The sequence below is a fragment of the Aplidium turbinatum genome, chromosome 2, assembly GCF_918807975.1.
Source record: "Aplidium turbinatum chromosome 2, kaAplTurb1.1, whole genome shotgun sequence".
NCBI lineage: Eukaryota > Metazoa > Chordata > Ascidiacea > Aplousobranchia > Polyclinidae > Aplidium > Aplidium turbinatum.
In genome coordinates, this window is record NC_137473.1 from 12,102,733 (window position 1) to 12,232,617 (window position 129,885).

The following is a 129,885-nucleotide window of genomic DNA, read 5'->3' on the forward strand; positions in this document are numbered from 1 at the left end:
TTGATCTTCAAGATCACCTATTCTTGGTGATCTTGATCTTGATCTTCAAGATCACCAATACTGGTGATCAGGGCCCACAAGAGGGGGGGACAACCAGTGCATTGCACCGGGGCCCGGTGAGTTCAAGGGGGCCCGACAAAATGTCTAAATTCACGCGATAAAAAGATTGATTTCAACGATTTTGCATAAAATATTGTTTTTATATTAGTTCCGTATGTCGAATGGGGCCCCCTTATGGGTAGCCTAGGCTATGCCCTTTTTTAAAATTACGGAATTTTTAATTTTATTGAGTTTAGGGTGGCCCGACAAAATGTTTAAATTTGCGTGCTCAGGTCGATTTTGCTTATGTCGATTTAGTTTTTTATATGAATATTAGTTTTGTATTTTCAATGGGCCCCCTGCTGGGTATGCCCTTTTTAAGAACAACAATATTTTCATTTTTTTGCGTTCAGGGGGCCAATAAAATGTTTAAACTTGTGTGTTAAGGTCAATTTTGCATAAAAATTTTTTAATATTTTGAAGTTGGTATTTCTTATATGAAGTTGGTATTTCTTATATTGAAGTTGGTATTTCTTATATTGAAGTTGGTATTTCTTAATGTCATGAACAATAGCAATACTCTCATCCTAAGTTTGCTGCCCTAATCTCTGCAGATTTCAAGGTCAGAAATGGTATTGTATGTTAATGTAAAGCTGTAAGCACACATATGCAATGCTATGTCAGCCATGTCGGATGGTATTGCAATTTTTATCTTCGAAATGGCTGATTTTACCCACTTGTTGCCATGGTTACAATCAGGTGTTGCCAGAGTTAGGAAGGATTAGAGTTAGAAAAGGTTAGGGTTTTGATCTTTGCCCAGGACTAAAAAAAATATCCAAAATACAAGTTTTTGTTTTCAACAGCTATGAACTTTTCCACAAATTAGGGGGGAATTCCATATCTGACAACGCTATTGAGGCTATATTTACACTATGTAGTGTTTTAGCATTTTATCTTTGTGTATAACTATAGTGTGAATCTGTGAATTTAAAGTTATATTTACAATAGTGCATTGTTTGTGAAATAATGGAGTGTTAATACTTTAACCTAATTTATCCTTTGTAAGAACGCGCACAGCAAATTTTGCTTATGATTGGTGAGATATCACGCGACATGTTGCGCTGTGGGGCCCGGCAGCAACATCTGCACCGGGGCCCGGCAGGGCTCTTGGAAGCCCTGCTGGTGATCTTGCCCATCTCTGTCCATGATAGTGATATCCTTAGCCCACCAGAGTTTTGGCTAAAACTGAAAATGGACAACCAAGGTTTAAAACTTTGGCAAAATGATGTGCTGATAGCTGATTTGAAAGCTGATGCAAAGTCAAAAAAGCCTCATCTTTAAGTGAACTCTCTTCAAAGGAAAGGTTTAAAATAAAAAATTTTATCCCTATGCTCGACGCACTTGAAGCCAATTTAAGAAGAAGAGCTAATGTGTACAGGGACATGGCAGAAATGTACCTGTTTCTTGCTAATCTGAAAGCAACTAAGGTAGAAATTGTACGAGGCGTAGAACTTTTAAAGGAAGCGTATCCGGAAGATGTTGACTCGAAACTTACAGATGAACTTCTACATTTTCATTTGTACGTGAGACAAACACAAAACCAAGGGCTTACCGCCTACCGGTACAGAAGAGCAATCTATTTCCTTGTCTCATGGAGACCTTTATGAAATTATGTGCAAGAAAAAAATTAACATTGCCTTTCCTAAGGCGGAAGCAATATTAAGGCTGTTTCAAAGCTTAATGGTCACTAACTGCTCAGGAGAGAGATCTTTCTCAAGGCTCAAAATCATCAAAAATAAACTGAGATTGACAATGTCTCAAGAAAAGTTGTCCGCACTGAGCATTCTGTGCATTGAGAGTGACAAACTTAAACAGATAAATTTTGATGAACTTTTGCATGATTTTGCTTTGACAAAAGCGAGAAAAAAAATTGGTAGCCTAGTCTTACTTTATTTGATGGCTGTAACTATTTCTTATGTCCTTGTAAATAAACTTTACAATTATTGTAACGGTTGTTTGATCAAAGAAATTAAAATTAAACGCAAAACTGCCTTAACTAAATTCTTATTCTTTTAATTAAAAATTTGCACCCATGAATGTGGAAAATGAAAAGAACGAGGAGTTTAATGCACTCATATTTTTAACATCAAGCAATGACATGTGATGTTGTTTAGAGAGAAATTCTGAGCTCAAAAATTTGGAGGAGCCTCACAAATGGAATAGCCTAGGGCCTCTCATGGTCTAAATCCGGCCCTACTAGCCACCCTACGCAAGGTTATTATATTAGCATGGGAGGATACTTTACTGTGCCACTTTTAAGGAAATGTACATCTTTAAAAACTTGGTTTGCACACTTGTTTTGAATTTGTAACAATTTATATCATAACATTCACCTAATTATTCCTGCCTGGTATTTTATTCTGTCAGCAAACCCGTTCTTTTTACATTGATTCAAAGTCTGCAGACATGATTTTCTCATTGATTAATGCCTTTTATCCAAACAGTGAAATGAAATTATTAATCCTTTGCATGGTATTTCCTTTTGGTTGTTGCTAGTTCTCTAGCAATAAACTGCAGTTTAACTTAGTGGCGTAGGCTACCGTGAACACTTTGGCTGGGTGTTCTATTTTTTTTGAGCGAGATTCAAACATACACATTCACTTTGCATTAGTTCCCACTTATAAAGTCTACCAATTTAATTTGTCTAATTTTATCCGGTGTACAATATACTAAACATTTTCTTGTATTAAAAAGCGTTCTTCTGTCTGAAAGCCCAATTTTCGATCACATTTGGCAACACTTACACTACACACACACACACACAACGTTGCCAATAAGAGTTACTGAGCGCTGGGCGATAACATTCCATGGTATTGGTTACCGTCACGGTACCGATGATTAAAATCGCATTGTTTTGAATTGATAGAACTAAAAGGCTAATTTGTACAAATCCGAAGTAAATGTTAAAATCAAAAAAATTATTGCTTTGGTTTCTGCGAATTTTCAGTGAACAACTTGTACGCATGGTTTACACGCCACTTGTAAAAAAAAAAACACTTACTACTCTGTCAAACTTTCATCGATCACAGATGAAAACTCACTTCATAATGCCAACAACACTAAATCTAACTCATTGCTAGGATAACATTTAAACAACTTTGCGTTAGCTACAGAAACTGCGAATAGTTTTAGTCTACAAAAAAGCACTCAAAAGTAAAAATCTTACGGAAAACAGACCTTAAAGTGCCCCTGACAGGTTGGATCCAAGTATAGTAACTTTTTAAAGCATTTTCTAGCACAGAATTATACTTAGCGAACTTTTTAATCTTAACCTCGTAGCTCGACTGGTTAGGGCGTAATTTATATCAAACGATTGTTCCGCAGCGCCACCACAGGCGAAACTCCATATTTCACTGCTCTGGGACGACTTTGGTGGAATTACGTCATCCTAAGTGGGCGTCGTTAGCGACGGATGAAACAAACGCTTCCTAGATGTAATTGGTGGATCACAGTTTGGTCGGAGTTGGTACAAGCGGTTGCTTTTTTCAAAGATTTATTGTTTTATGCAGTTTAATAAAACTGTACTGAATACGTTCCTACAAAACCTAAAATATACTTGAAGTGAAAAATTAAGAAATCGTACGAATCATCATTCATAACTTATTTAATTCATCATCACTATTTAAAAATAGATAAAAGTTCTCTCTCTCTCATAATGTGCCTTCAGTTGGCCATTGCAATCCGGTGTAACGGCCATCTGGATCTGAAAAATTGTTTCGGATTCCCCAAACAAAGCATGACGGCAGCACAATCCGATTGTTGCTTCCGAGAGCATCACCTTGTAGTACGGTATCCACTCCAACACATGCCTGTAGGCAACTTACCGATAGCCTACTGCCTGCACGGAAATAAAATCACTTCATTTAGTGTGCATTCTTTAGCGTTTAGGGTATTTTTAGCCTAATGTAGCATCCTTACTCTTTGGATAGGTCTCCGTTTTCTCCTTTCGGTTTATTGTTTTTTCTCCAGTTCTTCCTGCTCCTCATAAAAAAAAGTCCTCAGAACTGCAGGATGTAAGTGTGCCTCAAAATTGGTCAAATTTGTAACACAACTAGAGACGTCCTTCTTTAAAAGTTTATTGGTCTGTGGCACTTCATGGCAACCATGGATCACGGAATCTAATTCAGTGATCCATGATGGCAACATACACATTCAGGGCTGGGGCATAGACTAGCACTTGTGGCAAACGCACCACCTAGAGTTGAAGAAGTGACTGCTGTACTGTAGTCAATATGCTCTCTGCAATTGTCAAGTTTTGTACCACTAAACACAAGGTTGTCATAGAACAAAAAGCCATAAGAAACAAGCCAAAACTAATTTCGTACAAAAATTACAAAACTATAGATGGTATGGCAGATTTCTTCAAAATGTAAAGTTTGCTCAAGCCCATTTTTACTTGAGTGGTATTAACAAAATCATCTTCAGTGAAGTGAAGAGAACATATCTAGTTTTGTATGGCCCATCCCACTTTCGAACACTTGAAGAAAACTTTGACCATTTTCTTCTCAGCACCTTGTTTTGTGGGAAAGCGTGAAAAGATAGCACACGGTCTTTGTCACTGACACTGTCACATAAACAGCAATTTGTAGGCATTGCCTCAAACATAAATTAAAGGTAGGCTACTGTTTGTGAGATACTGTTGTTACACTGCAAATGGCTATAGCCAAATTAGGACAAATAAAAAAAGTATCAAAATTGTAGCCCTAGGAAACTGCAATTTCGATTGAATTGAGATGCTGTTTGATAAAAATAAACTCAACCTATTTGATCGAAACCTGATAGTAATAATAAGTTCACTTTTTCATTTCGGTAATTCTTAATCTGCACATGCTTTAGACCAACAGAGCCCCACACATTCACGTTTTGCAGTAGCCGTACTATACCTTATCAAGTCACCACAGAGAAAGAATGTATCTTTCCCGCTTACGGTGACGTCACAGCGCTGTTGCCGTTTTTATTTTCGCAATTGAATGAGTGCCAGATTCGCCGATGTCAACGAAAGTTTGCAAGCGTGTAACTTTGTAGTCTGTTGATATTTTTTACGATTTGCTGGTCAAGGAAGTTTGTTAGTGTCATCTTTTTAGTATCTTTCGTAAATTTAGCGAATTTATTTACCTGTCAGAAGCACTTATCTTAAAAGCATTTTAGTTTGAACTGATTGCTCGCCATTTTAAGACTAACAAATAGCAGATAACATATTTAGGCTAAGAGCACCTGTCAAGCTTTCTCTTTTCTTGCAATCAAAAGAATGACGTAAAAAGCTATTCAACTTCTGTCCAGACCAGGGGTTTTTAACCTGGGGGTCGCAACCCCTGTGGGGGTTTCGAGCCGCTTTTTGGAGGGTTGCGAGGCGTCTGAAAATTCAGTGTATTGTTTTCAATTATTTTTTGCCAGAAAAGATTAAAAACTGTGTTTTTTGGCAATCGACCATTCCTCGACCTGAGATTATTCTATTGTTCAAGCTTTCAGACGTTTCAAGGCCTTAACAACAAGAAAGCATTCGATATTTTCATCAAGTTTTTGTTCCTTGCTTTGTGCAAACTAAAGTTAACCAGTAATCACGTTATGGCAAAAAAGCAAGATTATTTAGAATGCTATGCAAAGTATAGATTTCTCAGTATCGTTTCCAATAGAATTAAAAAAATTTAATGTCTGCTATTTTGTTTGAAAGTCTTTCAGCAACAGGTGCACGCATTGACAAGCTTGTTAAAAATATGCAGCACCAACTATCTCACTAAAACTGAATTCAACAAATCCATGAAAGATTGCAATAAATTCAACCGGTGAAAATGCAAAAATGTAGATTATTTTCATTATTTTTTTCTCCTATAATCTAACCAAGCTTGATAGAAAATGGAAATTACAATCGGAGGAAATGTAATAAAAGCCGTGATAACATCGCAAAACATGTTTTTGGTTTCAGAAGTTTATATTGGAACAGCAAAACTAAACATAGCTGGATGTCGGCATGAATCAAATTTGGTTAAATTTTGCATTAAATATGCTTTTGTTGAATACTTTTATGGAGGGGGGTCGTGAGGCAACTTTGATTGCTCTGAGGGGGTCGCAGCGGAATAAAGGTTAAAAACCTCTGGTCCAGACTCTAGAATATCTAATCCAATGGTGTAGGATCCACAGCCTTCTTTTTTTCTACTTTGAAGTTTTTTTGTTTATTCATTATTTTTTGGCCTTTTTTTCCGCCCAATAGACTCTTGGAGAAACAAATATTAGGCTATATATTAGGAGTTAAAAAAATGGAAGAAATTTTACTACGGTATAAATTCTTAAAGAGAACACATGAAGTTGTTCAACCGTAAAAAAATAAATGTATATGAATTCTAAAAGGGAAAAAAGCTGACTTTAATAAAGTAATTCAAACGATCACAAAAATCTGCATATTCAAAATAAAAAATGTTGCTTTGATTTTAATGGGTGTTCAGTGAACACCTGGAATATGCGCCTCTGGTGAAACAGCATTTTGTCACATGTAGGCCTACGTTTGAACACCACTCAAATTTAGCTTAGAGTTGAAAATCGAATTTCCATCGGCTTCGAGTCAGCCCTCCAGTTCGCTCTTTGGCAAGGCCTGTGTAGGCCTATACAGCAGGGTTGTGAACTGTGGAGTCGGGCAAAAAATGTACGATTCTGACTCCTCAGTTTATAACTGGCGGACTCGGTAGGCACTTTAACGTATACCACTGTGCGAAAGACATAGCCTAACTGCATAGTCGGCTGCATAGCTGAGTGGTGAGAACTTTGGAACGCAATCGAATGTGCGCCGGTTCGACGCCGCTCAAAAGCATGCGGCTGCGTCTTTGGTAGGACACTTAAAGGCATGCCTGGAGGTGGACACGAAGATTGGCTTCCTTGCCTACCCGTTCACTTAATCTAAATCTTCAACCACCGGGTGTAAGCCTGGATACGACAACGCAATTAGGCTATGCGTGACTTATGGGCAGTATTCCATGCGAATCAGCTGATTTCATGTCATGATATTCTGATCGTTCTTCTCGAAAGATATTCGATACAAAGAAATTTAAGTGGATGTATTGCCACAAGCAGCGTGGCCGAATGGGTTAGGGCAAAGGAATAGTCATTTCAATTGATTGGGTTCGATTCTCACCATGTGCTAATACACTTTTTTCTTCTGCAACTGAACTGAGTGCAAGAAGGATTTTAATGACTACAATCAACTGAGTTTATAAGGAAAATTGTGACTAAAACACTAATCATTCATACATGATTGCGGTTGCCAGAGTTTTTTTAATGTTTGTCCTTTTTCATTTTTTTAAAATTTAAATTCACTTTAAGTTGTAATCAAAATTGAAATGGAGACTTTTGCAAAAACTTTAAAAAAAACACTTCTATTTTCTGGTGAAGTTGTAGAGTTCAATGCAGAGAACAAGAAACAATATTGCAGTACTTTAAAACAAGGTTGCCAACAAAAGTTTTGTTTATTGTTTTGTATCAAGCCGGAGTCGGCCTTTTTTTCAACGACTCCGAACACGCCGAAATCTTTCCGACTCTACAACCCTGGTATTTAAATCGTCATGGTTGCCAAATCATATACTGTAGTATCATTGCCACAGTGCAACAGTTCAGTTCAGTTGATTTTATTTCTGACCAATGAGCAAAAACAATAAGCTACACGCAGTGCTGTGTTAAGGGGAGGGCCAAGGGGGGGCCCGGCCCCGGGCCCACCATCTCAGGGGGCCCACAAATAATAGACTTTTGCGTTTCAGTAAAGTTTTTTTGAGCTGCTAAAGTTTACTGCGTGTACTTATTCATTAAAAAGATGATTTAGGTCTTATTAAACTAAAACATCTCAAATTTGGGCCCTTACTACACTGAAACATCTCTAAAAACACCATTACTATCTTAACAGAAAGTTAAAATGCGATAACGTTAGTAACATGATCTGCAAAAATGTATTTAACATATAACAGGTGGGATGCAATTGAATATGTGAATTCAAGAAGGGCCCAATTGCCATAAAGTGTTTTTTCACAATCGTTTTAATTATTTTGGTCATTTACTTTTGTGTTAAAACTTCGATAATGATTATATTCTTAAACATACTGGTAAGAAGCATATCATTTAGAAGATATTGAAAGAAATTGGAAAGCACAAATAGTGTAATGAAAAAAAACAGGAGGGCCCTTTTGAATTCACACATTAAATTTCTTTTCATTGAAATAAATCGGAATGCACAAAAAGCGAAATAAAAAAAATGGAGTTGGGCCCTTTGTGAATCCACATAGGCCATTCAATTTATTCTCATCAATAAAAGTTTTTTGTTTTAAAAAATTGTTCGGTGTAGCCAAAATAGCATTTCTGATAGTTTAATTACCGGTACCGTATCATTTCATTTTCAACATTTATATACAATACCGTAATTATAAATATCCTTGACTAGTGATGGCACGAGCAGGAAAGATCTGTCCGCTGCCGCACTGCAATGTCTTCCCGTACACTGCAACGCAAAACATCTCAAAATGTCACACTGTCCCTGTACCACAAAAAATAAGAGTGCACTTGCGCAAGGGCACATCAAATGCAAGGGAATCTATTAAATGAAAACAAAGTTGCATTTTATCGAATGCTGGGTACTTCTAGCAGAAACGTTCTTCTGTATTTACTTTTTTCTGAATATTAGCACATGAAATTGCTCTTATCTTCAAATACCTTATAGGCCTGGCATATCACATGTTAATCGGACACTTCACTCTGTCAATCTCGGTGACCGGGCCTGCGTCAGTGATTCAAAGCCTCTACAAGTATGCAAAACTGCCAGGATCAAGCTCTTCAAGAAGTTTTCCCAGTCCGAAGATAAAGATTCAATCAAATCAAATCATTCTAATCACAAGTGACCTGTTTATTCTTGCCACTAACCTAGGCTACCACTCCTAAAAGCTTTAATTAACTTGAATGCCTGCATAAAATAATGAAAGCTTTGCTTTGGAATGAAATAATGTTGAATAAAAATAATTCAACACCTGATCCTCAAAACGCTTTACATTGTTTTGTTTACAAATTACAATCACTATGTTTTTACCTTGGTTCACAGAACAAGTAGAGTTGCCAGATAAACCATAAAAATGGTGAAAAACAATAATGTTACCAGATGACCAAATCTGAATGAAAATTAAAAATTTCTACAGTTTTCGTTTCATCCTCAGATTTCATCTGCGTGGTACCGCACGGCAAAGTTCAAACAGTCAAAATTACGCGTGGTATGGTGGTATTATCGCGTTGTGACCATACTCCATTGGCAAAATTTTTTTTATTAGAAATTGTTAACACTTTTAGCTTTCAATCCGAGCAAAGGTGTAGCTAAGAAATGGTAGACCTGAATTTGCGTTTACTTACACCTGTGTTGTTTTATAAACTGGTGAGAAAGTTTATTTAAGTGAACCACATTCCCACATAAGTGCAGTGAAAGAATAGCCTACACAACACTATAGGTCTGCTTGACGATAGAGGGCCCAAAATTATTCTGGCCCCGGGGCCCAAAAAGGGTTTAACACAGCACTGTCTACACGTCAACATAGCAAAGGTCGAGGAAAGGGTAGAGGCAAAAAAACGCGAACGTTAAAACGTGCTGGTGACCGAAGTAAGTTAGTTGAAGGATTTGGCACGGTCGCAATACCTTCAGAAAAATTTAAGATAGAAAATGAAATTAAGTAACAATTTGACTTCTTTTGTCCCCAGGTTATGTGGCCAGTGTCGTCAAAACCAGCTCCGGTGCATCTCTTACGTCACGAAATTTCACTGTCGGCGCCCAAGGAGCTTGCCTGAGCTTCTATTACCAAATTCTTGAAAATAATGCCGCTGACTTTACAGTCACTCAACAACGCAGCAGTGGCAGGTAATCGCAGTTAAAACCGATTTATTTTTTTGCTGAAACCTGTTCTTCATTTGCATGTAAAGTCATTAGATAAGAAGTGAAACCAACGTCCAACGTGTTTTCGTTTCATCGCTCAATCTCCCTCAGTTTTGCTTTAAAAAAGTCTGGTTTTTATCCCCAAACATCACGGTGGAACACTTGTCCGCAGTAACTTTATCATTTCTCTTGATTTTTGGCAACTTAAATTTTCAAACTTCTTTTTGTCAAGCCATCCTTCACAATGTCTTCCCATGGTTTCTTTGGTTTTCCTTTTTCTAATTTTTCCTGTCACTAACTCATTCCAAACTCGCTTTGTCAAATTTGTCTCATCCGTTTGTTGATGTTGATCATTCAATCAAAGCAAAAATTGCAGTTATTGCATCATAAGTGTTACTAAAGCCTTTTCATCAGTTACATGCAGAACAATTGGAGAGGAAGTTAGACTAGTGTGTTTTTGTTTTCATTAGTCAGTCATAGCGAAGTTTACATTCGTCATATCTTCATCATCTTACGCTTCCTGCTTAATTTCCTCGCTGACGCCGTTCTTGGCCTGCTTTACCTCGAAAAAAGCTTGTTTTCCTCGAATGTGCACGGTTGTTTTCGAACATACATAACACATTGCAGGTTTGGCTGTTTGTTATCACCTATTTAATAGCTACTTTCAATCTAACCTTTCTGTGTCAATATTAATCAACACAAAGAACTGCTTGCTTGACGTGGACATCGTAAATATTTTTAGCGGTTCTCCAGTTACCTTGTTTTCCACAAGTGAAGTTACCACGTGGAAGAAAATAGAACGGGATTTGGTAGCTTCTGCTCCGATAACTTGGAAGTTTGTGGTTTCATCTCAAAAGGCGAATGTGCAGCTGGATTTTGTCACAGTTGCCTTTGTTGGCTGTAAGTTATTTCTCTTCGTTTCTTGGTAGCCTATATAATGTATGCTATTGACAAGTTAATTTCTGGCAAATAGTTTGGTTTTGACGATACAATTTAAAAGCAGATCATAAAGCGATGTTATCAAGCGTATTAAAAGATGTAGTGACACAGAGTTACCTTTTTCTTCCGTGACTGTAAAATTCCTGGTGTGATCATCTAGCGGAGCACGACATTTCGGTATTGGTTTACTTTGGAGTTGAGCCACTTTAACTCCACTGGGCATCGTGACGACACAAGATCGATTTTTTTTTGTCGAGTTATAATGATCCAAGCTACTTGTTACATGCGTTCGTCGCCTGTCCCTTAATAAAAATATCCTGCTATCACGTCCATCTATATCACTTGAAATAGTTGCGAAAAGTTGCCAAAATGGTCCAACGCCAAAGTGGCAACATTAAAATTGCATGGTCCTCGTTCGGTTGATTGACCAATTTAAAAACGCAGCTATTATTATTTCACTTCGGCCATATTTTTACTGATTGTTTGTCTATGTACAAACACAAGTACCCAGGCCTGATAGGTGTACCTTATGTGATGTAGGTCCCATAATACCGACCACCACTCCTGCACCACCCGTTGTCGCTACTACACCTACACCATCTCCAACAGGTATTTTCATGTGGAACCGTTTTCCGTTTCGCATGTTTGTTCTAGTTTGCTAATTTTATGTTTTCTTTTACCATACTTTTGTTTGCCAGGTATTCATCTGCTGATGAGTCCCGTTTCACAAGACCATAACACAGATTAAATTTCATAGGAGCACGACATATAACATAGATTGACAGGATCCAGATGTCATGTGCATGTGTTTTTATGTTCTTGGTCAGTGGTCACGTGTTGTCTCTTGCAACATCTGACAGTTTGCATCTTGTTTGTGGTGTTTTGCAAGGAGATTTAATGTGACCAAAATGAACTCCCTGTACGTGACGTGAGCGCATGCGTCTGTCAACTGAACAAAATTGTTCGAGGTTCTCTTTGTCGTTTGAAAGTTGCTTTGTAAAAGATGCAGTGTGGTAACTGCAATTGCATGATTGCATCTCACAAAAACAAAAGTGATGACCATAAGTAAAAAAGATCAAATTCATCCAAGCTTGTACATTTACGGAAATGCTGTTGAAGATGTAAGTAGTTTCTGTTATCTGGGCAGTGTCATAACAAAAAATATTTACGATGATGGCACAGAAGTTAGAAGTCGAATTTCAGTGTCAAAAACAGCTGTGACATCATTTACAACGGTGTGGAAACAGAGGTAAAAACACAAAATCAACATTGCTGCGAACTCTCGTATTCCCAATTGCCACATATAGATGTGAAATTTGGACATGCAAAAAAGGTGACATTAAAAAGTTTTGAAATGTGGTGTCACGGGAGACTATATAGCTCAATTGGTTAACGCGTCACTTCTGGAACGAAGAAACTTCAAGATCAAGCGGCGCTGGTTCGATTCTCGGGGTGTGCGCTTGAGCAACGCACGTTAAGGACTGCTCTCCATTCAGCGGCGTCTAATGGATGAAATAATTCCCCGGCAACAAGACTTCAACAATCGGAAACTTCACTCTGTCAATCTCGGTGACCGGGCCTGCGTCAGTGATTCAAAGCCTCTACAAGTATGCGAAACTGCCAGGATTAAGCTCTACAAGAAGCTTTCCCAGTCCGAGGATAAAGATTCAATCAATCAAATCAATCATCTGGATCAGGGGTTCTTAACCTTTTTTCCCTTATTACCCATTTCTGTCCAGATCAAAGTTCCATTACCCAAAATCTAATTTTATCTATTTTGCCGTATTAAAAATATAGAACAGCGTTATTCAACAAAAATAACATTTAATGCAAAGAACGACATCAATAGTGTCAGTGAGACATTTGTTCTTGTTTTTTGTGTACAATTGATGCAATATTGGGTGCGATTTTGGATACTGCACAACTCAAATCTGACTCCAGATCTAACAGCTTGTTTCGGGATTTTGATTTCAAAGCAACAACACTTGAAATTGCTGATTTACAGAGATAAGTAGAATATATATAGGCTACATCAGGGTTTCCCAAACTGTGGTCCGCGGACCATTGGTGGTCCGCGACGACTGCACAGGTGGTCCGTGGCGATATGACAAGAAATTAAAAAGTCACACATATGCGTTGTACAGTACGTAGGCTACCCAGTCAAAGATAATTGCCGCAGTTCTTAATTAATACAGAGTTGATTTTCTCTGACGTTACACAACATTTGGAATTGCTTTCTGCACATTTCAAGAAGTACTTTTTAAGAGACAAATGAGAATTTCGACTGAATTTTAAACCCTTTTGTTGTTACAAAGACTGATCTGTCAGGACGCGAAGAAGAAGAATTAGCCGAATTATCATCCGATCAAACTTTAATGCTTAGTTTCAATCAAACAGCTATTGCATCTTTCTGGTTGAGTGTTGTGGAGGAATACCCATTGCTATCGCAAAAGGCAAATAAAATTTTATTGGCTTTTGCCACAACCTACATGTGTGAGACAGCATTTTCAGCTCTTACCAACATGAAGACAATATACAGGTCCAGACTTTCCGTGGACCCTGACTTCCGAGTTTGCCTTTCACAAATAACTCCCAGAATTGATGACTTATGCAATAAGAAGCAATCCCATCCGTCCCATTGATGTTTTCAGTTTTTTAAATAAACAAAATTCGGTTTTATTCATTTTTACCTTTGTATTGGAATTGGGGGTCCGCAAATAAACAGATTCACAAATAATGGTCCGTGGCCCAAAAAAGTTTGGGAAACCCTGGGCTACATAGTGAACAATGTTAGTGATTTTTGCGCAACTTTTGGATATGCTTTCCCCAGAATTTTCCCATGCTTTCATCTTCAAAAGAATATAGCTCGCTCGTCTCAACACTAACTCTAAATGTACACTTAGCTAGGCTATACTACTTCAAACAGCAACGCAGCCATCAAGCTTGCTCATAAAACAACTGTAACTGAACTGATTATACAAGAAAAATCTTATTATTATGTCACAAAAATAAAATACATAAAACTGGCGACAAAAATGATGAGAAAATAAATTACTATGACAAAACAATTTTAAAAATGATAAAATATCACTGTGCTTGTTTGGTTGTTTTGAAGGGACTCAAAACATCAAAAAAAGTGTAAGTAATAAAGCAACTTTACCACTTACAGCTGTGACATTGTTTGTTACATCTATAATTCTATATATTCTGGTTCAGCTGATTACGCACCTGCTATCTTCAAATTACCCACATGTGGGTAATTACCCATAGGTTAAGAACCACTGATCTAGATGGAAAGAAAAACGAATGAATTTGTTACCCAACAAATAGACGATAACTGGAGTCTGGTTAATAACATCAATTTAAGAAAATTACGTTGCCGGTCGTTTGGTCGACAGACATTTGGTCGACAGGACGTTTGGTCGACAGACATTTGGTAGACAGTACATTTGGTCGACAAGACATTTGGTCGACAGGACATTTGGTCGGCAAGATATTTGGTCGACAGGACGTTTGGGTTAGGGTTAGAGTTGGGGTTATGGTTTGAGTTAGGGTTATGGTTAGAGTTAGGATTGGGGTTAGGGTTAGTTAACCCTAACCCTAAAATGAATCGCTCTATGGACGAAATGTCCAGTCGACCAAATGTCCTGCCGACCTAACGTCCTGTCGACCAAATGTCTGTCGACCAAATGACTGTCGACCAAATGACCGGGTACCAGAAAATTAAGATACTTCGGACACATAGCAAGAAGTAACTCGTTGGAAAATTTAATGTTGACAGGCTACAAGGCAAACGAACAAAATAACGGGAAAAAAATGAAATAATTTGACAATATCAAGAAAATTACGGAATTGAAAAGTATACCGGAAGTATCACCAAAAACAAAAAACACAATGAAATGGAGGTAATATAGTTCAAATGGGAGATCACAGCTGATCAAACATGATCAATCTTTTGAAGAAGTGGTAACTCAACTAAAAATTAGTCTGCAAACGCTGAGTTATTGTAAAATAGCATCGATTTGTTGGCTGAGATACCATGAGCAATTATTTTTCTCGATTGGAAGTCTTGCACAAATCATAAAACAATTATCATTGGTCGTTTGCCTTGGATCAAATACTTAGCGCAAAGAAACTGCTTTGGTTGCATTATTGCATTTTTTAATTGTCTTTAATTGCACTTTTCACATCTGCATGCTGAATGATAAAGTTTTTTCGATGCCTTGTAGGCACTAGAGTTCAATTGATGCCAACAATACCAAACAACGTGACACCGTCGACCAACGCTATTGTAACGTCGGGGTCAGTTGAACCCACAAAAGGTATGTTGGAGCGCTGTATTCTTAAAGTTTTCTGACTATCAGTGATGGAGCAACGTGTTTGTTCCACGTTCAGTGGTGGCCTTAAGGTTTTGTGAGCCCTGGGAAAGAAGTAATATGAGGGCCTCCTATAGCCCGGTATCGATAAATTAAAGTACGCAAAGAAAGTTTCCATTTTGTGGATTAAGCCTACCCAAGTATTCATGATTAGCAGATCCTCTTAGTGCCAGATTACGTTTCGCTAAAAATTGGACAATTTCAATTAATCACTTCAAAATACCTTTCTAATATTGCTCTTGAGATTGAATTTGAGCTTGCTCTAGTCCAGGGGTCACCAAACTACGGCCCACGGGCCGGAACCGGCCCGCGAACTGATTTCATGCGGCCCGCCACGTGCTGCGGAAATAACAGCTGCACTACAACTGTTTTTTATCATTGTTTTTATCATTAGGCCACCACAAATGGAGACAGCCTAGGCCAAATTTGGAAAGATTTTATGTTTTTTCAAGAGCACGATGTCCTGTAGTGTATCACAGCAGGGGATAACTTTTCCAGCAACCTTTCGATTTTCATCACAACTTTGCTATTCCACCGTTGACTTTGTTATTTATTGTGCTCAACTCAAATCAATGGAGATTCTAAATAGTTGTATATCTTTTCGCAATTTGCAACCTGCCCGCAGCTGTTAATCTCGCAGCAATCCGGCCCTCAGAAAAAAAAAGTTTGGTGACCCCTGCTCTAGTCGATCAATAGTTGTTCCTTTGACCAATATCTTCTCGGCTTCATACCAAGCCAACATACTAGCCATGTGGTCAGAAGGTTTTTCATGGCTTTTCAATCTTTCTCCAAGATGTTTCTGATTGGAATACCCCTTAATTGTAGTCAGAGCTTGAATAGTCGAACTGAACAACTTACAACAAAAGCAAAATACTGTGTCACACTTTTTAGAGTAGGCCCACAGCAGCCATTTTCTTTCAATTTTCTCACCATTCGGCATGCTTTTATAAAAACTTACTGGACTAAAACGCCTGCCAGTTGACTTCTTAAATGGAAAAAAATCGCTGCTGACTGCTGTAGTTCACATGCTTTTCTGGTCCAGCCAAAAATTATCATGTCCTTATCTCGTCGTTGAAGAGTACATGGCCAACTGGCTGGATCCACTGAAACACTACAGTATGTACTTCGAAGCATCAAGAACATTATTATCACTTCCAGTTGAATCATTCTAATGACCGAGAAGTAGTATGAAAATAATTTTTGCTACTAGTGCTTGATGTAAATTTTATTTGTGCATATTTTGGATAAGCGCGAGCCCCATAAATTTGCGGGCCCTGGGCGGTCGCCCAGTTTTCCCCACCCCAAAGGCCACCACTGACCACGTTCGCTTTAAAATATGACCTTTCGGCTAATGATGATGATGATGCCTTGTAGGCACTCGAGTCCAATTGATGCCAACAATGCCAAACAACGTGACACCGTCGACCAACGCTATTGTAACGTCGGGGTCAGTTGAACCCACAAAAGGTATGTTGGAACACTGTGTTCTTTAAGTTTTCTGACAATCAGTGATGGAGCAACGTGTTTGTACCACATTCTTTTCAAAATATGACCTTTCGGCTAATGATGATGATAATGCCTTGTAGGCACTAGAGTCCAATTGATGCCAACAATGCCAAACAACGTGATGGCATCGACCAAAGCCATTGCAACGTCGGGGTCAGTTGAACCCACAAAAGGTATGTTGGAACACTGTGTTCTTTAAGTTTTCTGACAATCAGTGATGGAGCAACTTGTTTGTACCACATTCTTTTCAAAATATGACCTTTCGGCTAATGATGAGGATAATGCCTTGTAGGCACTAGAGTCCAATTGATGCCAACAATGCCAAACATCGTGATACCGTCGACCAACGCTATTGTAACGTCGGGATCAGTTGAACCCACAAGAGGTATGTTGGAACACTGTGTTCTTTAAGTTTTCTGACAATCATTGATGGAGCAACGTGTTTGTACCACGTTTTTTTTTAAATATGACCTTTCGGCTAATGATGATGATAATGCCTTATAGGCACTAGAGTCCAATTGATGCCAACAATGCCAAACAACGTGACACCGTCGACCAACGCTATTGTAACGTCGGGGTCAGTTGAACCCACAAAAGGTATGTTGGAACACTGTGTTCTTTAAGTTTTCTGACAATCAGTGATGGAGCAACGTGTTTGTGCCACGTTCTTTTCAAAATGACCTTTCGGCTAATGATGATGATAATGCCTTGTAGGCACTAGAGCAGTGATTCTCAAACTGTGTGCCGCGGCACACTAGTGTGCCGCCTGTTACGGACAATTTTCATATCAAACGTCATATAAAACCGTTCAGGTCTACTGAATCTTGGCGTCTGACGTAATGGACTCTTGCTAAAAATGAGCGGATTGCAGAGTCGTTTGCAGGACCTGTGAAGCATTGCAGCTGCAGCATAGCATTGCATCATCGTTGAATCTTCAATTACGAAACAGCTGTAGACCAAACTTGAGCAGGTGTGAGCTAAACTTGAGCAGGTGTGGGCCAGGCTTTGAACAGGTGCTTGAATTACTTATCATTACCTATCATTATTACGTCACATAGCTGCTTACGTGCATTTGAGATATTGAAAATTATTCTCGTCATTTTAAAATTGTTGATTCGAAGGTTGGTCGCAGATTTAACTGTTTGCTTGGTGCTTGCCAGTTGGACGAAAATTCCGTCTTTATCTAAGTAGTTTGTATCGTAGTGACAGGTTTTTAGTGGTGTACGGTGTTGCATCCCGATTTCGACAGCCAGTTGGCTAATTTTACAGAAATACAATTCTCGAATAGACGTTTCAGAGGAGTGTTTCTTTCGGTCATTACATACAGACGAACGGATCCGAGAATCTTATATTACAATTTTCCCACGAAGAGATTATGGTTTACCGTTGTGACCACCGCCACAGATTCTCAAGTGTGCCGCGAATCTTTTTGAAATTTTGGAAAAGAACTGTATAAATATTTAAAATAAGCCATTCAGACAAGCATAATGCGACTTAAAAGCGCTTTAACTCCTTCAATAGATGATAAATAAGCATATGTGACAATTGGTCACAGCGGTAAACCATAATCTCTTCGTGGGAAAATTGTAACATAAGATTCCCGAATCCGTTCGTCTGTATGTAATGACCGAAAAAGAAACACTCTTCTGAAACGTTTATTCAAAATTGTATTTCTGTAAAATTAGCCACCTGGCTGTCGAAATTGGGATGCAACACCGTACACCACTAAAACTTGTCACTACAACAAACTACAGACGAAATCGGTTAATAGTATACTGCTTAAACGTATCAATCGTTTATTTGAATCAAAACCTGAAATCCCAAACCAAATCCAATCTAATGTTAAGTAAAAACATCGGTTAAGCGTATACCGCTTAAAAGAATAAGTCGGATAAAAGCATCAGGATTTGCTTCTAGTTTGCCTACTTCATTCATTTAATCGTATAATTGTACCCGTTAGCGAAGAGAATGTCTCTTTTTTGCTTCGCATAATTGTCTGCAATGTTCAAAGGCGAAATGAAGCAAAGGTGAGACAGAGGCAAGCGATCAAAACAAAGACAAGTGTCTGTAATCCCAGGCCATAATCTTGTGTGCTAGACATCGCACTACAAAGAACCAATTTTCGCACAGCTGGGCTTCATTAAAACAGAAGAGCACACAAAAGGAATAATCACACTTCCCAATAAAGAAGTTTAAATGCTTTTGATGTCATCGGTCGGCGACTGGCCTTGCAAGGAAAGGACACGGACAAATTGACAAATTATGTCGGCTTGAGAGGGAAGTGTTGAAAAGAATGTCTAAAAGTTTAAACCAGAAAACTGTGGAGAATTTTTTTTTAAATTGCTGAAAAAAAGTAGCCTATTGTTGTGAAATGCAGTGCATAATTTCATTTGTTGCAGTATTGTTCAGTTGAAGAACATTGCAAATTAATTATTTTACCAGACATGGCAAAACACTTGAAAAAAAAACCTTTGCGATTTCAAAACAAACAATGAGTGTGAGCTGTGTTTTTCCACCATACCATTATTTTCGTAGGCTCTTTTCCATACTCAAAACTACACAGCTGGTACAGAGCTAAAAATAGCCCGCTTGAATCAAAATCTTCAACGTCAAAGTTCGCGTTGTGACGTCACAGAGATCGGTGATATGAAAGATTGCCGATTTGCAGTCCGATTGCTGCAGTTTGCAGAAAAATGCTTTGATGCACAGCCTAGTGGTATGTTAACACAGAACTAGGAAATTCTTTAAAGTTTAACCAGAATTGTAAACAGTTGTAGGAAGTATCAGTGGTAATGTGCGTTGCAGCCTAGTCAGCACAGACATCTTCTCAACATTACGCCCATTCACAATAAACCTTTTTTTAGTAAATTGGTTAAACGAATCAATCGTATAATCGTATCAAAATGTCTGGCAAATAGGTGATTCGATTAACCGATTTCGTCTGTACTTAGATAAGACGGATTTTTTGTCCAGCTAGCAAGCACTAAGCAAACAGTTAAATGTGCGACTAACTCTCAAGCAACCATTTCAGGAATGACCAGAATAGATATCAATATCTCAAACTCACGTACGCAGTACTGTGACGTAATAGTGAAAGACATTGTCACGCAATTCAAACAGGTGTTCAAAGGTGATGATGCAATATTTCATGTTTAAACAGGTTTGACACAAGTCTTACGAACGATGGTGCAATTTGGCTCATTTTTAGGAAAAATTCCATGACGTAAGATTCAGTAGACCTGAACGGTTTTATATGACGTTTGATTTGTATAGAGATTGGCCGTAACATAGCGGCCCCTAGTTATGACAGTCTAACATGGCATAACTAAAAAGGAATTTAAGGACAATCGTGAGCCAATGAATAAAACACACGATACACAAATTGTTTGAATCACTCACGTTTAAGTTAATACGCAAATACAAAGGGCATGCAAAGAATGAACAACAATAAGAATAAACACGACGATACATGAAATTGGTACCATAGGTACACGCTAAATGACGCTATATACATACAATAGTTGCGATAATAACCGACTGTTCTGGGCTCAGACAAGGGTCGGCCACCGCAGACAAAACCAGGCTCAAACTTTAACACTTAGGTGTTCTTTACGGGGGCGAGGCACAAAATATCCCTCAACACGTAGTCTACTTTTACTTTCCCCGTACTCTCATCATAGTTGCAGACGGCAACTTTAGCTCTACGAACCACAGGCTTCCCTTTCCTAATTTGTGGGACCACCTCATGCACCCTCCCAAGTTGATACTTCCCACGTTTACCAATGTCTTGAAGAAAACCCACCACTACAAGTTGACCAGGCTCCAAATTGTCGGCCATTTTTAACCATTTTTTCCGGCCCTGAAGCTCTGGCAAGTAAAAATCGATCCATTTACTCCAAAACTGCTGAGAAAGTGACAAATTGAACCGATAATCCCTTCTTAGTTGGTCACGATCATGTGGTTGCCCAACAGCACAGTATGGGTCTAAGTATGGGGTCAAAAGTGAGGCAGAGGTGATGACAGTAAAATCCCTAGGGTCGTCACTCAAAGGTACCAAAGGGCGTTCGTTCACGATCCGAACGGCACTGCCTGTGTACGTAAGCAGTTCAATAAAATTGGGCTTACGAATTGAAGAGTCCAAAATGTGAAAAAATGCAATTTTAAATTGTTTTACCATTGCCTCCCAAGCGCCACCTTGCGCTGGAGCATACGGAGGTATAAATTCCCAGTTTATATCCTTCTGTCTCAGGGCGTTGTGAAATTCAGCTGATTTTATCAACTCGGGTAACTTCTTAGATGCTGCCTGAAAGGTGCTTCCATTATCGGAATAGATTGCATTAACCTGCCCACGTAAATCTGTAAATCTTGTAAAGGCAAGTAAAAAATCACTCAGCGACAATGACGTAACCAGCTCAACATGAATAGCGCGAGATGCCATACATGTGAACAAGAGTCCCCAAGCTGGGTTAACCACCGAGGTTATATCACAAAACAGTTCATCTGTCTCTAACGACTGGATGTTGAGTTTGACAAGGTCAGCACAAGTAGCTTTCTGACCAGCCAGGGTATCCACGGTTTAAGACCAAGTTCGCACACCAAATCACTCGAAACAAACGTCAACTGCGAACCAGGATCATGCTGACAATACACCAACTTCGATTTACCCGTCATTGGATTCAAAACACAAGCAGCAGTAATGCGGTTAAAAGCTGCTTTAACATTTCCAATCTTAACATTACGCACAGGAACTCTGGCACCAGCATCATCTTTGCCGATCGAATCCAGAGAATCACGTGACGTCACATAAAAATCATGCAGAAGAAAATAGTGTTTCCTATCGTTGTTAGGCCCACACTTACGACAGTTGTTTGCATGAACGCAATCCCTAACCATATGCTGGCGCAAACAATTCAAGCATTTGCCAGCTTTCACAATAACATCTCTCCGATCTTTAGGTGTCAAGCGCAAAATTCTTTACAGTTAGACAAAAAATGATATTCAACTTGACCACGTGACGAACAACAAATGCATGCCGGTAGGTTTTTACGTCTGGCTTCACCACCGCGCGGCGCGCCAACAGCAGTCGAGCACTGCGAACTCCCCGACACCACATCACCATGGGGTTCCACCGACGTCTGCCTAACCGGACATGAAGGCAATTTTCCTTTGCCAAACTTTTTAAAATGCTGCGACTCACCAGAATCGCCCATTAGCATAATGCTAAAATCAGTCGACTTGCGCTTTTCCTCCCGTACTACAAATTCAAACAAACTCTGAAAAGTAGGCTCATCAGTGCCACCATACTGATCACCTAAAAAGTCAAGATAACGCTGCTTAGCGTCAAACGGGAGTCGCTTAGCCAAATCCAAAACAAAACGTCCTTCTAATTTATCACGCTGACCATAAGCTTGCGCGTAAAGCAAACACTGTGACAATTCATCTTTAAACTCTTTCAAATCACTGGAAGAGATCGAAGTCAATTTGCTACCATAGCGATACTTTCTAATTTCCGGTTCGGCGAAAAGACCTCCACGAACTCCAAAACGTTGGGACAAGCGAGCTAACGACATTTCTATCCTGTCTTCCTCTGACAAGCCAGGAGTGTCAGAAACCAAATTAGCAATCGTTTGCGCAGCTGTTCTAACACAAGCTGCTTGTAACAAAGTCAAACGAGCCCCCTTAAAGGGCGAAGCTGCCATTAAGGCCGTAACACGATTTTTAAAGAAGTCAAATGGCATATTATTACCATCGTAACCAATCAAGGCCGCCTTATCGAAAAACGTCCTACTATTTTGGTATTCAAAAAAGCAATCCTGTTGTTGAGAACTCGATTTAGCGGGAGAAGACAAGCTATATCCCTTAAGGGGCTGAGGGGCTCAGTCACATGCACAGCCCAATCACGCTCCTTACACAAGTTAAAATCAGAAGACGCGATTCGCCTCTCACAACCACCCAAATTACGTGTAGCTGGGCGATCAAAAACTAGCGGCGCAGAAAACTGTAAAGGGGGCAAAACATTACTTCGGATGGCGGCCCCGTGACCTGTACGCTCTGGGGGAGGAGTTCGGCTAAAATTCGCAGGCCTTGGCTTTAGATCCTTTGGAAGATCCTTAGCTGCGGCCCCGAGACCTCCTGAAATAGCTTGAAAACATGTGGATTGTACTGGTCCACTTACAGATTGAACAGGCGTCTGGAAAAGGTTATGTAAATTTAACTGTGATTGATGTTCACTTCTGGAATGCCTAGAAGAGCCCTTCTTAGAGCTACGCCGTGAGCCCGCCTCTGATCGATATTCAGCTAAAACTGTCTCTTTACGTTGTTCAGCTCTCAACTGAGCGTCTTTGAGTGCGAACTCAGCAGCTCTCGCTTCGGCTCTCGCGGCGGCCTCAGCAGCTCTCACTTCGGCCTCAGCTTTCGCGGTGGCCTCAGCAGGTTTTGCTTTGGCCTCAGCAGCTCTCGCGTCGGCCTCAGCAGCTCTCGCTTCGGCCTCGGCTTGTATCTGGAGCTTCGCTCGTCTTAGCTGCAGGTTAATTTGTGCCACTATCCGTGATGAACTCCTAGACATCCTAGTGCTTATATTTGAGGCGCTATCCTCAGGATGTATGTCAGCATCCAACATATCTGAGAACTCTCTTACTTTTTGTTCGAAGTTATTTTTCAACGAGTTAAATTCGGGATCTACCCTATCACGAAGTTCTGCCAAAATTGCAGAGTTAAAAATTTTACTCAAAAGAGCATGGAAATGCCGTAATTCCTCTTCTAAAGTAGACAAGTTAGATCGAAAAATTAACAGTTCCTGCTTATCACTCAAAGAACCTAGGGCTACAGAAAGTTCCCCAATTTGAGTTAAAGTATCCCTTCTAAGATGCCGGGCCTCTCGAACTGACTTAGCCTCATCGTTACTGGGTCCCTCCCCAGAATGGCCTGCTCGACCGCAAAGAACATCATCAGGCTTAAACTCAGTCGAGTCGACGGCGGCCGAGTCCCTGTCGCCACCGAGTGTAGACATATTAAGTGTTGGGGCTAAATTTAACAATTAAAAAATTAAGTTACACAAACACACAAAATTATTACAGTAGTTATAAAAAACTTAACTGCAAAGACCGTAAAAATACAAAAAAGAATTTGAATGCACAATACCGTAGTTGTACGGGTATATGAAGTCCTAAAGTCCACAAAACTTGCTTGGATTCGTTCACTTGAATCTTCAAGCACAGATGGATTGTCTTCAATCTTCTTTCTTGCCAATGAATGTCAATGTTGTTTTTTCTTTAATTTTTTGGTTGAAGTTCTTCAGTACCAACTGAGAAAAGTCTTTAATTTTCTTGTGCTTTAATTCTTCTGCACCAACTGAGAAGAAAACGGCTTTTATGTTTTGCTTCTGTAGACTACCAACCAACAACAATCTTCTTTATTATTCTTTGTGCTTCTAAGTGCTTCTTGGCCTACCAACTAACAAGCCACGTCTTTATGTTTTATGTGCTTCTAAGTTCCAACTGACAACAACGTCTTTATTATTTATGGTCACAGCGGTAAACCATAATCTGTTCGTGGGAAAATTGTAACATAAGATTCCCGAATCCGTTCGTCTGTATGTAATGACCGAAAGAGAAACACTCTTCTGAAACGTCTATTCAAAATTGTATTTCTGTAAAATTAGCCACCTGGCTGTCGAAATTGGGATGCAACACCGTACACCACTAAAACTTGTCACTACAACAAACTACTTAGATAAAGACGGAATTTTTGTCCAGCTAGCAAGCACTAAGCAAACAGTTAAATGTGCGACTAAAGGTGATGATGCAATATTTCATGTTTAAACAGGTTTGACACAAGTCTTACGAACGATGGTGCAATTTTGGCTCATTTTTAGGAAAAATTCCATGACGTAAGATTCAGTAGACCTGAACGGTTTTATATGACGTTTGATTTGTATGGAGATTGGCCGTAACAAGAATGAAACCAATTATGGCATTGCCGATACAGCAGGGTAATTGCCACGTCACTTGGGCTGCTATGTTAGTTATTAGCCTACTATTGTTAACATTACTTGCCACCATTTGGAAGCAATGAATCAAGCAATCTTTCTGCAGACGAAGAACAGCTCATTGATTTACGAAACGACCCATTTTTCAAACGCTGTTGCCACAAAAAAACTTGGATACGTTTTGGCTGTCTGCTTCCAAATTCTATTTCATGATCCGTGCAAAAGCAATCAAAATTATATTACCATTTGCATCTTAACTTTTCTTCTTTTGTAAGTGTGCCGCGTGCGTTTTATATTTTTTCTAATGTGCCACAAGCTGAAAAAGTTTGAGAACCACTGCACTAGAGTCCAATTGATGCCAACCATGCCAAACAACGTGATGGCATCGATCAAAGCCAGTGTAACGTCGGGGTCAGTTGAACCTCCAAAAGGTATGTTGGAGTGCTGTTTTCTTTAAGTTTTCTGACTGTAAGCACGTTAACGCATTCTTCTGTGCCAAAGCAATAACGCAATCATGTCTGACTTATGTGACATCACAGAATCACGTAACTTTTTAGAGCCAGATTGTGATTATGGTTAAGAAAGGTAGGAAAATTTTCTTTATGAACTCCACTGATGGCAGTCATTAAGATCCTTCCTGCGCTCAGTTCAGTTACAGAAGAAAAAAGAATAATGGCCGGGGTTGGGAGTCGAACCCACATCATCGAAATTACTATTTCCTTGCCCTAACCCGTTGGCCACGCTGTTGGTGGTGATACATTTACTTAATATTAAAATTCTTCCGAGAAGAATGCTCAGAATATCACGTGCTGAGTCACATGACTGTGATGTCATATGTCACGCATGATTGCGTTACCGCTTTGGCACAGAAGAATACGTGAAAGTGCCTACCTTTTTCTGACAATCAGTGGTGGAGCAACGAGTTTGTACCACGTTCTCTTTAAAGTATGACCTTTCGGCCACACGCCAGAAATAGGTTGCACCAGGTATAAACATAAAAGGTTTGTTCTTGACAACAGCAAGAATGATCCAGTAATAAATCTTGACTTGAAGCAGCAATCGCTGCTTTCCATGCAGCAAATCAGTTTATTTTTACGTTGATTTAACGCCTACAAACGTTGAATCGTGAGAATGTACTGAGCTGCTGGCTGCGTAGGTTTCTTGTCAAAACAGTCACTAAAGTTTTTTACAGGAAACCTGCTTCGAAATGAACTCAGCTCACAAAATTCGTTATTTTCACGTTGAAACAACGTAGTTGAATGTTTAGTTTTTTAATTCAATGTGGTTGAATGTTTAGTAATTTCAAAACCAACTGTTCTTCGAAGCTTGGAAGCCCCCGCTCCCCTTTTTAGTTCAATGCTGATACTTTACCAGCAGTCTTCAGATCATATTATGTAGCAAAACGTGCTACAAGCATGTCCGTTTTGCGAAAGAAATCATAAATTTCTCATATGAAAATAGCGCTGCCAACGTTTTGGAGTGAATAAGATGGTGTATTTTGCCACAATGTTTGGCTTATCGGAAGTGGCCTAATTTGGAACAAACTCTACAATGTTGTAGAATTTTGGCGCAAATTCTACGTTAGAGAATATTTTCTCACTGGCGCCAAACCGAGGATCGGATTATTATATGCGTCGCTTAGTTCATACGGTTTTGCGACCTCCAACAGACAGAGAAACAAGCCAAGTAGATTAAATCTGAACACGGTCTTGAGTTGTGTTGGTTTATTGTGGCGGAAAGGTTGCAAGTTTACAGGTCGTTAGTTTAGAAGACATAAGTTGAGAAGTCGCAAGTTTACACGTCGCAAGGTCACGGGGTTGCAGGTCGCAAGTTTGTTTAACAAACTCAGTGCGCATATATACTTCAATCCTGAATAGAGCTGGTGGAGATAGTTCTGTCGACTCACTGAAGCGGCAGGGCTTGAAGTGATAAATCTGTACAAATAATAATCCAAATAATAATAATATAGTTTCGGGAGAGAGTTTGCTTTTTTATACCAAAGACAGGCAAGACACAACAATAACACAGGGTTGAGCATTACAACAGTATATTACATATTTACAAATAGTTCAACATATCAAACGTTTTCGACTTAACTTAAGTCCTCATCAGGAATCTGTAAATAATTATAAACTACAATCAATTTCACTTCTGGACAGTGACTACCGTAACTTTTAGTTAGTTACGGTAGTCACTGTCCAGAAGTGAAATTGATTGTAGTTTATAATTATTTACAGATTCCTGATGAGGACTTAAGTTAAGTCGAAAACGTTTGATATGTTGAACTATTTGTAAATATGTAATATACTGTTGTAATGCTCAACCCTGTGTTATTGTTGTGTCTTGCCTGTCTTTGGTATAAATAATAATAAAGTCGTAACAGTCATACAGCAAATGATTCTACTAGTGCATCTTATTCAAATAGAATAGAATACAAAATGTACAATTAGTAAATGGTCAAGAAATATTTAACATAACGTTTCTCAATTTATGCTTAAGAATTAAGATTGAACAGCTCGTTTTACAAAATGCAGCTAATAATATAAAACTCAAGAGAATTTCTCGTCTATGCTTTCACAAGTAAACAAACGTTGGCTTTGCTAAGCGATTATGCTGATGTAGCAAACCACAGAGAAGGCGCGTTATTTAAAGACAAATCATCATCATCAACCAATTTTGATTATACAGGCCATGAATTAATCCTCATGTCGAGGGTGTGGCCTGTCTGTCTGTCGAGAACGAAGTCTTCCCCTCCACACCTCGCGATTTATTGGGTTGGCAGAGTCCATGTTTAGGGCTGCAAGGTCACGTTTTACAAGTTCTTCCCAAGAAAGTTTTGGTCTACCTTGACCCCGCTGTGCTGCGATGTTGACACATCTGACCTATAGCAAGAAGCAACTCGTTGGAAAATTTAATGTTGACTGGGATGGTACAAAACAAACGAACAAAAGGACAAGAAAAAATGAAATAATTTGACAATATCAAGAAAATTACGGAATTGAAAAGCATACCGGACCAGTACCATCATACCAGTACCACCAAAAACAAAAAACAGAATGAAATGGAGGTAGTTCAAATGGGAGATCACAGCTGATCAAATATGATCAATCTTTTGAAGAAGAAGTGGTAACTCAACTAAAAAGTAGTCTGCAAATCCTGAGTTATTGTAAAAAAGCGTCGATTTGTTGGCTGAGATACCATGAGCTAATTTTTTTCTCGATTGGAAGTCTTGCACAAATCATAAAACAATATTCATTGGTCGTTTGCCTTGGGTCAGGGTTACCAGATTGGCCTTTTTAGGCCAAATTTCTCGAATTTGGCTTTTTTTAGAGTCTGTTGGCCTTAGAAATTATACATTTGGCCTTAAATTTGGCCTTTTTTAATTTATTCTTCACAATGCATAATAATCAATATTTCTCATGATCGTAACCTTACCAGATGAAAGAAAACCATATTCACCATTGTTCAATGCATGTTCTATAGGCCTACTGTCTTGCTCAATACTTGTAATGTGACGCCGGCGCCTAGTCAGACTCATAGAAATCCTAAGAGAGTAGAAGCGTCATTCCCCTTCACGCTCCACACACCGCGATTGCACCACTCGAGTGCGCTCGCCGCCATATTGTTAGCACAACCAATTGTGAAAGCCTATTCAACCGGTACCTCTAAATACCCATTGTAAGCATTGTCAGCTTTTTGGGGGGTTGTGGAGCATTTTCAGGGGTTGTCGAGCATTTTCAGGGGTTGTCAGGTATTGTAGAGTAGTCTAACTACTTTCAGGAATTGTTGGGAATTTCCAGGCATTGTCTAGAATTTCCAGGCCTTGTCGATCATTATTATCAGTGGTTGACAGGCTTGTGAGGCATTGTCGAACATTTTCAGGCATTATCAAACATATTCAGGGGTTATCGAGCATTTTGAGGGGTTGTCAGGCATTGTAGAGTAGCTACTTTCAGGCATTGTTGGGAGTTTCCAGGCATTGTCTAGGATTTCCAGGCATTGTCGCTCAACATCAGTGGTTGGCAGGTTTGGTAGTCATTATGGAACATCTTCAGGCATTATCGAACATTTTCAGGGGTTGTCAGGCGTTGTAGAGTAGCTACTTTCAGACATTGTTGGGAATTTCCAGGCATTGTCTAGGATTTTCAGGCACTGTCAATCATTATCAGTGGTTGACAGGCTTATTAGGCATTATAGAACATTTTCAGGCATTGTCGAACATTTTCAGGCATTGTCGAACATTTTCAGGGGTTGTCGAGCATTTTCAGGGGTTGCCAGGCATTGTAGAGTAGCTACTTTCAGGCATTGTCTAGGATTTCTAGGCATTGTCGATCATTCTCAGTGGTTGACGGGTTTGTTAGGCATTATAGAACATTTTCAGGCATTGTCGAACATTTTCAGGCATTGTCGAGCATTTTCAGGGGTTGTCAGGCATTGTAGAGTAGCTACTTTCAGGCATTATTGGGAATTTCCAGGCATTGTCGATCATTATCAGTGGTTGATAGGGCGGTTCGCCCCTCCCGCCCCCCCCCCCCCCCCAGCTACGCCACTGATTGTCGGACATCTTCAGGCATTGTCGAACATATTCAGTGGTTGACAGGTTTATTAGGTCGATCATTATCAGTGGTTGATAGGGCGGTTCGCCCCTCCCGCCCCCCCCCCAGCTACGCCACTGATTGTCGGACATCTTCAGGCATTGTCGAACATATTCAGTGGTTGACAGGTTTATTAGGCATTGTCGAACGTTTTCTTGGGTTGTCGATCATTACCAGGTTTGACAGGGCGATCAGTGGTTGACGGGGCGGTCCGCCCCTCCCCCCCTCCCCCCCCCCCCCAGCTACGCCACTGATTGTCGGACATCTTCAGGCTTTGTCTAGGATTTCCAGGCATTGTCGAACATATTCAGTGGTTGATAGGTTTATTAGGCATTGTCGAACGTTTTCTTGGGTTGTCGATCATTACCAGGTTTTGGGTTGTCTTGGGTTGTCGATCATTACCAATAATGATCGACAATGCCTGGAAATCCTAGACAATGCTAGGAAATGCCCAACAATGCCTGAAAGTAGCTTAATCTAGAATGCCTGACAACCCCTGAAAATGCTAGACAACCCCTGAAAATGTTCGACAATGCCTGACAAACCCGTCAACCACTAATAATGATCAACAATGCCTGAAAGTAGCTACCGGTACTCTACAATGCCTGACAACCCCTGAAAATGTTCGACAATGCCTGAAAATGTTCTATAATGCCTAATAAGCATGTCAACCACTGATAATGATCGACAATGCCTGAAAGTAGCTACTCTACAATGCCTGACAACCCCTGAAAATGCTCGACCATCCCTGAAAAAGTTTTCCCTGAGCCCTTTTTGAGGCGATTTGTGCAGTTCATAGCTGCACAATAAGGCATTTTGTAAACAATTTGTAGCACGTATATCAACTTGAGAAAGCTCCAGCGGTGAATACCATGTGCTAACAAAGATGGCGGCTAGCAAGTTGCGACGGTGCCGCATAAAGCGCTCTATGACGCTTCTACTCTCTTAGGATTTCTATGGTCAGATTGCGCTCACTCTATAGCCAGCTAGTGGTGCCAGATGTCACCACTGTATCGGATTAAAACTCATCCTCTACAGTTCTTTTATACGTACTTGTTATTTTTCGGGCTACGGTACTTTCAGAAATATTTTTGCTACAATTTATTAAAATCCGCTATTATCAATAAATATGTATAGCCTGTTATAGATGATGATGTTCATAGAAACAGGTAAATATCCATTTGGCCTTTTTTACCGTTCTATCGCTTTAAAAAAAATGCCAAAAACCAACTGTTATATGGATATACATGCGCAGCCTACCTTAAGTGCTCAATAGAAAGAATAACCTACCTTTACAGTACCGTATATCATCGTATCGTACATTTGTACTTCTTAATCTTTGTTCTCTACATTATAGTACGGTATCAAGTGCTGTAGCCAATTCTAGCACACAATCACACATTGGTCGTTGGTTAATTGTTGGCCGCTGGTTTGAGTCTTCATCCTTGGCTTACTCAATCTGAGAATGGAGATTCAAACCAACAGCAGTTGTTTCTCAATCTCAGTGGCGAACCTTTTTTATTCATTGAAGTAGTGTGCCTGCCTCTGCACACTAGAGTGTATGAATGTGTAGTTAGATTTGCTGTTAAGGGGTGGTGGCTGACTAGATGACTGCTTATGGTCTTTCGCTACCATCCTGATTGCGCCATAATCTAACCAACAGTTGTACAATGCATTGCTTTGACAATTACATTTACTCTGTTTGTTAATATATGGTGCTGTTGAAACAAAATAAATTGACTTGACTTCGCTTATCTAATATTTTCCTTGTTTGGTCTTTTTTTGTATTATTTTGGCTTTAAGACCTTTTCATAGTCTGGCACTTCTGCTGCTGAATGCTGATATGCAACAAAAATAAATCCAAGCTCGGATTCTGGCACATTGAGTCAACACTTACAATGCTTATTTTATCTTGTTTGAGTTTGGCTTATTTTTGGCCTTTTTTTACCTATTTGGCCTCAAGTTGGCCTTTTTTTTGGTGAGTTTGGCCTTTTTTGCAAATTTCAGTCTGGCAACCCTGCTTTGGGTCAAATGCTTAGGTAGGCACTTTAACGTAGGACAGGTTTCCTCGTGAATCAGCTGTTTGCAGTCATGTGACTCACGCCATTATGATTGTAACCTTATAAACTCAATTGATTACAGTCTTTAAGATCCTTCTTGCACTCAGTTCAGTTGCAGAAGAAAAAAGAACATTAGCAGAGGGTGGGAATCGAACCCACGCAATCGAAATGACTATTCCCTTGCCCTAACCCATTAGGCCACGCTGCTGTGGCGATACATTCACTTAATTTTCTTTGTATCAAAAATGTTTGGAGAAGATCGGATCGAGAAGATCGGAGAAGATCGGAATATCACGTTCATTCGCACGGAAAACTGTCCTATGTTAAAGAGTCTACCAAATAGGGTTGCCAGATTGGGCGCTTTTACGCCCAATTGGGCTACTTTTGATTTCTCCAGGCGCTAAAAATTCGCGTTGGGCGCGTTTTTTTAAATGGCGCCCAATTGGGCTACCTTTTTTTAAAGTATAATATAACTTTTTATGTAAAAATTGTGTCATGTTTAAGATTTTTACCTAATTCGTAGTTATTTCATTGAGGAGGAGCATTTTTGGAGGCCTCGATCAGGCAGGGTTACCAATTTGGTAAGCTATAAACATTAAACATGCCAATTTTCAAAAATGTGCATGTTTAGGATTTAATATCTGGCAATCTTGGCAACTTAAGTGATCCAGGTTTTCATGAAAATGCAGTGAGTGGACACTGGACATCAGTTCAGATTTGTTTTTATTTCTGACCATCGCAACGAAAAACAATGTATGTCAAACATAGCAGGGGTCTAGAAAAAGGTAGAAGCGACAAAACACGGACGCTATAACGTGCATGATGCCAAAGCAGGACAATCAGTTATGGCATGGTCGCAACACCTTAATAAAGTTTTTACAAAATGTAGAAAGATGAGAAAAAAAAGGCTAGTGAAGGCATTTTTTGTGTTTAGGTACCTACCTGTTTGTAGTTATTTTAACAAACAGTTGATTGATTGAATCTTTATCCGCGGACTGGGAAAGCTTCTTGAATAGCTTAATCCTGGCAGTTTCGCATACTTGTAGAGCAGGGGCGGGCAACATACGGCCCGCGACCAGATTTAGAGCGGCCCGCAGACAGTTTCCGCTCTTTACGTGATAATGTGGGCGCTGCCACACTCTGCCGTAATCCCCCACTACTTGCTTACTACGTCAAATAATAGCTACTGTTAGTTATTCTTTAGTTCTTTGTTTTCTGTTTTTAGTCAAGTGACAAGCATGTTATGTTCTGTCATAAACGGGCCCTTCCATCCTTTTACTTTATCTCTTGTAAGAATCTCTTTCAAGCTCAAGCCAAGGGAAGGGCACTTTTGCTCACGAAATATACTCAACAATGAAGACATTCAGGGTGAAGCTAAAACTGTTTTCTCACGAGTTCAATCAGAATACCACAACACACTTTCCAACACTCAAAACTATGGCACCCCAGATGATGACAATTGAGACGTACGGTAGGCTACACCAATATGATATCTGCACTAGACAATGCATTTGGTTGTCGTTTTGCGGACTTCCAGAAACTTTCTTCTGAGTTTGATATCTTTTCATCACCCTTTACAACTGACTTTGAAAAGGTGCCGGATGCTTTACAGCTGGAATTGGTTGACTTGCAGTGTGACTCTACCCTGAAAGAGATATTCCTATCTAAAGGCATTGACAAATTTTATGCGTCACTGAATGAGTCCAAGTTTGCCAACCTGAGAAAGATGGCCATGAAACTACTTGTTCTGTTCGGGTCTACATAGTAGGGTGTAACACTTTTTGAAAAATATTTTCACTTTGTTTCAATAATGTTTCTAACAGGTGGGAAATGCCTCACTGATAGCAGAAACCAATTTTTAGGGATTAAAAACGATTTTTTAAAGTTCCACACTCAGGTTGAAATATAGTGCTTTCGGATACGGTATGCAAATTAGGTAAAATAGGGGCTTATTTATGTTTTACACTTAATTTGTTGTTTACAAATAATTGCAAATAGTAGGAAAAGGGTGTATAATATCACGTATTATATTATCGAAATGTTATAGGCTACCTATTCAATAATACTTATCAAATCATGCTTTGCAACATTTATTTTGTGTGTACCTACTGTATTATTCTGTAAATAACCTAATGTGCATACAACATTTGCAGTATTTTTTTTTACATTTTTGCACTATCTTTTTGTACAATTATCATCAACACTGAAATTTCTACAAACATACATTAATAGCCACTGTTTGTCATTTATGGTTCCTTGGTTTGGTTGGGATAAGTATATGTATAGTTACTATAGTATATACATATTAGAATATATGGAATATGGTATACACTACTGTACAGGGTCATCAATAATTAACGTTACAAGAGATCCAATTCAAAAACTGGCAAAGGAGGCCAACGTAGCCTATGGAATCATGTTCACAGTTCTCAAGAAGGATTTGAAGATGAGCCCATTCAAATACATGGAGAAACCGTTGCTAAATACCAATACCATTGAGAAACGTCTTTTCAGAGCCAAAATTCTGCTCTCGCGCATTGAAGAAAGAGGCACGCTGCCAAATCTTGTGTTCAGCAATGAGAAGAAATTTGATGTCCAGCATCATTTTAACAGTCAGAACGATCGTGTTTGATCAAGAGATGGTGACGTTAATTGAACCCCGGGTAGTCATTCGGAGACAAGGGGTGGCATCAGTGATGATGTGGGCCACAGTCAATGAATCAGGAAGGAGTCTATTGATTTTTGTGGACCAAGGAGTGAAATTGAACCAAGAAAACTATCGAAATGATATTCGTGAGGGTTCATTGTTGCCTTGCCAGGCAAAGAAAAACTTCAAAAAACGGAATTGGCCATTCCAACAAGATTCTGCCACTTCACATGGAGCTAAGAAAACACAATTACTGGCTTTCAGCCAATGTGCGGTGCTTCATTTCCAAGTAAGAATGGCGTCCTTCATCCCCAGACCTGAACCCCCTAAACTTTGGCATCTGGTCTTACCAGGAGAGCAAGGTTTTGACTAAACACCACCAAATTAGACCAACCACCTGTTAGTGTTGAAAATGTTAAGAAAATTTCTGTTCCATCAATTGACACCCAGAAACTAGTTTGGAAAAATAGGCCTATCAAATCGCTCTTTGATATTACAAGTAAATGTTCTCCAGCTATTTCAATTGGTTGACCTGGTGATTGGAAATCATTCAAAAACAATCAAATAGCAAATGAAAGGCTAATTGGGTGTGTAAAAAAATGCCTACAGCAGGGCGTGCAACGTGCGGCCCGCGGGCCAAATGTGGCCCGCAAAGAAAAATTATGTGGCCCGCGAAGATGTGCCAATTTTGAATTGTGTGCGGCCTTAAAATATGTTTATACGGTAATTTAGTTTAGTCTGGTACGTTTGAACAATTCATTGTGGAGTGCCTGGAGTGGAATATTGTAGATTTCGCACCTTCTGTTAACCATTTTAGAAGTCTCCCACCGGCCACCGCCAATCCATTGTATTTAATTTTCTATTTTGATGTCTCTGGATTTATTTATATTCAATTGAACACTGAGAATATGTCCTTATAATGTTTGTAATGTATTGTGTTTAAAGTTAACCGTTGTTATTGCGTTCATAAACGTAGTTGCACTGATGAGAATTTAATATTCGAAATCGCATTCTGCAACACTGTTTTTTGCACTCTGTAATGCCAGATGCAGATTTATCTGTAGCTTTCCATCACGCATTGAAGCGGTGATCTGATCATGAAATTTTCTACGGTTCGAGAAAAAGTTTTCTCTGCCTATAAAACGTTGAATGGTAGTTTAATCAATTATTTCTAAAAATGTATGGTCACATAAAAGGCATTATGAACAAAGTACGACTTTGGAAAGCTTACATACAGATAGGACATCTTTTCCACTTTCCAACTTTGAGAGACTATGGAATGCATCCGGAGAAGAAAACTAAATTTGAAAAATTGTTGTATGAATTTTTGGCTCGTTTCAAGGACTTCAAATCTCATGAACATTTGTTTGATATATTCTCTTCGCTATTCAACACGGACATTGACAAAGCACCAGCTGATATCCAACTTGAACTGATTGATCTTCAAGAGAAAAAGGATTTGAAAGCAAAGTATTTAAAAATGAATCTTGGCGATTTTCACCGAAAACATTTCAACCAAGATGACTTTCCACATTTCAAAAATCCATGGCTTCAAAAATGGCACTTTTTGGCTCAACGTATTTATGCGAACATTTTTTTCTAAAACGGGCGTCATGAAATCTCCCTATTGATCGGTTCTGACAGACCAACACTTGGAAAATGGACTTCGAATTGCGATCACTTCCATTAAAGTAAATTTGGAAAAAGCCGTCAGAAAAAGAAGCCAGCTGCAAACTTCTCACTGAGCTCGTTTAAAGACAGTGTGACAATAAATTTGAATAGCAGTTTTCTTCAGAAATTTATGCGTCCTAACTTATTATTTCTGGAAGGAGATAACCCCTAATATAAGAATAACATGAATAACAAGAAAAACTACTCTTTTGTGCCTGCAACTACTAGAAATCATATGTTAAATAAACGTGCGGCCCGCGGTTTCACCCAATTATTTATATCTGGCCCTCCTGTAACAAAGGTTGCACACCCCTGGCCTACAGGAAAAGAAGGTGACAGCTTCGCTGAGCTTCGACAAGCATGACAGCTTCGTTGAAGGAAATAAAATAAGATTTGATTTGTCGTTTGATTGCAACTGGATTTTTTGTTGGTTACTTTTCTCGGACATGTTGTTTTGTGCAAATTAAACATATCTGCTGCCTTAATATTCGTTTTATTTTAGATTATTATCACCGTTTGCATTTTACAGTAAAATGTTGTTAAATTAAGAGTTTTTGAAATTCTTTATGCCTTTAAATTTAGGCCAAGAAAGCTAGGAAAATGTCAACTTAGTTATTTTTAATGACCAGACAAACGTAAAACTCTCTTACACATATACAACTGTTCTACAATGACAAAGACCTTGCCAAAAACGATAGTATGAATAGGTCGCGCGACATTTCATAGCTAAAAATATGAATATTTTCAAGTTAAGTGTGGAACCTCAAAAATTAATTTATTGTCAAAAATCTTTTTAGAGCATTTTAGTATCACCACTTCCCATCTATAGAACATATTATTGACATACTTTTGGAAAAATGTTACACCCTACTACATAGCCTACATTTGCGAGCAAAAATTTTGGGCCATGAACATTAACAAGAGAAATCTGCGATCCAATCTCACTGATGTGCACGTGCAGACTTTACTGAGGGTTTCTATGTCGGACATGCAGCCAGAGTTCAATGAACTTGTTGACAACTTTATTCCATCACAGATGTCTCATTGACTTCAGCATCTAATGATTGAAGTACACTACGTTATTTGTTAATATAAATTCATTAAATACTGTTTTTGGTCTCTATGCTTTAAACTTAAAGTTTACATTATATTACAGTAAATACGATTTATTCCTTGTCTAGGTAGATAAATACGCGATTAATGTAGCGATTCATGAATCCGGCCCGCCAAGTACTTCATTTTCCCATATCAGGCCCGCCGACTGGAGAAGTTGCCCGCCCCTGTTGTAGAGGCTTTAAATTACTGACGCAGGCCCGGTCACCGAGATTGACAGAGTGAAGTTGTCGATTGTTGAAGTGTTGTCGTCGGGGAATTATCCCATCCATTAGGTGCCACTGAATGGAGAGCAGTCCTGAAAATGAGTTGCTCAAGCGCACACCCCAAGAGTCGAACCAGTGCCGCTTGATCTTGAAGCTTCTTTGTTCTTGAAGTCACGCGCTATGCGCTAACCAAGTACAGTACCAATTAACTGGGCTATCGGGTGAATGCATGGTTGCCAATCTGTTTGAAAGATGTGAAGAACTGGAAAAACACTTAAAATTTGGGACTGATGATCAAGCGCTCCAGAATAATTTTGTATATTAGCCTATCTATTTGCTTGGGCTCCATTTTGGGCTCCATTTTAGAACCCCCAAAAAAATTGGGCTACTTTTGGGCTACTTTTTGCATAAGCTTGGGCTCTTTTTTATATTAACCTCTGGCAACCCTACTACCAAATGCTTAGCGCAAAGAAACTGCTTTGGTTGCATTTCTAACGGTTGATCGGTTTAAACTGGTTAAAACCTGGTTTAAACCGGGCAGTTTTGACCACCTATTACTGGTCAAAACCCCTTTAGTGTATGAATCAAGTTGCTTTTTAATTGAATTAAAACTATTACCTTCCATGTTTAATAATGATGCTCAACTATATTTGGTTTTGATCAACAATAACCCAAATGCTGGATTTGGAACAAAAAATATTCAATTTCTCTGTTTATTTTTGATATTTCAATCAGTTGGTTACCGTATTTTATGAACCATAAAGCGCATCCGATTATAAGGTGCTGTCAATAAATTGCTTTGATTAGTTTTTTGTTCAGACATAAGGCGCACCGGGCTATAGAATGCAACGTATTTTAAGGAGTATGTGTTACGGTACCGTATAAAGCTCATTAAACAAAAATGCGTAATAAATGTAAGCAAGTCACAATAGTACAATGAGCAAAAGAAAAAATGGGCCCAGTGAACATTACAGTTGCTAGTTGCTTTTACCGTAGTTTATTGTGTAAGACGGTGGTTTATTTATATAATAATAATAGTATCGGTACTGGTTTTGAGTGTAGGCAATAAAGTACTACTTTATCCATACATTAGGCGCACCGGCTTGTAAGGCGCACGGTCAATTTATGAGGAAAAAAAAGGATTTAAATTGCGCCTTATGGTCCGTAAAATACGGGTATTTTAATTATTGAGAAAATTCAAATTCTAAAAATAAGTTTCTGATGAACCAAAAAATGCTTGGTAGAACGATAAACAATTCGCACAGCCAACTAAAGTACAAGAATTTATTCCAACAAATTTTTTTATATGAAAAACATTTCCCATCAAATTTTGCCTGACAGGTCGGTATTGGCGGCCATTAATGAAAGTTCAGGTGGCCATGGCCGTCAGCTATTTCGAGGCCTGCATATCAAAATGGTCACAACTCACAACTGCTTTTATATTTCCTAAATAGCCCAGGTAGCCGACCATTCACTACATAAAAATATTTTTCTGGGTTTTAACCAGTTTTGACCAGTTTAAACCTAGTTTTCACCGGTTAAAACCAGGTTTAAACCGCTTAGCACAGAGATCAACCCTGATTTCTAATTGTCTTTAATTGCACTTTTTACGTGTACATGCTGAATGATAGTTGTTTTGATGCCTTGTAGGCACTAGAGTTCAATTGATGCCAAGAATACCAAACAACGGGACACCGTCAACCAAAGCCATTGCAACACCAGAGTCAGTTGAACCCACAAAAGGTATGTTGGAGGCGAGCGCTGTTTTCTTAAAGTTTTCTGACAATCAGTGATGGAGCAACGTGCTTGTAGTACCACGTTCTCTTTAAAATGTGACCTTTCAGCCACACGCCAGAAATAGGTTGAACCAGTTATAAACGTTGACAACAGCAAGAATGATCCAGTAATCTTGACTTGAAGCATATGTAGCTAAACGTGATACAAGCATGTCCGTTTTGCGAAAGAAATCGTAAATTTCTCATATGGAAATAGCGTTGCCAATGTTTTGGACTGAATAAACGCAAACGGAGTCTTTGTTTCCAATGGCTTGTTTTCGCAGAAAGTAAGTGAACCACAGTCCACAATGCTAGAAACGTATTTGCGAACACCAGCTTCCCAAAATAGGGTGCAACCTAGTTCGTACCTTGAACCATTCGTACAGTCAGTTCGTACCCTGAAAAGATCGAGAGAAAAAAATTAAAAAAAGCCGAAGTCGCTGATCGCAGTTTAATAGCACAAAGCCGAAGTCGCTGATCGGAGTTTCCCCGAACAATTTGAAACAAACTCGAGGGTTGGGGTTAGCGGAAACTGCAGAAAAATGTTTGCGGAAACTGCGATCAGCGGACTTCGGTTTTGAGCTATTTTTTCTCTCGATCTTTTCAGGGGGAAAATTTTAAAATGATTGCGGAAACTGCGATCAGCGATTTCGGCTTTTTTTAATTTTTTCTTTTGATCTTTTCAAGGTACGAACTGACGGTCCGAACTGTTCATGGTACGAACTAGGTTGCATCCCCCAAAATATACTTCAGTTTTCCGTTAAAAGCTTGACAAGAGGATTAAACCTTTCTGATGCACCCACCAGGGCACATAGGACAAACCCTTCACTTGTATTTAATAAAAACGTGTTCGTATCTCAGCTAGAAAGAGTGTCCCTTTTTACATCGTTTGAACGTTGTTAGACGTTCAAACCAAGGATGCCAGAGCTTGTTTTTTCCACCTAGATCTAGGTTTTTTTTACCACATCTGGGTTTTAAGTTGCTGTTTTTTTCAAATTTAGGTAAATCTAGGTTTTTTAGTTTTTAACTTTGTACAGAGCTTGCACGGTATTAAAGCACTGGAATCCTCGGTAAATGGTCCACACTGCAACACAAAAATGATAAGGTAATGTTTTTTGCATCAGCTACTGTAGTCAGTGAGGTACAGCTGGTATACAGTAGTCTAGTTGTAGTGAGTTGTTGTGATCAGGTTTTAATTGATACGGTACATATATTTGTCATCATTTATTACGCTTCTCAGGGGTATTGGTATTAGGCTGCCTAAGCTATAAGACTCAAATATGACTGTTAGTGTAGACCTAATGTTAGAAACTTAACTGAACTCTTCTACAGTACCGGTATTCTGACAAAAATGAGTGATGAAAATGAAACACCCAAAAAGAAGCAAAAATTGTGGTATGGACAATCATTCAAAGGACTGGCTAAAAGTTCCTGAATTCAAAGATTGCTTTCAAATGAAAGAAGATGCTTCAAATAAAAACAACAGTTAATAAGCCATACTGAAAAATGCTAGCCTGAAAACTCTTCAGTCTCACAGCAAAACTGAAAACTACAAACAAAACTACAGTGCTGCAAAGTCTCATGTGAAAATCAATACCTTTTTAACACAAAATTTAGCCAGGCAGTCAGATCAAATTGCCAAAGCAGAAGCATTGCTTGCTAGTTATTTTTCTGAGCATCATGTACCATTCACTCACATTAATCATCTTGTTGATGTTTGAAGGAAAGCATTTCCTGATAGTGCGATTGCAAAAAAAATAAATATGAAACGCAACACCAAGCTTTCATACACTATCCAAGATGGTTTAGCTTCCCATGAAAAGTTGGCTATTGATGATATATATATGTCGAAATCAAAAGTTTTCCATAATCATTGATGAAAGCACTGACATTTCTGTTACTCAAGTTTTGGCTATTGTAGTATGATACTTTGACCAAAATAAAATGGATGTTGTTGATGCCCTTCTTGACATGGTTGTAGTAGAAAATGGGACTGCAGAAGGGCTGTTCCATTCTGCTGAATGTGTTTTTGGTAAAAGGAATATTCCTTTAAGTAATGTTATAGGATTTGGAAGTGATAATTGCTCCACTATGACAGGGAAGAAAACTGGTTTTCAAAGGTTGCTAAAGGATAAATTCAGTTATTATTTATGGTTGCATTTGCCACTCTTTTGCTCTATGTGCTAGCAATGCTGTGTCTGTGTTACCTTCATATTTGGAGTCACTATTAAAGGATTTGACATCTTAGTTTTCTAGAAGCAGTAAAAGGCAGAATTGATTTTTCTTTGATTCAAAAAGTTGCTGATACAGAACATCATCATCATCATAATCCATCGTCGGTTTGTTCCCCACTAGTGGGGGTGGCCGATTGTTTCCGCGCAGCAATTGTCTTAATCCCTTTTCTCCATTTCACCCTGTCCCTTGCATCTTTCTCCTTCAGTCCGACTTTTTTAAACTCATCCTTCACTTGTTGTTTCCACGTTCTTCTTGGACGATCGCGTTTCCTCTTCCCATCCACCTTTAGATCTAGTGCCTTTCTAAGAAAACTTCCTTCCTCCCTCCTTATCACATGTCCATACCATCTTACTCCATTTGCCCTTGCCAGTTCGTCTATGGTCTCTCTCATCTCTAGCATATCCAACAATTCTTCAGTCCCTTTTTCCCTTCTCGTTTTCACCCCACACATTGCTCTCACCATTGACCTTTCCGTTCTTCTCAGGATTGCCAGTTCACTCTCTCTCAATACTCTCTCAATAATAACATAAAATCCCAAAATTAGCACCAACACGATGGCTTTCTCGAGAACAGGTCATCAGCAGCATTAGAGCAGTGGGAAGCGCTGGTTTTGTATTTTCAGTCTCAATGTAAGACTGACAAGGTTGATGGTGCAAAACGGATTTATGATGCACTTGTTAATCGTGGAACAAAGCATATGCTTGCTTTTTTGCAATATGTTCTTAAAAAGGTAAATAGTCTCAACCTGGAATTTCAGTGTGAGCATTTTCGTTTGCACAAGTTGTATTTTATGGTTTCTACAGAATATAGAAATATTTTGAGTCTCTTCATCAGAGAAGATTACATCATGCACAGAAAATTGGGAGAAATAGATCCAAGCAATGCTGAAAATCATAAGAACATGTCAGCTGTGCACCTTGGTGGACGGACAATGGCCCTGTTGGAACAGGAACCCCTTTCTGTTGAAAGTGTTTGGAGATTCTAAATTGATTGTGTAAGATTTCTTGTGGAACTTTGTTTGCAATTTAGAAAACGGTTTCCATTCGATGAAAATAGCTTGATTGCCAAGTTGAGAATTTTAGATCCCATCAACGCATCTGATATGCCATCTTCCATTGCTAATGTAGCAGCCCATTTTAAATCACTGGTCACAGAAAACGAGTTAAACGATCTAGACCAGTGGTTCTCAACCTTTTTTCTTTTGTCGCCCATTTTCGTTACACAAAAATTTTTGTGGCCCATTAATTGTTTATGCAGGAAAAAACTACCAAATGGGTTTAAAAACAAAAAAACAGCAGAAAATATTTCAAAACAGATTATACCATGCATCAATGAGATGCGTGCTCCTGAACGTTATTGACCAACTTGTAGTTACAGTGGTTCTCAACATAAATGCCGTATTCCTTCTTTAAAAGACACAACTATTGTCAATTTCTCCCCACAATAATTCACAAAAAAATACTAAAAACAGATCTGCAGAAGTTTCAGTAGGCTACCGCTTTCAGTTAGGCTATGACTTGATGGTAATCACAAAGTGGTCTATTACATCATAAAATGTTGTAAAAACTCGACGTTGATGTAAAACTATGTGCTCAGTCATAAATAAAGTAACCATTTCAATAGATTATTTAGATAAATTTACATTTGATTTGCATTTCTTCCTAATTCCTTTCAACACGATTATTCCTTCCTTTAAGTTAAAAATTTTTCCTTATGGAGCCAAGTGGCCCCCTTTAAGAACCACACTGTTGTAGTTGCTTAATATCAACGTTCGTATATTATGCAACAGACGGCATTGATTACATCACGCCACCAAAATTATTATTTCAATATTTAGAATGGAAATTACCATTCTGCAGCATATTACAGCAGCACCATTCATTGTTGCTGCAATTAAAACAACTAAACAAAACACACAAGTGTAAAATTAACTATAGCAACACAAATGAAACTAAATTTTTTACTAACTCTGGCAAATTTTTAAATAGGTCTGTGGCCCACCTCAAAATCTTTTCATGGCCCACTAGGCCACTAGTGAGCCATGGCCCACCGGTTGAGAAACGCTGATCTAGACGATGAATGGAGAATTTGCAGAATGATGACAGAGCTACCGGTACACTTCAAGTGTGAGAAAAACAAAATTCCTGAGTTCTGGTACAAACTCCGAAAGCTAACAGATGGTGTTGATCAGCCAAAATTTCCTTTGCTATCTAATTTTATGACAAATTTGACTGTCTTGCCCCACTCATCAGCATGTGTTAAAAGAATCTTTTCACAAGTTAATTATGTAAAGACAAGTACCATCAACAAACTTAAGGTTCAAACTACCACAAACAGAATTCTTGCAAAGCAGATTGTGACAAAAAACAATGGCACATGTTCATCTTGAGAACCTGGAAAAGCGTTACTTCAAGATCTGAAAGATGGAAGTGCTTACAAGAGGTATGCTCGGGGACTTGAGCAAGTGAAGGATGCTGAAGAAATGATCCAACTTTATGAAAATGTGGATGACTAAAAATTGGAGTAATACAGCTATTTGTGTTACTAAACATTTATTTATTGTGAATTTGAGTTATTCTTTTCAACGTTATGTTCAAATGAAAAAGGCTAAGCAGGGTTTATTGCTAAGAACCAAGTTAGTTGTACACTAAACTGTAAGCAGGCATGATGATTCTCCTCAGCCGCAGTCTACAACTCACACAGCAAAAAGTTTAGTTCAAAAGTCAAAACTAACCTCATACATGTAGTCAGTTTTAGAAATTTTGATTAAACACACACTGAACCTTGCTAGCTAGACGCTTTACCATAAAGGCAATTTTGAGCCAAAGTCTTTGCTGTGAGCCCATATAGGCCTACCAAGCTCTTGTTTTTGTATATAGTTATTAGGATGGCTCTTATATGGGGGTAAAAATTTAAACTGATTTTTTTGCAGCTCTCAGGGTGTCAATTGGATACAATTGGTATAAAAATACTGCAGCCAAAATTTGATGCATTTTGATTGATCTTCACAGGAAGTCCAGAGGGGTGTAACTTTTGTAAAATCGTGTAATTTAGGGGTAATTTTGCATACTTTGTACATGAAATTTCTGAAATTTGTGCAGAATTAAAGCAAAAGTTTTTCTTCTATCCCACAAATCATTAAAGATGTGCATGGTTTGTTGTCCACGTCATCCTCAGTTTCTAAATCAAAAGCATTATTTATGTCATTAACTCGAGCCTCCTCCTTTGCTACTAGTCTATCTTGCTGTTGTCGCCTGGTGCTGATCTTTTTAACTTTTGCTTCTAACACTTTATCTTTTCCAGCCATACTTTCTTCTCTGTTGCCTTGCATTCTGATAAGGAATAGCCTGTCTTCTTTATTGCTAATTGTTTCCATTACATTGCGTGGCCAGAAAGGAAAGGTTTTACTAAGTTTTTTCTGAAATTCCTGTATATATACTTTTTAGTGGTTTGCCTTTGTCTCTCTGGTCTCTGTTAATCTTCATCAGCATTTGAAATTCTTGCTTGTAAAAAGAAATGATTTTTTCTGCCATTTTTTGCTTTGCAACACTGTAGGAATGTTAGCTCGCAAGTAAAACGTAAAACCTTAATCAATACAATTAGCTGCCTCCCTGATAACCTTGTTTGAATTACTTTGATCTGAGTTTGTCAGTTCTTCCGTATAAGCCACGAAACTGCAAATCACTTGCTTGTCAGTTGGTAACTTGCTACCTTTGATATTTGATCTTCTTTTTGTGGGAACTGTAGCGATTAGAAAATACCGAGGGTCATGTTGTGCTTAAGAAGACATAGCCTAGCAAACGTTTTTTCGATTAAATAGCCTACCAACTGAATACAAACTACACATATTGATTGTGATCTGCAATTGATAAATATGATTCTATGAATGTTTCACCACATAGCATAGCCTACTAAATGTCTAAGGTAATTCACCATTCCTAAGTTATCACAATTAGAATGGTTAGGAATTAGGATCCATGTCGTGATAAAGGAGAAGTGGAAAGAAAGAAAACAAAATTATTAAAGGACCAACAATAGTGACTCTAGTTCAACCAATAACTCTAGTTCACCCAACAGTTCACACGTCAATGCCTGCCTTCCAGGCACCCTTTTTCTCGACACTTGACACTTTATGATGATCACTTCGACCTTATGGTGAAGTCATCGAGAAACTGCAGGGAAACCATCTCACTGCCCAACCAGTTCCAAGTCACACCAGACACTAAAGCACCACCTGGCTCAGACCTGCCAAGAAAAGAGTGGGTGACTTTGAATCGCATCTGTAGTTGTGTACTGGTGTTGGTTGCTTCAAGCACAATATGTTTACCTGGGGATTGTGTGACTCACCAGCCTGTGTTTGTGGCGAACGTCAAACAGCACAGCACATCATAAATCACTGTCCAGTGTTTCGACCATCAGAACCCTGATATGAAAACATTGCACTGGTTGTAATGCAACAATTGGGAGATGTTGCCTGAATTGCTGCCTCATAAACAAGAAGAACCAATAACTTAAGTCTGACTCTGTAACGACTCCTTACATTTAACCTTATTCTGAACCTTGGAACAATGCAGGCGCGGATTTATGGGGGGGCCCGGGCCCCCCCCGAAATTTTGTGAAAAATTGTATGTTTCCGCATCAAATGGTTTGATATGCTTCTAAACAGCTGATATTAGTCCCTCGGCGTCACAATTGATGAAAATGGTTGTTTTAATGTCTATTTTCTAGCATATCGTATATGTCGTAGTATCATTGTTCATATCTGTTTAGCTTTTTCTTTCTTTTCAATTGATTTTTAAATTTTCTGGCCCCCCCCCGAAAAAAACTCTTAGATTCGCGCCTGGAACAATGCCTTAGAAATGATCAGCACATACTAGAGTACTAGACTGAAACTGGAGGTATTTGACTGAGCTGAATAGTGGTAAGTCATTTTGAAGGTGTTATGACATCACAGAGACATGTTTCCACTTTTAGCGATTCTCAAGGTAAAGCTGACAAGTAGTGACCAGAAAGATTTCAGTCACTCACATTTAATAAAAGTTGTGTGTTATACTGGTTAATACACAGATTATGTTGTTCTACTGCTTAATACGGTACCGGTACTTGCATTATCCAGCAGTTACATCAAGCATATTTTGCAATAGGTTGCCACATTACTTCTCATAATAGTGTTTGGCTGTCTGCTTGCAAAACCCTACTTGTTAAAAAAATAGTATGGATCATAATAATACTGTGTCAAACATTGTAACTGTGGAGCCTAGATGACCTTAAATACAGAATTTACCATGATAAATGAAGTATGTAAGTAGCACTGTAAAACAACCCGATTAAGTACCAAATTTCTTAATTTTCATTTCAAATCTGGACCCCCTAAACATTAATAGATTGGTCTTAAACTTCATAAATATTGTTTTTGTACCAAGTGTCACCTATAAAAAAAAGTTAGGGTGTTTTGCTTCAGGTCGGGGCATCAGCCGCACCCTACTATACATAACCAAAAATGACTAAAAATGACCGAAATAAATAAAATTGACCGCATTTTTTCAAGCCATTTCAGACAAATGATCGAAAAGTCTCAGCGAAAAAAAAACCCACATTGCAATTACCATACGCAGAAACACATGATAGCCCGTGCCGCCTGCAGCTGCAAACGTTGGTACTGCAAGGACTTTTCTTAGTGACGTTACAGTTACATCGTACAAAGCGAAGAATGTTATCAGGAACCGCACTCAAATCTGTCAGAATAGGATCGTAACTCCCATTGGATAATTTCCAGCCCTAATCGAGCGGATTTAGTTCAACGCTCATCAGTGTTTTCCAATCACCTGCAGATGGATTCGAAGAAAATGATACTTTGCAGCATTTTTGGTTGGAGCGAGAGACTGTGGCTTGATTGTCGTTTTAGATGTTGCTGCTGCCTTCATAAACTGATGGTAGCGCAAATCTTCCATCGCCCAGTTTTCTTTCCCACCATGGCTAAAAAGATAAAAATTGTATATTAAAACTGAACACACTTCTTAAACTTTTATTGATGATTTGGTGGTAGGACTTGACATTATCGTTATAATACTAATGTAACTTTTTAAGTTACCTAAACATTAACAATTTAAGTCCTTTTTGTTCTACTTCCTCTGCAGTGGCTGTTTCGTCTTCGAATGCTTTAGCAGTTTCTTGGAACACCTCCCTTGTCCCAAACTTTTTCACTCTTCAGGGTACTAGTTTTTCCTGACATAAAAGATTATAGATATAAGAAGCCTGTGCATAGCTTAACCGAAAAATTAGTAAAGAACGAAGGCAGTTCCGAATATGTTCATCGTGTACAATTATATTAAAAAGAATACGATAAGGCTTATCTAAATACAATATTTCGTAAAGTAACATTTACATCATTCAAGCAAGTAAAACCAAGTTTATCATGAAAGTTCCTAGTTGCCAAAAACAAATTGTTGGTTACCTTGTCCAAACAATGAACATGTAGTATCACAACCCGACCAAGCATGGATGAACAAAATATGACTTGTAATGACATCTCCAGTTGATTTGACCAAATCTTCAATTTTCCAGGTTTTTTTTGTCACCTTTGTTGCTAGCATCAGAAAGCATGTAGAGATGCATACCATTTTTCCAGTGAAACATCAACAACACTAGAATATCAGTGTCAGCCGCTACTACAATCACATCTTTGTTGTTATCTTCTGCATACTCCAATGCTGCTGAAACGATTTGAGTGTCCGCATCTCCCAAACTGTTTCGAACATCATGACCTTCTCTTCGCAGCTCGTCTGATAGGAAAGATATGAACTGTGATTTATTCTGCTTGTTCTTCGAAAATACTTCTTGGTTGAATGTTGGGATCATTTCTAAGTTATCCAAACTTACAAAGGCACTCATTTTCCCTGTTCTTCGTTTGTGTTCATGATCTTTGATGTAGGGACCATTATCATATCCATCAAAAACTATACACGATCGTCCATATTTCTTGTTTACATACTTTGTGTATTGATCCAAAATTGACCGATATGGACGATTTTTGAGCCACTTTACTTTATGCAGCAGAGCACCTACATCCAGTATATGAAATGATTGATCCCATATGTAGGTGGAGGATGTGACATCTTTCTTTATAGCCTGTCCCAGTTTTGCTTTGCTTGATTTTCGCATCATTGAATTCTGAAACAGCGAGGTAGGAACGGCTGTCAGCTCATACTGGAAATAGCTTTGTATATCCTCTTCTCTCTCAATCAACACAATTCAATTCCGGGTCAAACCCTAATATGACTACACTAATACCAACATGAATGCATGTGTCTGACACTCTAAAGCAGTTCGCCTTCAGATATCAACTGCTCCTCGTAGGCTACTGAAACGGTACAACTGTGATTGTGAACCAGGTGATCATGGTTTCATCCGGTTTGAAGTTCAAGTCAGTCTACGCACAACAAAGAGCCTGTGAATTACGTCGAAATTGCATGCTTTTATCACCCAGATCACATATGACAAGCTGACAATGCTAAAGTAACCCAGTTTTACATAGAAAAGAGATTTCTGGTCGTTACAATTATATAAGAAGACTTTGCATTGCATTACACATACAAATTGTTGTTTATTAATTTTATTTTTTTCTGTCGTCACTACAGTAGGCTATATAAATCCGAAATTTTGTTTTTGTACACCATTCGCTCTGAAGATGCGCATTGCCATGATGCGCGAAACGTCAGTGAAGCAATAAACAACGTATCTGTTTCTGCTTTTCCTTTCACATTCATCAGATGAACGCTGCAATTATTGCTAGAAAAGATACGTAGGCTAATATTCCTGGTAAATATCCAAACTTCTCAGTATTCACTTTATTTGAAAATCGAAAAAGTGAGTTTTGACAAAAATTAGATAGAAATACCTACCTTTACTAAATTTGCTAGCAAATTTTTTGCTCAAAGCTGATTAAAGAGGATTTTGGATATGTTAATCTACATAAAATTGCGCTTCTTTTGGTACCAAATTTGTTAAGTTACGAAATTTTTCTCGGTTGGCCATTTTTTTGAGTTTAGATGACTACTCTATAAAGAAGTGAGAGAGGAAGGTAGCGAAATTTTAGCAATATTTTTCTTTATTTGATTTAATTTTTTCCTTCAAAACAAAGTACGCCTCACAATAAACCTGTTGAAATACAATAGTTGTACGTAATGGTAATATAATACTATAACGTAATATTGCGAATCCTTTAACTCTCATTGTTGTGGCACAAAACAATTCTTTGTCCAAATATTTGAATAAAAAAGGCTCATCCCTAGACGTTTCTGGTTCAGGTGACTTTTTGATGAATGGCTTTGACAATGTTTATTTTGACTAAGGGACCAGAAAAATGGCTTTGACAAGGGACCAGAAATGGAATTTTTACATTAAAAATGATAACAGGGAGATGTGTCCGATCTCCAGACCTTTTTGATTTTGAGAGACATCGAACATATGAATAGAGTAAAGGTGGAGGACAAAATGTAACAAACTTGAGAAGGATTATCGTTGGATTTTCAAAAAATTGCCGAATAGGGAACTAGCCGAATAGTAGCAGACCCCTTTTACAACCCTAAGTTGTAAAAAATTTTTAAAACTGTCTGAATCAACTAAAGAAATAGGAGCTCATGTCTCTCAACCTCTGTTCTGATTTCTCCGTGTTATTGAAGATGAAAAGTTATGCAAGGAACCTTCATTAAGGCCGCAACCGAACAATTAAGCATAACAAATAAACAAAATCAGGTCTGAATCAAGGTTACGATTTTAAGCTGAATATTGGTATCCCTTGGAGAAGTGTGTTTAGTTGTACTGTCATTAAACTCAGCTTAAAGCTGCGTGTCATCTCTGCGTATATTCTTTTTTTTTCTAACTTTGTGGGATTGTTTTCTGCAGTGGTACACTCCCATCGTCACCAGCTAACATACTCGACAGATATTTCTCTTTCTGTTTTTTGTTTCGTGTGATACGTTTGTATTGCAGGGTGCAAGTGTCAAACACCTTTGTCATCTTTATGCTCTGCTGTTTTCCAGTCTGAAAATAAATTTTTGTTTTATTGAATCAACGTATAAAGACATTGAGCCAATGCTAAAGAACTGGTTTGGTGATTGAGCTGTTGTTATTACCGGAATGGCCCGTTTCGGTGAGTCCGATTCGGTGAGTCCGATTCGGTGAGTCCGATTCGGTTAGTCCGATTCGGTGAGTCCGATCCCTTAACGGGGGATTTTTTCAATTTTTTATTTTTAATTATCGAGTACCGTAGCCTAATTATCATTGCCGTTTTAGGGTTAGGGGTTAGAAGTTAGGAACTCACCGAATCAGACTCACCGAATCGGACTCACCGAATAGTAGCAGACCCTGTTATTACAGCCGCACGTTTGGCTCTTTTATGTCCAGTAGATTGTTATTTGTGACAAGATTCAATGATATGAATCTTATGTTCATATTCCTTGCTTTACCATTGAACCATAGCATGCATTGAACTAATAATTGTTGAGGCAACAAAGAAGGCTTTGAATCCAGACAGCAAATTGTGTTTTTTTTACATTGATTCAACGTCTACAGATGTTGAGTTAATGTAAAAAGCGGCTGATTTGCTGTCTGGAAACATGTTGCTGTAAGGGCCAGTTGAGCACTCTCGAAGTCAGCTTGTGAAAACAATTATGTATATTTCTGTACTGTACTCATCGGTTAATGAGACTAAGATTATCCATTGCTTGTTCTTTTTTCAGGGGCAAGTCAACCCAGTGTTGCCCCCATTGTGGGAGGGATTATTGGGGGGCTGATTGCCCTGACAATCATAGTGTTTCTCGTCTACTTTTTCATCAAGAAATCCAGTGATAAGAAGCGCCCTCCCGGTCCCGCCTCCCCCCCACCTAAGGAGTCCGTGAATTTCAAGGTATGTTGTTGCGCATCACCTCAATTTGTGATTGGCAGTTACCACATCAAGGTATTGTTTTGTCGTTATTAGAATTGGCAAAGTTTAGGCTTATCACTTAAAAATAAAAATTTAATTAGCGCTATCTTGTAAAACCATGATTTTCTTAATGTCCGCTTGTAGAACTTTTCACGACGTTTTTTTGTTTTTTCACCATCTCTGTAATATCCCACACCACCAAATCCGTCATTTTTACATTGACTCAACGTCTGCAGACGTTCAAAAAATTGCCGAATAGGGAACTAGCCGAATAGTAGCAGACCCCACATGACGTGCGAGGTCTGTTGGGCTGTCATAGTATGATAGTTTTACTCGCTGTTTGTCTCCGTGCTGCCTTTGTCATGTTAAAATTGGTCGATATCACGAATTTCTCTTTTCTTTCCTACGTCAGTTTCATGCTTTGATGATTCACATCTCCTATGGTTACTGCATGTGGTGCAATGTTTCATGACGTGGTCATTCGAAAGTAGCTGATACTGGTGGGATATCATAGATGGCAAAACGGCATCACTTGTTTAAAATGTTTAACTAAGAAAAGACAGTTTGTTCAGAATCCGTTGTTTATGCTGAAATGAAATACTGCAGAGTGCTGCTGCTAGTTTCTATTACACCAATTCACTTACACTCAACAAATCAGATGTGAATTGCGATTTTTTTTTCTGCTTGCCCATCTACTAACCTGAAACAGCGAACAAAACCACAGGAAGGACTATACTGCATGTGTGAGCTACAATCCACCATCAAAGCATGTCCAGACAGCAAATCAGTTTGACATTGAATCAACGTGAAAAATTAAGTGGACGGGAAGGCAAGGAAGCCAATCTTCGTGTCCACCTGTCCTTCAGGCATGCCTTTTAAGTGTCCTGCCAAAGACACAGCCGCATGCTCTTGAGCGGTGTCGAACCGGCGCCCTTTCGATTGCCGTTCCAGGGTTCTCACCACTCGGCTATGCAGCCGACAATAATCCGTTGTTTATGCTGAAATGAAATACTGCAGAGTGCTGCTGCTAGTTTCTATTACACCAATTCACTTACAATCAACAAAGCGGATGTGAATTATGATTTATTTTTTCTGCTTGCCCATCTACTAACCTGAAACAGCGAACAAAACCACAGGAAGGACTATACTGCATATGTGAGCTACAATCCACCATCAAAGCAAGCCTTAAAGCAGCCGGCGGCCATCGCGGCCATGGCCGCTAAGTAGTGCTTGAATGACCGCCGGTGCTACCTCCTCCGTCGGCCAAGTTTGGCCGCCGGTTTCTTGTAGCCAATTATTTAATTTCGCAATAGAATGATCGTGGATTAACTGTCGAAAATATGTAGTATCAAAGAGTGACGCAGAATTAGGTCAGCGCATCATAGTCACTACTGTTGTATTGAATATATCCAGCTGCGATCACCAGCGCTGTAAGTCTTGTTTGCAATTCCCGATGTTTATTTTAACGAAGTGTTAATCCGAACTGCTAATTTACATCGGCTGGCAATATTGTCGTTTTTATATCGATTCAATGTTGTCGGACATTGAATCGTTGTTAAAAAGGAGAACTAGGTTAGTTGACATTCGAGGGGAAAACACGTGTCTTCATAGTTGAGAACGCTGTGGGTTAGTGTCTTCACACCCTCAATGTTGACATCATAACGGAATAAATGGTCAGGTTTTATGAAAGGCGGTATGCAGTTGAAACAATTTACTAAGCTGCGAGCAGTTAAAACAATTTAGGGTCGTTAGATGGTCCGGCAATACCGGATTACAATCCCGATAAAGCATTTAATGCGTGGTACAACGATTCTATTGCAGGACGTCGCCCAGACTTCAACAACGCTAAGTGATCATTTTAACATTGTTGCAAGTTTAGTGCCATTTACTTGTGCTATCATCATTATTGTATTTTGGCCTCCAAGCACGCAGATTTGGCCGCCGAGAAGGAGCTCTAGGTAGGCCACGATGGCTGCCGGAAAAAAACACGAGTTTTAAGGCCTGTCAAAGCATGTCCAGCTAACAAATCAGTTTGACATTGAATCAACGTGAAAAAGGATTGTTTCCGGGTTGGAAGATGAAATATTATTGGAGACCCAAGCGATGGTTGCTTTAAGCGCCACTTGAACTTTTTGTGGAAGGTCTGGCTTACGAACCAAGGGCGGAAGCTATGGGGATAAATTTTACAAAGCTTGGTTAAGATTAGTTTGTGTTCATAGAAGTCTTTGTTGTTGTGTTGCTTTTAAACTCTTTTCGAGCCAGCTCGTGATCAACTCAAAGTGTAAAATTGTTTTTGTAAACTTATTTTGAGAACATATAAAACTGAGCAACGTCAGCGGGTTTAACACGCTTTTTGCTTTAATTTTTGTTTACCCAAAAATATTTGGACATACCCTGTTGTGTTAATGTTAACATGTTACTGTGGAATACTCCAGACTACTAGAGAGCGGCCAGTTTTTGGTCTTATCGTCCAAGAGGCGCATACGTTTCGCTCCATTCTGGTGACGAATCATAATTAACACATGGGTATTGGGTAGGCAATAGGCATCACGGCTTTCTTCAGGCTATGATAGGCATTATGGCCGACTTGAAAAAACTTAAAGAAATTAAACTTAATTAAATCGGCTGCCGAGAAACAAATTAAACTTTCTTGACTTTTCGTGCTTCATAAAACGGTTAACGGACCTTGTAACCGTCAAACAGACATTGTCTTAGTGCGTGAGTTGCAGATGGATCAGTGTTTTGAAATTAGCCGCATTTTATCTACGGAAAACATTCTGTTTAAAACTGTCGAAGCGAGTTGGCTCTGTGAAGCTTTCCTGTAGAAGGATGTCGATAAGAGGAATGAAGACATGACACTGAACAGTGGCTAGACTAAAAGGCTACCAGAAGACAGTCAGTCGTTGGCCTTTACTTCCCAGATAAGCGAACCTTCTGTTCCATATAATGGCTGAAAGATGTCACAGTTGTTGGTGATACGGTCTACTGCTAGTTCCTCAACAATGCACTTGCAACAAAAGAAAGGCGCCACTCCCTATTAGTGCGTGGTTAAGCAAAGAAGCCGACTTCTGTGCGAAGCTATTTGAGACGCATCCATGCCTTTATCAGAAATGACGTGCATAGTTATAAACAGGTCCACAATTAATTTACTGCAGTGAATAAAAGCTTTTTAAAATTCCACATGTGTTTTATTGTCTTGGCTATACTTATGCCCAGTTGTTGACGATTTAAAATGGCAAGAATTTGAGAAAATCAACTTTTGCCAGTGTGGCTGGGTATGTCATAAAGTCTCATGCCAAGTCAAGAACTCACGACTACCTGCTACCAATAGATCTCTGGCCGACGTTTTTCTGACTGTCATTTCGCCTATGCAGCTGACAGACAGATCTGGAAAAAATAGGAAAGGCGGGAATGAGATTCCCGGGAAATTTGCCGGTCACGGGAAATTTTTACAGTAGGAATCACGTTACTAACGTCTTTCATTCACCGTCATCGTAAGTTGCTTAACATTAACATTCCCCGTCATGGTATTCGCAAGAAAGAAAGTTTACAGCAATGAAATCGGATAAAAAGGCCAAATTTTGACCCACCCTAATGGATAAACGCAAAAATACGCTCGTTTTTTATGAATAAAGCAGCTAGACTACATTCTAAATATAAAATAAGGTTGTCATATTGCGAGCAATGCGATATTGTGATGACTGTTAACCGTAACTGTATTCATTTCAGATGGAAGTGCAAATTTCATGATTGTAAGTAATTGTATTGTAACTAAAGTCAGTTTTATACTTTGCTTAAACTATTGCAAGGTAGAAGTTAATTTGTTGCGATGTTCATGGTGTGATGTAAGATTTTAAACACTGCTCAAGTGCAGTTTCTCGGAAACAATTTCCCAAACAACTGTTCTGCTTACTTTGGTTAGAAAATTATTTCCAGCCAACCTTTCTGGTATCACTGGTCGAGATTGTATTAATCTCGTAGGCATTTGGGCAATATCGCATGACAACTGATGACCACTGTACTTGAATACCGTTCCAAAGTCTTTTCTTCGCCAATCATAGCTGCATACGTTTTTTGCATTATTAGTTTTTAATTCGCATTTAGTTGTTGTCTTCATATATTATATTTGTCTTCATATATTATATTATTCTTCATATATTATATTTGTCTTCATATATTGTATTTGTCTTCATATTCGCATTTGTCTTCATATTCGCATTTGTCTTTATATTTTGTGTTATGCCTAAGAAGGGATGAGGATTTAGATTATGTGAGAGAACCCAATGTCTTCGGTAAAGAAGACACAGCAACGTGTTCTCTATACACGTCAAACCGACTACATTCTAAGCGTCATTCAGGCGCTCTTATCACCCAATTCTTAATTTCAACTTCTATGATTATTGTTTGAGGTACTTTGGAAATGAGTGCAAGTTTAATTTTGCTTTTCTGGCTTGTTTTAAAGTCAGGACTTCGGTTTAGAGCAGCGTTTCTCAACCTGGGGGTCGCGAAGGTCCTGTCATGGGGGGTCGCAAAGAATTCCGGAAAAATAAAAAATGTTGTAGCAATCACTTTGTATACAGTAATGTCGGAGCAAGGGACTAATTGGTTGCAACTTGCACTGTTACGAAAGAGAATTTATGGGCTGTGGTCAGGGCTGTACACAGGGCGAAAGAGAATGCGTAGCTCGGTTGTAGGCCAATTTATCATCGTTTGTTCAAGTAGAACGAATGGACTGAGTCAGCCTGTTTAACAATCTTAAAACGTTAGTTGTCGAAAAACCTTGGTCGGCAAAGTGAAGAAAATTGCGGTAAAAATGAAGAACAAAGTTGTTAAAAAGCATTTGTCTAGATCAGATTTTAATTATTGTGCAGTTGCGTTTAGTGAGTCAGTAAACGTATTTCAGTGTTCCAAAATATTTTGAAGAGTATTTAATGTTTGGCATTACTTCCATAGTTGAAAAGGAGCGATCTTCCTGGCGTTAGCACTACCTGACTACTCACTATAGAACAGCGAACTGTGTGGCGGGAACTAGTGGTGCGATACTGATGAGCCCAGCCTCATGGGCGAAACACGTGTCTATCGCTGAGTTCCTGCTACACTCGACTGCCGAGAAACACATTACTTCCATAGTTAGCAACAGCATTGAGAAGCCACAGTGTGTTTTGTGCAATGTAGGCTGGTTCTCAGTTGCTGAATTTATGATGCCACCAAAGTTAAAACGGCATTTAGAAACAAAGCATTCCAATCACATCAGCAAGCATTTAGAATTTTTTCAACGCCATGAGGCCGGTTTGAAACGCCAAACATTAAAAGTTGTGACATTCAGCAGTTCTTTGAAATTAAATGTTATTGAAATGTATTTTTGTGCTAATTTTTATAGCTCATCTATAGAAAAGAGAGCAGGAAGGGGTTTGCAGGGTGTATTAAACACCTAAAAGGGGTCGTAAACCACAAAAGGTTGAGAAACACTGGTTAAGAGAATGTGAAGCTTGACCCGCCATACGAGAAAGATCGTTTTGCCTGCAAGTTGTCGAAGCGTCGAGTTGGTTTGTTGTGAAACTTGACTTGTGTAGTTGGTTTTGAAACGAGATATTCTTAGTTGCGCAATACGCTTGTCACAAAGAGTAAAAACTACTCGGATTTAGTATGACCTTTCTAGGGTAGTGTTCAGAAGGATTCTTGCTACACTCGACTGCTGGGAAACGTATCTTTCTAGTGTAGTTGGATAAGCGGGGTTTTACGTCTATTTGAGGCCTAACACATGCTTTTAATTATAAGTTTATGTGGTTGGAACTGCGTTTTCTACGTCAATTGTGCAGCCTACCCGATAATGTTGTTTAAGGCTGAGTCATATCCCAAAATAGCCATTACGTCAAGTCATGGGATTGCGTTGTCTGTAAAATGCAATTCAGTAATTCCGACTTTGTGCGGATCGTTAAGTAGCTTGTGCTGTCGGTTTATATCAAGTGTGAATATTTCCTGGCTTTGAGTCACATAATAAAAGCCTAAAGTTTTGTCGTAACATTTATTTTTTGTTTTGTTTAGCCATTCGAGTCATGGTCATTGCGGGACTTTTCTCCTACTTGCTAAATGAAACGAAGTGAAGTTTGAGGCACAAAGCAAATCCGCCACCATTTCGTGATGCTTCCTACGCTATTCACTGCACTGGAACTTTCCTTCACAGTGATACTTTGTTTCACGCGTTAAAACTGATAAAAACGTCTTAAACATCTTTTTATTTCATTCTGTCTCCAGAGTCTAGGCCTAATCAGCAAATCAGTCATTTTTTACATTGACGTTTCTTTACAATTTACAACCGTCTTTGTGCGGGTGTCGGGCTTTCCGCTCAATCATCCGTCAATCGGGAATGGCCTTTTCCTTTTGTAAATGTGATGCTGAGGAACAGATCACATCATCAACGATAGTACAATCCAAGCAACCTGATGAAGTTGAAGTTTTGCGTGTCTTGGATAATGAAACCAAAGACTGGCTGATCTCTAGTACCCTTCCAGTGGAATCCGGGAACATCGCCAAGCTGGGATAGTAAAAGGATAGATCCTTGGCTCCAGAGGCTCACACGACTAAGAAGCATCGAAAAAATGACTGATTTACTGGCTGTAGTGTTTTTTACGCAAACCCTGCAAGGTGTTTAAAACCCCTTGCATTTCTTTATCAAATCGTCTTCATATCTCATACAGTACTTTAAAAAGTACACATTTTGCTTCGCGAAAAACACTTGGATATATGAATATTCCGCCAGCTTCTGATTTATTTTTACATAAACTCAACGTCTTCAAACATGGAAAGACTGATTTTGCTGGTTGGCAGTAATAATGGGTACCGATGTGACTGGGACCAGTAAAGTTTGTTTGGAAATACTAACGAATGTTTCGCCATTAGAAGTTGTGAAAGAGCGGTCAACTTGTAATTGAAAGGCGTTTCGTGATTTTGCCGCCCAGCCCGGCAAGCAACATTTGTCATTATTTGTATTAATTTAACGTCATCAGACAGTGTTGTTAATCGAACTAACTTATTGTTGACGGTCTAGTTAGTTTAACTATTGGCCAGGCATTTTGACAAAAGTTTGATATCTGCATGCTGTTAATTCCGTCTACCTTGTGCGAACACGATGTATTTACTGCCTGTTATTTTTATTTAACTCTTCTATATGTTACGTGGTGGATGTTTGCTGTTACAGTATTGCATCCTAAATCGGGATACTTGCAATGCACTACTTCACATGTTTTTTTTTTGTTTCACGTGATATAGCTTTACATAATGTACCGACAAATGTAAACTTTATCTTCTATCAGAGGTTATTCTAATATTTTCGACTACGTTAGTTTCTTTATTCTCCCATCAATTCACGATTCTGAAAACACTTCCAGGGGATCAAGTGATGTCGTAACTGTCTCTGAAGTCTAAACCATGTTCAATTTTATATATATACATACAGGCCTCTGAGCTCTTATTTTTCCGGCGACCAAGCGATGCATGACCTGTCAGAGTTTCTTTGCGACAGCAAAAATAGAAAATTCGTGTAATTAAGAAATCTGTTATTAATGTCGTGTTTTTACGTTCACTCGGGTAAGAACAACGCAAGCCAGGCCCATAGACGTAGCCAGGGAGGGGCGAAAGGGGCCATGCCCCCCCCCCCCCCCAATTTTCAAAGTTTGGATTCCGAAGTTGAACCCTTTGTTGAAAATATAATATAATTTGTATAAATTTATATTGTTTTTCAAGACATCTGGCTATTAACACCCCCCAGGACTTGTTTTAGACACACAGAAAGACACCAATAAATTTTGCAAATCGTAAATCGCGCAAAGTTTACGCGATTTACGCTTCTTTTAACTAATCTGTGGAAGCAATTTCAGAATCGCTTACTCTGTTGGTTTTTTTGTAGTTTTTGTGTAGCTAAGTTTTTTTGTGTTCTCTAATTTTTGCCCGTTTGTGTGTAACAGCTACCTTTAATAAGTTAATAGCTGTTAATCTATCTAAATTTTATACAAATATTACCCTGAAAGTGATTCCAGAAAGCGCTATAATCCATTATTTGAGTGTAATTTTGCAAAAAAAATTCGGGGAGCATGCCCCCGGACCCCCCTAGAACACGCTCTAACCCCCCCATCAGCTTTATTGCTTCCCTTGCTTAACCCACCAGGAAAACGCCACTGCAGATGTCTTCACTGTTTCTCCAGTAGCCGAGATGTGGAGCTAGTCATTTCTAGTCAAAAAAAAATTGAAATACGATTGTGAGTGGAGAAGGGTTGGCTTGCGAAAGCCGGCGACCAAACCTTCCCTTTTAGTTTCAGAAACCATTAAACGGAGCTTAGAGGCCTGTACAATGTACATACTTCCTTTAGTCTTATTGTATTTTAAAGGCAACCTACAGTACTTACATTACGTATATAGGCTGCGTCGTACTGTACTTTGTATTTAGGCTAGCCTGCTTTATAGCAAGTTTATTACTAATACAATGAAGCTTATGCAATGGTTAAACTTTTATGAAGATAGGTTACTGTAGCTCGGGAGTAGTTCGTGCTATCCCCATTTAAAATTGACTGTCGGAATATTTTCCTCAAGCCGAGAAAGCTAATTTGATGCACCGTGGATGATTTGAGCTCGGATTGAAACGACCTTTTTTTAGTTAAAACGAAACTTTATAGAGAAGTTGATCGCAAATGAAACAAAACATCAAGTTTTTGTTTCAAAATATTTTTGCATCAAACTTCCTGAACACTCGTGAGCAACTAGTAGGCTAAATGGTATCGTTTCAAAGTTGTTTGAACGAAACCAACACGAGAAAATTAGCGTCTTGAAATCACTTGATTTGGTCTCACTAAGCTGTTTAATTAACTCCTGCAAGAAATGTCAACTTTATTTATCTTAACAGCGAGATGATTTACTGTAACAACAATTGGAGAATGCTACTCTAATCTCAGTGTTGTACGCGGCAATGAAATAAATTGACGGCGTCAGCGCTAATTGCCTAAAAACGTTACGGTCTAAAGTACTGCGTCAGCTCTTAAAGAAATTGTCAGCGCTATTTTAGCCAGGGTCTCACAAAAAGGAAGTATTTCAACCAAGTTTAGGCTAACAATAGCTATAAATAAAGAGCAGGTTTTATGTTTTGAGACTGTATTGTAATTAGCTGATTTAGCCTATTACAGTAGAACTCGGTTAATCCGGATCTTCGCCTTATCCGGATAAAACTGGAAGTACAAATGATTTGTAATCTTTTTCTTGAGAAACAGCTTTGGATTATCCGGATTATTTAATCCGGATCTTCGCCTATTCCGGACAAAAGTTGCGCTTTTTCTATCGCTTTATCCGGATTTGCCCGTGATTACTTTGTTTGACCGTAATTTTTGTAAGTTTTTCATAGAAACTCGTCTTCGGTAACTGTTTTCAATAGTTTTGAGTGACAACAGATTATTCCGACACGCATGTCTGAAGATGTAACTTTTGCCAGTGTGTTCTTGCGTTAGACGCAGAGTCTACAAATACATTCAATTTACATGCATCCTACTGCATTTTAAAAGAACTCTATCACTGGGTCGCTAATGTGGTGATCGCGCGTTTCGGAATTGGCAGATGACCACACTAATGCGTTCAATTTCGGTGATTTTTACCGATACCCTCCTATATAGGTAACGTCAGGCTTGATAGAACCGTCATCGGTTAATCCGGATCTTCGCCTAATCCGGATGGAATCACCGGTCAAATCGAATCCGGATTAACCGAGTTTTACTGTAGTTATTTCCTTGTGGAAACACAAGTATTTCAAAATGTTTGTCTGACAATCTGCTGCGTTTGGGACGCATAATGTCCTTTCCAAGTGAAAACATGCGTTCCACAGTAGCGCTGAACGGTGTGTTGTATTTCCAAAACAAACCTTGAAAACGTTTACTCGGTAAGGTATCACTGTTCCAAGCGTGCTGTGATGGCTTAACATATATAAATCTTTTAACGAGATCCACTGCACCAACATCGCTCTTTTCAGGGGCATAGAGCTCTTAAAATAAAGTATCTTCAACCTCCGCGATGACATTCATTGATTTTTTGCTTTCTCTCTCTGATCTCTCGTTCTCGATACTGCTCACGATATGAGTGATCAGTAAGTGCAGTCGTGGGAGCTTAAAAAGTGGTGTTTGTGGGAAAAATTTTTTATCAAGCTGATACTTTTCTCAGACCTTCCCCATATTATGCAGATGGCTCAGAAAAAATTCCCCATCAATCGGATGATGGGAACCCCCTTTTGGACCCATTTTCCAAATGACGTCACAATCCCTTTATGAAAATTTTAAGTTTTTCAAAATAGGACATATTATACATCATTTTTTAGCTTTTTTCAAGGGGAACAACTTTTTCTATTAAGAAGAACCCTAAAAATGTACAGAAAAAGAGTTATTACCGATTTAGCAAAAGGATAAATCTGTCAATTTCAGGCAAATTTGAAATTATTCGTCACTGTTGGACTTATTCTTCTATATTCTATAACAAAAATTAAACAAAGTGAGCGAAATGTAAATTGAAGCTATCATCAAAAACGACAAAGATGTTGCTTTCCTCCTCGTCTTGTCCCGTTTCATATCTTCATTGTACGAGAATTACTTTTCTTCGGTACCAACATCGACGTTACGCAGAAGTGAAAAAAAGTCTTCATTCTTAAGTTTTTCGTCTAGTCTCTGGAATATGTCGTTCATACAAATTATTACTTAGATACGAAAAAGATGTGAAACTATCTTTGTATTTCAAGCATGCTTAGGCTACTATACTATTACATTCCACACCATGACATTCACCACACGAAGAAACACATGCCATTCCATAATTGCGACAGGTGCAAGTTTTCGTTCCACATGGATTTTTCGTTGATTTCTTACATCTGCATCTAATTACTTTGGTCAATGCTTCTGGTGCTATAGGCATATCCGTCATTATTGGGACAAGTTCGTTGTTGCTATTGTTTCTCCATCCCCATTCACAAACATTGAATTTAAATTCTAAAGACGTAACCCATGGAAGCAGGCTGCTCTTTGGCTCGGTGGTAGCTTTTCGGTGCAATTATCCCTTCGCATGCCATAGGCCTATACATGTAATTGTCATGTCTAAAAGTAAACAACGATAAATATTACATACAGGGTATCTAGAATTGGACAATATCTTGAAAGTGTGAACATTATTATATAATCCCTATGTAAAAATACATACCTGAGTTTAGTAAGCGTTGAATCTTCATTGCCACAATACCAGATCTTGAATGCAGTTATAGAGGCTTCTCCGACCTCGTTTTGGGAACTCCAGACATTGCTGATAATTTAGAATTCTCTTTCAGCGTTTCTGATTTTCGCAAACTTTTTTTCCCTTTTTCAATTATCGATGACGTTGTGTCGCATCCTGACCATGCATGGAGGAAAAGAAGATCTTCTTTAATACTTGGGTTGGCTTCTTTGATTCTCCAGGCTTTGTTGAAGCGCTCCTTGGTCGAAGTAAATATCATCATGAGTGTCAGTCTTCCAATGATGCAGTAACATAGTAACTACATCAGTATCATCAGCAATGACATTTACTGGACCTTTTCGAAGAAGAGCATAATCAAGGGATTTCGCTACAATGGAACCGTCAGCATCATCAGAGCATTTTGCCTCGCGTAATTAACCGCCATGCGATGTGCCTTTCTCCTCTGCTTTGCAATTTTATTCTTGTGCATTTCGTTTTTCAATATTCATTGTGTAGATCAGTTATTTTCAATGTAGATGTTATTGTAAAATCATCACAGCAGTTGTGAACTACAACTTCGGATTGTCTCAGAAGGGTAGAAACAAACTTGATGAATTCAGCCTTGGTTTCGATGCAGCTGAGGTAGCGATCTTGAGTAAAAGGAAGTGAATTGCTCGGATCAATTTTCACAAACGTGCTCTGTGGAACGGAATTTCGGCGCAAGTGCTCGTGACTTTTAGTACTTTCGTCATGATAGACATCAAATACAACTACAGCATGGGTATAATGTTTTTGGATATATTTCACATACAAATTTCAAACTTCCGAAAACTTCATTCCTTTTTTCCAGCGAACTTTATGTAGTAGGCCTAATGCACCACCGTCGATATAATAGAAGTTGCTTGTTGATTTCCTCTAAGGCATGCGACGAAGAACCAGGCAAAAGAATTTTTCGAAGAGAGGGTTTGTCAGGCTTTCTCATCATGCCTTCCTTGAACATAGACATTGGCTCTGAAGTCAACTCGAATTCAAAAAATTGCTCAAGGCTTTCCTCGCTTTCAGCAACAGCAAACATCCTATTGAACATGACTTTCGAACCAATACCACTTGCACTACTTTTTGTTTTGTTTACTTCCATTAAGGATTCTAATGGTTTGATCAATTGATTGATGCGATAGTAATTGCTACCCCATCTAAACCTTTTTGGATATTTTGACCAATTTGCTCCGCTTGTTCACAATTGACGTCATCTTTTCCGGCGATGGACACTAGACCGTTTGAAGGAGAAGATAGGTTTACATCTGGTACTAAGAATGGGTTTGTCGTTGTTAACCAGGCCAGAAACTTTTACAATCTTCGTAATCCCTCTTTTTTCTTGAAGCACCCAACTCTTCATGCTGGTTAGCCTACTTCATAGAAACTGAGCCTTGTTTAGTTGCGTCATTGCTTCATGAATACTTGCCGAGTGACTCACACCAAAAACCCAAAGATGTCGAACACTTTCTGCATACTTTTCCTTCCGTCAATCTTCCACGCGACTTAACTGATCGCATAAGAGCTTACTCGATCGCAAGATCTTTCCAAATTCCGGTGAAGCTTTTTGCTGTCCTCTTTACTGTGTGCTGCTCGGTTAGAAGTTGATCGTAGGCTTACAACCATAGATGAAAAGAGAATTCTGCAAATATCAGCGATATCTGGAGTCATGGTGTCGAATGTAATAGTATAGTAGCCTAAGTATGCTTCAAATACAAAGATAGTTTCACATCTTTTTCGTATCTAAGTATAATAAGTATGAACGAGTGAACGACATACTCCAGAGACTAGACGAAAAACTTAAGAATGAAGTTTTTTTTTTCACTTTTGCATAACGTCGATGTTGGTACCGAAGAGGAGTGCTCTTACAATGAAGATGAAACGGGACAAGACGAGAAGGAAAGCAACATCTTTGACGTTTTTGATGATAGCTTCAATTTTTGTTTCGCTTACTTTGTTTAATTCTTGTTAACGAATGTAGAAGAATAAGTCCAACAGTGACGAATAATTTCAAATTTGCCTGGAATTCATAAATTTATCCTTTTGCGTAATCGGTAATAACTCTTTTTCTGTACATTTTCAGGGTTCTTGTTAATAGAAAAAGTTGTTCCCCTTGAAAAAAGCTAAAAAATGATGTATAATATGTCCTATTTTGAAAAACTTAAAATTTTCATAAAGGGATTGTGACGTCATTTGGAAAATGGGCCCAAAAGGGGGTTTCCCATCATCCGATTGATGGGGAATTTTTTCTGAGCCATTTGCATAGTATGGGGAAGGTGTGAGAAAAGTATCAGCTTGATAAAAAATTTTTCCCACAAAAAACCTTCCACGACTGCACTATAGTGATCACCCTTTGGCGAACTTCTTCCGCTTGTATTCCAGGTTGTCTTTCTAACCAACGCGAAAGCGGGTACCGTAATTCGGATGACTCGCGCTGGCCAGAATACATTGTGAAACGAGATTTACCATGAAAACGAAACTGACGCATAGCGCTTGACGCTTAAAATCGGCAAAATAGTTGACGGCGCTATCACTTCCGTCAACTACAAAATAAACTGACGGCGCTAGCCTCAGCGTCAACAAAAAGATGACGGCGTCAACGTACAACACTGCGCCAATCTCTACTTCGCAAGTAAGAAATGAAAAGTTTAAGTAGCCTATTCCACTTTCAAGAAGCTTCAAGATCAAGCGCCGCTGGTTTGACTCTCGGGGTGTACTTAAAGCAACGCACATTAAGGACTGCTTTCCATTTAACGGCACCAATGGATGGAATAATTCCCCAGCAACAATCGGAAATTTCGCTCTGTCAATCTCGGTAACCGGCCTTGGGTCAAAAGCATCTACGAGTAGGCTATGCAAATCCACCAGCAATAACCTATCAAGGCAATGTCAGTCCGAAGATAGATTCCAAACTAACCAATTGAAAAGAGTTGCCAAAATGAAGTCACCAGCTGGAATATGGAAAATAGGCTAAGAATTACGCTTAAATAGGCTTGCTCATGTTGTAAGTCGATGCTGGATTGCAATTTTTTCTAATAGAGTTTGAAGATAATTTACTCATTGATTAAAGATATCTTTGGACTGAGAAAGCCTCTTTGGAAATATTGCAAGGATTGCTCATTTAGCTGCACCTAGTGGATGGAATAATCTTCGAAACTACACTTCGACTATTGAAAACTACCCTACCGATCTAAGACCAGGCCCGCGTCAGTGATTTCAAGTCTGCAAGTGCAGTAGCCCATATGCGAAACTAGACAACAACATCCATAAAAAATATATAGTCTCCCTTGAAGGTTTGTTTATAAACGACAGCTGTTTTATTATGCTATACATTGTAACATAAATTTTCTTTTTAAACACTTTAAAAGGTTTAATGACAAGGTCTGATTAGGGATGGTAGAAGTAGGGGATTGCTCACTCAAAACGAGGGGGTCATAGTGTTATGACAAAATTTTGTCCGTAGAACTACAGCTTAAGGTCTACCACCATATATGCCGCATGCCCAGGTGCAGAGTTTGTGACCTGTACAAAGTGTTTATTGCCAAAATAAATGTAGCCTATGGAAATACGTGATATCATGTTTATTTTATTCATTTCATGACAAGTCAAAGGTAGACTTCACGCTACAATGGTAAAGGTGCGTAGCTTTACACTGCTGCAGTAAGGTTCTGCTAATGTTCCAGTACCCAAAATTTCAAGCAAAATATAGCATTTTATTTGATGAGAATGAATTTATGTAAAAGCAAAGAAAACATTTTGCAGTTTTGCCAAATTTGAACTTCGCAGTAACTCTCCAGCAGCTGTCCACATTGCAAGAACAATCAGTAAAGTGAGTCGTCCCGGAATTCCACTGTCCCTAGGTCTGATGTCGGTCATACCTAAGAGTAGGCCTAATGTAGCCTATGTAACTTATTATTTATGGTTGCAAATATTGCTAAAAACGTTAGTGATAGCAATCGTCTGCTTGTAATTACAAAACAGGTCAAATGTGCATCTACAGATAAGATCAAGTCAATATCCATAGCTAGCTGGTGTGGCACGAAACAGCTTAATTCGCTTTCGCGGTTTTGCTCTATTTAGGTACCACTTGTTTCTGGCAGAACACAAGGGTCGACTTGCCTTCGCTGAACAAACCAACATCGGGAGCTCTCGCATGTCCCAATGTCGACCAACGGGTGTGAGGACAGGGGCGCCGGAAAGATTTTTGACTGGGGGGGCAAGATTACGAAAAAAGGGCACTTTTGTTTACTAAAAGGCCAATTTTTTTCAGTTTTAAGATAAGATATAGCGATAATGCTAATCTATCAGCTCATTATGTATTGAGTAATGATAGCCTACAAGTGTCCGGTATACAAAGAAGGGCATCATGCTATGTTATAATGATGTAACCTTCTGTCAAGCCTTAAAGTAGCCTGCGGCCATGGCTGCTAAGTAGTGCTTGAATGACCGCCGGTGCTACCTGTCATATTCTGTCTGTTTACTGGTGTATTATATACAGAAATAACATGCACTTCTACTTTGATTAATTACTGACAACAGAATGTACTTCCGGGATACTTGCCAGGGTTGCCAAAAGATATTCTGGTAACCGGTCATAAGCATAACATAATAATCACATTTCAATACACTACATCCCTTCCTTCTCGGATTAAAACGTAGTTTTCAAAGGCATTACTTATTTGGATAAAACTCATTTTACATTAAATGATTATTAAGCTACAGGTGATGAAAACCATGAGCACTTGAACCAAACGACGCATCATCATTAGATTTCGTTTACGTAAGCATCATTCATGCCATCTATGGTATACACAGATTAACTTTAAGTACCAACATTTACTGTTAAAAGCAATATAGCCATACTCCAAAGATCATAATTAGCCTAATACGTTTGCTTCTACTTTTCACACTTTGATCTTGAAATTGTAGTGGCGAACAATTAAATAGATTACCACTCAATTGACATGACGTTTAAACAAATAGACATGCGTTCCAGAGCTAGTCTTTATAACGAAAGAACAAAAGAAATCATAGACATACAAGTCTGCATTCTAGTCACTTCAAGTTACATAATCGTTAAAGCGAGCAAGTTTACTGACATTACGTGTCGGACGAGTACGTACAGGTATTGAGGACTCATTCAAATCAGCGTTCACGGTCATGTCAGCAGGAGGTGAGTTTACATTTTCATCACTGGTGTTCAATTTCTTAAAAAACGACGAATTTCGTGTCAATTGAACCCCTTCATTGTTTTGTACTGTCACTTCCCCCCTTTCCTTCCTAACTACCTGTTGGGTAGCGCTATCAAAATTTGCAGAAAGTTTATTTGATTTTTGACTTTTAACCAAAACTTCATCTCCAACCCGAATATCTGAGTCGACAGCACGTCGCTTAAAGTCAGTATATAGTTTACCGTCTATTTTACCCTTCCAGTCTCTGTCTCGAATCCCTTCATCAAAGATCTGAGGTTCTCGGCACAGTTCAGGTAATTTAGATTTCATTTCTCTGCGAAACATCATATAATAAGGAGTAGAACCTGTAGAAACTTGCGGAGTTGAACGATATGCCATTAGAAATTTGTTGATCTCATACCGCCAATCTTTCTTTTCAACTTGAGCAACTTTGATTGCCTTTAACAATGTTCGATTTTGTCGTTCCACCTCACCGTTTGCTTGAGGCCATAATGGTGTTGTTTTGCGGTGTATTACTCCATATTCTTCAAGAAAATTCTCAAAATCATTCGATACAAATTGTGGACCATTATCAGTTCGCAATGAGTAAGGTACTCCAAACCTTGAAAACATGGGCAGAATCGCTTGAATCAATTTTTCGCTTGTGATTGATTTCAAGATTGCAATTTCGTAAAAACGACTAAAGTAATCTACCACTACTAAAATGTTCTCACCACTTGGTAATGGACCAAGAATATCTGCCGCACAATCTTGCCAAGGCCCACTTGGTGGCAATACCCGAGCAACTGGTTCTGGTCTGCAAAAGTCGCTGGTGACTTGACATCCGTGACAAAGTTTACACATCTTTTCTGCATCAGCATCGATCTTTGGCCACCACACCTTTGTGCGTAATCGATTCTTTGTCTTGACAATGCCTTGGTGACCCTCGTGTGCCAAATTGAGCACCTTTTCACGCAACGTAGCAGGTATAACGAGTCTTGTCCCTCTGAGCAACAAGTTTCCATATGTACACAGTTCATTTTTTACATGCAAAAAGCTTGTGTCTGTACACTTGGACCAATTTCCTGAATGAATATAGTCCCTAATTTCTGACAACTGTGGATCAGCAGCTGATTCTTGTTCAAGTTCTTTTGTAAATAAAGCGACTGGCATACTTTGCAGAACAATAGATCTCACATAATCATAAGGTTCTTTTAAATCTCTGCTTTCTTCATAGGGCTCTTTATTTAGCCTTGACAATGCATCAGCAATGTTAGTTTTCCCTGGACGATAGATAATACTAAAATCAAACGATTGTAAACGCAATACCCAGCGTTCTATTCTTGCTGATGGTCTTGATTTCTTCGTGTAAATGTATTGCAGGGGCTTATGATCTGTTTCAAGTTCAAAATGTCTTCCAAATACATACAAATTGAATCTTTCACAAGACCAAACCAACCCTAGAGCTTCTTTTTCCGTTTGGCTGTACTTCTTTTCCACATATGACAAACTTCGAGATGCATAAGAAATGACTCTCCACACTCCATCTTGTAACTGTGTCAACACAGCACCTAGACCAACTGGAGATGCATCTGTCACAATTCTTGTCTTGCAGTCATTCCGATAATATGCCAATGTATCAGCCTTTGTGATCGCTGCTTTTAATTTCAAAAATGCATCTTGGTGTGCTTTATGCCATTCAAACTTTGCAGTCTTTTTGGTCAAGTCTAGTATAGGCCTTGCAATGGTTGCTAAATTTGGGATAAACTTAGCTGAAAACTGAACAAGACCCATGAATGTTCTGACTTCACTAGCTGAAGTTGGAGGTTGTGCTTTTTGAATAGCTGCAATTTTCTCTGCACTGGGACTTACCCCTTGTTGGTGCAAGTCATGTCCAAAAAATGTAAGCTTTGACATTCTAAACTGACATTTTGTTTTATTCAAAGTCAATCCAGATTTTAACAACTTTTCCAGTACCACATGTAATCGACTGTCATGTTCTGTCCTGTCTTTTCCATAAATGACAATGTCATCTGCAATGTTAGCAACACCATCGCAGTTCTTCAATAAATCCCAAATAATTTTCTGATATTTTTCAGGAGCAGAACTCAGTCCAAACATTAGCCTTTTATATCTGTATAGACCTCGATGTGTAACAAATGTTGTAATATGGCGGCTCGTTTCATCCAACATTATCTGATGAAAGCCCCATTTTAAATCCAACTTACTGAAAACAGTACTACCATTGAGTTGATACAACAGTTCTTCAACAGTGGGAATTGGATGTCTCTCTCTAACTATAGCCTGATTGGCTTGTCGCATATCAACACAAATGCGAATGTCACCATCACTCTTAGGTATGACTACCAATGGAGAGATCCAACTTGATGGTCCTTCTGGGACTTCTTCTATAATATCAGCATCAAGCAGTTCATTTAACTTTACATCTACCTTTTCTCTCATCGGAAATGGTATTCTTCGAACAGGTTGAGCTACTGGCTTAAGAGAATCATCAATATGCAATTTTAACTCATAATCTTTTAACAAGCCAACACCAGTAAATAAACCATCATACTTAGACACAATGTCATTATCAACTTGAGGTTCAACATTATTAGCACCAGATTTAACACCATTTACATGTATTGGACCAACATGCAACAAACCTAAAGTCTCTGCAGTGTCTTTGCCCAATAGTCTGTGTCCATCGGTATCTGCTACAACAAAGTCAGCAACACATACTTTTTGTGTAACTTTTGATTCAACTTTTGCCGTAAATGTTCCTAATGTTGGAATTGGCTTCTTACTTCCATACGCGTACAATGTTTTAGCAGATTTTCTTGTTGTTGCATTAATATTACATGTCTTCAGCCATTCCCAAGTTTGCTTGTTCACAATGTTGCATGATGCACCGGAATCAACTAACATGTCTCCCACAGACACACCACCAATGTTTAAACTTACACTGCACAGCCCATGTGTTGAACTTTTCATTGAAAAGACATTAGTTGATGCTCCAAATTCATTTTCACCCAATCCTGAATTATCTATTTGATTGGCATTAGATTTTAAAAAGGTTTTAGATTTTGCATTTCTTTGTTGATAAAACTGTGTTGTATTCCTTACTTTTGATCTGCATTTCTTTTGAAAATGTCCCAGATTTCCACATTTGTGGCACTTCTTCCCTCTTGCAGGGCACTGCCTGTCAAGTTTGAAATGACCAAATAATCCACATGCAAAACACTCTTGTGTGTCTTTTCCCTGTTTTGACTTAATGTTACTCTTTCTTTGTATAGGAACTGAATTTACTTCATGCTGCATGCTTGGTTCTAATGATTTTCTTTCCATCATCTTAACCTGTGAATTAACTGCTTCATGTGCTCTAGCAATAGCTAATATATCATTTAACTGCACATCTCCTTTTTCCAAAAACTTTCGTCGTAAATGATTGGAATGACATTTATCAATTACTTGATCACGAAGTTGGGTATCCAATGAATCACCAAATTCACACATAGCTGCCTGTTGTCGCAGTCTGCAAACAAATTTGTTCACCGGCTCATCATGTTTTTGCATCAATTGCCTAAAAACATGGCGTTCAAAAGGTACATTAGCCTTAGGAAGAAAATGATCATCCAACAATGTTAAAGTCTCTTGAAGAGTTTTACCTTCATTGTCTGGAACCAAAGAAAAATAAATTTCTTGCACATCCACACCAGCAGTGTGCAACAGCAGAGCCTGTTTTTGTTCATCACTGGTGACACCTTTTCCAGTGATATACAATGAAAACGCCCGTTTCCATCGCTTCCAACGTTGTCCCTGGCTTTGTGCATCACCATTGACATCAAAGGGTAATACAGCTGACACCTCGCAGGTAACTGCAGCTCCATTCATGATGCTCACTAGTAGTTTGGACAACACGATAAGAACAATTCACTGTCTGCTTGGACCTCTTGAACTAATAGGCTACAGATTTAAATATTTTCCTCGTCGCCAAATGTCATATTCTGTCTGTTTACTGGTGTATTATATACAGAAATAACATGCACTTCTACTTTGATTAATTACTGACAACAGAATGTACTTCCGGGATACTTGCCAGGGTTGCCAAAAGATATTCTGGTAACCGGTCATAAGCATAACATAATAATCACATTTCAATACACTACACTACCTCCTCAATCAACCAAGTTTGGCCGCCGGTCTCTTCTAGCCAATTATTTAATTTCGCAAAAGAATGATCGTGGATTAACTGTCGAAAATATGTAGTATCAAGAGTGACGCAAAATTAGGTGAACGCGTCATAATCGCCACTGTTGCATTGTGCGGGAATATTTGTTATTGATGGAATATATCCATCTGCGATCACTAGCGCTGTAAGTCTTGTTTGTAATTCCCGACGTTTATTTTAACAAAGTCTTAATCCGAAGTACTAATTTACATCGGCTGGCAATATTGTCGTTTTTATGTCGATTCGATGTTGTCAGACATTAAAAAGGAGAACTACGTTAGTTGACATCCGAGGGGAAAATATTTTTGATCATATTTTACAAATATTATGCTTCTTTTAGTAATGTCCTTCACATCATTGAAATATTTATTTTATTACCTTGCCGTCATCGTCAACACATGTCGAACGTTGTTTTTCGTTGCTAAAAAGAATTTTAGGGGAGTGGCAAACTTCTTTAAAATTAGCCACATTGGAAACACTCGTGCGAGTGCCGTTAGAATCTAATTGGTCCCGCAGTACTGAATTACAATCCCGATAAAGCAGTTATTGCGTGGTGCAACGATTCTATTGTACGACGTCGCCCAGGCCCAGACTTCAACAACGCTAAGTGATCACTTTAGCATTGTTGCAAGTTTAATTCTATTTACTTGTGCTATCGTTATTTTGTATTTTGGCCTCCAAGCACGCAGATTTGGCCGCCGAGAAGGAGCTGCCGGTAGGCCACGATGGCAGCCGAAAAAAAAACGAGTTTTAAGGCCTGTACTGAGTTGCAAAATTTTGTGCCGTTAATATTATTTTGAGGCAAAAAGGAAAGGTTATAATTATAGGCTAAAAGCGAATAGCAGAAATTGTTATATTGCAAAATGTGCAGGAGCTTACATGACTTTAAAAGGGCACTATTGCCCTCCTGCCCCTCCATCTGCAGAAAAATTGAAGGCAGGGGGGCATCCGCCCCCTTGCCCCCCCGCTTCCGGCGCCCCTGTGTGAGGACAAGTCACTCTCCTCCGTAGAGCCTACTGGGATATAAATATAGGATCAAGCTGGCTGGTGTACAGGTTAACCAAATACCGTGGAGCCAAAGCTCTCTATATTTGACTTGTTCATCAAAAAACAATGAGGGCCCACCGTAGCGTACCGTATTCAAATATAGAGAGCTTTGGCTCCACGGTATTTGGTTAACCTGTACACCAGCCAGCTTGATCCTATATTTATATCCCAGTAGGCCCTACGGTTTTAAAAAAGCAGTTCGTTCATTAATGTTGCCTGAAGTGGATTGTGAGGGGATTTAGGAAAAGACCTTCTGAAAATTTGCTTCACAGTATTGACACATTGTCTAGTGTCCTTTTGATAGATCTGTCTGAACAACCACCTCGCGTCGACTCCCACCCATCAGGCCTACAGCAACTTCACACTCAATATTGCTGTTGAAGCATCTTGAGCAGCAGTTGTCAGCCTGAGGTTTTCAATTGGTTGTTAGCCTACAGAAAAGCGTAGTAGCCTAACCAAAGGCAAGTAATTCTCAGTAATTAAACTGAAACCAGCAGATAAAATAGACAGCTAGATGACAAGAGGTTGAGCGGAGAATCTCAAAATAAGAATTTGAATCTAAAATGCAAAGTAACTTTTGCAGACAAAAGCCAAAAACATTTCATTAGTTAAGTTGTAGCGATCCATTATTGCGTCAGATAAGTTTTCCTTCCTAACAAGTGAACCATTTTAACCCACACGTTGTCTTCCAAAGATTTTGTATTTTTCCATCTAAGCTAACTTGCTGTAAAAAGAAAAAAGAGAACAGAAAATAAAAACTGTTCACTTTCGCCTTTTAGACACACAGTCAGACCAGTTCAGCTCCGCTTAGAAAACATCAAATCGATTGTGTACTTTTATATAACATTTGGACGACTACTACAATGTAATAATTCGTAATAATGTTTTACTGTTCTATAGTTTCACTATCCTGTAATGTTTAATTTCAACTTCTGTCATAAATCTACAATATAATATGAACACCTTCCGATAACTTAAAATTATAATTCGAATAACAATTGTGTGGAAATAGTTAATGGAGTCAGGTAGCTAAATTTAAATGAATAGAATTTCCATCAGGTAGTCAGACAGCCTTAATATTAATTCAAATATAAACAAACATTAAACCTTAAATAAAATAGAAATTAATAAATGTTACCACAAAGTTTGTGAAAATAGGTTTTGGCAATTTACGGCGTCTGTTTGTTTTTTTACAGTTGTACACAAACTGTTTGTATTGATGTCACGCTTTTGCGCATGCGCGTGGTCATGCGCACAAAGCGAAATGCCCACTTTGCCATATTTTACAATGAAGCTATGATCAGAAAAACTGTTTGCGGGGATCTTGCACCATTTAAATGTGTTTTAACAAGCAATAGTAGAACTTCAATTGCCATAAACTAAAGAAACGTCAATGGGCTATCATATCAAGCCATTTTGAGAAATGTAACTTTTAGGGTAGGGGGAAGCTTTGGGCGGAAGTTTAAAAATTTTTTTACCCGAGGTCTTAGAATATATCGTTGTATTCTAAAATTAGAAATAAAATTAAATTAGAAAATAAAAGACGAGTAACTCCCCCCCACCCAGACCCCGCTACTACTAGGCGTGGAAATTTTATTTACTGTCTTGTTTACCACCACCTCGCTGCCTGTTACTTTATTTATTGGTCTGTTTATTATGTTTTTCTCTTGTTATTATTGTCTTTACGATTTTTTTTTTATTTGAACGAGGGTAGCAGCTGACTTTGTAGACCCTGTAGTCCCTAGCTGTCATCCTAGTACCAGCATCACATTCAATGTATTTATTTAAGTAGCCTATCCATATAAGTTCTGGGTTGAATGACCCATATGCTTCATGACTGTTGTTATAATATATTGTTCTACGCTGTTTCTATGTAGCCTACGTTGTTCCTTGTTTTAATGATTACTACGTTAACGTTGGTGTATTTTATCCTTGGGCTACTTTCTATTTTGTGTTGCTTGTTGTTGTGAGCGACTTGCCTTCATTTTTAGTATGGTCTAAGTTGAAATGGTCGCATTCAGCTTTAGTTTCATGACAGTAGTTTTTTTTATAAGAAATCGTTAATGCTTTTCGTCCACATATCTATCCTGGGGTCGGTAGGCTACATAGGTAAGACATTGGTAGATAATGAGGTATGCAGTTTCAAAATCTGAGCCAAATACACAAGTTGGTGAGTAGGCGAGGCCCAATTGAAAAATGTGATTATTGAGACGGCGGGCTCCAGTTCGCAAGCAATTGAGCTTCACCCATTCCTCCGAGGTAGTTCTGCTCCAGGTGATGTGTTGGTATTGAGAAGAATAGTGAATAGAACTTGTCTCGCGACCATTCACTGTTCCAAACTTCTGAGACAAAAACTGAGTTCCAATCACATGAAATAACTCCGAAATCTGGCAGGCTAGAGTAGGCTTTTCATCACAACCTCAATGCTCACATTGCCCTCACAGTATCAGTGATTTGATGGGTGTCAATCCTCAATAAAATGCTTTCCTTGGTCTTTATAGTGCTAAATTGGAAACACATGAAGGGTTGGTGCATATTATATTTTGTCGAGCATAGGCTATCTCTTGATTTTTATTGCAATAAAAACAGATTACGTCATACAAAAGTAAATTGTCACATTTGCACAATCAAAAAAAAAATATATATAAACAAATACACGTTCCATATCTACATATTTCAAACTGCTGAAACTAAAAAGCGAGTGCTACGAAAATTCGGTTGTAACCATCGTTGATGACATCATCAGGGATATGAACCAGGTATCAGGGGTATAAACAAAATTGACATGCAGTTAAAACAAAACTAGGGGTCACAATCTGATATGTTGGTGTGTTTAAACGTTAGATTACAGGCGTAACAGATATTATCAACACAACACTGGCCATAAAAATAGACTCCAACCAACAAAAGTGCGGCCTCAGTTTGAGAGTCTACACTATGGTGAGATATTTACGGTTCCGTTTGAACATTACATTACTACTAACATACAGTTCTGTAGCTTTTGTTCATTTCGTACCGTGGCGTAAATTTGAACAAAATGTTTGATTACCGTACTTAGATTTGCATAACTTTGATGCTGACAACAAAATGCATGGCCACGATTCTTTGAAAACTTACGTTGATAAAATATTTCAAATTAAAAATTTGATATATGAGTGAAAAAAAAACGAATAATCAAGCCGATTGTCTAAAGTTTTGAGCGGTCAATTGTAGAAAACCAATTGAATAGTCATAAACAAACAGTAAAGTTGGTTAAACCTATATCGCAAGAACGTTCATGTTAAGTTCGCTCATGTTCACAATCATTTGCTGAGCAGGTAAACTCTAGAACATGACCAAGAATTTTTAATTTTCCGTTTACTTCTCTTTCTTCCTTGTTAATTCTATGGTCAAGTTCTGGACTAGAGTTTACCGTTCTGCACAGGGTAATAAAATCATTACATACCAGTCACTATGACGTAGGCCTACAACAACGTTCGTAGACCCAAACAAACAAAACAATAAATTGAATTTTAATCAAATGCAAACTGAAGCTAGACTGTACAACATTCTGTTTAATCACATCATGAAACGAGTACGCTACATCAACATGAAACAATGCTTGAAACGACGTCATTAATCATGACGTCATCATAACGCACATGACCAAACTTTGCACAGAAAAACTTTCACTTTCAAGAACACAATAAAAAAAATTTAGAAGCTTTTAGAGTTTCGATTGACAAAATATTGCAATTGTATGAACTTTTCCGTTGATTGGTGGAATAACATGATAAGAATGGTTATTGATTATATCGGACAAAAAAAAAACATTACTGTCTTTGCAATTGCATGTACAATGTTTTTCACTATTGATGATGATTGAAAACTACAGTGATTAAAAGTTAAAGAGCTTATCAATACACCGACAAGAATGCACAATGGAAGAAAGAATTAAGGAATAAAAATTAAATCACTAAAAACGAACAACTTGGTTGGTAGGCTACGGAAAAATAGAATCTATTTGAATAAGTGAGCCATGGCAGGTTGAGCGAGCTAATGATAGTTTTCTGGTAAGAAATGGATCGATTAGAAAAACATGCGTTCGAAAGGCACTTCATGCTGAAAAACAACTTTTCATTAAAAAAAATCAACACAATTCGTAGTAAAACATCCTATAAGATTTACACTCTAAGTCTATTACATTCCATTATTGCCTGGTTAAACGAAATCGAACACGGCGAATAAGCAAAAATACGTTTGGTCAAGCATATCAACCACATTGGTCAGGATTTTAGAGCAACCGATCTCAAATGCCATACACATGGAAGAGAAATAGGATTATTCATGATAGTCTCGTGAAACCAGAATAACTCTCTCTACCAATCCTTCATAGTGCAGAAGCGGAACATTTTTTTTGTTTTTGTTGTATTGACACCGTCATTTGTCATTGGTAATTTTGAGACGTTGACGTTTGGCGGGTATTTTTTTTATTAGTAGTTCTATTTTCTTGGATATCGGAAAAAAACTACTCTTGCCTCTGTAGTTTGGTATTCGCGAAACAAAACCAAAATGTCGGCGATGTGACCAGGAGGGATAAGGTAACCAAAACAGGGGCGGATCTAGTAAGTAGTAAACGGGGGGAGGGGTGATTTCAATAAAACAAAATAATCTATATTAATCTCACCTTGCAAACACATCGTGAATAAAGTTACTTTTCTGTGTTTTAAGGGAGAAATATTTAGCACTTCAAAGCACCCCTAAAGTTGATTCAAGCATCTTCAGGGGTTCTGGCGTCACAGTTTAAGAAATAACGGTCCACAATCATATGTAGGTAGTATACAAGTAAACACAAGCTCGGTGCAGTGCTAGGCGTATCCGGTCAGGAGCCACTGATGTAGCTCATGACTTGTAACGTTAACAAGCAGCAGTAGATGCAAGCAACTGTAGAAAAATCAACAAAATATATTCCACGATTCCCCAATAAAAGAAGACAATAGAACTGATGAGGTTGTTAAAATGAAATAGACGGTACATTGAATCAGCAGACACTAAATCGATGTAAAAGGAAGGAAGTTTGTGAAGTACCATGATTGTAGAAGTTGACTCACGTCACACGAAAAAATTCTCTTTTAAACACCCAGTCACGCCCTACATAGAATTGGTATAATTTTGTTTCTTTTACTTAGTTACAGTCGGGTTTCGGTGAGTATAACACTTTTTTTCCAAAATGCGCGGGAGAATAAAAACGTAAAACAAAGAACTACATAACCAACAAAGCACAAGTTAGCAAGCGCAATTTCTCACATGCCAATGGCCACAACACATACTATGCTCTTCATGCGAACAAAGCTACAAATATCGGTACAAAGATGTATTTGTTCGGACGAATATTTTCTTTTGTTCGTGAAAAATCGCTTTGTTTAACAAGATTAATGTGTTCGAACAGAGATAATTTTGCATTCCCTAATTTTTCAAAAATCTTTGTATGCAAGAGCATTTTTTTGCCCAGTTTCACGAATGGTCAATAGTCAAGACTATTTATAACTTCCATGAAAAATTTTGGTGTGTACACTAACCAAACTTGGGCTTTGGAGCATCAAAGCAAGAAACGCTTATGGCAGTATTTGCAATAACATCCCATAGCTTTTTTTTTTATGAAAGATATTACGGTCTGAAGCAACGTTTTCTTAAACTTGGGTCCCCACACACCTTGGGGGTCTGCGGCAAGTTTTAAGTGGATGAAAATGCATTGCTTTAACAAAAATATTCAAATCCAAGCATTAAAATAAGATTTATTTCTTCAGAACTAATTTTGCAAAATTTTATACTCAACCTCATTTTTAAGAAGTTTAAGTATCCGCAGATAATAGTAATAAGAAAAAAGTACATAACTGCAAGAAACATTGGGAGCCATTGATATAGAATTATAGATTATAGAACTAGAGGAAATAAGAATATTTTAGACAGCCACACTGATGAAGTATTGAAGCGACTTAAAACGAAAAAATGCTGTAGTGTACAAAATGAAGGATTTGATAAAATGAGTCACCCATCTTTAATTTAACGCTTTTGGATAAATTATATCTTTCCATGCAAATACTTGCATCAAAAAAACTGTAGCAAAGATTTGATACACATTAGTTAAGCAACCATGCTCCTTGGTTTGTCGAATCTAAGTCAAGGCGATTTTAGCCTATTCCATATCTAGACCTAATCTTTGATAGTTTGTGACGTTTTATCTTCGTAATTTTTGTGCTTGGCGAACAAAGATGAAAATTATGAAGCCGTGTTTGAAGTCTTTTTTGGTTGAAAAAAGTTTGGTTCATTTTTTTTCTGTGAAATTATTTTTAACCAATCTTGAACTTATGCAAAAGTAAATCTTCTTCAAAATAGTTGCACTAACACTTTTCGAACGAAATATTTAAATAATTTTTTTAAAAGTACAAGCAGCTTTCGAATGACGAATAATCTTGTTTGTACGAAGAGAATAGTATGCGGCCCCGAGGCTACGCAAATTGCTGCAAGATTAATCATCTTCTTTTTGTTTTTCATCACTAAAAACTGGTTGAGACTCAATTGCGTGATATGAGATTGTGCAGCAGTAAAAATAATAAGCATCTTCTCAAGGATAGAGAACGTACAATGCAACAATTTCCAGCAGGAAGGCAACGAGTGTCACTGAAACACAACAACATTTAATCAATAACAACATTTCATAACACTGTCAAGGATGTCAAAAATCAGCGGTCAGTGTTTAGTTTAAATTGTACTAAATAGACGCTTTGAAAGAGTGTTAATTTTGTATCCTTTCAAATAACTAGTTCGTTTCCTTTATAGTAAATCAGCATGGCGATGCTTAGGGCTAACATGTGTATAATTGTATAGCCGAAAATGTTGGAAATTTTCAGTTAATTTGTGTAAATTATGTTAAATGCTTGTGTCGTTACTTGGCTTTATCTGTTTATGATTCAACAAAGTTACCTCTCTATGAAAATTGTCTATGACAAATTCACTGATAAATTCAGGGGAGCACGTCTTTTAGGCGCAGACAGTTAGGCGCCGGTCAAATAGGCGCGCACACTGTGGCGTCATGATATTTAGGTCCAGAGCGCTAACAATAGTACATGGTTTCATGGCGCGAAAATGCAGTTAGTCAGATATGCATGTTAGAGATGTACCGATACATCGGTATCGGCATCGGTATCAGTGATATCGGCTATTTTTTAAGTATCAGTATCGGCAAGATTTTTTTTAAGTAGTAACTAACGTCACATTGATGTAGAAAAATAACAACCTGTTCCTTTTGGCATTGTTTGCTTACAGTGATTCTTTCACTCAAACAAAACGTTTTGTTTCAGCAGTTTTGCGTTGTTCGATTCTTAAGTTGTGAAGAAGACTCAATTTCTCCAATATTTATTATTTGTGTTTCTTTTTTACTATCAGCAGAGGATGAAACCAGGCCAAGACTACCCAGGTAGCAAAAATGTATAGTTTTGCATCGTTTTTACGTTGCTAAACGTTTAAAAAACCCATGTAACTTGGTTGTTTTTAGTAAGCTGGTTCTATCAGTTTGTGATTTAATTTCCATCTTTCGTTGTAATAAACTCACCAAGCTTAAACAATGTCATGGCAGAGTAAGTAGGCTCAAAATGAAAGCAATGGGACTACGAATCCTCACTAAACTATTCAATAAATGGTCTTGTTGCGCCTAAGATGACAACCTCATTGTGAAGAAAGGAGCGTTCTTCCCGGCTATCAGCACAAGACTGAGCACTCACTACTACAGCGAGCTGTTGCGATTCGCTAACCATAACGGTGTAGCTTCCAGGCTAGACATTTAGACCATCCAATCAACTATATGTTTCTCGGCAGCCGTTTTGTAGCAAGAATTGACATCGACAAGAATTGAAATGGCTAGTGTGGAAGCTACACCGTTGTGGTTAGCGAATCGCAACTGCTCGCTGTACTAGTGAGTGCTCAACCTTGTGCTGATAGCCGGGAAGAACGCTCCTTTCTTCACAATGAGGTTGTCATCTTAGGCGCAACAAGACCATTTTGATTAGTTTAGTGAGGATTCGTAGTCCCATTGCTTTCATATTGAACCTACTTATTCTGCCATTGTTTAAGCTTGGTGAGTTTATTACAACGAAAGGTGGAAATTAAATCACAAACTGATAGAACCAGCTTACTAAAAACAACCCAGTTACACGGGTTTTTTAGACGCTTAGCAACGTAAAAAAGATGCAAAATTATACATTTTTGCTACCTGGGTATAGTCTTGGCCTGGCAAAAGCTTTTCAACCGAACGACAAACGCCCTTAAGTTGCACAGTACTTGTCGAATAGTTTTTGTACGACTACACAAATCACTTGGTTTACATTTTACATCTTATTATCAATATCAATATGATAGCCTATTTGCAGAGTTTGCGCAAACACTTTATTAATTTTTCAGAAATCCCAATTATGATGTGATGTTTCTTCCCTTATATCCCAGTCCTCAATTACAGTGGCCTTTCATTACTAAAACCTACTATTATGAAACAACAATGCGGTTGAGATTGGATTTTTGAATCTTTAATAAATTCTGCCAATTGAAAGCTTTTTTTAATAGCTTTAATATGCAAATAAGGTAAAACTTAGCATTTGATATAATTCCTTGCAAATACCAAAATTGCTTCTTTTTGTAACACCAAAGTATCGCCAAAATATCGGTATCGGCCAAAATATTGGTATCGGTACATCTCTATGCATGATATTATATGTGCGTAATAAATACGAATATAATTGAATAGGCTTCCTGGTAAGATTTGAATCTACAACAAAAGAGAGCCTTTTTCAACATTAGTGAAGCACACAATAAAAGAACTTAGCATAAAATAAGAATTAGATAAAAATATTAAGGAAAATGACACTCGGGCATACCTTGATTGAGACGGTATGGTGGTGATACGCAGCCCCTTGGCACCTTGGCCACAGGTCGTGTTGTCGTTGTCGAAGAACTTTGGCCTGCAATGTCAAATAGTTCATCAACTCTTTCCAGATAACTCGGTAAGTCGGTAATAACAACACTGTTTTAATGTAGCGCTGTATCCATCCCATTTGGTAAAGCGTAACGGGGTACCCAAAGACACTTTAACCAACATTTAAAACACTCTATTTGCAGCATTGCATGTCTTTCTTTGCTTATAGTTAAAAAGTTGTACAGCGAAGTAAAAAGCCCAGTACGAAAGTCGCCCTATTTTTGATGTGGTAAACTGTCGCATTGTAAACGATGCTGCTACAACGTTCAAACCATGTTGTATCATGAAAATGTGCAACATGTTACACCGCGCTACTTATCGTCACTTCGTTGTATCCCAATCCCATGCAACAAACTAACTAAAACGGATTTATCATAATATTATTCAGACACATGAGAAAATCAATAAATGCAAAGAAAAAAATCGAACGTTTTCGACTCTCATAAGGAAAAAAGATACAGTTCATCCACATTTGAGAAAAAACAAGCATCGATACCTAGGGCAGTGAGTATGACGTAAAATGATGAATATGCAGACTATGATGAGCATCTTGTAAAATAAGGTTATGTAAGTTCTTGCTCTGACACCGTGTTAAAAGAAATCTTGGTAAAAAAATCCGCAATAGCGTAATAATAATGTGTGCTTATATATATCGCTGTACATCGAAGATATGCGTTGCCTCTCAGCACTTTACAAAGCAAACAGTGTCAGATAACATTTGATATTGACACAATTCACCACTCGTTATTACAGACATTCCAAAGCGCTTTGTACAAATACGATATGCTGTAAGCACCACGTCAACCACTGCCAATCCAAAAGTAAAAATTATTCAATTGCAGTGACACTGCAGCGTTTTTTCTAAATGAAAGTTGGCAAAAGGGTCAAATCATTATAATTCAACAAGGGGTGTAACCCAATGTCTCAAAAACTCATGAATTTTTGATATAAGGTGCACTTGAATGAGCTAAATCTAATAAAAGATATTTCAGTGAAATCCATCGAGAAATGGCGGAGCTACACTAATTTGATTGTACCACTAGAGGCGCTGTGCGCAATAAGGTAAAAATACAAATATTGATAAAATTTGCAGTTCTGGTGCTAGGAATGTGGCGAAAACTAGTGATGTAACCATTTTTGGGGGTGTAGAATTCAAAAATGAGGTCAAATTAAGCAAAAAAGACTTGCAAATGGGTCAAAACTGGGATTTTATTTTCAAAAGTGACCCATTTCAAGCGCGTGCCCTCCGAAAAGGGGACGATGTTTCGAAAAAATAAGAATAGGAAAATGACCTTCGGGAATCAAGGAGTCATGTCCAATATTCAAAATAGGTGCCCCAATGCGTTGAAAAAAACTTGTAAAAACTGTTTGAAAAATTGTAAAAACTTTTCATGTTTGAATTTGATCACTAAATTACAGTATTTTGTGCTATTTGAGAGTTTTTTTTCATTGCAATTTTAAAATTTGAAATTTGTCTATAAAACGCATTGGGGCACCTATTTTGAATATTGGACATGATACCTTGATTCCCGAAGGTCATTTTCCTATTTTTATTTTTTCGAAACATCGTCCCCTTTTCGGAGGGCACGCGCTTGAAATGGGTCACTTTTGAAAATAAAATCCCAGTTTGGACCCATTTGCAAGTATTTTTTGCTTAATTTGACCTCATTTTTGAATTGTACACCCCCAAACATGGTACATTACCAGTTTTCGCCACATTCCTAGCATTAGAACTGCAAATTTTATCAATATTTGTATTTTTACCTTATCGCGCACAGCGCCTCTAGTGGTACAATCAAATCAGTGTAGCTCCGCCATTTCTCGATGGATTTCACTGAAATTTCTTTTATCAGATTTAGCTCATTTAAGTGCACCTTATATCAAAAAGTCATGAGTTTTTGAGATATTGGGTTACAAATTGCAATTTTCGTGTTGAAATATAATGACCCAAAAACGAGTAACGCAGGTAAAGTTATAGTACACCGGCTTAAAATGAAGATTTTTGCATGAATTAGTTTTTTTTTGTTATCTGCTTTTTTATTCAAAAAAACAGGTCTTGGAAATCAAAGCCGACAGTACCTGGGAGGCTGGGAACATAATATGTTCGGAGAGTTTGCGTTATGTATGATGAATTGATGATGGATCAATGTGGTTGGAACAATTACAATTGTAATTAAACATTTTCATGTAATTGTAATTGGGACTTTTTGTTGTTGTGTAGCCTAATTGTAACTTCAAAACATTTTGGTCTAAATTGCAATTACATTTAAACGCATGATATCAGTACTTTGGTTGAGCCGCTAGTTAGGTTTCAAAAGGGACATTGCAACCTAAGCTTTATCATATGCATTTCTACTTGTTTTTGATAAAATCAATTTGTAAAAAATCATTGATGAAGATAAATACTGGGACATTTAATTTTTGTAACTGAAACGTGTAATCTATTACATTTGGAAGTACTTGCAATGTGAGAATTTCAAAATAATGTAATTGTAAAGTAATTAAAAATTAATTTCGATGATGTAATTGTAATGTAATTGAACTGAAAACTGTGTAATTGATCCAACTCCGATGCGAACAGACAAGAAAAACAGAGTCGCTTCTCACTTACAAGATGTCCGCTTGAGTCGCACAAAGTCCAACTCTACATTCGCGCTGTGAGAAGAAACCTCAAACTTCCAAGTTATCGGAGCAGAGGCCACCAAATCCAGTTCAATTTTCTTCCACGTGGTGACTTTATTTGCAGTAAATAAGGTAGCTGGAGGATCGCTAAAGCCGGAAAGTATATGAAAATTAATCAAAGTTCCTAGCATACAGATACATGATAGAATTATTGAAAACATATAGTTCAACGTCATTTCAACAATCATACTGTGGGATCTGACGACACAGAGATTGACCTTGCTTGAATGTCATCACACTCCAACACCGCATAATAGTAAAATTACATTTCGGTAGAGAGAATATTTGTCTTTGGAAAGAAAAGGCCTCTTTAAGTGTTTAATCATGGCAGTTTAGCATACTCGCAGGGGTTTGAACCACTGACGCAGACCCGGTCATTGAGATTGGCAGAGTGAAATTTCTGGTTGATGTTGAAGCGCGTAAATTAATCCATCCCTCAAGTGCCGTTCACTAAGGCGGCGGCCGGCGAGAGCAGTCCTTCACATTCAGCATGTTGCACAAAGCCACACATTGAGATTTGAGAGATGAAATATCTTTGCTTGATCTTTCCCTTTCTTGGTTTGAACATACAGTTTGTTTATTCGCAAAGTTAACGTGACAGACATGGAAGTAAACTTTTTTCTTATCTGTCTTCGCATGATAAGCCATGCTCAGTTCACACCCCACATGTACCCTGCTACCCATGACCAATTATCCAGACAGCAAAATGCGTCATTTTTACCTCTGTAGACGTTGAGTCAATGTAAAAATGACGCATTTTGCTATCTGGGTAGGAGCTAGCCAGAAAAAATGCAAACAATCCAGTTAAATTGCCATGAAGTGTAACTGTAAAGTGCTGACAATTAAATCCACTCTCACTGAAGAGTTCTTGCCTAATCTTATCTTTACGGCTCGCGGCTAAGTGGTCACGTCTTGATATAATCATGTGTCATCCTCTAATCTCAATACACAAAGGTTTTACTTCCTTTGCATGCAAATGAAAAGAACGCTTCAGCAATACATGAATCGATTTTAACAGCGATTACCTGCCACTGCGGAGTTGTTGAGTGACTGTAAAGTCAGCGGCATTATTTTCAAGAATTCGGTAGTAAAAGCTTAGGCAAGCTCCTTGGTCGCCAACAGTAAAGCTTTGTGACGTAAGAGATGCACCGGTGCTTTGTTTTGCAGAAGCTACATAATCTATAAAAGAATACATCTAAGCAAAGTTTTTGGCACAAGAAAATAAGCCAATTTAGCTGTTAATTATTTCCTAACAACAAGTAAAGGCAAACAGAAGTTAAATACACTTGGATCGAAAACCAATGTCTGAGAAAATTAATAACGAACATCACCATCTTTCTAACTCTAGTAAGTAAATACAGTATTGCGTTGCTAATGAGGTGATATAAAGTAAAATAGCTACCAGACAATCACTGAAAGAACGTACCTTTTCGGCGTCGATAGTCTTCCAAAATATACTCTCGTGTCCATTTACTGTTCGAATATCCACACGTAAAATTAGGCGAACGGTCTTCGAAATCACAGCCATAGTCAACTGTATATAAGAGCATTGTTGAAAAAGTAAAAAAGTGTTTAAATTTTCAGAATTTTCAGCAAAAAAAATAACAACATTAACTAAAAACATCTTTAGTGTATTTTTTGAAGTACAAGCAGTATAATCACTGATTGTAAGCAAACTAAGCATGTAGTGTTAATACGAGTTATTAAAGATACAGTAATAAAAATAAGTGAATCATATCACTCTTCTGGAGTAAGAGTATTTAGTTTAAGAACTTATTGTAACCAGCTAAAAATATTTATTATGAGGCAAACAAAATACAGTGCATTGCAGTTTTCGTCTTATACTTAAACAATCGATTGATTAAGCCATGGCATTGGAACCTTATTGTAGCTAAGTTTAACTAAGCTAAGAAGTATCAAAACAACTCAGCAATAATGTTAAATTTAAAATCGAAAGAAACATAAAAAGATCTCTAACACTGCAAAAATACCTTCACAAGTTGGTAACGGGCCCCAAGACCCATCATCACCGCATGTTACAGTCTTCAGTGCTAGATCAGATAATATGAAACCAGGGTTGCATAAAAATGTGACCGATCTGCCATGTGTGTTTTTGCTGACTTTTTTGTCATCATAATATCCATTTTCAGGTGCAACAATAGGATCACATGCTCCGACTGCAAACAATATGTATATTCCTATGAGAATATACCTTTCAGGTATAAAACTTCTTGTGAATACAGGTGTAGTACTAGTGCAAAAAACACTTTTCACAAAAAAAAGTCCAAAACAAAAGATAACGTAACCTAAGTCGGATAATTCAAATGCAGCCTAGCTTCAAACATGACTACCTAAAGACACGGCCTGATACAATCAGGCCGCATCTCCAGGTGGCCATGTTTCAAGTTATATTCACTCATATGTGAATTATATGATTCACAAAACTTGAGTTAAAAATAAACAAATTTATAACCAGCTAATCAGCAACTAAAGTTTTCTAGTTCTGCTTTCATTTTCACTGTCACAATGTTTCATGTTACAATCTCAAATCAATTGTTGATTGAAAAATGTATTATACAAATTGATGGCACACTTCATGAAACAGAAGATAAAAAAAGGCTTTTAACATCGATACCCCTGGCTAAACCTTGTCTCCGTTTTTATACAAATACTTTAGTTCCAAAAACAATAGGACTAACATCGCGCCTTTTAACATGCTAGTGGAAAACTAGTAAAATAATCCTCAATTGGCATTGCTAATAATAAAGTACAAAAAAGATATGTCTTATAATTCAAGTGCTGGACGACAAGAGACGCAACCGAAAAACCTATAAATCAGCTTATACAGTAGTATATACTTGTGCAGAGAACAAATCACAACTAAGTCAGAAGACGACCTATAAAGAATTTTTCTATTTTTTTTTTTTTTGAAAGAGTTGCCAACTCTTACTTACAGTACGTAAAACTAACAGATTAAAACAAAGCTTCCAAAGAGGCTTCCTCATTGTAAAAATAAAGATTTATTGAACATTCAATCCACCAATAGCAAGCAGATAAGTGGGTGACGTATTTTATGAAAACTGAAGCGCCATTGATGTCAATGAAATTTGTTCTGTTAATGCTAATACAATCAACTCACTTGATCGTCCTTGGGCATAATGCAAAGCTCCAATACACAAAACAAACATGAAACAAAGTTCAGAATTCTGCATTGCTGAGATGATGTTCCATTCAAATCAATAACCTAACAGCTTATTGCTAAACACAATACCGGTTGAAAAATGCAATACTAATTGAAATCTAAAAACACAGTAAAATAAATAAATAAATAAAAAAGTTCATAAAATATATTACAATCTTGCTTTTACTTGTTCAAAAAATATGCTTTATCTCTTACCAATCAAACTAAAATGGTCTGCCAAAGTATGGGGGGCTTACATTTTGTGAGTATGACAGCAAGCCACATTTTCACTCTGTAGTTAGCTCCAGAAAGGTATGGTGAGTTATGTACAAAACATGGAGTGATTGCTAAAGTCATTACATCATGAATTTGATTGCTTCCCTTGTTTAAATGCTCAGTCCGTATTTGCTTCACATACCGGAACCTTGCACAAAAAAGCAAAGATAAGTTCCTTAAAATATTTGGAAAACCACCAAAAATGTATAAAAGTGTTGCACCCAAAGGGATGGTCACTGGGTGCACGCAGAAGTAGAGCACCCAGTGACCATCCCACACCCACAAAAACAGTGAGCATTTCCTGCAACTTGAAAACATTTTTTCATAAATTAGTAGTGGTACGATAACCGTCGAGATACTATGAAGTCATAAACTAGTAAAGCTTCCAGATTAAAGAGCAGAAACTCGGCAAAAAAGACCGTTTGTCACCAAGATATTTTATGAAATTAATAAATTGTAAAAGGAGAGTCGTTATTATGACGAATCAAGTCCTTATGACGCAAGCACGAACGACGCAATCCCTACACCACAAGACATGAATGAGACAAGGCACGAGACTTGGTTGTTGATGCTGCGCTGGTCAGAGTGATCGCTTGCAATGCTGTGCAGCAAAATTAAATTCCTAAATCACGTGAGTTATTTCACAAGTCGGTGTGTGTCGAAATTCAGTTTTCTGCTTTTCTAAACTCCTGGTGACGCATTACTATCGCAAGTTTTATTTTTTGTCGTTTGCGGAACGGTGGTGGACGCAAACAACCATGACCGTACCCGTGCGCCCACCATAAAAATTCCTAAATACATATGTGACATAGCCGCCATATTCTACTAGCTGGCCATGGATCAACCAATCTTTCCCGTTGGCATGTGGAATGTACACCGCCGGGTGGTCCATGTTAAAGTGAGTGGTAACCTACTCACCTTCGGGTTTGTGGAATAAAAATCGTATGCGTGCATAGTGCAGCGTTCGAAATTAGCACATTTTACCGAAGAAAAATCATTGCCCACAAAACATTACTAATTGTGAAATGGCGTCAGCAATTGTCAAAGTAAAAATTTTGAACACGTTTATTTACCGTGATTCAAACTGCATTTTCAAATTTAATGATTTTTTGTCGATTCTAAACTTTATGTCGATTTTAGACAAAGTAACTGCATTTTGGAAAATAGTATTCTCTGCTCAGTGAGCAAAAAGAGCTGTTTTTAAGCAATCAATTTTTTGATTTTGACGTGCATACCGTAATTGTTCTTGATACGTAACAATCCATGATCGTTGCAGTCCATCTCAAGCTATAGCCGCCGCCTTATAAAACAAGAATGTAAGGTCGGCTAGGTATAATAGCGGTACTAGACGTCATCTATGCCCGCAACTGAGCACACACAAAATACTAACAGAATAAAAACACGAGAACGGCAACATGCAGTCTTCATTGTTTAACAGTAACTTGCATGCAACTATTTTGAAATCGTGTGACGTTTTCGGCAAAAAAAATCGAAAAAGCAAATGTTGAGAACGGCAAAGCGGCAATATTTATACATACGACTAAGACCATGAAACTAAACATGCTTTCTTTTATCATTTTTCGATTTAATCCCGATACATTACGAATATTTTTACTTTAAGAACGTCATATGGAGTATTAATCCCACAATTTATGGGCCTAGTTTTGTTTGAATTTACTAGTTTTGATCTTTCCAAGGCGGCACTTTTTCAGTTGTTTGTGCAATCTGACTCCTTACGTCAGGAGTTCAGCTTTTTTACATTGATTCAACGTATGCAGGCGTTGAATCAGTGTAAAAAGGGTTGACTGGTTAAGTGGTTAACTGAGTTTCCGTAATCAACATGTGTTCGAAATTTGCATCGTTCGATTACTTCGAACACACGTTCTTTTGAACGCCGCACAGAGGTTCTCACAACTCGCCTACATGCAAAGCGGCCAGAATTCACTCCAATCCGACTTCAAAATTGGTATCATGTTAAACTCCGAATCCACTCCATTCCAAAATCAAATTATGGGTTAACGTGATTCCAGCCATTGCGTGTAACCAGAAATAGAAGTGCAAAAAAATCTTCGTCAACTTTAGATAGCAAGTAAAGGTTTTTAGTAGCACACTTATAAGCATTATTGCTTTGTCGAAAATCGGGGGGACGGTTTTTATTTTTTTTTCTTCAAACAGAACTAACTATACGAGACTTATTTGATTTAACTAAAACGCAGAGTTGCTGTACCAAACTCCGAATTCACTCCACACTGAAAATTCAAATCCACTCCGTTTTCTGAAAATCGGGCAAACTCTGGCTCTGATTCCACTCCATACGCAACACTGCACCTCTGGCCAGCGCAGCCTCAACAACCAAGTCTCGTGTCAGTCGTGTCTTGCACATTGGGGTAGGCTGAAAAGCTGATAAATAGAACTAGAAAATTATTTCCTAGATTTTGGGGTGTGGCACCCTCTATCGGCCGTGCCACCCAGCCCAAAAGGTCAAATCGCCATATCTTGAAAACTATTCCGACTGGAAGGGTCAAACAAAGCTCCAAAGAAGCAGAAACACAAAGCTTCTATAGCCTTTCATTCTTTTCAGCTAAACAAGATTTCGATCTGCTAGATCAGGGGTGGCCAAAGTTTTCTGGGAGTGGGCCGCATTTTGCAATTCGTAAATGTTAACTAGCTACAGTGACTTTTCCTGACCCCTTTCATAATGGTTTTCTTGAAATAAGTTAGCATGTTTCTATCTTTTTTTCTAAACTCATACCGTATTATGTTTTGCAAAGATTTGTTCTCACTTTGGTAGTCAGAAACAAGACCAAACTGAATTCAATTAAATCATTTGCTTTGAGCAATTGACAAAACACCCATAAAGCTACGTTGTCTAGAAACCATGAACCTCACATATGAAAATAGACTCATGTCATTTCAAAACTTTAAATAAGGTACCGGTATCTACAGAGTGCGAACAAGGAAATCTATCGCATAGTAGGTTAACAATCATAACGACTTCCTCAATTAATAAGCCAATTCAAATCAACTGCAAGCAACTACTATCATAATTTCCGCTTCGTATCATACTTTCCAAACTTTTTGTGCGTGTATTCACCGACTTGTTGGTCATGGCAGTTTCCGTCTGCAGGTGCAACAATAGAATCACGTGTTCGACAGCAAAAATTATATTAAATGAGAATAAACAAGTCCTTTCAGGTAAAAACCACTTGCGAAAAGATTCAAAGAAAAAACCTCAAACAGAAATATAGACAAAATTATATTAACCTGTACCAATTGACCAGAGGTGGGCATCCGCTACTTTTGTCTTAAACTGACACAGAAAGCACTTTATTCTGACGTCAAAATGCCCTTGAAAACGAATGACATCATTCTGTAAAATAATTGTAAAATACAGCTGTGTTGACGTAAAGGATGAAACCGATGTGTTAATTTCAATACCCAGGTCAAATTTAGTTCATTGCGTATGCACTATGCAAAAATCGCTCAGTTTCGAACCCAAGCGGCTCTTGTTTAAGCTCATAATTGAGAATATCTGCCTCCACAAACATGTTGAGGTGAACAAGCTCAACGATTTCTTTGCAAAACGGTCACATTTCGGATTTTTTTTTATCCCACCGCTGGTAAAAAAGCACAAGGAAAAGATATTGTGGTTTACTTTGGCATTACAGTGAAGCTTAGTTATCTGCAGTGACCTTAGCCTCATTAGGGTTTAAAAGTGAATAGCAATAAGTCCTTTCCAATTGCGGCAAAATCCCGAAAGCAGTCGTTGAATTCGCTAGAAAAAAAATGGAATGATCGTCTATCACTCATTAGTCCACTCTTTTGAACAATACTAATAGTTGACTTCGCTATTATTATGCACAATATATTATATTATATACAGTAGAACTCGGTTAATCCGGATTCGATTTGACCGGCGATTCCATCCGGATTAGGCGAAGATCCGGATTAACCGATGACGGTTCTATCAAGCCTGACGTTACCTAAATAGAAGGGTATCGGTAAAAATCACCGAAATTGAACGCATTAGTGTGGTCATCTGTCAATTCCGAGACGCGTGATCACCATATTAGCGATAGAATTCTTTTGAAATGCAGTATGCATGTAAAACGAATGTATTTGTAGAGTAGACTCTGCGTCTAATGCAAGAACATACTGGCAAAAATATCTTCAGACATGCGTGTCGGAATAATCTGTAGTCACTCAAAACTTTTGAAAACAGTTACAGAAGACGAGTTTCTTCGGAAAACTTACAAAAAATCAAACAAAGTCTTCTATTGGAAAAACATCACCGACATACCGCCGAAAATTCCACCGACATCTTTTCAAGTTACAGTACGAGTTTGGGCATTTGCGCACAAATTTTGCGTTAGGGGGGATTACTGTTCATGAAAAGAAGAAATCCGCAATAATTTATTGCGTCACATTAATGGAACAATAGATAAGAAATTTCTCCAATAAGCCACGTTACGTTTTAGCATAAAATGGCAAAACTGTCGGGAAAATCCGGATAAAGCGATAGAGAAAGCGCAACTTTTGTCCGGAATAGGCGAAGATCCGGATTAAATAATCCGGATAATCCGAAGCTGTTTCTCAAGAAAAAGATTACAAATCATTTGTACTTCCAGTTTCATCCGGATAAGGCGAAGATCCGGATTAACCGAATCCGGATTAACCGAGTTCTACTGTATGTATATAATGATTCTAACTTTTCTCTAGTCTGTGAGAAAATGCCGTCTTGATTAATATTTTAAAATGCAAGTTTTATGATTTCTGTTTGTCCGCAGGCTGAAAATAACACATTGTGAAACAATAGGCACAATGGCACATGCCACAATGGCACAAAAACGTTTTGCGGGCCGGACATTGGACACCCCTGCATTAGAGGCTTTGTCAGTCTGAAGATAAAGACTCAAACCTACCAACCAAGACTTTGTAAATAAGAGAAAGGACAACCTCAAGCAACACTGATTCCACAAACCATCAGGGTTTGCAGCAATTGAGCAATGCACTTCAAAGACAGCTTCACATTCAGAGGCAACAAATGGATAAATAAATATTTTACAAAAACACCGTAACAAACAAAAATTTCACTCTGTCAATCAAGGTGATCAAGCTTATGCCAATAACAGTGGTTCAAAGTCTCTATGAATATCCAAGAATTGACCAGCTTCCAAAGAGGCTTTCTAAATTTAAGAATAAAGAGTTCCTAATCATTTAATCAACAAACAACCATGCATTTCTAGCAAGGACTAGATAATGTATTCTATGAAAACTAAAGTGCTATTGATGTTTGTCAATAAAATCTGTTGGTGCTAATTCTAATAATTAACACATATAATTATCCTTGGGCATAATAGAAAACTCCAATCAATGGCATAGCCATCAGCCAGCCTAAAATTTTGAGGGGGGCCAAACTTTTTAACTAAGTATTTTGCATATTTCAAGAAAAAATGCTGAATTGACAAACTAATTTATATATAGTTATTTAAAAGATAAGTATTAAATATATAGCTAGTTTTTATCGATATAAAATTTACTTTTCCAACACTTTTTTTAACTAAAACATACTATATTATACATAGGCGCCGAGTTTTCGAAATAGCTGGGCGGGCGAACACATACTGTCACGTCATAGAGGTTATTTTGTGCGTTTTTCAAAAGGGCGATTTTGCTAGGTTGTTGGGCTAGCCTAGTTTTACATTTAAGTCTATGTCTCCTCTAACACGATTTGGAAACAAGTAATAAATATAATTGCTACGCAACAACGTCTGGTCCTCGTAATTCAGTTCCGCATATTTTTTGTGATTGGTATGTGCGGGTTGCGGGACGAAAACTGCAATACTGTACTAGTTCCATAATTACATTACTATTGTTGATACAACACGATAACACACACACAATACATCGGTGGGTTCATACGATAAGTCGCTCCTAGCGGGTGCACAGATAAGAAACAAGATGCTGTAATGCAACGCAGAAGTGATTTTGCGGCAATTTAGCTCCCGAGAAGCCCATAGTGGGGAAAAGAACGAAAGGTATAAAACACGTTTTTACAAACGGCGCTCCATAGCACAGTTAAACAAAAAATGTGTTTTTCCGAACAGTGCTTTCGGAAATAAACTGCGCAATTATTTTGTCTTCGTCAAGTACATCAACTTCTTCTTTGTGAGCGGTGATGATGCAGGCATGGTTAAGACGTTTCTGCGTCATGGTAGTTTCCAAGTAGGTTTTCACTCTTCGCAGTGTGCTAAAAGATCGCTCCGCCTCGCATGAAGTGCACGGCAAGGTCAAATACAGCTTGGCAAGTTTAGAGATGGTCGGATAAACTAGCTGCTTTTTTTCTTCTTTACTTAAATACGAACACAAATCGTCACCAGTTGTGAGAACTAAATTTTTGGAGATTTTATAAGTACTGAATCTTCTGATTTCGGAAATCAATTCTGCTGAATTAATATCCGGAAAATGGCGTGTTATATCTGCTGATGAAGCTTTTACATCTCCTTTCAGCAAGTCTTCCATAATTTCTACAAACTCTAAGTTGTTCGTAGAGTAGCGTGTGCTCAAAAAATTAGAAGCATTGGATAGAACGTCTGCATAAACTTGTCCAAAATAATCATCAGAAGAAGGGGTGTTGCTGCTTGAACGACATCGGCTGGTACGAATATTTGGTTCATTTATTTTCAGAGCAAGTGCAGCATCTTTGCAATGGTTTCAATTGTAATGACAACCAAACCAACGGTTTCATCCGGCCAAACCAACACGTGTACACAGTTTAACATCAGTGACATAACAGACGCAACTGTGATGATTGAGACGACAAAATAGAGCATTTTGGCAGCAGTTTTTTATTAATAACGTCGTTTGAGAGAAAATTACTCCTATGAAGAACAATGCTACAGTTTTTACACCGATGTTAAAACGGTTATAGGCAAATTGTTCGTAAACAGTTGTTCGTAAAACGATTGTTCGTAAAACAATTGTTCGTAAACTGTTGTTCGTAAAATGAAATCCGTAAAACAATTCTTCGTAAAGCATTTCTTCGTATACATCAAATTTCAACTGCATGCACGAAAAAATGCTTTAGGAAGAATTGTTTTACGAAGAATTAATTTTACGAACAATTATTTACGAACAACTGTTTACGCAAAAACGTCGGACACCGTTAAAACAATGTAAAAGCAGTGGAAATTGCGGTCAGACTTTTGCCGCGAATGAAGTTCCTCACAGGTTTGCGCAATTTACTTGATTTATAGCACTGGGCTACGAGTGTTAGAGTGGAGACAAACGGCGCGGCATGGACACTTTTGCTCGTTTAACGGCGAATCAACGTTGTTTAACGTTGCATGAATGTAACAATGGCAATAATTGACGAAAACTAATCGCTTAATTAGTAGGGCCTTTCATATGGCGACAAAACCCTGCGAATAAGGTAAGTAGGCTAATATCAGAAGGTGGCAGATGGTTACAGAAATTTTGGGACTTAAAATTGCATTAATTTTTTCTTTTTAATTCCTGAAATGTCCGGCGGGCGCGGCGCCGGTGATATTATATATTTACAACACCATAAGCAAATAAGGTTTTAAATGCCATACTGCCAATGACACTGCCATAAATGACGCCTTGCATAATAGGACCGGATGCCTGCAACCTACGCCATCGAACAATCTCCCTGTTCTTGCAGGCATTATGTCTCTTTGTTGTCGCGCTACGAACCCCAACTACTTGCTCCACTCAAGTGTCTATGAGTCCATATGTGAGTAATTCCTGCAACTGAAATCAAAACACCCATTTGTAAAGGCCGCACAACTCTTGATAACAACCGCTGAAGACCAATCTATTATTGCGGCTACCTGGGCGGACCACCAATGGAGCTCGTAGTGGAAGTAGAACTCTTCAAGTCTCTAAAGTTTCATCTCCGACACCTGCCCCCATTCATCGAGAATACTTTTGCCAAGGAAGGCCTGAGACTGAGTGCGTCTCAACCGGCTGCGTAGTGCGTACTGGCGTCGGACTGCTCTACTCCAATATGCACAAATAGAAAATGGCTCCATCCGCAATCTGTGAGTGTGGCAAGGAGGAACAAACCACAAACCACACCATATGCAACTGCGCCATTTACCATGCACCAAATGGTCTGCGTGAACTGGATGACAAATCTATTCAGTGGCTGCTCGACACCTGCCCAAACATCTAGACCAGGGGTCACCAGCCTTTTTTGCATGCGGGCCACTTTGGCACTAAGGAGAACTGGGCGGGCCGCACTAATAAAATGTTTCGTAGGTTGACTCTTATGCTAGAAAAGAACGCATTTTGTACCCAGTATCCAGTGTTACATGTTGTTCATATTTATGTTAGAATTCCGCAGCAAGAAAATTAATCGAACAACGCTACTGCCAGGCCAATCTCCTTTTACAACACTTTTGACTTTTTTAACAATGCCCATGGCCACCTAAAGATACGGCCTGATTTGTCACATTTTGCAGAAATTTCCAGGTTTTTCTAACTTTGGGCAAACGTTTAAATAAATTTTTCTAAAACTTAGATTTGTACGCTTTCTTTATTCTTTTCCCCAGATGACACAATAGGTTTTAACATCCTCGCATGTTGAAAAACAAATATGATAAAATTTGATTTCGAAGATTTTAGTCAGACTGTTAATTTTCAATAACAGTCTGATTTTGGAAACCGCAAAAAGTAAAAACATCTCAAAAAATGTCAGTCAAGCACTAGCAGTAGCTGACATAATCAAAATCTGCAAAATGTGACAAATCAGGCCATATCTCCAGGTGGCCATGCAATGCCTAATAAATGAGGGCTGAGGCCACTTGTTTTGCGCACTTATAGCGAGGCGAGCGGTTTCATCAGAATATTCATTGCCAAGCAAAAGTGGTGCTGTCACTTCGCTTCACAAAAGATATCTTGCAATTAACAGTTTCAGTAAACAAGGAAATGTTTGACACATTGCAATACAGGCAACAATAGTGACCTGCAAACATATCAGCGAAAAGTAGGCTCCAATAATAGGGAAAAAGAAACCAGGCACCATGAAACAAACGCTTGTGGAAATCCACGAAAAAACGTTTCTATCGTAATTCATGAAAAGTCTTCCCTCTAAAAAAGGAATGAGTTAGTTTTTCATCCTTTTTGTGAGAGTCTATAAAACCGTCTTTCTTTGATTATAGACAACTGTCACTTGCGGCGCTTATCAGTAGGCTATGGCAAGAATTGTTGATTAACAACATTTTGCAGTACTAAGCTAAATATTTTCATAATACAACCAGAGAAAGTCTTTAAATTTATATATATATATTACATTTTGCCAATTCATTATAAACTGAGTTGGCACACCAACCTATTTTGCCAACAAGAACTTCCATAAAGGGAACACTGCTCGTAAAACACAATAACGGTGAAACGCACACTAGTGTTTACATGACATTTACAAACTTAAAATAAGCAACCCTACGCTCACAGACAATTTCGACATTCGAAAACAGACGTTTTAATCACCCACTGGGACAGTATGGCTGGACAATGGACATCGCATTGGAATAACTTTAAGCGACCCTCACCTAAAACTACAATATGATTGGTCGGTCGGTGGAATCGTATGCAAAGCGAAAATATGCTTCCCGGAAAGTATTTTTTGCCTTAATGCTCTTTAACTCCTCAAGAAAAGTATTTTTGGTTATACTTGTACGCTGATACCTTCCGCGGGCCGCTCATAACAGCGGGGCGGGCCGCCAGTTGGTGACTCCTGATCTAGACCGTCTCATAACCACTGCTCAAGGGTGATAAAAGGCAGACCCCCTCAACTTCTGGAGTGGCAAAGAAGGTTCACACAAAAAAGCAAATACCACCACAATTAAAATGACAATCGTTGCTTCGCCAACTAGGCCAGTAACCAAATAACTCGATTTATCTTCTCATTTATCTTTCACAATGGTAATGAAGCACATAGACTAGGCTACTAGTCTGCAAGAGGATCAGGAGTGATCACTAAGCCATGTCTTGCACTAAAAGACCTTTCAGCTTCATCAGTTGTTGCGAGTAATGCCACAATGACATGGATTGCAAAATACGTGTTTGTACATGACTCAAGTGACCTGCCATTGTTGATGTACCATATAGCCAGACAATTTTTTTTGAAATTTTTCTATGAATACATTCCAAGCAACCTGCCGAGAGAAATCTACATCTTCAAACTCTTTACAAATTTGGGATCTAGTATCCTTAGCTGATCGGTGGTTTAGCAGCCAGGATCTTACATATTTTTAGTGGTAAATTGAGCCACAGGTGGTCCATTGGAATTAATATGCATAAACATCAAACAGCCCACATTATCAATGGTCCTCAAGGGGTTTAGTAGTTAGTATGAGGTGCAACCTATTTCTTTCCCTGAACACTTCGTACCCCCATTTCGTACCCTGAAAGATCGAGAAAAAATTTACAACATAGCCGAAGCCGCTGATCGGAGTTGCCGCAAACATTCCAAAATTTCTCTCGATCTTTTCAGGGGACAAAATAGGTTGCAGGCCTTGAAATTCGATTTTGTTGACAGCGGACAAATGTGTCCGCCTGTCCGGTCTGAGCAGCTATCTTGGCGAACACACCAGTTTGAACGTCGATTATCATGCTTAATTACTTTATCTTGAACTATATCTACGGTTTAGAAAACTTTTTTAAATTTCAGCGAAGTCACTCTGAAAGGCTTTCATCAGACCAACAACCTGCGCTTAAAGAGTCAAACGTTTCACTAGGCTTTTTTCCTTAGGTTTGTTTTTGCGTGTCATGTGGCGAAAGTGATGAAGAGCAAGTAGCTTCATTGTCCTCAATCTCACTCATAGAATTTCCGGTTCTCCTACTGAATCGTCCGCCTTGGTCATTGACGTCATCAGACGATGTGACAGCACACAAAAAGGCACAACTACTTTTGGGAAGAAGGAAAAGGGTGAAAAACCGCGGAAGAAGTGGAATGGATATAGATTTTTAAAACTTTCATAGTGCCTCCACCAAATGTGCCGCAGTATTCTCATTTCTGATCGTAGTGATCGGATTTTAACAATTTAACTACCATTGGAAGCACGATACTGCATCTACCCGAATCAATTGGTTGCAAGTTCAGGTTCCCTAGGTCATTCCTTACTGTAATACCAAAACTTAGCCTACTCCTTATCTAATTTTGTAACCAACCTTGCCTTATCAATATTACTCGGAGATCAAAGCCAGTCATTGTGATGTAAGACTTAACTAACTTGCACTGATTAGTGTAGAAGTAGGTACTCCCATCCATTCTTAGCAAAGAATTCACCTTTGTTATGTTGATTCAATGTCATCAACCATTGAAGCAAAGCTTTTCTGCTTAAATGGAAGCTAAGGGATACAGTATTACCAGTAACATTTTCTAGATAAGCGCTAGAATGCGCTGAAAATTATACTTTCGCAACAATTGTTCATGCTATGCAATGACGTCAGGGTAAGAAATGTTTAAGCCAAGAATTCAACCTATTTCGTTGCCAGAACACTTCGTACCCCGATTTGAGGGTACGAAATGGGGGTAAGAAGTATTCAGGGGACGAAATAGGTTGCATCCGTTAGTGCTGTAGTGTCAAGAATCAGTAAGGATAGCATAGGCACACCAGAGGGTACCGGAATAGGCTAAAGGCTACTATAGTTGCTTGAAAAAGCAGAGTATACTACGTATACCGCCGTATACCCTCGAATACAGCAGTGCCTAACAGCTTATTGCTAAACACAAGAGGCTACAAGTAAACAAATGCAAGACTAATTGCAATCTAAAAACATAGCAAAATAAACAGATAAAATAATAATAGATAATAAAATAATATATTGCTCACCTCACACACAAAATATAAATATATTACATGCTTTATCTATCCTATTAACAATTAATCGAACGAAAATGCTCTGCCAAAGTATTGGGGCCTACATTCAGTGAATATCACAGTGCACATCATTTTTACTTCGTATTTACTTCTGGGAACGTGAAGGCGTGGTATGTTATGTAAAAAACATGGCTTTATTGGAGTCATTACATCATGGATTCAATTCCCTTTTTGAGGTGCGCAGCCGCAGTCCCTGTTAGCTTCATTCTACGCAACCACGCACAAAAACAACAAAAAATTTCAGTAAAACGTCAAGTTCCTCAAATTTTTGGGAAACCACCAAAATGCATGCAAGTGTTGCCAAACAGCACGCAAACACTTAATCTATTAGTGCCGCTTCCCTACAAGGACGTGAAAAGTGGGTATGTTAGATTCCGAATTGCTTTCTTCAGATTGCTGGGATAATAACTTTTTCTCTTAGGTTAGAATAACATTATAGCCATAGAAACAGCGCAAGAGTATTTTCTTAAATAAATTTTAGTGTTCTTAAATAGATTTTAGCTTCAAGATCAAGCGGCGCTGGTTCGACTCTGGGGGTGTGCGCTTGAGCAACACACGTTAAGGACTGCTCTCTATTCAGCGGCATCTAATGGATGGAATAATTCCTCGGCAACAAGACTTCAACAATCGGAAACTTCAATCTGTCAATCTCCATGACCGGGCCTGCGTCAGTGATTCAAAGCCTACTTGTAGAGTCTACAAGTATGCGAAACTGCCAGGATTAAGCTCTTCAAAAAGCTTTCCCAGTCCGAGGATAAAGATTCAGTCAATCAACCATACAACGTTCAAGGTGGATCTTTTATGAGGTATGGAGCCAGCACATGGTACACGAACTATTACAGGTATGGAGCCAGCACTGGTAGGCTACACGAACTACAAATCGAGGTATGTAGGCTAACATTGTTTTTAATCAACTTTGTGTTTTGATAAATCTATTAATAGGCTATGTATAGCTATTTGCCCAAAGTGAAACCAGGGACTATAATTTTTTCTGAATATAACTTAGAAGTTAGGTGAGTCCTTGTAGGGACGCTTGGGCTCTGGCCTGGACGCTTTTTCGCCAAACTGTAGACATATTAACAAGTTCGCCTAATGCTATAGGATTTTGTATGTCTTCATGTTTGAAGCAAAAACGAACGTTATTTTTAACGAGCTGATATTCAATCTCCAAACCGTGCGCTTTGGTTGAGGTAGCCCAGTAAGTTAGGTTAGAATTTAGGCGCTTTCACTGTTTTTGTACTGTAACTTGAGATCTTGCTGTAAATGTTTATGTATCTTTAATTTATCTTTAAAACAAGTTCAAGTATAATTAAATTTTTGCACTCTTTATAGGAAAATTCATTTCACTGTTCAAGAAATTTTGGAAGACGTTCCACCCAAGCAGTCCATTAATATTGTAATTTTTCCTCCTGATAAATCCGGCAACGTGAGCGATGAGGACAGTGCAAATAGGCCTAATGATGAGGGTGTCACCACCAACAGCGTGGCTTAACGGTTAGGAAGGAATAGTCACTTCGATGACGTGGGACGGGTTCGATTTCCACCCTTGCCTATAGCCTACTCCTTTTTCTTCTTTAATTACCAAACAAAGTTCCAAGCAAGAATCAACTCTTTGGCTGAATGTAATAGTCTGGGAGCCTACGACAGAAGATTTCACCCCATAAGGTACAAAAAGTTTGACCCCTTGAAGTTACTGGGGTCAACCATGTCACTCACAAAAAGTATGGAAGATTGACCGCACCGGGTGGATCTGGACCCTAGAGCCCCCTAAAAAGCCCAAAATGGGGGTTAATTTCACCCCATAAGGTACATGGACCAAACTTGGTGAAAACGAAGTTCTATGTCAGGACATCACAAAAATATCAAATCTAACAATATTTTCGAGTGGAAAGGTGATGTAAGACCCCCCAAAGTGGCCCTCCAGGGGGTTAATTTCACCCCATAAGGTACATTAACCAAAGTTGGTCAAAACGAAGTATTATGTCAGGACATCACAAAAATATCAAATCTAACAATATTTTCGGGTGGAAAGGTGATGTAAGATGCCTTCAAAGTGACTTCCCTTAATGTGACCCCCTTGGAAGGTTTATTTCACCCCATAAAGTACATGGACCAAACTTGGTCAAAATGAAGTCTTATGTCAGGACATCACAAAAATATCAAATCTAACAATATTTTCGGGTGGAAAGGTGATGTAAGATGTCATCAAAGTGACTTCTCTTAATGTGACCCCCTCGGAAGGTTTATTTCACCCCATAAAGTACATGGACCAAACTTGGTCAAAACGAAGTTTTATGTCAGGACAACACAAAATATCAAATCTAACAATAGTTTTGGGAGGAAAGATGATGTAAGACTCCCCCAAAGTGACCCCCAGTGGATTAATTGCACCCCATAAGGTAGGCTATATGGACTAAAGTAGATTAAATCGAAGTCTTATTTCACGGCATAACAAAAATATCAAATCTAACAATATTTTCGGGTGAAAAGGTGATGTAAGATGTCATCAAAGTAACCCCCAGAGGGTTATTTCACCATAGAGTAGGCTATATGGACCAAACGTGGTCAAAACGAAGTCTTAAATAGGACATCACAAAGTATCAAATCTAACAATACTCTCAATTGGGAAGGTGATAAAAGACCTACCCAAAAGTGAATCTCCTCCTATAGTTTAATTTACTTCATCCCTTACTCGAACCAACCTTGGTGTAACGGAAGTGCTATGCCAGGACAGTACGAATGGATTAAATTTAAAAATATTTTTATATTGGTTTTGGTGAAATACATTCACAATTAAGCTGTCCCATGATGCATGAAATGGAACTATAGCCTACTTTACAAAAAGTTTTTGTATAAATCATATTCAGTCAATCGAAAAAAGGCAACAGGACATGACAATACATGGCTTTGTAACACCAAAAACAGAAAGTACATAAGAAGCATATAGGCTACAGTAGTCAGAAAATTGATCCAAGATCTTGAATCTTGATACGACCACTAAATGTGGACTTAATCGAACAACTGACTATCCAAATCAAAACGTTTCGAAATGAATCATTTGGAACGTTAATTCAAGCAGTAATGAACATTTTCCAGCTGCTACAATAAATAACCCAATGTAGTAAATTTTTGTTTAATGCCATTTGCTTCATGTCTCCAATCAGTTATTGTAACTGTTCATTCATCAACAGAGATTGTTTGTGTAAATGTAAATGGTCGTTTCTTTATTCTTCATTGTCACTGCTGTCGCTTGTCCTGTTGCCTTTTTTCGATTGACTGAATATGATTTATACAAAAACTTTTTGTAAAGTAGGCTATAGTTCCATTTCATGCATCATGGGACAGCTTGTGAATGTATTTCACCAAAACCTATATAAAAATATTTTTAAATTTAATCCATTCGTACTGTCCTGGCATAGCACTTCCGTCACACCAAGGTTGGTTCGAGTAAGGGATGAAGTAAATTAAACTATAGGAGGAGATTCACTTTTGGGTAGGTCTTTTATCACCTTCCCAACTGAGAGTAGGCCTATTGTTAAATTTGATATTTTGTGGTGCCCTAGAAGACTTCGTTTTGACCACGTTTGGTCCATGTACTCTATGGTGAAATAAACCCTCTGGGAGTCACTTTGATGACATCTTACATCACCTTTCCACCCGAAAATATTGTTAGATTTGATATTTTTGTGATGTCCTGACATAAGACTTCATTTTGACCAAGTTTGGTCCATGTACTTTATGGGGTGAAATAAACCTTCCGAGGGGGTCACATTAAGGGAAGTCACTTTGAAGGCATCTTACATCACCTTTCCACCCGAAAATATTGTTAGATTTGATATTTTTGTGATGTCCTGACATAAGACTTCGTTTTCACCAACTTTGGTCCATGTACCTTATGGGGTGAAATTAACCCCCTGGGGGGCCACTTTGGGGGGGGTCTTACATCACCTTTCCACCCGAAAATATTGTTAGATTTGATATTTTTGTGATGTCCTGACATAGAACTTCGTTTTCACCAAGTTTGGTCCATGTACCTTAAGGGGTGAAATTAACCCCCATTTTGGGCTTTTTAGGGGGCTCTAGGGTCCAGATCCACCCGGTGCGGTCAATCTTCCATACTTTTTGTGAGTGACATGGTTGACCCCAGTAACTTCTAGGGGTCAAACTTTTTGTACCTTATGGGGTGAAATCTTCTGTCGTAGGCTCTCGGTCTATAAGCAAAGAATCACAATGACTACAGTGAGCTGGTTTATAGAGAAAGCTGTCGTGTGTTAAAAGTGACTAAGGTGGGCCTACCAGTCAAAACAATAACCTATCTGCTGCAGCGACTTATAGAATAGCTTTAGCTTACAAATACGCACTACTTGTTAGACTTAGACGTAGTCTAGGCCTACCTATTAATTTCTACCATAAACTGTGAATGTGAAAAGCGTTAATAACTCGACAGATTTTATTGGAGTCCGTTATGCATGAAAGGCCAGGATACGCCAGTTAGTTTTTCTTGAAAATGCACCATAATAAAGTGTTTTATGTATCGCTGCATTCATCGCAAAACTGTGTTCTTCTCAGCGATTTAAAAACAGACAATGTCGGCCTATCTTGTAAGCAATATGTTAAATCATCCTTTTTGTGTGGGAGTGGCTAGACTCTTAATATAAGTTATATTCAATCGCCATTTCCATTTGAAGCAGATTACAATACCGGTATTGTTTGTAGACGTTTGCAGATTCCTAAAACGCAAGAACCCTACTTTCCCCACAGCAATCCTGCAATAACAAACTGCGAAGTGAGGTTAAGAATCTTTAATTTATTCATAAGTCACGCCCATCACAGTTTTGAAAATATCATTAAGCTACCAAAATACCATGAAGACCAATGCTTTGCAACATCACTGTAGCTCACGCTTAGAATTTTTCAAAGAATCAAAGTGTAATAATCTAAAATGTAGACAACCGCATGGGCTCTATCCAAGGGGGGGGGGGGGTGAGCAAAGCAATGCAAAATCATTCTCCCACTCATTTGGCTTTGAAAAGGTTTTGTGATATTTTATTGATCGAATTTTGAAAAAATATTTCGGCTGTTGTCACTTTTTTGAATTTTTGATTTGACAACCCTGAACCTTTGACAACCAACCCTTGCCCTCTCTTTCACTAGAATCTAGAATAGCAAATTTATGACAAAAATACTAACTTTCAAACATATCACAAGAACTTGTTACAACCGAACATATTGCGTCTTAGGATAGTGGGCATTGAAAACTCATTAGCACTGTCATTAGCATACAATGCTAGCATTCAACCTTTCCTGTCCCAAAGTATTTCTCAGCCAGGTTTCCAATCTACAAAGATTGAAAAACGACCTCTCACAAGCAGCAGAGCTTACCGGGCAAATTTAAGAGGATCTTAATCAGTTGGAGTATTTGAGAATAGAGAAGTTTTTCCAACTCGGACAATGCCTGGTAAGCTCTTTTAGCACCGTAGCCTACAGAGATTTTGCTCCGGTTGCCTTGCTGAATAAATCAATTTGATAACTCATCGATTGTCTATTCAGCTCTGGATAATTTTTGACCCTTTCAGGAACTAAGCCGGTCTTGAAAATTCGTGCAAGTTCTTTATAGCCTACTTTGCCGAATCGGAATTCAGGCTACTTTCAAACCGTTCGGTCAGTTCAGAGATAACTCTGTCCATGAAGTGATTCTAAAGTAACTTATTTTATAATGCAGTTGAGTGTCTGCAGTATAGTTGCCATGGAGTCTCCACCCAATCTTTCAGGGACTCTTCTTTGCCGTGGTGCTTGCAAAGGCGTGATAAAATTAGCAGCAAATTTTTCCGGAAGTGAAACTGCATTTTTGTAATTGTTCTCAAACTCCAAATCACGATATTTCTCTCGAGTGATTTTCAGGGTCTGAAACAGCTCATCACAAGAGTCAATGTCAAGCTTTTCTCCTTGCAACGTGATACTAAATTGCTTTGTAAGTGCCAAAGGCTTCAAAATCAGCACAAGTCTCAAATATGTTTTTGCAGTTTCTTTATTACTGCAGTGCTGTGGCCAGTAGCCTGGTCCAACTCGTCCTTAATACCTTCAATGAAGGTCCTGCATTGTCTAGCGTCAAATCCAAGACAATTTAGAACTGTGATCAAACATCAAATAAAGAAAAACAAAAGCAATTCGAGATGCTTGCAAACAACTAAATTGAAGTACAACTTCATAGCAAATACTTTTTTTCTGATGTATTGGGAGAGGATGCTGCCAAAATATTTCCCTGGACTTCGGCACCACTGCCTTCCAACACATACTTTTTGAAACGATTTTGAAACCCAGTGCATGTTGATGACCAATGAAGCCGACGCCACCATGGGGGTCTGGGGGGCGTAGCCCAGCTGAGTTGAGGAGCCAAGTTGAAATAACTATGACGATTTTATCCCACAGTCCAAAAATCACCCCCTCCCCCGAATTCTAAAAGTGGATAGAGCCCCTGAGACCACGAAAACAGTTTGTTATGATTTTTACTGGTAATGAGATATTTATACTTGATAAGCCTATGACCTCAAACACATCCTAAAAAGGCGCAGCATGTAGCCAAATGAACTATCGCAAAAATATACCTTAAGCTAACCAAATTCCAGCCACGTTGATTGCGGTGCAATAGTGGGTATAGGTTATTACAGTGATTAATATAGTGATAATAACGTAATCATTAAAAACAGTAGGCTGAGGCAATTGTCGTAAAGTCACAAAGTTATTCCAAAATACGATATAAACATATTTAAAAAATTGAGAAAGCAACACTACTTAGGCTTTGGCAACATTAGGCTTTGGCTTTACAAAACAAAATCTCCCAAAATAAGCTTGATAAAAACAAAAAAATAACACAAATTTAATTTCTCTTGACAAAAGTAACACTATGTGGGTACACATGTATTTCAAAAAAAAAAGGTAGGCTAGAGAACATGCAGAGCTATGGAAGGAGGTGTTTCTTGGTAAATATATTTTCTTTTGAATTCCTTAAAGATATCCTTGACTGATTTCACACTATAGCCAGAAGTTAAAAAAAAACTAACACGCTTGGCGTAAGCTTGGTAGTCAACAGTTACCAAAAACTATCTAGGCTGCTAAGAAGCATTCAGGTTATCTATGAAATCACTTGTTGCATATGAAATGCATAGCAGATTACAACCTAACGAACATTAAAATGAAGTGCAGTAATTAGGTAACTGTTACCTGGTAACAGATCATGCTAAATTCAAGCTAAATACAATCAAATTGAATAAAAATTATTTCAAATAGGTGTCAGTAGCCTACGGTTAAAAATACAGAGTCAGGGACCTAACAACAGTAGGCTACACAGTACACAGGTTGCATGTAGGCCTACAACCGACAAGGTTTAACGTAATAAGAAACTTCAAACTTTCACATAAAACACAATAACTATTAGTTTTGAGACCTTGAAGCTTGCAAGGACAAAAAATATATATAAAAATGCAAACAAAATAGAAAAACTAACTCTAAAGTGAATTTCCCTTTGCACTCGGTCATAAAGTAGCAAAGGGCCCAATGTCGTGGCGCTTGAATCTGCGCTGAACACACATGGTGAAAGCTGGACCGGATGGCTTCACATTTCGCATTGCTGACTTTGGGCTGTAAGTGTTGGGCGCTGGCACGTTGACTGGAAGTAACAAATTGGACAACGTTATACTGACTTTGAATAATTTGGGATAAAAAACATTGAATTAACTTTCTTGAAGAGTTGATTGGAGATACAGAACTTGAAAATAGCGAGCAGAAGGTTGCTCGAGCTATGAGAAACATTCTACTGGCTAATTAATTTTCTAGTCACATAAATCAATATCCACGCGCAAAATCATATCAAATGGAGCTTACTTATAGTCAGCGTACAGTTAACTGCTCCAGAACAAACCAGTACATTCAGTGAATAATAATTCGGCCATCATATATCGTTTCAATGTCAAGCGACATTAAAACAATTTAACATGATGGTCAAGTTATCATTCACTGAATGTACTGGTTTGTTCTGGAGCAGTTAACTGTACGCTGACTATAAGTAATGGAAGTTACGGGAAGGCCGCAGTAGCATTTAAATGTTGTACATTTTTCTAACAGTATATGTTAAAAGGGCAATGTCATAGCGGTAATCTTTACTTTCGTATTTCAAAAATAAATATGCATTTCTAAAATAAGCTTACTCTCATTTAATGTTTATAACTTGAAGGGTTAAAAGTTTTAAGTCAAAGTTAAAAGTCAAAGTTTCAACTGATTGTTAAAAATGAAACCAAATGCTTTTTTATAGTCAAGGTAACTAGAGCTAGTATAGACATGTGTTTTGTGTATACTGTATAGCCTGCTGCGTATGAATTACTTTAGAATAAGTAGCTTCTTAGGCCAATTGATGGCAATTGGCTATCTATTGTTAGTCTTACTTACAACTATTCACCCATGCATTGTAGGGTATTCGAGATCCCATGGTGAAGGCAGGTGCTTTGTACATGATATGCTTGTGAGCTAATTCCGGTTCATACTGGTTTGAAGCCGGAACATTTGTCTTCAACGAATCAGCGGATAGAACGTTGTGACGAATCCCTGAAAGAAAGCAGAGCTTGTCGAATGATACAGTTGTGCGAAATAGGCCATGGCATCAAATAAATCATTTACCTAAGATACTTAATGTCCTATTTTGGTGTTAAGCACGTTATACCATGCGGGCTTTGTTATTTCTACTTTTTTCTAGGCTTCTACTATGTTCAGGCTGTTCAGCATGTGTGTTTTTTTTTGCTGTTATGGTCAGAAATAAAAACAAACTGAATTGAATTTTTCCACAGTAGACAAACTCAATCAAAGTTACAATTTATCAAAAAGAAAACAAATGCAAAAGGCTGAAAAACTATTAGGTCAAAATCAATTGTAACTTACAAGTGGACCGACGCGTATAATTTAAACTTATTTGTATCTAAGATTAATAATTTCATAATAGATATTAGATAAGCAACTTTGTTATGATTATAAAAGGAGCATGTCTGTCAATAACAATTATTTAGAGACACACCGACTCTGAGCACCATTCATCATAGCACGTGACTAGGAAACTGTGTTCCGAAAGCTCGTGCAAACCACTACTACCACAGCGAACTTGCATCAGGCTAAAACAGGTCGTTAGTATCTACATTGTGAAGTAAGCAACGATCATGCTGCTAAAATCGAAACTTAATCTATTGCATAACAATTATTTAATTCATCACGCTTCCAAGAATAGGCTATCTACGGTGTTTGAAATATCTGTAGGCTACTTAGCATTTACCAATGCACAAAACATTTTTGTAAACTTAACCTATGCTATGGCTTGGAAATTGTACTCTGACAGCTTGCTTTGGACCCAGAGTAGATTTGTGCTCATAGTGTGAAACGCTGGGCCATCTAAGCTCAAAGTTCGTTTTGTGGGTGAAGGGAGTATGGGACCGGAACCACAATTTACCCCAAGCCTTTTGTCCACTGCCATCTGAAAAGATAATAATTCAAGGTTTTACAAGGAATCGGGCAACACTGAAGCCAACCAGTCTAAAAAGATAGCTTAACGTACGTGCAAAGTCGTGCATATTTTAAGTAAATTCACTGCAAAATCATAAATCACAGCATTGAATGTCGGTTTTGAACCTTTATCCTCTGACTGACAAAGCCTCTGATAGGTTGGTTATTCCTGGTAGTTTCGCATACTTGTAGAGACTTTGAACCACTGACGCAGGCCCGGTCACCGACTTTTTACAGAATGAAGTTTTCGATAGTTGTTGGAGCGTTGTTGTCGGGGAATTATTCCATCCACAAGGTGCAACTAAATGAAGAGCAGTCCTGAAATGCGTTGGTCAAGCACACATATCGAGAGACGAACCAGCGCCGCTTGATCTTGAGCCGGGCACTTAACCACTTAGCTAATGTAACTGTAAGTAAAGAGTCAATATTTAATTGAAAGCGGCGGTCCAGAGCTCTTTGGCATGAATAATAAATAAGTGGAAGGTTACTGGTGAGCCCAAACCTCATTAATTGTCAATTAATTATGAATCGAACGAAAATGGAAGACGCCATACTTAAGTTTCAGCCTTGTTTGAGTGAAATATTTGTTCAATCCGGCCTTAATGACTTTACAAATCACTTAATCACCCACATCTCATTAATTGTCAATTGTTTAGTTACCCTTCTCCGTTTCTTTTCTCCCAAACGAGTAAGCTGGTGCATTAGTTTCATACAGAGGCTTATTTCGGGGCGAGTAGGTAGTTGGACTCGGTCCTGACATGTCAATGCGGAGTGGTGGTCTACTTTCCGTTGCGGTTTGCCAAGCTGCAAACGCAAAGGTAATAGAGTGAAAACGAACAATCAATGTAGTGTTCGTGGGATCAAATTCTTACCAGATCATCAAGGTTATGAATTTGCTCGATAAATATATCGAGCTCATCTTACAATGATCATGAAATCTTTGAAAAACATGGTACAAAATCAATTTGAAGAATGAATTTTCGACGTTTTTAGAGATTCTTGTCAGTTTTGCTTCGATCGAACCCATGACGAAACAAAATTGTTTGAGTATCGCAAAGAAATGAAGACAAGGAATTTTCCACTAATCAATATATTCGAAATCTTTCTATTTGAAGGTGTCCAAGAGCCTCTTATAAAATCAAGAGTATTGCCTAACGACTTAACAAGAAACGACAGCAGTCTTTAGCTATGATTACGTCGCTGGCAAGCTTAACCAAAGTAAACCAGTTCGGTTTAAAGATCAATTTTACAAAACGATAGATTTCTTCCAAGGAGGTTTATGAATACGAGCAAACCACAAAACGTAATGGAGAATACATGTCATTGACATAGTTGTTTGGAATAAATCGCCATACGCTCGCAGGCGTCAATAACTTCGGCTGAGAATGTATCTTTGCATTGGTGAGCGTAGTAAAAACGTCGACTCACGCCCAAGCTATCTTATTTCACTGGATGATTGAATCACAAAAGTATCTGTTATGATCAAATCACCACACAAGATTTTAATGAATGTGCTGATTTCAATGGTGATGATTATGTGTCTGATTTGATAGACATTGGCGATCATTGTGTTTAAAACCCTTTGATTTCAATAAATACCTCAATCGGTTACAAGAATTTTACAGCATTGCACACAAATCAAACCCATAAATATGTTTGAAACACTAATAAGTTTACCACAGTCCATGAAAATCCATGAAAGGAGTCCATGAAAATTTGTGTGCCTTCAGAAAAAAGTAAAGAGGTAGTTATGGGAGATAGTCTAATGATTAGACTATAATCGTTCTGAATGCTTACTTATGACTTTTCCTGGCATTTTCGACATACCATCACCAATCGAATTTGACCTTTGGTTGAGCACTCGCTGCCTGTAAAAAGGTTTGTTCAAACTCTTGACTATATGAAAAACCGCTTGTCTTGGCAAAAGTAAGTGTTGGTATCTATTTGCATGCTTTGTAACATGAACCCATTAATGCGCCATACGGCAAACTGACACGTGTAGAGCGTAGGCTAATATACTACCAATTATGGCTGCACTCATTTTTTCCGTATCACTCTCATATACATAACAAATGATAGAGTAAAAGCGACATATTTTGGTGCTCTGTCAATGTAGGAAAGCGAACTTTGAAAAGTAGACTTTGAAAGTAGACTTTGAAAGTAGACTTTGAAAGTAGGAGGCTTAACTACAAATGACTAAAATAAACTGTTTAGATAAGTAAAAAAAAATACATATTCCGGCAATGCAGAATTTACTTGGTTGAGTTTACTCTTATTTCTATCACAGCGAAAAATAATACATTACAAGCCAATTGATGTAAATGGCTAAAAAAAAGCAATAAAACGGGGATGTTCAGTTGAATCATAATTACTCTATTAGCGTTTTGCAAACCACGACTAATAGAATTTGTATATCATTCAATCAGACAATACGCGATTTAAGTGAAGCGTATTTTTCAGGGTTCACGTCTTTTAGGTGCAAACAGTTAGGTGCCTGCCAAATAGGTGCGGGCACTGTGGCGTTAGGATATTTAGGTGCGGCGCCCGGTCATTTAGGTGCTATTCGGTGTCAAATTACACTCATAATCATTCAGAAATGCTTGATGATGCAACAGTTCTCCCAGCTGTGATACAAAGTGAATTTCAGTTTGAAACATATCAGTGTGCGGTGCCTGACCCTTGTTTGTTTGTTTGTTTATCTTTATCCTGCATTGCGGGAAAGCGGACTTGAGCGCTATGCATCGATGTACGCCTTCCGACATACACCTGACCAGGCGCAAATCTAAGAGTTTTTTTCGGGGGGGGCCAGAAAATTTGAAAATCAATTAAAAAGAAAGAAAAAGCTAAACAGATATGAACAATGATACTACGACATATACGATATGCTAGAAAATAGACATTAAAACAACCATTTTCATCAATTGTGATGCCGAGGGACTAATATCAGCTGTTTAGAAGCATATCAAACCATTTGATGCGGAAACATACAATTTTTCACAAAATTTCGGGGGGGGCCCGGGCCCCCTGGGCCCCCCCCATAAATCCGCGCCTGCACCTGACCCACGCTGCAGCCGACGGCAATGTCTGTTTTCCGGTTGTCTACTTTACTTATGACTTAAATTTGGTATACTACCCATTACTCGAAATCGATCACTAGGTAGAGGCAATTATCGTTAAGTTTCTTGCCCAGAGAAACAACAGCAAGTGCGAGCTTGTAAACAGCTTGTAAACTAACAAAATATCGTCAATACAAGCTGAGTATGGTAGGCAAATGTTATACAATATAACTTGCTCGTTATAATTAGAAAATGTTTTTTTTTTAATTCGTTTTCGTTTCAGTTGGAAAAGCATTTCAAATGTTCCCCTTTGAGAACATCCTGCGTACGCCACTGTGTGCAGTATTACTATGAAGCACCTAATGAAATATACTTTACTGGAAATAGCACCTAAACGACTGGCACCACAGTGCGTCACACCTAAATATCCTGACCCTACAGTGTGCGCACCTATTTGGCAAGCGCCTAACTAACTAGTAACTGCCTGCACCTGAAAGACGTGCTGCGATTTTTCACATCACTATGCAAGCTTAAATAAAAAGAAAAACAGCAAAACAAATCAGCTCTCATCTTCACCAACGTAAAATAATGCTTATGACTTGCAAACAGTTGCTTTTGGTTGTAAACCATGGAACCACATGGAAATGAAAATGCTCTCAGAGATATGATGCCCTTTCAGGCAGGATACAATAAATGAAAACATTTTTCTCACCTTGCAGAAGCTGTGGCCAGTCTTAAAAGTCTTTCAGATATTCTAGAATCAACGGTAGTGGAATGCCTGTACCAGCAATATTAGCAATGTAACAATAACATGCTCACAAGTCAAAAAATAACTAAAATAATTAACATTGCCATTTGTTGTTCCAATGTATTCTCAGATAGCCTACAAATGATAATTATCTCTGCCCAATTTGTCGTGGTCTAAATGTGATCAAGCTAAATGTGATCTTCACTTTAGCTTATTTTATGCAACCAAGCTCAGAAACAACAGCATAAGGTTGAAGGTTAAGCTACTATAACTTAGTAATGAATCAATTTTAAAGTTGTCGATTACCAATGATGTGAACTTACTCAGAGGTACGGTAGATGAAGAAATCGACAAAGTGCAATAAAGTAAAAAAAAAACAATTACCACCCAGCAAGAGGAGATCCCCATCCAGTGTGATTTGGGTCAGGATGGAAACATGGCGAGTCTGGCAAGTGACGTGATATCTGTCAACAAATTATGACTTCTGAGCTAGGACTGAAGGAGACAGAGTGAAGTACAAAGTAGAATGCAGACCACTGGTTATGCACTGAGAATTTGTATGTTGGAATTTAAAAAAAAACACGCACATACCTTTTGTTTAAATCAAATATAGTTATTACTATCTGAATCCTTAACAGCCTGTTTCACCTAAAGGATCATCAAAAGGTCCTTATTCAAATAGAATTATATTTATTTATATTATTATATTTTATTCATATTATTATATTTTATTTATATTATTTATTTTAATTATATCAAATAGATTCTATTTGAATAAGGACCTTCTGATGATCCTCCTTTAGGTGAAACAGGCTATTAAGGATTCAGATAGTAATAACTATATATATATACTTGTTTTAATTTTGCTTTGCTTTTTTTGCTTAGCATTGAGCACTTTTTGTAGTATTAATAGTTTTCATTGTTTTTACCTTTTGTTTACGTGATTTCGAAACAGAAGTCGGTTGTTGGAATTGTGAGGTCTCACCTGACGGTCTTAAATTCGGTGTATCATGAAGCACATCAATACCTGCAAAACAGCACCTTATTTACAGTGTGTGTCATAACAACAACACAGTAAGATTCCTATGAGACAATCCCCATTTGTTTACTGCATACTGCATCATTTATTAAATCCAGAATTTTTTTAGACCACTATGGTGCAGTAACTGAATTTTACTGTACAATACATTCAATAAAAATAAGTCACTACATTCAATTCAAAAGCAAAAACACCTAACAAATTTTTGAAGTAAAGGCGCCTACAAAAAGTCATTGAATTCTACAACACAGTCATTGATAGGGTAGGTAAAAAAAATAACTTGTTACGTATTTCTAACTCTGTAACAATTTGAAGATTGTTGAAAAATTTATCATCATCAGTCGCCTTCTCCGCTTGCAGCAGATTGTGGTACAACATTGACTGAAAGAATTAAAAAAACCATAATTAATGTGTGTGAGAGATTGTTGAAATATTTATATAAAGCGATCAACAAGTCACTCACAAGAAAAGCAACTTTTTTGTATTGCAACAAGATTTACCGCTGTCAGCACCATCATGTGAAATGGTGTCATTGGCGGTGATTCTTTGGCCAAGTGGTGGAAAGGGTGTTCTCACATCTGATGTTGGAACTGAGTTTGCTACATGATGACTAGTATCTTGGGATGGTGAGCCTACATTCTCAGCTGTCATGTTAGTTACATCCTTAGCAGGAGGCAAATCCATGCTTTGGAACTTAAAATTTAAAAAAATAAAAACAGTCCAAACTTTGGTTAATTAAGATGTGTATAGTTGATTCTGTACAAAAAGTAAAATCAATTCAAAAACCTATATACTGTAAATTTAAATACCAATAGGTTAAAAAAAATAATAATAACAAAAGCACCTGACTTGATCTTTACTATAATCTATTAAAGAAAACTCTTCCATACTGAAGTAAAAAAAACAATCTAGAATGACTAAAAATTCTTTAAAAAAGAAAAACGTTTTATTTAATTTGACAATGTTTTTATTGCAATGATTTATCTCATAACTACAAATTATATTCTTATGTTATGCTTTATTCACAAATCACAACATGTTAATAATTGAATACTGAAAAGCTTGGGTGTTCATCAGGATAATTATCATTTCTAGCACTAGTTGCAATGTTCATCTGGTGAAAGTCAAAGCAACAACAAACCGGTTGATTTATTGCTTCACTGACATTTCAATGCACATCCTCAGAGCGAATAACATATATACAGAAGTTTTTTTCATGTAAATTTTATTTTGTATGTTATTCGCTCTGAGGATGCACATTGTCATGGTGTGCAAAACGTCAGTGAAGCAATAAAGCATTTTTTCTTAAACTTATTACCACAGAAGAAGTATCAAAACATTTAAAAAACTTGAATGCAAATAAAAGCACTGGTTTGCATGGAATACCAATTAAGTTTTTGAAAATGTCCTCTCCAATTATTTCTCCAATCATAACTACCTTATTTAATGAATGTATTGTACAAACTACGTATCCAGATCAGCTTAAAGTAGCTCAAATTGTACCAGTTCACAAGTCTGGTTCATTTGAAACCTGTAAAAATTATAGACCTATATCACTTCCCTCCCCAATTTCTAAAATATTTGAAAAATGCCTCTATGAACGGATTTACAGTTATTTTGCCAAATCAGATCTTCTGACTTCATGTCAACATGGTTTCAGAAGTGGTCATTCTACTTCAATTGCTGTCTCTCACATATACGACGAATTTATTTCAACTATAGATAAAAAAAACATAACTTGTTCAATATTTCTTGACCTTGCAAAAGCATTTAATACAGAAAATCATGATAACCTGATCAAGAAATTACAAAGATATGGAATACGTGGACTACCTTTGCAACTATTAGAAAGTTATCTCACACTCACACACAGAAAGAAATACACAATAATTAATGGTATGGCATCAGGTTTGCGCAGTGTAACATGTGGTGTTCCACAGGGTTCTACACTTGGACCGTTGTTATTCATTATTTATATAAATGATCTTCCTTCCATTTCTTATTTTCAAGTGAGCCTTTTTGCTGATGACACCAATTTAACTATGTCCAACAAAAATCTTTCTTCTCTATAACAAAATGTCAATACAGAATTGATTAAAATTGACAACTGGATGAAAATAAACAAGCTCTCCATTAACTACAACAAAACTGAGTACATGATACTAACTAAACAAAAGCTTAATGTAAAGATGCACATTACGATAAACGGAAATGAATTGCAAAGAAAAAAGTGTATTAAGTATCTTGGTGTATTAATTGATGACTCCCTCAACTGGAAATGTCACATTCAAAATGTTTGTAAAAAATTGCTAGAGGCTCCTGGGCCATTCTTCAACTTAGAAATTATGTGGATACTAACACTCTGAAAACTGTGTATTACAGTCTTATATATTTTCATCTTCAATACTGCATATCCAGCTGGGGTGGAGCCTGTGACAATGCACTGGATCAACTATTTAAGTTACATAAAAGAGTAGTTAGAATCATAACATTCAGCAACTATACAGCTCACACATTGCAATTTTTTCATAAACTACAGCTGTTAAATATACAAGAAATTTATAAACTAAAGCTAGCAAAATACATGCACAGAGTCCATTTAAATTTATTGCTAGAAACGGAATGTGATATCGTCCACAGACTGTCTGAATGCCACTCACACAATACTCGCCTATCGTCCAGTAGTAATTATTTTCTTTCAAGGGTGAGTACTGAATTGGGTAAAAGGCAGATGTTAATCAGGGGTCCTAAAGTATGGCATGAGGTTCCAAGTAATCTCAAAGGTCTTTCTCCAACTTCTTTCAAAAGAAAATTCAAACGCTACCTTCTTGATTTAAACAACACTGTATAAATAATAACTGTTTTGTCAATATAATGACATTATTTTATTTGCTCATTGCTCATCTCTTTGGTATACGTTACTTTTTACTTTTTACTGATTAAAATTGTCAATTGATATGTCTTAAACTCCACAATTAACTCATGCAGTAGCACGGTAGTAAACCTGCTTAGTTTTGTTTTTGCCTAATAAAAACATGTGTATCTGTATCAGGGATATCTAAAGAAGGGGATACGAAGGCTTTTATTACGTCTGACAATAGAAGGGCTTTTGTTTATCGTAAATAATCTCTGTTTATCGTAAGACGACAATTGGCACCGATAGTAGTTTAATAAATCTTGTTATGATAACTTGCATTGCGTTATTAGCATCAGGCCTGGATATTCACCGCATGCTCATGGTTGCTATTGTTAATTCAACTACCCATATACTTGCTTTACATCTAGCCTACTGCAAAGGCTTTGTTAAAAAAAAAACAGCTTACTGGTAACTTTTCAACTGTCTTTGTAAACAAGTATTCTTAAAATTCTTTAAATATGCTCTACGTAACATTTGCTAACTGTCTTCTGTAGCTCATAGTACCAGCTGCACTACAAAACTTTCTACGATTTTAAAAAGAACCACGTGTTTAAAGCACTACAAACTACCGCCCTGGTAGTGTCATGAGGACAAGGCAACCGCTGCGAGCCTTCATATCCCCTTCTCTAGATATCCCTGATCTGTATCAGCAAATGCTTGATTTTTTGTATGATTGTTTGAGTATTTACTGTGTACGGTATGTTATTTAGACCTAAATCACCTAGCTTGAGGTGCCTGCTGACTAGATGACCGCTTGGTCTTTTCGCAGTCTGCTTGTCATATGACCGGAATGGCCCGTTTCGGTGAGACCGATTTGGTGAGTTCCCTATTCGGTGAGAGCCTTTTTCGGAGAGTTCCCTATTCGGTGATTTTTTAATTTTTTTTTTAAATTATCGGGTACCGTAGCCTAATTATCATAGCCGTTTTAGGGTTAGGCATTATGGTGAGGGGTTAGGGTTATAGGGGTTAGGGCTCAGGGAGAGGGGTTAGGTGTTAGGGTTAAGGTTTAGGGTCTTATTTCAACGTTTAGCGACGTTAAAACGATGTAAAAGCGGCAATGATAATTAGGCTACAGTACCCAATAATTTTCAAAAAATCACCGAATAGGGAACTCTCCGAAAAAAGGCTCTCACCAAATAGGAACTCACCGAATCGGACTCACCGAATCAGACTCACCGAATCAGACTCACCGAATAGTAGCAGACCCTCATATGACACACAACAGATTATTGCATATTTTGTATTCTTTTCATGTTTGTGTTTGTGACAAATAAATAAACTGATTGATCAACCTGTTTGTTGTTGCTTTTACTTTCACTCGACAAACGTTGCAACTAGTGCTAGAAATATTAATAATTTATAAGTTATTTTAGTAAATTATTTTATTTTGACAATAGAAAAGCAATTAAAATACTTTCTGAGCTTTATTTGATAAAAAATCTGCATATAAAATCATAAAAGTTGTAATGTGTGATTAATACAGGATTGTTTGTATCTATTTCCGCTGTGTATGATTGCATGTACTTAGCAATAATAGTGCGAGTGCTTTTGTGTTTTACTTTCACAATGTAATATGTGTTCATTATATTATACTGTGTTTTACTTTCACTTTTATGTGTTGGGAATTATGGTGTTTATTCCACAGTGTTACTTTGTATTTCTAATGTATGCATGCAGTTGGCCTATCGCATGTTATAGATTTTAGAAACATATGACTTATGAGAATTGGTAAGACACTGTGGCATATTAGCCAACATTAATCAATAATATCCCTTTTATATATTAAAATCTGACTTGTTGACTAGTCTAGTGAGTTGTGTTGTTGTCTTTATGCCAGAAACACCAAGACTACCGTAACATATAGGCCTAGACTATTCTAGTAGTCTACAATAACATAAATATAGTAGTGAAAATTTGAGTTATTACTTTACACAGGAATCAGGGGCGCCGGAACGACTTTTGACTGGGGGGGGGGGGGGCAGGATTATGAAAAAAGGGCACTTTTATTGCTGAAAGGCCATTTTTTAAAATTTTAAGATAAAATAAGCTATAGCTATAATGCTCATCTATCAGCTCATTATCGAGTAATGATACAAGTGTCTGTTATACAAAGAACAATGGCAAGGAAAGGCATCAAGCTATGTTATAATGATATAACGGTAACCTATTGTGATACAGAATTTTGTGTCATGAATAGGCCTATTTTTTGAAGGCAAAAATGAAAAATTATAATTAGGCTAAAATCTAATAGCAAAAATATTGCAAAATGTGCAGTAGCTTAGCCTATATAACCTTAAAAGGGCATCACTGCCCCCCCTGCCCCCTCATCCACAGAAAAGTTGAGGGCAAGGGGGGCATTCGCCCCCCCCTGCCCCCCCCCCCGCTTCCGGCGCCCCTAACAGGAATGCTATAAAGTAATAACTATCTGCATCTATCTAAGATTATCTGCATCTCCTAAGAATAGCCTACACATAATCAATGAATTATGGTAGCCTACAGTATAAATCTTTAGACTCAAAAACTTTTTTAAGAGTCTACTCATCTGAGACAAAATTACAGTAGCCCAGAATAGTCAATACAAAATGCGTTGCCAGCCTGCCAGGTATATTCCCGACATGCAGTTGTAATGCTTTTTTTAAAGCTCGAGCAGACAAGCTGCAACCATAGATGCGGCAACCTGCAAATATTTGTTTCCATGGAAGTGTGTCAGATTTGTGTACAGTGGAAACTGTTCACGCATGACGACAATTCGACAATGAAATCATCGGGGTTGTTGTTGTTTCGTACGACGATATTAGTCCAAGCAGTTTTCATTTAGTTTAGGCTATCCATGAGGACGTTGTTGCAATGATTGGTGGGCAGTGAGGTACCCTTCTTGAAGCTTGGCTACTGGACACTCCAATATGAAATGGTCTGTAGACTGATTTGGGATAAAAAAAATAGTTTGCAAACAAGCAATGCGATGAGCTAACGCATCAAGAGTGTTCCCCTCAAGACCATCAACACTTTTGATAACCCACTAAGGTCGATCAACATAGCAACTGTCTTTTTGTCTTGTTTTTTTATTTTGTTTATTTATTTTTCTCATTTAATTTTTTCTCTTTTTTCTAGATTTATAAAATTTTTATTAAGGTGTTGCGACCGTGCCATAATTTAAACTGATTGTCCTGCTTTGGTATCAATTTAGACTTACCTGTGTTTAATGGCTGACTATAAAGCGACGCTGCTGAATTGAAGACCAAAATAAAACAGAACATGCTTCAAGCAACCTGCTCTGCTGAAGAGAGGAGTAGCAGCGATACTGAAGTGGATGGTGGTAGAGCCACAGTGGACTTTTTTGCACCACTTTATGCAAAAACCAAGAAAAGAAAGCAATGCGCGTTGAATCTGTTACAGGAATATTTGGAAGCAGACCCTGAGCCTCCGTCTCCGTACGGGCGTCGGGCTTTTTCGCTCAACCATGCACCAATGGGGAATGACCTCTTCCTTCTCCTGTGAATGTGGTGCCGAGGAACAGACCGCAGACCACACCATCAAAGACTGTAGCCTACTATCTTCAAGCCAAATAACGGAGTGGATTGTCTGCGTGTCATGGATGATGAAACCAAAGACTGGCTGCTCTCTAGTAGCCTTCCATTGTAGTCCGGGAACATTGTGAATCTGGGGTGGTAAAAGGATAGACCCTTGACCCCAGATGCTCACACGACGACGACGATTGGACAAGAAAGTGCTAAAGCCCAAAAGGGCAGGCCTAAGGGGCGATCACTTTCAAATACTCATATTTCTCAAAGGAAATAAACATAGCCTATAGGCTACTGAGTGGGCTAATTTTTTTTTAATAAAACATTGTTGGTTTTGTATTTGTGCTGTTATGTTAGCATAGATAGCTTTAACACTATATATCAAACATTGCGGTTAAACTGAACTTGCATGCACAGCTGGCCAGGTGTAGAATTTTATGTTCAGAATTGTGAGTAACTGAAAGTAAATAGTAACGGTAACTAGTAACTGTAGCCTAACTAGTAACTTTTTAAAATCGGTAACTGTAACGGTAACTCAGTTACTATTTTGGCCAACTAACTGTAACTGTAACTCAGTTACTTTTGAAAGTAACTTTACCCACCTTTGGTTATTTTACGATAAATAGAAGCTCTTCTATAGTCAGACGTAGCTAATGAAAGCTGTAGCGCCTACAGTCAGTTTTTCAGTAGGCTATGGTTTCAGTCGGCCAGTTGCATGGTGCCTTATTTTCTCAGTCAGTTTGCAACGGATTCCTTTCTTGGAAGTCACGGTGTTAGTTTAATTATGGTTGTAGTGTACCGTAGTTTTTTTATGTTCTGAATTAGTTTAACTCGTTCTATTTGTAATCAAGGCATTATTTGGCTACAACGTTCCGACGTGAAAGTTCATTCATTTCTTTGCAATAAACTCATACTCGCAAAAGGTAGCAAGGTATTGTTCTCATGATCATCCCCAGCAAGGATGTTGCTGTAGCAGCTACAGCTAGGTATGGGCGGATGTTCAGACCACTCGACGTCCGCTACAAAAGCCTTCGTATCCCCTTCTTTATATATCCTTGGTGCTGTTGCACAAAAAAAGTGAAACAAAAACAGTGCAGCCAAAATTTTTTCTTTGTTGGAACGCAAAAGATACGATAGGCTACTGTGGATATGAAATACAACAACAAAACCAACAAAAGGAAAAGGTGGCAAAACGGTAATACGGTGTAGTTTAAGACGTGCATGTACAAGATCTTTTATGGTACATGTATCGATGAATGTAATTAGGCACTGCCACCAAACCTGATAGTTGAAACAACAACAAGTCAACAAGTAGCCCAGATGAATTAGCTGAAAGAATCAGTCATCTCATATATCGTTCCTAAAACACTTGCAGAGCTCAATGAAATTAAATAAAAATAGAAAATGAATTCAATTGATTTACTTTTATCAATAAAAATGAATAAAAAAATACATACCGTAGGCTACCTAAAGCAACTGGAGGTGCCAGTTGATGAAGACCAAAGAAAAATCATTGTTCACACCACACCTCATGGCATAGTAACGTATATCTGACAACACGAGATAAAAAGATTTGCCCTTTTTTTCAGTGCTTTCATTTTACAGCAATTTGTCCCTAAATTGGGACTTTTGAGTTTGACCACTTTTAGGGACAAGTTTAGGCATTTTGATGATTTAGGGATTTTTTGGGGGATTTTAGCAGTTTTGTCTTGTTCGCTTACAAAATGAATGGAAGTTTATTTGTCAAGTTTTCTTCCATATTTGAGTTCATATTTAGCAAAGAGAAAACACGAAATTGAAGGGTGCAACCTAGTTCGTACCCTGAACAGTTCGTACCCTCAGTTCGTACCCTGAAAAGATCGAGAAAAAAATAGAAAAAGCGGAAGACGCTGATCGCAGTTTCCGCAAACATTTTAAAATTTTCCCCCTGAAAAGATGGAAGGAAAAACGCAGTTTCCGCAAACAAACAACCTAAAAAGATGGAGAGAAAAAAATAAAACAAAGCCGAAGTCGCTGATCGGAGTTTCCGTTTTTCCGCAAACATTTTAAAATTTTCAGTAATGATCCTAAGAGTTTGCCGAAGTCGCTGATCGCAGTTTCCGCAAACATTTTAAAAGGGTTAGGGTTAGGAAAAGATCGAGAAGAAAAAATTAAAAATAGCCGAAGTCGCTGATCGAAGTTTCTGCAAAGAAACAAACTGAAAATATCGAGAGAAAAAAATAAAACAAAGCCGAAAGTCGCTGATCGTAGTTTCCGTTTTTCCGCAGTTTCTCCAACATTTTAAAATTTCTGGTAATGATCTTAAGAGTTTGCCAAAGTCTCTGATCGCAGTTTCTGCAAATATTGTAACAGGGGTTAGGGTTAGGAAACGATCGAGAGAAAATTTTTTAAAAAAGCCGAAGTCACTGATCGCAGTTTCAGCAAACATTTTAAAATTTTCCCCCTGAAAAGATGGAGAGAAAAACGCAGTTTCCACAAACAAACAACCTGAAAAGCAGTGTTGTACGTTGATGCCGTCAATTTGACTAGCGCCATCAATTTATTTTTCAGTTGACAGAAGTGATAGCGCCGTCAACTATTTTGCCGATTTTAAGCGTCAAGCGCTATTCGTCATTTTTTGTTTTCATGGAAAATTTCGTTTCACAATAAGAGTTTTACAATATATTCTGGCCAGCGCGACTCATCCGAATTACCGGCTTTTGCGTTGGTTGGAATGGCTCCCTGGAATACACGCGAAAGAAGTTCGCTAAATGGTGCTCACCCATGTATTGAGAACGAGGGATCAGAGACAGAAAGCGAAAAATCCATGAATGGCATCGGGGTCATTTCATTATAATTCATCCAGGCCATGGAACCATAAAATTTATAATTGTCCCATTTTTTCCCAGTTTAAAATGCTTGAAATTCTGAGTTATTTGGCACAAATTTTGTCAAAATTGGTCGAGCGGTTTTTGTTTTATCGCTATTTTAATCTTTGACCACCAGGTGGCGATTTTTTTAGTGAGCCGCATAAAAATGCTCATATCTTGGGACCTAGTTGCCCAATCTTCATAAAACTGGTATCTATCCCCCCATTTTCAGGGGTGGGCTTTCCAAAAATGAAGGTTAAAATGAGCTAGGAGTTACACTTTTTGTGATATAAACATTTGTAGTGCTTCGATATCATGGCCGATTTCGCCATGCGGCCACACATTTTTTTCAAAATTTTTTTGATCATTATTATTAGCATAGATGTTATATTCCAAAAATATCTTTTAAATCACTTACAATTCACAACCTCGTAATAAAAATTGTGCACAAAAATGCAGAATTTTTAAAATAGTCAAAAACATTAGATTTTATTTTTTTTTTGAATTTTGAGATAAGACTTTAGATTCCATTACCACTACTTGTATTACAACTATTTTATGAGCAAAACTGTAGTCAAGCCTTTTTCTCAATACTAATATTGACGTAGATAACTGACTCCTATTCCAATAATTCCACTTTAATCACTAACAATTCATCAGTCCATACTGGGTGGTCCCCCCCCTTACTACGCCACTGTATGTCAAGCAAAGAATAGTACAGTACTGTAGTATAATACACTATTACACAAAGTGAAGGAGTCAAGACATAAAGATGAAGGAGTTTAATACATTGAAAGGATGTAATGAGCTTGTCCTATGTGGGACATAATTAATTAATTATATCTTTTTCTTAACATGTCTCGCTGCTACTAGTAGGACAGTGTGCACAGTACAATTGTGTTACTTTAATTTGTCAGAAGTTACATTAAAGAACAGCATATGCAACAATCTAAGAAATACATAACAATCTGAGAAAGAAAGTATATACATTGCAAAATAAAGTCACACTATTCTGAGGATATAACTACAAGTCTATGCATTTCTGCTATCATTTCTGAATTGGAATATATGGGCTTTGTCTGCACTGATCATTGTAAAATTACATATATACATACATCATTGTAAGATTATTAGTGCCAAGAAGTGTACGAAACATTAAAGATAGTTTTAAGTGACTTTCTGCAATAAAATACAATTAAAAAGTATTCAATAAAGTAAACCTATAGTTTTGCATGTATAACTAGTGCATCCCATTTTGCATTTAACATTATGTGACACTGGACAAAATATGCTCACTGCAGAGCCATTACAACATGTGAGGGGCAACAATCGGAATGAATAAAAGCGCAAGAACAAGGGTCGCCATGCATGTAAATAAACCGACAACCACGGTTTCTACCATGTAGCTGAACATGTGAGAGTTCAGTTTATTTTTTATTTTGTTGGCGAAAAATAAAGACACAAAAAGCAAAAACACAAAATAATTCGCACAGCAGGGATGGCACCAAAAGACCGAAAGGTCACCAAAGTCAGCTGCCACCCAAACATTTAAATAAAAGGCACAAAATTAAGAACATTAACACATACATATAATATACTGTATAGCACAATACCAGCACTTTACATAATACATTAATGGAATAGCACAGGGCAACATAAAAAAACTGTGTAGAGAAATAAGCGGATGATACGTTTCAGGAGTGATTATTGTACAAATTCTTTAATAAACATTTATATTTAAATTTAAAAACATTAAAAGACTTTTCTTTCATTTCTTTTGGTACTTGATTCCATAGTTTCACTCCATTAAAACATAGCATCTTCTTACCAGAGTTTGACGTTGTAGAAGGCAAATATAAATCATTCTTTTGGTTCTGACGGGTTTTATGATGGTGAATTTCGTTTACAAAAATGAAGCAGCCAGCAAAGGCTCGGGGCAGCATTTTGTGCACATATTACTAGACAATTGAACACGGATTGTCATGCATGCGAATAAACTGCAAACCACAGTTTCTAGCATGTACAGTAACTAAGCATTGTGAGAGGAAGCAAAAATATAAATTAACATGAATGAACAAAGGTTGTTGCACACTTGGACACATAGAACAGCATGCCATTATTGTAACATTAGTCAAGACCTAGACAGCAATTTCAGGCAATCAAACCCAACATAATAGAAGCCAATCAATGCTCATCTTGAATGCAAATGAAGCGACGATTCACAGTTTCCATGTTTGGAGCCGAAAATGTGTATATTCTGCCAGTTGTAGTGGAAGGACTGTCCAAAATCATCATGATTGAAGAAATGTGCATGTAACACTTATCTTCATGGCCAGGCCAATTGAAAGATGGAGAGGGGCCACAAAGATGCATAAAATTGACCAGAACATCATTCTTTTCTTTGTCCACAATTTCAACAAGCCCAACCCACCACTGTCCGTCATAAACACATGCTACATAAGACATGACACTTACATCTTGGATGTTTATCATTGGGGCTGCATCGAAGAAACAATATGTGCCAGCAAACTGTGAATCATCTGATACGCGCTTAAAACTGAAAGAACCAATACAACTTGAACTGAAGTAATGGTGTCCAACTGTCCATGAGTACCAGGCAGAGTGCTTCCACGCTGGAATCTTTGTTCAAGAGTGGTCATTTTTTGCCACAAGTCATGGTTAATCTCCATGTGACGGGATTGATGGAGTAGTAAAAAGGAAGCTGGGTAACGAAAGTCTAGGCAGACCAACTGCTAACCAAATTTTGACTGCTGCAGCTGCCTATCAATACTGCTCTGAAGCTGTAACAAGTGTAAGTAAGAAATACTCAACAAAGATTCCAGCGTGGAAGCACTGTGCCTGGTCCTGAATTTCTTCAATCATGATGATTTTGGACAGTCCTTCCACTACAACTGGCAGAATATACACATTTTCGGCTCCAAACATGGAAACTGTGAATCGTCGCTTCATTGCATTCAAGATGAGCATTGATTGGCTTCTATTATGTTGGGTTTGATTGCCTGAAATTGCTGTCTAGGTCTTGACTAATGTTACAATAATGGCATGCTGTTCTATGTGTCCAAGTGTGCAACAACCTTTGTTCATTTATGTTATATTGTATTTATATTTTTGCTTCCTCTCACAGAGCTTAGTTACTGTACGTGCTAGAAACTGTGGTTTGCAGTTTATTCGCATGCATGACAATCCGTGTTCAATTATATAGTAATTTATGCTGCCTCTCACATGTTTAGCTACATGGTAGAAACCGTGGTTGTCGGTTTATTTACATGCATGGCGGCCCTTGTTCAATTGCGTTTTTATTCATTCCAATTGTTGCCCTCAAATGTTGTAATGGCTCTGCAGTGAGCATATTTTGTCCAGTGTCACATGATGTTGAATGCAAAATGGGATGCACTAGTTATGCATACAAAACTATAGGTTTATTTTATTGAATCCTTTTTAATTGTATTTTATTGCAGAAAGTTACTTAAAACTATCTTTAATGTTTCGTACACTTCTTGGCACTAATAATCTTACAATGATGTATGTATATATGTAATTTTACATTGATCAGTGCAGACAAAGCCCATATATTCCAATTCAGAAATTGCAATGTATATGCTTTCTTTCTCAGATTGTTATGTATTTCTTAGATTGCTGCATATGCTGTTCTTTAATGTAACTTCTGACAAATTAAAGTAACACAATTGTACTGTGCACACTGTCCTACTAGTAGCAGCGAGACATGTTTGGAAAATGATATAATTATGTCCCACATCGGACAAGCTCATTACATCCTTTCGATGTATTAAACTCCTTCATCTTTATGTCTTGACTCCTTCACCTTGTGTAATAGTGTATTATACTACTGTACTATTCTTTGCTTGACATACAGTGACGTAGTAAGGGGGGGGAGGGGTGGACCACCCAGTATGGACTGATGAATTGTTAGTGATTAAAGTGGAATTATTGGAATAGGAGTCAGTTATCTACGTCAATATTAGTATTGAGAAAAAGGCTTGGCTACAGTTTTGCTCATAAAATAGTTGTAATACAAGTAGTGGTAATGGAATCTAAAGTCTTATCTCAAAATTCAAAAAAAAAGTAAAATCCAATGTTTTTGACTATTTTAAAAATTCTGCATTTTTGTGCACAATTTTTATTATGAGGTTGTGAATTGTAAGTGATTTAAAAGATATTTTTGGAATATAACATCTATGCTAATAATAATAATCAAAAAAATTTTGAAAAAAATGTGTGGCCGCATGGCGAAATCGGCCATGATATCGAAGCACTACAAATGTTTATATCACAAAAAGTGTAACTCCTAGCTTATTTTAACCTTCATTTTTGGAAAGCTCACCCCTGAAAATGGGGGGATAGATACCAATTTTATGAAGATTGGGCAACTAGGTCCCAAGATATGAGCATTTTTATGCGGCTCACTAAAAAAATCGCCACCTGGTGGTCAAAGATTAAAATAGCGATGAAACAAAAACCGCTTGACCAATTTTGACAAAATTTGTGCCAAATAACTCAGAATTTCAAGCATTTTAAACTGTGAAAAAATGGGACAATTATAAATTCTATGGTTCCAAAATTTCAATTTTCTGGATGAATTGTAATGAAATGACCCATCGCGGAAGTTGAAGATACTTTATTTCAAGACCTCTATGCCCCTGAAAAGAGCGATGTTGGTGCATTGCACCTCGTTGAAAGATTTATACATGCTGAACTATCACAGCACGCTTGAAACAGTGATACCTTTCCGAGTAAACGTTTTCAAGGTTTGGTTTTGAAATACAACACACCAATACCAAACAGCGCTGCTGTGGAACGCATGTTTTCACTTCATTATGCGTCCCAAACGCAGCAGATTGTCAGACAAACGTTTTGAAATGCTTGTTTTTCTACAAGGAAATAACTAATAGGCTGAGCAGCTAATTACAATACAGTCTCTAAACATAATACCTGCTCTTTATTTATAGCTGTTGTTAGCCTAAACTTGATTGAAAAATTTCCGTTTTATGAGACGCTGCTGGCAAAAAATAGCGCTATAAATTAGCGCTGATGCCGTCGATTTCTTTAAGAGCTTATGCAGTACTTTACGCCGTAAAGTTTTTAGGTAATTCGCGCTGACGCCGTCAATTTATTTCAATGACGCGTACAACACTGCTGAAAAGGGTACAGTTGCATCCAAATTGAAAGAGCCCCACTTAATCATGTCTATGTTGGTGTACTGTAGCCTTGACAGCTACGGTACTCTTTCTCAAGGTTTTGAAAAAGATCCAGCTGGAGTTCGAAAGGTGAGATCATCTTGCCTCAGTTTTATGCTGGAGCTAGTAGGCCAAATTAGGAAAAGGTTTAATGATTCCAGAAATGACACTTTTAAATCTTTACAGTTTTTAATTCCATTCAGTGCAGTGAAATACTTTTCACCAACATTGACAAAAGTATAGGCTATACAGTATACATCTTTCAAGTTTTTGGCAAATGTAGCACCACTACAGTAGATTTGGTAGACATAGAGTGGTGGAAACAAGCGATTGAAGAGCCTCAAGGATGGTCGCTATGATCCGGTACATAAGGAATTTTGAAAAGAGCGGTTATCTCAGAAAACAATTGGAGGTGAATTGAAGTAGGCTACAAACACCTGCGTCAAGTAGTTACTTGCCTAATGCCCCTGCCATGTTCAAATGCCTCAGGTGAACGACTTTTTAGTAGCTTGAAGGAAATTAAAACTGACCACAGGAACAGTTTCAAGAGGGAAAGTTTAGTTGGTTTGCTACACACCCAACAAGCTGTGAAGTCAGCTGGCTTATCAGCTGACAATCTGGGTTTAAGTGATCGAGCTAAATTGTTGAAGTTGTTAAAGGCTGTGAAGAGTTCAGCTAAAGATAGCCTACTGATTGCTGAAGCACATGAACTACGGTAATTGCTAGTCGAATTAGCTCTGATGAATAAGTCGTTAGTCGTGCACAGTTTATGTCATTTTTAGCATGTGATAAGCATTGCCAATTTCTTCACTGTGTCCCTGTAATGTTAAACATCAAAGTCTGTAAATTTAAAATACTGCTTTTTGCTTTGAGACTTAGCCCACTAACAACAAAGTCATGTAGAATAGTTTTTGCTCAATGTTGTTGTTTAAACCGCTTATGGTACTGTAACTCTTGTTTTTTGTTTCAGAACATGAAACTGAATGTATTAATAATTTAGGGAATTTTGATGTACCGGTACGGTAATCTAGAGATTTTTAGATGTAGCTTTGGGGACTTTCATGTTTTCATTTATGAGAGCACTGCTTTTTTTATAGCAAACACATCGCTCCAAAAAACAGAAACGTTTGAGATCAGAATCAGATCAGTAATAATGATGCCACTACTAGTGTTTTTGGATTGCATCTAGTGTTTTTTAGCGATTAGCGCCATGTTAGCGTGC

The 129,885-nt window shown here is 38.0% G+C and overlaps 3 protein-coding genes across 4 annotated transcripts; 1 reads left to right on the forward strand and 2 right to left on the reverse strand.

The window, feature by feature from the left end:
• The first annotated feature begins 17,099 nt into the window (after nt 1–17,099).
• Nucleotides 17,100–59,965, forward strand: LOC145765559 (uncharacterized). The gene is made up of 6 exons (XM_082577395.1): nt 17,100–17,188; nt 17,308–17,400; nt 38,733–38,825; nt 50,833–50,999; nt 54,747–54,769; nt 57,063–59,965. Exons 1-5 carry the CDS (start codon nt 17,113–17,115, stop codon nt 54,765–54,767), a joined length of 450 nt encoding a protein of 149 aa, XP_082433521.1. The 5' UTR covers nt 17,100–17,112; the 3' UTR covers nt 54,768–54,769; nt 57,063–59,965.
• A 15,281-nt stretch (nt 59,966–75,246) lies between these two features.
• LOC145765643 (uncharacterized) lies at nt 75,247–87,623 on the reverse strand. The gene is made up of 7 exons (XM_082577473.1): nt 87,551–87,623; nt 86,403–86,588; nt 85,838–85,945; nt 85,437–85,590; nt 84,341–84,498; nt 81,632–81,715; nt 75,247–79,385 (listed from the first exon to the last, which is right to left on the reverse strand). Exons 1-7 carry the CDS (start codon nt 87,621–87,623, stop codon nt 79,330–79,332), a joined length of 819 nt encoding a protein of 272 aa, XP_082433599.1. The 3' UTR covers nt 75,247–79,329.
• Nucleotides 87,624–104,564: 16,941 nt separating this feature from the next.
• LOC145765266 (protein STPG3-like) lies at nt 104,565–114,949 on the reverse strand. Of its 2 annotated transcripts, none has more exons than XM_082577063.1 (9): nt 114,661–114,949; nt 114,051–114,148; nt 113,506–113,585; nt 113,086–113,151; nt 111,115–111,185; nt 109,978–110,121; nt 109,121–109,288; nt 108,220–108,375; nt 104,565–107,443 (listed from the first exon to the last, which is right to left on the reverse strand). In XM_082577063.1, the coding sequence occupies exons 1-9, from the start codon at nt 114,842–114,844 to the stop codon at nt 107,310–107,312; spliced, it is 1,101 nt and encodes a 366-aa protein (XP_082433189.1). In that variant the 5' UTR covers nt 114,845–114,949; the 3' UTR covers nt 104,565–107,309. The 2 variants fall into 2 exon arrangements, with proteins under 2 accessions (XP_082433189.1, XP_082433190.1); XM_082577064.1 differs by having other exon boundaries at nt 114,624–114,730.
• Nucleotides 114,950–129,885: the final 14,936 nt, after the last annotated feature.

Bases quoted from the DNA above. Each gene is read 5' to 3' on its own strand.
- LOC145765559 (XM_082577395.1), top strand. From the start codon at position 17,113: ATGCCAACAATGCCAAACATCGTGATACCGTCGACCAACGCTATTGTA. The intron at 17,401-38,732 runs GTATGTTGGAAC...GATGCCTTGTAG, and splicing joins GTCAGTTGAACCCACAAAAG to GCACTAGAGTTCAATTGATG. The intron at 51,000-54,746 runs GTATGTTGTTGC...TATTCATTTCAG, and splicing joins AGGAGTCCGTGAATTTCAAG to ATGGAAGTGCAAATTTCATG.
- LOC145765643 (XM_082577473.1), bottom strand. From the start codon at position 87,623: ATGCAGAATTCTGAACTTTGTTTCATGTTTGTTTTGTGTATTGGAGCT. The intron at 86,589-87,550 runs GTGAGTTGATTG...TATTGTTTGCAG, and splicing joins TTATGCCCAAGGACGATCAA to TCGGAGCATGTGATCCTATT. The intron at 84,499-85,436 runs GTAATCGCTGTT...TTCCGGCTTTAG, and splicing joins CAACAACTCCGCAGTGGCAG to CGATCCTCCAGCTACCTTAT.
- LOC145765266 (XM_082577063.1), bottom strand. From the start codon at position 114,844: ATGGATTTGCCTCCTGCTAAGGATGTAACTAACATGACAGCTGAGAAT. The intron at 109,289-109,977 runs GTAACTAAACAA...TTATCTTTTCAG, and splicing joins GAGAAAAGAAACGGAGAAGG to ATGGCAGTGGACAAAAGGCT. The intron at 108,376-109,120 runs GTTAAGTTTACA...GCTTTCTTTCAG, and splicing joins ATTTCCAAGCCATAGCATAG to GGATTCGTCACAACGTTCTA.